The sequence below is a fragment of the Bos mutus genome, chromosome 22 (assembly GCF_027580195.1).
Source record: "Bos mutus isolate GX-2022 chromosome 22, NWIPB_WYAK_1.1, whole genome shotgun sequence".
NCBI classification, from domain to species: Eukaryota; Metazoa; Chordata; class Mammalia; order Artiodactyla; family Bovidae; genus Bos; species Bos mutus.
Window position 1 is genome coordinate 62,112,008 of NC_091638.1, and position 136,176 is coordinate 62,248,183.

The following is a 136,176-nucleotide window of genomic DNA, read 5'->3' on the forward strand; positions in this document are numbered from 1 at the left end:
TCTTCCTCCCATTTTGGGGTTGGGTTGTTTGTCTTTTTGATCTTGAACTGACAAGCCATTTGTATTTTTGGAGGTTAATCCCATGCCAGTTGTTTGGTTTGCAAATATTTTCTCCTATTCCAAAGGTGTCTTTTCATCTTATTTATGGTCTCCTTTCCCTGGTGGCTCAGAGATTAAAGCTTCCGCCTGCAATGTGGGAGACCTGGGTTCGATCCCTGGGTCGGGAAGATCCCCTGGAGAAGGAAATGGCAACCCACTCCAGTATTCTTGCCTGGAGAATCCCATGGATGGAGGAGCCTGGTGGGCTACAGTCCACGGGTCGCAAAGAGTCAGACACAACCGAGCGACTTCACTTTAATGAACTTTTCTCTGCAAAAGTTTTCAAGTTTAATTAGGTCTTACTCCTTTATTTTACTTTTGTCCTCATTAGGAGGCAGGTTGAAAAAGATCCTACTGTGATTTATGGCAAAGGGTGTTCTGCCTGCGTTTTCCTCTAAGAGTTTAATAATAACCGGGCTTACATTCCAAGCCTTCGATCCACTTTATCTCCGTGTAGGTGTTAGACCGTGTTCCGCTTTCATTCTTTCACTGTAGCTGTCCAGTTTTCCCAGCACCGCTCACTGAAGAGACTGTCTTTTCTCCATTGTGTCTTCTTGCCTCCTTTATCTCAGACCAGGTGACCACAATACATGGGTTTATCTCCCATTCATTCACTTTTAATGTAGTAGTGTCTTATGTTTGAAGCAAGTTTCTTGTATGGAGTATATAATTGAGTCTTGATTTTCTTTTTTAATGTAACCTGACAATGTCTACCTTCTAATTAAGATTTTTAGACCATTTACATTTAATGTGATTATTAATATGGTGAATTTAAATCTATCATCTTGCTACTAGTTTTCTATTTGTTCCATATGTTCTTTCTTCTTCTTTTTCTCGTCTTCTTTTCTTTTTTTCTGCTGAATCTACTTTATTTCCTTCAATTATTTCTTAGTTATAATTCTTTGTCTTGCTATTTTGCTGGACAAGTCGGGGCTTATCTTGCGTATTTTGAATTTTTCTCTGTGTACCCCCAAGTGATGTTATGCTACTTATATGTAGTATAAGAGCTTTACGATAGCATACGTGTCCTTGCCTCCACTCAGCTTTAGTGCTAATGGCATACATTTTACTTAAATCACATTATAAACCGTACATTATACTGTTCCAATTTTTACTTCGAACGACCAATTCTTTTTTAAAGATATTTCTGCCTCCATGTATATCATTTCTGGTACACATCATTGCTTCAGGTGGATTAGATTTCCATCTGATGCCACATTCCTCCTGCCTGAAGGATTTCTTTGAAAATTTCTTGATGTTCAGGTCTGCTGCTTAGTAATCCTTTCAGCTCTTTGAAGTCTGAAAAAAAAGGGCTTTTCTTTGCCTTCATTTTTAAAGGAATTCTTGCTGAATATAGAAATTCAGGTCTACAGCTTCTTCCAGAGCTTGCTCTCCTGTATTCTAAGTTGAATTGTCTCTGGTAATGATACCGAGCAGGACCCTGTGGGGCTCCTGGGCACAAAGACTTTCTGTGTCCCCCTCATTCCTTTGGTTATAGGAAATAGGCTTCCTACAGCCTCCACGACCTTCCCTAAGGTCCAAGGGGCAGACTCAAGCAGTTTCTGTTTAGGGAAGGGAGGGGATGTGAATCAATGGAGAAACAGTCCAGAAAAACAGCAGTTGCACTTTGGGGCAAGGCCCTGGTTCCCCCTCGAGCGATACACCTAGGGATATCTTTGAACTGTTTGGCTGATACCGAAAACCCCTCCAGGTGGGAGAAGTTAACTATTAACCATGGCAAGCTGCCCGCAAGCATGTAGACCCCAGGCCAGTTGGAACCTGCAGGTTAATGGCTGACGCCTACTTACCTCACCACCACCCATCAGAGGAATGCGAGACTGTCACTGCTTTGATCTTTGCCACCAACCCCTGAGCATGAGCCCTGACAGTGAGACCGCTCCCTGTTCCCCAGGGAGGGGCAGTTTCCGAGGCGCTAGCCTGCCGTGTTCCCTCTGGCCTGGCGCAGACATAAGGCCACTCTTTCCGTTTCCTCGAAACCTCTGCTGCTGTGTTCCTACTCAGCATCAGTGCACAGAGGCCAACGTTTCGGCAGCAAAGCCTACTCGCATTGTTACTTTGTCCTCCTACGTGCATTTTTCTACAGATGCTTTGAAAACTTTCCCTCTACTCCTGGCTGCTGGTTTTAATCATGAGAAATGGAATATTTCCTGCCATATTAGTAAACAAAGGATGGCACAGTCATCGGCATTTGTAGCCACCACTGGAGAGCCCCAAGGAAACTCGGGATGTGGAAATACAGGATTCTGGTGGATGGGAAAGGAACGACTGTGGTGAGCCCGGAGTCCACGCCCCTGCATAGAAAAGTGCTAAGCTCCTCAACTGAAATATCTGGTTTTCTTTAATTCATAAATACTTTAGGAGTTCAGAGTCCCTGCCCTTTATTGAAAACGTCTATAAACCCTCGATCATCTCCTTGTCTCCCGGGAGAAATCTCTCAGTGTCACTTGAGATACTGTCTCCTGGGCTTGAAGTCCTAAAAATTCCCACTGAGCAGAACAACTCTCAGCTTTCAGGTTGTGATTGTTTTTTAAGCCATCGCGGGTCAAGGGTGTCTGGAACGCTGCTCAGTAAGGATACAGGCTGAATGGAGACACGGAGCAAGGTCAAGGTCGTCCCGGTCGGCTGGTCTGCAGGGGCCGCGGGTCTGCTCTTCTCTTGGATCTCACTCAGAGGTCTGAGAAGCGATGGAGCGGACCCTGGGCGGAGCCCTCATGCTCCAAACCCGCTTTTGTGTTTTACATGAGACCTGCTGATGGATTAGGTGAGGGTGTGTGGGGAGGGAGGTCAAGGTGTGTGGCCTGAACACCGGAAACGGTGGAACTTCCGTTTGCTGAGCTGGGAGATGCCGGAGGGGAGAGTAGGTTTGCTGGTTGGGGGCATGTAGGGTTCAGAGGGAGGCATCCCAGGGGTGATGTTGACCAGAAAACCGGATTTGTGAGTCCAGCTCAGGAAAGAGGTCTGAGCTGGACTTCAGCATTTGGGGGCCGGTGTGTCATGGAGTTTGAATCAGCTCCCTGGGGACTGAGGGTTGCTGACTCGTAAGACATGCACAAGCTAGAAATTAAGAGTTGTTTTATTCGGTGGGAATATTTAGGACTTAAGCCTGGGAGACAGCATCTCAAGTGACCCTGAGAGAGCTTCTCCAAGGAGGCAAGAGTGGGAGCCGGGTTATACAGAGGTTTTGCAACAAAGAGCAGGTAGTCTGAATGTCAAAAGTGTGTTGTTAATTACAGAAAATCTGACATCCCAAGTTAAGGAATTCAGCGCTTTTCTCAGTGTGGGAGATGCAAGCATCTGGGCTCCCTGAAATCTCTCCTTTGATTCGCACCCCAGCTCTCCAGTGCCCGGATCTGTGCTTTCTCACCCTGAGTTCCTCAGGACTCACCAGCTCGGACATCCTTGGTTTACCAATGTGGCAGCAAATACCCTGCTTCTCAGGTGCCCAGAGCAAAGGTGGAGGCTGGGTTAAAGTGTAATTTCAAACCAGGGGACAGTGGAGTGTTGGGGGAAAGGACCACACACTACTATTTCACCCCGGAGTGGGGTGGGGTGGGGAATGAGCCTGTATCTCCCCGCCCCCAGTTAAATGCCAGAGGGATCCACGATTTTAACAACAATAAGCGAAACTGCGAAAGCTTCCAGCGGACCATGGTGACCGCGGAGCAGAGTGGGTGAAGCTGAGGCTCTGAGGCCATCCCGGCTGAAGCAGGTGCGAGTGACCTCTGTGACCCTGTGAAGGTCACTTAGCCTCTGCACCTCCTGTGCTTGTTTAAAATGAAATGACGGCAGAGCGAGCTGGTAGCTTAAACAGGTAATAGGTGTTAAGCCCTTACAATGGCCGGCACTTATGACTCACCAGATGGGAGTGAGCTGTTGTTATCGCCATTATCCTCTCTTCTTATTGTTACTTTAGCATCTTGATGTGGGGAAGGTGTGACTAAGCATGACACTAAACCCAGAATTTGGTTGCCTTCATTAAAAAAGTTAAATTAGTTAAACATTTTTTTTCAATGTTTTATTGGATAAAGCCCTAACTGTTGTTGTCGCTAAGTCCTGTCCGATTCTTTTTCGACTCCATGGACTGTAGCCCACAAAGCTCCTCTGTTGATGAGGTTTTCCAGGCAAGAATACTGGAGCAGGTTGCCATTTCCTTCTCCAGGGGATCTTCCCGACCCAGGAAGATCCTTGCCTTTGGCAGGCAGATTCTTTACTGCTGAGCCACCAGTGAAGCTCCAAACCCTAACGGGCCATGTCACAGGCTTCTGATGAACTCTGAATAAATAGCAGTCACAGAGAAAGACTCGTTGCTCTAATGCACGAGGAGCTCCTACAAATAATAACTTAAAAAAAGAACCTGAGGTATCACAGAGTTCAAGTTCACTCCACTCACCACACCACAGGCCAGTTGAGGGAAGGGATGAACTGTATTCAGAGAGCCAGCTGACTGGGAAGACGGTAGACTAACGTCTCAGAACAGCCATCCTATTCAAGTCTGGATGTCAGGTTCTTTTATAGAACAGAGAGGCAGAGCAGGTGAGGAAGCAAAGCAAAAAGGCCAGTGGTTTTGCTTGCCTTGGCCAGCATCATGGAGGGGATGGATTTGTGTAATCCCTTCTTCTCTGCAGCCATTAACAGGTGGGCAGTGTCAGAATGTCTCCTTGTGAGCCGAACAAAGGGACTTTAGTTTAACAGTCAGAGGGGCAGGGTTCCCTGAGGCGGACCATTGTGTACCCTCATAGCTTATAAAGACAGCAGCCTTTTAGAGATTTCAAAAACAAAAGCAACGGAAAGCAAAGCTTAAAGTAAAGGAAACAGGGAGTCAGATTTTGCTTTTCTGTTACAAATTGAGACTCACGGAGAGCAGCGAAAATTCAAAAGCAACGTAGTACAATTGACCCTCGAATGACGATGGGGTGGGGGTGGCGGGGGGTGCACTGACCCCTCTTGCAGTGGAAAATCCATGCATCACATTTTATTCCCCTAATCAATAGAATTAACTACTAATAGCCTATTGTTTATTTCCTATTTTCCAAAATCTGAAAGTATGATAACTCATTTACAGGAGACTTGGAAAACACAGGACCAATTGTCAACTTAAACATATAATCACAGCCTGAAAGTAGAGAGGGATTTAGTTTTGAGGGAATGTTTAGGACTCCGGGAGACAGCGTCTCAGTAGCTCTGAAGAAACTGCTCCAAGGAGGCGGGGGCCGGGGCGGGGGCAAGTCAGGCTATACACAAGTTTGCAACAGAGGGAGCAGGCAGTCTGAACACCAAAGATAAGGTATCAAGTTAAGAAATTTAGCATTCTGTGTGTGGGAAAATGCACGCCTCTGGGCCCCCAGCTCCTCAGCAAACACCATGAGGGGGGCAGCATCCGCTGGATCGTGTTTGGAGAGCCCTCATTCACATTTAGAGGCTGGAAATCACCAACGGCAGTGACGTTTCTTATTTATTAATACGGCAGGAGATATTTTCATTTCACTATATAATTCCACTATGTATTACAATTATTTTTTAAGTAGATAAATTAAGATTTTTTAACTGGAATTCCCATATCAAGCTCTCAAAAATTAATAGAATGAATAGACAGAAAATTAGAAGCATGTAGCAGACCTGAAAAGCACTGTGAACAGATTCAATGTAATTAATATTTATACAATTTCACACAGGCAGAATACGAATTCTATTCAAGTTCCCATAGACGATAAACCAGGAGACATTGGGACATGTCTAGGGACATGAGACCAGGTGTAATAGCCTGCTGTTGACCAGAAACCTTATGGACAACAAAAACCGTCAGTTCCGTGTGGTGGGGGGCGGGGGGGGATAAGGAGCTCTCACTCATTGTGCCCTCTCTGTAGTTTATACCCTGTGAACATATTATTAAGTCAAAAACAGTAAATTAAAATTTAAGCAAGTTTCAAGAAACTCCACTAACAGCCACTATAGAAAACAGTATGGGGAGTCTTCAAAAAATTAAAAATAGAGCCACCATGTGGCCCAGTGATTCCTCTCCTGGGTGTTTATCTGAAGATGATGAAGATACTAATTTAGAAAACTCAGCAGTGGCCACAGGACTGGAAAAGGTCAGTTTTCATTCAATCCCAAAGAAAGGCAATGCCAAAGAATGCTCAAACTACCGCACAATTGCACTCATCTCACATGCTAGTAAAGTAATGCTCAAAATTCTCCAAGCCAGGCTTCAGCAATACATGAACCATGAACTTCTGGATGTTCAAGCTGGTTTAAGAAAATGCAGAGGAACCAGAGATCAAATTGCCAACATCCGCTGGATCATCAAGCAAGAGAGTTCCAGAAAAACATCAATTTCTATTTTATTGACTATGCCAAAGCCTTTGATTGTGTGGATCACAATAAGCTGTGGAAAATTCTGAAAGATGGGAATACCAGACCACCTGACCTGCCTCTTGAGAAACCTATATGCAGGTCAGGAAGCAACAGTTAGAACTGGAAATGGAACAACAGATTGGTTCCAAATAGGAAAAGGAGTACGTCAAGGCTGTATGTTGTCACCCTGCTTATTTAACTTCTATGCAGAGTACATCATGAGAAATGCTGGGCTGGAAGGAGCACAAGCTGGAATCAAGATTGCCGGGAGAAATATCAATAACCTCAGATATGCAGATAACATCATCCTTATGGCAGAAAGTGAATCTGCCATAAAATCAAAAATTTCACTCTTGATGAAAGTGAAAGAGGAGAGTGAAAAAGTTGGCTTAAACCTCAACATTCAGAAAACTGAGATCATGGCATCTGGTCCCATTACTTCATGGGAAATAGATGTGGAAACAGTGTCAGACTTTATTTTTTGGGGGCTCCAAAATCCCTGCAGATGGTGACTGCAGCCATGAAATTAAAAGACGCTTACTCCTTGGAAGGAAAGTTATGACCAACCTAGATAGCATATTCAAAAGCAGAGACATTATTTTGCCAACAAAGGTCTGTCTAGTCAAGGCTATGGTTTTTCCTGTGGTCATGTATGGATGCGAGAGTTGGACTGTGAAGAAAACTGAGCGCTGAAGAATTGATCCTTTTGAACTGTGGTGTTGGAGAAGACTCTTGAGAGTCCCTTGGACTGCAAGGAGATCCAACCAGTCCATTCTAAAGGAGATCAGCCCTGGGATTTCTTTGGAGGGAATGATGCTGAAGCTGAAACTCCAGTACTTTGGCCACCTCATGCGAAGAGTTGACTCATTGGAAAAGACTCTGATGTTGGGAGGGATTGGGGGCAGGAGGAGAAGGGGACGACAGAGGCTGAGATGGCTGGATGGCATCACCGACTCGATGGACATGAGTTTGAGTGAACTCTGGAAGTTGGTGATGAACAGGGAGGCCTGGCGTGCTGCAATTTGTGGGGTCACAAAGAGTCGGACACGACTGAGCGACTGAACTGAACTGATGTACCCCGAAGTTAACGGAAACATTATTAATCATAAGTAAAGTCCGGAAGCCACTGAAGTGTCCACTGGCAGATGAATGGATGGAGGTGTGGCACACACACACACACACACAATCGAGGACTACTCAGCCACGAAGAACCAATGTCTTGCCACTTCCAAGCATGGTTGAAGTGGAGGCCATCATCCTAAGTGAAATACGCTGTGGGAATATCCTAGGTGAAGTTAGAGACAAGCACTGCCTTGTATCACGTCTATGTGGGATCCAAAAACAAGATGAACAAACAGAATTGAAGCAAGAGTCATGGATACAGACAACACACAGATAGAGAGAACAAAGCAGGCAGTTGCCAGAGTGTGTGGGGATGAGGGCAGGAGAGAAACAGGTGAAGAGACCGAACTGGCGTGAACTGTCAGTTACAAAATAGGTGAGTCACAAAAGAAAAAAAGCAGTGAGTCACGAGATGAGCCGGACAGGGAATGTGTCCGTAATTATGTAATATCTCCCCGTGCTGACAGATGGTTGCTAGACTTATCTTGTGATCATTTTGAAACATATAGAACATTGAATCACTGCATTGTGTAACAATCACACTTCAGAAACAGGCGAACAGACTCACAGCGAAAGAGACTGGATTGGTGGCTACCTGAGCTACCTCAGGTTCTGAGATAAGAAGCTGCCAGGGATGTAAATACAGCATGATTAGTGTAATTGGTTCTGCTGCATGTTATACGTGAACCTTATTGAGAGCGTCAATCCTGAGTTCTCATCACAAGGACATTTTTTTATATTTCCTTCATTTTGTGTCCATATGAGATGAAGGATGTTCACTAAACTTACTGTGGTCATAACCGCACGATACGTGCAGATCAAGCTGTGCTGTACACCTTAAACTTCTACAGGGCGGTGTACAATTCTGTCTCAATAAAACTGCAAGAAAAAAGTAAGCAATATTGCAACAAATTCAGTAAAGACTTCTTTAAAGATAGAAAAAATAAAGTTTTTTTTAAAAATATATAATTGTATTATTTATTTACGGCTGTCCTGGGTCTTCACTGCTGTGCGTGCTTTACTCTCGCAGCGAGCAGAGGCTACTCTCTAGCTGCAGTATGCTGGCTTCTCATTGCGGAGGCTTTTCCTGCTGCGGCATGTGAGACCGAGGGTCCCAGGCTTTGGTAGTTGGGGCTCCCAGGCTCGAGAGCACAGGCTCAGTAGTTGGGGTTCATGGGCTTCGTTGCTGCACAACAGGTGGGATCTTCCTGCATCGGGGATCAAACCCGTGTCTCCTGCATTGACAGGCAGATTCTTTACCACTGAGCCACCAGGGAAGCCCTAGAACAAAGGTTTAAAATTAGGTACGTAAATTTCCACCTGACGAAGCTGAAAACAAGGAGAACCAATAAAGCTGACTTTGGTAGAAGAGCTAAAGCTAAGAGCAGAAATTGACAAAAGGCAGAAAAGCGAGAGAATAGTTAAGAAGCGTATAAAATTCCCAGCTCAATTAACCAAGGGAAAGAAGAGAGAGAGTACACATTACCACGAGCTGGACTCTGAGAGAGGGTGAGGGGAGACCACCCTACGTGGGTTCCCCCTTCTTTTTTTTTTTTCTTTTCTTCTTGTATTTTGGCTGCATCAAGCAGCTTGTGGGATCTTAGTTCCCCAACCAGGGATCAAACCTGGGCCCTCTGCAGTGAGAGTAGAGTCCTAGCCACTGGCCCGCCAGGGAATTCCCAGGCCTCCCCCTACTCTCTGCACACTTTTTGTGTTGTTCAGTCACTGAGTCTTGTCCGACTCTTTTTGAGCCCAGGGACTGCAGCATGCCAGGCTCCTCTAGTTTCCACTATCTCCTGGAGTTTGCTCAAATTCATGTCCATTGAGTCAGTAATGCCGAATAATAATGTCATGCTCTGTCATCCCCTTCTCCTCTTGCCCACAGTCTTTCCCAGCATCAGTCTTTTCCAATGAGTTGGCTCTTCGAGTATTCAGGGTTGATTTCCTTCAGGTTTGACTGGTTTGATCTTGCAGTCCACGGGGCTCTCAAGAGTCTTCTCTAGCACCACAACTCAAAAGCATCAATTCTTTGGCATTCAGCCTTCTTTGAGAGCTTCTTTGAGCCTTCTTTGAAGGGCTTCTCAGGTGGCTCAGTGGTAAAGAATCTGCCTGCAATGCAGGAGACCCCTGGGTTGGGAAGATCCCCTGGAGAGGGAAATGGCAACCCACTTCAGTATTCTTTCCTGGAGAATTCCATGGACAGAGGAGTCTGGTGGGCTACGGTCCGTGGGGTCACAGACAGTCGGACACAACCGAAGTGACTGAGCGTGCATGCACGCAGTCCAGCTCTCACATCCAAACGTCACTATTGGAAAATCCATAGCCTTGACTAGACGGGCCTTTGTTGGCAAAGTAATGCTTCTGCTTTTTAATATGCTGTCTCGGTTGGTCATAGCTTTTCTTCCAAGGAGCAAGCGTCTTTTGATTTCATGGCTGCAGTCACCGTCCACAGTGATTTTGGAGCCCCCAAAAATACAGTCTGACACTCCTACCACATTTTCCTTTTCTATTTGCCATGAAGTGATGGGACTGGATGCCATGATCTTAGTTTTTTGAGTGTTGAGTTTGAAGCCAGCTTTTCGACTCTCCCCTTTCACTCTCATCAAAAGGCTCTTTAGTTCCTCTTCGCGTTCTGCCGTAAGGGTGTGCTAGACTATTCTTCTAAGATTCTTTGTAGAGCAAACAGCCTTGAAGATAGTGCCTCCCTGTGGGGCAGAAGGCAGATTGTCAGAGTAACACAGATACTGTCTAGCTATAGGGTTTTCTAGCAGCTCCATATAAAATACTGGGGTTTCCTAAACTTAGAGGCCTCAGCTGGGATGCAAACCTATTTCATTCATGAAATGGTGCCAAGAAGGAAGATAAAATCTGCAGAAGGAAACAAGAAACCTAAGTGGAGAGATGAACCATCATATTCAGTAACTGGAAGTCTCAGGGGTTGTTCAGATGTCAGTTCTCTTCAAATGCATCTATAGATTTAAGACAATTCCAATAAAAATATCAGCAGAATTCTAAAACACATGGAGAGAAAAAGGAGCTAGAAAAGCCAAAATAAAAGGTAAAATAAAATAAAAGCCAAAAGGTAAAAGTTGGAGGAATCTTACGGGGGTGCCCAGACTCGCTCCAGGGCCCCTGGGACTGAGGCCATGTGGGTCTGTCAGTGGACGCACCCCCCCGAGGTCAGTGGGCTAGGGACACGTCCAGAGCAGACCCATGCGGGGACAGTCGACTGAGTTTTGACAAAGACACAGAGTAAGTCAGTGGAGAAAAAATCATCTTTTCAAACAGTGGTGCTGGAAACACCAGGCACCACCTTCAACCAAAGCAAATCAACAGCTGACCTCAACTCACGCAAAGATTAAGTTAAAGTGATCGTGGACCGACATGTAGAACGTGGCACAATTTTTACACTTTTTGAAGTGTAAAGCTTTCCAAAGACAGCACAGGAGGGAAACCTCGTGAACGTGAGTGAGGCAGATCTGAGAGCCAAAGTGTAATTTGTAAATGAAGTAAGTGTTGTGGACTTGGAGAAACCGCCGCAGACTGTCATATCCAGGGTCCCAGAAAGCACTCGCATCTTAAAAACAAGCAAACAACAAAGATACCAGAGGGTGCTCAGCCCCGTTCCTGTCCTGAAGATCCAAGTTAAACCCTGGTGAGTCCCCACCCCTGCACACCTGTGAGAGCAGCTGAAATAGTTAGAAGAAACACAATACCAAGTGCATGAGCTCTCACACGCTGCCTAGGAGCCTGGACACTCTGAGGCTGGGATGAGATGAGGTCAGGCTCACACAACTTGGGTGGGAACCTTTACAGCTGCATCGTCTTCATCACGAGATGCTGTAAAACTCCCAGATGCCTTTCAACATGGGAAGCAATCAGTATACTGAGATATATGCGCAAGGGGACCACCCCACTATGTAAGGAAGACCTAGTGACCCGAGGACGAACCTCAGACGCACCAGTGAGAAAAGCCAGATGCAGAAGGCGACACGTGCTGCAGGCTGGAACATTCTGGAAGTGACCAACCTGGGGCCTGAGGCCTCAGTGGGTGCTAGGGGCTAAAGAGGGAAGGATGGACAGCACACAGGATGTTGGGGACAGAATGGTCCTATCTCTGGATTTTGGTGGTGGTCATACAGCTCTTGACCAAACTCACAGAACTGCACACAAAAAAAGTGCAATTGGCTGTTGTAAAATCTAAAATGCATTAAAATATGATCCACGGGCTTTACAACGTTGCCTGTCAGTCAGCCTCCAGCAGCCTTGAACCTCGCTCTCTCTCCTTCCCAATGTGTTATCAGCAAATATTCTATTTCCACTTTTTGAAAATCCCTACAGATAAGCTCTTTATTATTTTAACATTTGCTTACTTTTACCTCAGTGTTCACCAGTTAATTAACCCATCATTTCTTCTTCTTTTTTGTTTTTTACTTACTATTTTTTTTGCTTATTTCTTCAGCTGTACCAGCTCTCAGTTGTAGCACGTGGGATCTTCTTTTCTTCTTTTTTTAGATCATTTTATTCATTTGTTTGTTTCTGGCGGTGCTGGGTCTCTGCTGCTGCGTGCGCCCTCCCCCGTTCGCAGCGCACACGCTCCTGAGTGCGGCAGCTTCCCTGTGGAGCACAGGCTCAGCAGAGGTGGCACACGAGCTGAGCTGCTCTGCAGCCTGTGGGGCCTGCCCGGGTCAGGGGTCAAACCCATCGATGGTACAACGGATGAATAAACGTGGATATTCGTACAGTGAGCACTCCACAGCAGTGAAATGGATTACAGATGCGAACAGCATAATGGGGTATCAAACAGGCATCCGTGGGTGTAGCATGTGTGAGCTGTGTAGACGATGTGTATCCACGTATGGACACGTGCACATATGAGTGTGCATGTGTGCACATATGTTATCTACTCACGGCACATGCATATCCAGATGCATGTGTGCTTATGTAGGCGTTTTATATATTCTGTACACCCACATGTGTGTGTACACGAGTGCACGCATACATGTACACACATGTGCATATCTGTGCACACACGTGCATGTGTCTTGTGTGCCCGAATGCACATGCATGTACGAATGTGTGCGTGTATGCATGCACATGTGTGTACATGCATGGACAGACGTGTGTGCATTGCATTATGTACACATGTCTACCAACGGGCATGTATGCCAACTAAAGGGCTTGTATGCTTGTGTGCCTGTACATTCATGTATACACACGTGTGCATGTACGTGTGTATGTTGTATATGTAGTGTACACGTGTGTGCATGTATACACACATAAATGCACATGTATATGAAATGATCAACACTTCACAGAATCTGATGTACACAGACAGTATTTTAACAAGGCCAGTGGCTTTTCCAAGTGGATGCACAAATTAGCACACTCCCAGCCACATATGAGCCTGTCTGAGATTCCACACCCTTCCCAGCACGTGGCGTTTTCAGGCTTAAATCATCACCAGTCTGATGAGTGTGTAACCATTCATTGTTGTAGTTGATACCACTTTTCCCTACTGCCAGTCAGCACCTTTCCATGTGTTTACTGGGAATGGTGTTGTTTAGTCGTGAAATTGTGTCTGACTCTTTGCAACCCCATGGACTGCAGCCTGCCTGGCCCCTCTGTCCATGGAATTTTCCAGGCAAGAATACTGGAATGGGTTGCCATTTCCTCTTCCAGGGGATCTTCCTGACCCAGGGATCGAACCTGTGTCTCCTGCATTGGCGGGTGGATTCTTAGTCGCTCAGTCGTGTCCGACTCTTTGCGACCCCATGAATCGCAGCGCACCAGGCCTCCCTGTCCATCACCAACTCCCCATCAGGGAAGCCCGTTATTGGGAATGTGGACGTGCTACTCGACCAATATCCAGAATTATCTGCCACTGCCACCTCGGTTTTCAACAGAACTTTTCAGTATACACATGTGGAGTAGTATCTTCTCCAGAGCCATAGTCTCTTTTCAGTGTTCATGAGAAATTACTGTATCAACTTTATCAGCATAGAATTAAAATGAACACAACAGTACAACTAATTTTAGAAATGTATACACTCGCTGAATTCTGCATTAGGACACAAAACCCCCCTTTTCTCTGTAAAATCCTCCATCCGTTCACACTGAGGTGTGACTATCGTCCTTAACGCTGCTGTCAACATGGGCTGCAGCCCCTCCCCCAGATCGCATTTTGACTTCCCTTGGATCTGCATTCAGAAGAGGGCCTGCTGGGGCGTATGGCAGCTCTAGTTTTAATTTTCGGAGGAACAGCCGTACTGTTTTTCCTAGCGGCTGCATCGGTTTACATTCCCATAGAGCTCTTCTGTTCCTTTCTTTTAAATATTTTATCTTCCACTTGACTAATTTTCTTTTGAGCTGCGCCTAATGCATACCGCATCCATCTAACTACCACTGAGGTCTTTGTATTTCCAATTCTAGAATTTTCTTTCTACGCATTTTTTGTAATCTTCCTGCCAAGTTCCTCCATCTGGTTGTTAGATTCTTAAACATCAGAATCAAGCTCTTATTAAAGAGACGTGTGAACATTCCAGCACCTGAGTCCTTGTTTTTACTCCGCTTGGTTCTTGGGCCTCTGCTCTGGTTCTCCTGTTTTTCTGGGCTCGCTTGTTTCTGATTTAGGAGCAGACCTGTTACACAAACATGCCGGGAGATGGTCAGAAGCGCTGGACGACGTCACTCTCCAGAGCGCGTTTCCTCCTGTGCCTGCCAGGTGAGCAGGCCGACAGGGTGGTTACAATTCACTCGAGAATGAAGTGGGTTTCAGTCTTTACGAGGCAGGTGGCTTTCAGCTCCCCTTCCCCACTCGAGCGTGGGACTCCTGGCTCCCACCCAGACCTCCTGGGTACCCGCTGTCCTTCCAGCAGTGGGAGACGCAGAATGTCCCTCAATTCCTCCAACTCTCAGCTGCTGACATGGCTTTGCTGCTGCTGCTGCTGCTAAGTCGCTTCAGTTGTGTCCAACTCTGTGCGACCCCATGGACTGTAGCCCACCAGCCTCCTCCGTCCATGGAATTTTCCAGGCAAGAGTACTGGAGTGGGGTGCCATTGACATGGCTTCAGGAATGTCTAATCTAGGCCGGAAGGGACAAACATCTGCCCCCACCACGCTTATCTCCTCTCTGAATCTTAGACAAATAAATCCTCAGGTCCTGCTAAGCCCCTATTGTCTTCAAAACCCTTTTTTGATCTTTTGATGTTTCCTCCAGTCGTTCTCATCAGGAGAGGTCAGACAGTACAGCCCGTCACTCCCAGGAGCCCGAGTCCTCCTCCCCTTTTTATTATGTGAAAACTATTATTATTTTCTGGAAAACTCAGAGGACTGTTTTACAAGCTCATTGTTGGGCATGTCTGACTGTTTTTACGGGGGAGATAGTGAAGCTTTCTATTCTCCAGGTCCCTGTAAACTGGATCTCTGTCTCTTTCTTAATTGCTTCCCGGAAGAAGGCAGAAAAGATGTTTACACAGTGCTGGGTCCCTTTTGGAGAAGGACAATCAGGGAGACATGCTGTCTCGGGGGTCAGTCTGGGTGACAGGTCAGCACGTGCGCCGGGCGCCCTTGGAGCCACTGAAAGCAAAATTTTCTCTTTTCACTTTGACCTGAGTCTGAACGCAGTCCTGCCTGCCCTCTACTTGGCCACAGGTGCCCCCATCTGGGGATTCCTCTCCAACCCGGAGACCAGGGAGAGCAAGGCCCCCAGCACTGAGTGGAGCAGGACCTGGAGGGGCGGGGGCTCCGGCTGAGGAGCGGGGAGTCCTGACGTCTGGGCACACTGTCCCGTGGACCCTGGTGCTGGAGAGCCCTCCAAGCGCCAGTGACGGCCACAGCTGGATGGGGCTGCGGTGGGGCTCACAGGGCAAGTCCCGGAGCCCGGGGCAAGGCGAGGCAGCCTGCGGCCGAGTCACAGGCCTGTGCAGCAAGAGTGCCCGCGCTTCCCTGGGCTCTGCCCATCACTCCTGCCACGGGGCGCTCGGTTCTGCTCTGCGCAGCCTCGTGGCAACAGTGCCTGGGGCCAAGCCCAAGCAGGACCAGGATGCACGTGCTCACGGCACAGCCAGCTAGTCCAGAGCCCCGTGTGTCCTGGCCGCTTGTCGCCCCCCACCCCGGCCAGGCCCACGGGAGGGTCCCCGGGGACCAGGTAAGCGGAAGGAAGAAGCGTGTGCTCTGCTTCCCGACAGGCTGGCCGCAGCGCGCCCCAGCCACAGGTACCTTAGAAGACACTGAAGGACAGTCACCGCATGGGGAGGCTGAGAGCCGTGCACCCGCCTGCCCACCTGCGTAGGGGGGGAGTGGCCCAAGCTGAGAAAATGCAGATTCCAGGGCATGGACTGGTGGTCTGGAAGGAAGAGCCCTGAAGGTGGGAGATGGGAGCCCCTGGGGAAGACGCGGGGAGGGGCCTGAGCATGGGGCCCGCTGGCGGTCAGGCAGTCCAGGGCGTGGAGTGCGGGGGGTACCCTCGAGGTGCCGTGGAGGCCTGCCTGGGGACAACACGGAGGAGGAGAGGCGTGACGTCCTTAGGGATTCATGGTGTGCACCCAATCTGACACCCCGCCGCATCTGCACTAAAGGGCTTGTGAGTTCAGGAGAAAGGGTGGGGTTGGTCAGGGTCTCTAGAGAAACAGAAGCAACAGGCTAGAGAGACATAGGAGTGTTCTCGTCTTCTGACTGCTCTGCAAGGCTGGGGGGGCTTCCCTGGTGGCTCAGATGGTAAAGAATCTGCCTGCTATGTGGGAGACCCGGGTTCGATCCCTGGATGGGGAAGATGCCCTGGAGGAGGAAATGGCAACCCACTCCAGTATTCTTGCCTGGAGAATCCCATGGACAGAGGAGCTTGGAGGGCTGCAGCCCATGGGGTTGCCTGGGGTCGCCCAGAGTCCTGGATGTGACTGAGCGACTAACATCACTTTCACATCACCACGAGGCTTGCAGGCTCTTAGTTCCCTCACCAGGGATTGAACCCGGGCCGTCTGCAGTGGACGAGTGGAGTCCTAACCCTGGACTAGCAGGGAGGTCCGCAGAGGCCTCGGCTCAGGCCGTCACGGAGGCGGAGAAGCCCCACGGCACGCTGGGGAGCGGGGAGTGTGGGGTCACTGGGGCCACGTCCGAGGGCCTGAGAAGGTGGAGGAGGGCAGCGCCTGAGGGCGGGAGAAGATGGGCGTCCCCGCTCGAGCAGGGAGCTCGTTTCCTCTGCCCGCCTCAGGCATTCAGGGGCTGGATGACGCCGGCTGTGCTGGGAAGGGCATCTGCCTCCCGAGTCCACCCCGTCAGAGGCCGACCCCTCCCGGGACGCCCTCAGGACATCCGGACCACGTGTTCCCAGCTCTCTGAGCCTCCCTAGGCCAGCCGAGCTGACACACACGTCAGAGAGTGGGGGCAGCTGCTGGCCGTTGTCCCCCAGGACCCCCAGGGGCTGTGTGCTACCTGGACCCACCACTCTGGGCTCGGCACAGGTCAGAGTTCTGGTCCCCAAAGGGGGCGCTCGCTTTTGCAGGCACGCCACGTGACCTTGGCGTTCGACCTTCCAGGAGGCCTGCCATGCCACCCCCGCCTCCCACCCTCTGCAGCAGAAGAGCTAAGATGACTGAGTTCTGGCTGCTGGGGGCAAGCCTGCGTCCAGCAGCTTCTGGAACCTTCCCCAAGAGACAGACGTTTTGGCCTCTGCCCTCTTCTTCACTCCCGCCTTTACCTGATGCTCAGAGCAGGACTCGGCCATCTTTGCCCGTGGTGTGGGGGCCTCAGCCTGGGCACGACGGAGTGCTGAGGGCGGGCGCTGCCCTGTCTTCAAGAGAAACTCTTAAGCTGCCAGTGTGTTACAATTGCCACTCACGCCTGCCCCTACGCTTGCGCCCTGGACCGAGGCCAGTGCCAGAGCCCGCCAAGGCCCAGCAGTGTGAGCCGGTGGAGCCCGTATCTTGCATAAACACTTCCACACCTGCAGCAGCGAGCTTGGGCGGCCGAAATGCCTGCAGTTTTAACCACACTCACTGTCACCCAGGCCTGGGGCAAAACTTCTTCTTACAAGGACCCTGGTCACACTGGGTTAGGACTCACCCATGACTTCATTTTGCCTTAATCCCCTCTTTAAAGGCCCAGCTCCAAATAGCCACATAGTCTGGGGTCGACTTCACCATGTGAACAGGGGAACAGCATTCAAACCACCGATGACTGCTCAGCACTCATGCGTGCATGCACACCTGCATACAGGCAGGGGTGAGGGGACCCCTGCACCCTCTGCCACCCCCGTCACACGCAAGGGCACAGTGGGGCGCTCACCCGGGCCGGCCTCCTGGAAGGCTGCAGACCTCTGGAAGAGGTCAGGAAGTGGTCCGGAGCTCAGCCTCTGGGGCAGCCCCCACCTTTGCCCACCCCCCAGTACGGGCCCAGCCCCAGGAAGACGGGACTGCACAGCGACAGAGATGCTGCTGTTTCAATGTTTTATAAATCATATATGACCTTCCACTTCCTCCTTGTTTGGCTGGGCTGGGTCTTCCCTGACCAGAGACCGAACCTGGGCCCCTGCATTGGGAGCACGGAGTATCAGCCACTGAGCCACCAGGGACGTCCCAGCTGTTGCTGCTGAGTGGACCAGGGAGGCGTGGAAAGTGGCCCCCGGGGCAACCCCACCAGGTGGCAGGGGCGCCTTTGGGTGCGGGTCGGCTCCCAGCGCACCTGCCCGTGACCCCCGCCCCAGCTCCTGGGAAGGAGACCTCCCTTCCCTGCAGACACAAGCCAACTCCTCCGTGGGCCGTCGCGGGGGGCCTGCAGAGCCCAGCCCTGGAGAAGGACAGCAGGACGGCTGGAGGCAGGGTCCCCGGCCTCCCAGCCAGGAGTTTGGGTCACCCATCTCGCCTGGTCCTTCCGCTCCTTCTTGAGTCCTGCCCGCTGCCCCTCCTTCTCCCCAAACGCTCCTCTCCTTTTCTGGGGCTCCGGGTGGCTGGCCTGCTTGTTACTTGTTGCTGGAGAGCCTCACCCCAGGCCAGGGTCCTGCGACGATCATGTTGGAGTTTTCCAAGGGCCGTGGGGCCGGGAGGCTCTGAGGCCTGCCCGTGGCGGCCCAGTGGCCGGGCTGGGCGGGGGTGCACACGGCCGGCCTGAGTGAGCCTGGGAGGCCAGGGAGGCCCAGACCCTCCCTGAGCTCTGCCTTTACCGGGAAGGGCCTGCGGACAGCTGCGCTGTCTCCATCCATGAGCAGACGCAGGGCAAACCCACGTCCCCTGCTTCGGAAGGTGGATTCCTAACCACTGAACCACCCGGAAGTCCCAAGATGGCGAATTTTGAATGTATTCTACTGCAATAAAAATAACTGAAAAGATATGAGCGTGCTAATTCTGTCCACTGAACAGGCCTAGAAACGATGACCACAGCAGCAGCAGCGAGCACCCCAGGACCAGAAGTGGGAGCCCTGAACACCCGCGGAAGTCCCTCTGGGAAGGATCCAGGACCCCTGGAGAAAAGGTTGGGATGGGGCTTCTATAAGGTGAACGAGGACCTCGGGTCCTGCCTGAACGCACGGAACCTTCGAGTATCGAATCCTGCCACATCGCTGCAAAGTGGCACACGGGCAAACACGGTCCAAGGTGCGACCCCTTGCTCGCTGGTCGGGATGACAAGTGTGACAGGCTGGACTGTGTCCCGCTAGCGTCCAGAGTGACGCTGTGAGTCAGGCTTTGACACAGCCCACGTCCTCCCCTCAGCAGAGGTAGGGTCGGTGGCTGGCTCCTGACCCCCAGGCCAGGGCAGAGGCGCAGAGGTTTTCAGAGGTCACTGAGCTGACCGAGGGCGGCTCTTCCCGGTGGGCCTGACCTGCTCAGGGAGGCCCTTCCTAAGAAGCCGAAGCATCCCTGCGAGGATAGCATCCTTGTGTCCTAATTTAAGTTTGCGGTGATTTGTTCGAGCGCAGAAAATGCACATGCTGGCTCCAAATGGCAGCGGTGCCGAGGCTGAGCAGCCCATCTCAGGCTTTTTTTCTGGGAAGGTCTGTGTGGTAGTTGCTCAGTCGTGTCTGACTCTTTGTGACCCCGTGGACTGAAGCCAGCCAGGCTCCTCTGTCCTTGGAATTCTCCAGGCCAGAATACTGGAGTGGGTAGCCATTCTCTTCTCCAGGGGATCGTCCTGACCCAAGGATGGAACCCAGGTCTCCTGCATTGCAGGCAGATTCTTTAGCAGCTGAGCTGCCAGGGAAGCGTTCTGTAAAGAGCCAGAGAGTAAATATCTTTGGCTTTTCTATTATCACACAACAGATGACCACAGACTTAGCAGCCAAACAACACTCGTTGTTTCGGCTTGTGTTTCTGAAGGACCGAGGTCCAGACGGGTTCTGTGCTCAGGACCACACAGGCTGAGATCACAGGGCTCCCCCCCCCTGCAGGCTCTGGGGGCAAAGCCACCTCTGGGCCCAACCGGGTGGTTGGCAGAGTTCAGTCCTCGTGGCTGTGGGACTGAGGGTCCCCTTTCCGGGCTGGCTGTCAGCGGCGGGCCCTTTCAGCTCCTTCCAGGCCCTCTCTGTCTCAGCCTTCCTGTGGCACCTCTTGCTTTTTGACTCTCTCTGAATTCCTCTGGCACCGGCTGAAACTCGTGTGATTTAGATTAGGCCCACCCAGGTCATCTCTCAGTTTTATTTATTCATGCATTTTTTTTCCTTTTATGGCCATGCTATGCAGCATGTAGGATCTTAGTTCCCCAAGCAGGGGCTCAACACGCGCCCCCTGCATTGGAAGTGTGATGTCTCTTGTTTTTGTTTTTTTTTTTTTAAGATTCATTAATATTTATTTTTGGCTGTGCTGGGTCTTCCTTGCTGCTTGGGCTTTTCTCCAACTGCAGTGGGTGGGGCTCCTCTCCAGCCGAGGGGCACAGGCTTCTCTCGCTGGGGAGCACCGGCTCTAGGGCGTGTGGGCCTCTGTAGCTGTGGTTCCCAGGCTCTGGAACACAGGCTCAGTAATTATGGCGCACGGGCTTTGCTGCTGTGCAGCTTGTGGGATCTTCCCACACGGTGGATCGAACCCATGTCTCCTGCATTGGCAGGCGGAGGCTTTACCACTGAACCACCATGGAGGCCCGGAAGTGTGGAGTCTTAACCATCATCTCTGTATTTTAAAGTCAAATGATTAGCAGCCTTAATGACATCCTCAACCCCCCTTTTGCTAGTAACATAACCCCAGCACGACAGTGAACTCTCAAGGTATTCACCGTTCTGGGAACTAGGGCAGAAAATCTGGCCAGAAGCAGGGTTTCTTAGAATCCAGCCCACCACAGCCATCATACCACGAAAGAAGCCATGGGTGGCCTGTGGACAAGGCGTCGGGGCTGTGTTTCAATAAAAGTCTATTTGCAGAAACAGATGGCCAGCTGGATGTGGCTCTGTTGTCTGCCAGCCCGTCAGCCAAAGGTCACCAGCGGCTGCTAAAACCATGGAAACTGCTGAGGGAGCTGGGTGGCCGTCGGCTCTGGCTGACCCCATGCTGCCCGCTGGTCAGCGTCACAGAAGAGACACCCTGGTCACCACGCACCTCTGGCCCTGGCGCCACAGGACACAGCATATCTGCCTTCAAAGTAGCCTTGCCCAAAAATTTGACCTCAAATGGATCAGGGCCAACAAGAAACACGGAGCACGGAAAAATGCTGCGGTGTGATCCAGGAAATGCAGAGTACTGGAGATTCTCTAAAACAAACAGCTTTGATCTTTCAACAAGTGACTGCGAGGATTGAGGGGATGTTGTAGTCATTCAGTCATTCGGTCACTCGGTCGTGTCTGACTCTGCGACACCCTGGACTGCAGCACAGGTTCTCCCGTCCTTCACTCTCTCCTGGAGCCTGCTCAGATTCATGTCCATCGCGTCAGTGATGCCGTCCAGCCATCTCATCCTCTGCCCCCCGCTTCTCCTCCTGCCCTCAACCTTTCCCAGCATCACGGTCAGGAGGAGAGCCGGTGCCTACCACCTCCTGAGGGGTCCGTCAGGATGGGAGCCGGTGCCCACCGCCTCCCGAGGGGGCCGTGGGCAGCACTTCCCTCCTCACTGGCCCCCACACAGGCGTCACACGGCAGGCGCTGCCTCTGCTTCCTGGCAGAGTGGGAGGGGGTGGCTCACTGACTGCATCCCGGGTCGCAGGTGCTCTGGTGTCCTCTGCTCTCCGTGGACACTCAGGAGAACTTCTCACCTCTCACCAGCAGAGCTTCTGTGGCCCGTGGACACCGAGTCCCATGCTCTCTGTCTCTTGGTGTCCCCTCCAGGGATGGGGGCTTGGTATTTCCTCTGCTTTGTCTCTTGCTGAGCAGGCTGGGGTCTCAGGATGGTCTTTGGTGCTCCTCCTGGCTGTACCTCAGGGCCCCGCATCCTGCCTCCTCAGCCCTCCGTGCTCTCCAGGGTGGAGAGACCCCCCCCCCCAGAGGTTCTACCTGCTCTGATTTCAGGGCTCTAGAGGGTCTGGCTGAGTCCTGCAGCCCACTGGGCTGTTCCCCAGCATCTGGTACCTTCAGCTGATGAGGCTCAAGTATCTTTACCCAACAAAGATGTGGGGGATTTGGGGCCTAAGGGGCACCATTCTAGGGGAAGAAAGTCTCCCAGGAGAATGGCTTGGCAATTGTTACTTACTCGGGGACCCGCCCCAAGATCATCAGCGTCCTCGTGCACAAGCTCCCAAGCCCCACACACAAGATGGACTCAGTGAGAAGGAGGGAGGGAGGGAAGGAGGAAAGGGGAGAAAAATGGAAACATGGATGAATGGATAGATGGATGGATAGAAGGTGGATGGGTGATGATGGATGAATGGATGGGTGGATGGGTGGATGGAGGATAGAGGATGGATGGATGATGAATGGAGGATGGATCAAAAGAGAATGTATGGATAGATGGGTGGCGGATGGATGGATCAATGGATGAGGGATGGATGGAGGATGGACGGAGGATGAATGGATGGATGGGTGGGGGATGGACGGAGGACAGATGGACACACACACGCACACAGAGGGTGGGGCTGACCAACTGATCAGGGTCCAAAGAGGATGAGGAGATGACAGGTGTGAGCACACGGCAGACGCCCAGCCTGGGGGTGCGGTGGCGAACATGCAGCGGCTGGAGTGAAGTGACACGGATGCTCCCACCGCCGTTCTTACTTCTTGCCACGTGAAGTCGCTCAGTCACGTCCAACTCTGTGCAACCCCATGAACTGTAGCCTAGCAGGCTCCTCCATCCGTGGGATTTTTCAGGCAAGAACACTGGAACCTGCTTAAGTCCCAGCAGCCCTCAGAGAGGGCCACTGCTCTTCTTCCCAGTTACAGAGGGGAAAGTGGGGGTGTTCCTGGTCCCCCAGTTTGCTCCGGATCACAGGCTAGGAAGGTGAGGAAGCACACCAAGTGTTTCTAGGCACCGAGCGGAGACCCATAGAAACACAGGGGTCATGGGGGCCCCGGAGCTCAGCCAGACCCCAGGTGTGGGGACAAGATCGGGCCCATAAGTACACAGAGGCAGTACAGCACCCGCAGGAACAGCGAGGCGGGCCAGGAGTCTGGCCCCGCGGCTAGGAGCAGAGGTGGAGGCTCCAGAGCCTGGGCCCTGCCCGAGCCCTGCCCGAAAACTCTGGCCGCCCACCAGGGTCCTCTCGTGCCTGGGCCTGAGTGCCGTCCACTCTGGGGCCGGGCAGCACCCTCAGGGGACCCGCGTGTAAACATCCCGCAGGACGGTGAGGGAGCGTGGGAGCCAGTGGCCATCGCGGGGCCAAGACGCCCCTGCCCCACAAAGTATGGCCGAGGTGGACAGTGCGGGGCAGCAGGGCACGCCGCCTGGGGGTGCGGGGTCCTGGGGGCCAAGGTGGCCTCCGGACAGTCAGGTCTCGGGAGCTGCGTGTGCACACGTGGGCGTAATGTGCACCGTGGGTACGGATATACATGTGTGTGTAGGTGTGCTGGGGTGTGCACTTGCCCACACATGGAGCTGGGGGCCCCCTGCACGTCCCGGGGGAAGCTGCAGGCTCCGAGGCCCCAGCGGGTGCAGGGCGGTGGTTTCAGGACCGAGGGGAAGGGCCACTCCACAGCCTCCCAGCCGGGCCCACCAGAGCCTGAGGCCCGTGCTCCCCTCCAGCCCGCCCCGAGGTGCCCAGGCGAGCTCCCCCTTCTCTGCCTCCCCCCACCCAGCCCTTGCGTCCTCACAGCTCCTCCTGCCCATCCCATCCGTTGTTCCATCTCGCCTCGCGCCCCCCAGGGCTGCTGTTTGCCCCTCTGTCTGTGGGCCGGTGGGACGAGCTGAGATCAGGGAGATGGATCTCTTTCCCAGGTGATCCCAGACCCCCTTGGGGGCCCAGTGAGCCCACACAGAGCGTGTTTGGGGAGGGGGTGTCCAGGGTGGAGAGCTGCTCACAAGGGGCCTCAGTTAAGGCGTTCTGCACAAACCAGGCCCTCAGGTAGGGAAGCCTTTTATCTGGGAGGAGGGTTCTGTGCAGAGGGGTCTGGGATGGGGCGTCTCAAACTCAGGGTCCCGAGGCCGGCCTCTGGGAGAAGGAGGGTTAGGACAGCGGAGGGGTGCCCAGCATGAGGCCTGTGTACGGAAGGGGGCGCCCACACGCCTGCCTGCCAGGCAGCCTGCCCAGGGCTGGGCAGCAGGCTGCAGGCGGAGCTGGGCAGGCTCTGGGGAGGGAGCTGGGGTCCGGCGGGGGTAGGAGGTCAGGCCTCCAGGAGCGGCCAGCGGACAGCAGGGGGAGCTTGGAACCCGGCTGATCTTAGCCCGACCACCTTGGCCCTGGCCCTGCCGTCAGGCCTCCCAGGGAAGCTGTTGATGGGCACCCCCGCTGCCCTGGGGGTGACTGCCTGGGAGGCCAAGAGCAGGCGGCATCTGTGGGAGCCCCAGGCCTTCCGGCCTCACCTGGAGACCGAGCAGGAGACCCAGGCAGGGGCCGGAGGGACCAGCTGCCCATGGGGAGGGAGGCAGGGAGACCATGGCCGGCCTCGGGGGTCCCCCGGCCCAGAGCGAGGACAGAAGGGTGGGTGGCGCCTTCCAGGGCGCCTCAAGCCCCCAGGCCCGGATCAGAGGCCCTCTCTGCAGCTGCTCCCCAGTCTCCCACTGTGAGTCATCACGACCCGGTGGGGTCCCTGCCAGCTGCGAGATGGGCAGTCACTGCGGGCTCGGGAGGTGTCCCTGGAAGACACCCTCGCAGCAGGGGCCTCCCCGCAGCCCAGGGACTGAGAGGCCATGAAGGAGGCGGAAGTGACCTGTCTGCATGCCATCCCCAGGCCCTATCCACACTCCCAGCTCAGGCCCAGAAATGGGGTACGGGCCTCGGGGCCCACCTGGCTGACCTCAGGGCTGCCCACCCACTGGCCGATTGGGAGGAAGGCCTCAGATGCCCCCACCGACCTCCAGACCTGAGTGAAGGGGCTCCCGTGCATATTGCCAGAAATGGGGGTGGGTCCACAGCAGCCCTGGGAGCCTGGGGAAGGGTCAGGGGCTGGCGCCCGGCCCACAGAGAGCTGGAGTGGCCTGGATGGCAGTGGGGGGGGGGGCCAGGACCCTCCAACCAGGGGGATGCCTGGACCTCTGGATCCTGAGAGAGGAGACCCCCACCCAGCAGGCCTGCCCAGAGAATACACCGACCCTCACCCAGAGCTTGGATCAGGCCCTCATGTGGGGCCCTAGAAAGTGGGGCTCAGGTCCTGGCCCCCGTGGAGACTTCTGGGAAGCTAGCACGCTCCCTGACCCCCAGGAAGCCCCTGGGCAGGACATGTCACATGCACACCCCTTTACATCCTGATGTGAGGTGGGAAGAGTGGGGTCAGCCCCAACCGGGGCCTGATGGGCCCCATCCCCCTGGGGCTGTCAGCCCTAGAGCCATGGCGGGCAGTGGCCAGGATCATGGTGGGGGCTCAGGGGTCTGTGGCCCCCAGAGGTGGCATTCCCCTGCACCCGCTCAGCCTGGGCCCCTGGGCCTGCCTGGAGGCTCCCCCCTTCCCAGGCAGGCAGTGGCGGGTGGGCCGGGGGTAGCCTGGGCAGGAAATGTCAGCTCCAAGGAGGGGTCTGGAATGCACGCTCAGCCGCTGGCAGCCCGTCCAGGACACGCACGGTGGAGGGAAGGCTCCGCTGGCCTGCTCCCAAACCGAGGGTCCACACTCTCCCTCCATGGCCATTCCCCACCCCTGCCCCCACGGCTCCCGGTGCCAGCGATACCGGGGTTTGCATTGGCTTCCAGCCAAACCCCGGAATGCGCCTGCTGGCTGCGCGGCAGCTGTTCCTGGAATTGGGGCGACAAAGCACCGCCTGTCTCGGAGTCGGGGCGGACGGGGCGAGCCCGCCCAGCGCCACGCATGAATAGGGCACAGAGCCCCGGGCCGAGAATGAATGGGCTCACAGACGCCCAGACACCCGTGAATGGGCCCCAGGCGTCCAAAGACGCAGTGGAACTTGGAACCGGCCGTGGGGCCCGGAGACCTGGGATGTGGGGTGCAAACCTCTCAGGATCCATACTGGTGAAATCCTTGGTGAAAGGAGAACAGAGCCCCCCAACACCCAGACTCATGGCACGTGGGACTCGGGCACTTGGGAGCGGGGTGCAGGGCCCTGACACCCAGGCGAGTGCTGGACACTCGCCATCAAAGGTGCCCGGAGACTCGGAGGTGCAGGGGCCGGGGCACCGCTGTCACAGTCCCAGGGTGTAAGGCCACGGCCTTCTGTGAACAGGGTTCATGCCCCTCATGTGCTCCAGGGACGGCGGAGGGTCCAGACCCCCCAGAAGGAGCCTGGAATCCCTGGACCCTTGCACAGCAGGGAGCCGCCTGCCTGGAGTCACGGGTTAGCCCAGTGGAGACACCAGGCCAGGATGAACGGACTCACAGAGGCCCAGACATCCGTGAATGGGCACCGGGCATTCCAGTGGGATTTGGAACCAGCCACTGGGGGCCCGAGATCTGGGACTTGGGCCTCTGCGAGAGGCAGGCAGTGGGGTCCTGGGTCCCCGAGACCTTGATGAATGGAGATTCAGGCAACTGGAGATAAGGCCTTGGGAACTGGAGGATGGATGTCACCTAGCACTTCCAAGAATGGCCCGGCCGAGGTGGGGAACGATGGAGGGGACGACGGGAGGGACGACGGGGGGGATGACAGTGGGGATGATGGGGGGGACGATAAGGGGGAAGATGGGGGACGATGGGGGCGGATGATGGAGGGGACGATGGAGGGTGAACAGTGAGGGGGCTGGACGGTGGGGGTGGATGGCCCAGAGGTCCTGGAGACAGGGGTGGCAGGGTACCTTCAGGTTGATGGTTGGAGTCCTTGTTACCAAGGTGATCAAAGGAGTGGGATATAGGCCACCCAGATACTCAGAAAACTGTGGGTCAGAACATAACGGCAGGAGCCGTGGGTTCCTGGGGCCTGAGGCTTCATGGGAAGAGCGGACAGGCTGCAGCTACACCCAGAGGGTGGTAGGGCGGGTGGGTGAGTGGTCTGGACTCAAAACAGAGGAAAGGGTGGGGAGAGTCAGAAGATGAGGCTCACGGTAAAAAAAGCAGTGGATGTGTCAGTCGCTCACTGGCCGACTCTTTGGGGCCCCGTGGATCACAGCCCTCGCCAGGCTCCTCTGTCCATGGGATTCTCCAGGCAGGAGTACTGGGGTGGGTCGCTGTGCCCTCCTCCAGGGGATCTTCCTAGCCCAGGGACCAAACCCAGGTTTCCTGCATTGCAAGCAGATTCTTTACCGTCTGAGCCACTAGGGAAGCCTGAGGTGACGGTACCTGGCCTGATCTATCTGGATGAACGAATAGACCGGCCAGCCTAGGTGAGCTGGTGCAGACACAGGCAAAGGTACCAGCCCCCCAAGGATGTGGAGACACACCGTGCTGAGTTCAGGCGCTGGGCTGCCAGCTGAGGCTCTGGGACAGGGCAGCCAGACCCTCCGACGGAGGAGCAGGAGACAGCGTCTCACGGGGCTGGTGTGAGCGCCCAGGACCGTGCCCATGTCGCCTGATGCCCAGCAGGCGGGCGGCCAGGTGCCCAGTGTCCTGGTGCATATGGTCAGGACGACCGGATGACAAGGAACGCATCCTGGTTCTCCAGGGAATGAGGTGAGGCCCCAGGGCTCCAAACCAGAGCCTGCCAGGACTCGCCCCCGAGGTTCCTGCAGGCTCTCGGTCTTAAAGGGACGCGGACTGGACAGTTGAGCTCTGCAGCAGACTGGGACGGGGGCCTCAGACACTCCAGTAACGGGGTAGAGGACCCAGACACTCTGACCCCTGGGGTAGAGGACCCAGACACTCCGACCCCTGGGGTAGAGGACCCAGACACTCCGACCCCTGGGGTAGAGGACCCAGACACCCAGACTACAGGGGTAGGACCCTGACATGTCTCTCGGGTGGCGTCCAGCTCTTGGGAAGCGTAGGTACAGCCCCGGACACCTGGCCATGTGGCGAGCACAGCCAGCATGGGAATGAATAGCGCAGAGTGGGGTCAAGGACGAGGGGGCATGCACGGGTGGGGGCTGTGAATGGGGCGCGGGGCATCCAGACCGCAGGAGCAGGGCCGCGGGGCTTGAACCGGCACTCAGGCCAATGAGAGACGTGTCTGGGGGACGGTCCAGGCACCCAGGGGGCCAACTAATGCGCACAGGCTTTCCAGGAACCAGGCGACCACGGAACAGAGAGCCCCAGTGTCCAGACCAGCAGGGAACATGCCCCCGGCACCTTGGTGTGGGAGGAGAGGCTGCCCGGAAGCGCAGAAGCTGAGTGTGTCTCCAGGAATCCCCAGGAGTGAGGAAACGATGCTCTGACGGTGGGGGTGCCCCGATGAATAGATCTCCCAAGGGAATGTGAATGGGGCCCCCAAAGCTGCAGAGGAACCATGGGTCCCAGAGGCCCTTTGGAGACGCAGCTGACGCGGGGAGGGACCGGATGCCTGGGTCACAGAGAACCCCCGTGTTCTGACATGGGTGCTGCCCTCACTGCACACGCAGCTGATGCCGGGCACAGGCTGCCTCAGTCTCCAGGAGGACGGAGTGTAGTTCACCCGGATGCCCCAGGAAGCAGGGCTTGCATCCTGGGGAGACCCAGGCTCAGAGTCAGCAGCCAGGCCCTCCGCTGGAGAGGAGCTCAAGGAACCAGCTCCACGCGATGCAGGCCTTCAGCGGAGAGGGCAGGCTCCTCGGGCGCCTGCGTGACATGTACAGGACCCCTCACACTCAGATGATGGGGTGCAGGCGTCCAGATGAAGAAGGCACAGTTAGCCCGAGTCGAGGACCATCAGGGCACCCCCAGGCTGGGACCCAGAGGATGGGCACCGGGTACCCCAGCCCACGGAGGCCCGTGGTAAGCTGAGTGCCCACCCCGCGCGGGTCGGCGAGGGTGGGGTGCACGCGTGCTGCTCCAGCACGTCTCATGGTTCCCTGCCAACAGCTCCCGGCTCCCCCACGCCGGCGACTGCCATGAGTTCCAACCTCAAACATTCCCCCAGCAACCTCAAAGGAAGCATCCCGTCCAGGAGCCCCGCCAGGGTCTCCATGTGGCTCTTGGCTGCCAAGCCGCCGTCTCGGGGCCGCGGGGCTGGCCTGGGGCTGCCAGCTCTGTTTGGTTTTCCCCTTCCTGCCCTGGAACCTCAGACGCCCGTCTGGCCGTGGAGGCGCCCAGATCCTGGGAAAGGCACAAAGGCCCTACACAGTTGGCCTGGGGAGAGCCCCTCGCGGGGCAAAGGCTGCAGGCGGCCCCGCACCCCCGCGCCCCTATCACGCCCACCCACGCACCTCACCCCCGCAGCACAGGAGCTCCAGCAGGCCTCCTCTTGGCCCCAGAGCTGTTCCACTGCTCCTTTCGAGCCTGCATCCCCAGGTGGGACAGGCAGAGGGACCCGGACCTTATCCGGGGGAACACGTGCCCAGAAGGACATGCACGTTCCCAAGCGCCATGTACCCCCAGAGCCACACGTGGCCAGCTGGGACACACGTGTGCCCACGCCTGCACACGCATCCCATCTGTGCTGTCCCCAAAGCGGCCTTGGCACCTGGGCCCAGTGTCCCGGAAGTCCTGCCCAACGAGCCCTGCGGGCTGGCTAAGCATTACCCAGCCCTACGTCCGGCCGTGGGTTGATAATGGGTTGGGAGACACCCTGACCTGGGTGGGCCTGTCGGAGCTTGACCCGGGGAGGGACCAGACCCGGAGTGACTGGACCAGATAAACTGGCCAGAGCAGAGTGGAGCTCCGATGACCCGCCCTGCTGGGCCCACTGAAGCAGGAGGCACGGAGGGCAGAGTGGAGCAGGACTTCCACCCGCCGCCTCCACAGCCAGGGCCAGAGGCTCGAATAGAGTGGCCTCCAGAAGGCTCCCCGGGCTCTGGAAACCAGCAACGGAAGGGCCGACAGGCCCGGGCAGTCCCCAGGGAGGGCGCCTGGCCCCGCTCACTTTGCTGGGTGCCAAGTGCCCCCGGGTTCAGCTCCAGCGGACCCAGAAAGTCGCTCGCCTCCAAACCCAGGCGTCCTCCTGACTAGGAACACATCCCCCGGTGTAGACAAACCTCATGCAGCCCGATCTCTCCACTGTCCCACCTGAAGGTCAGCCCAGAGGGCCACCGCCACCCCCGGCAGGACCTTTGGGAGGACCTGCGATGCCCCAGGGGAGTCCTGCGGGTGGGGGCCTGGGAGGGGCCCTCCTCCCAAGGGAGTTTCCTGGCCCCTGAGGGCCAGCAGTTCCGGCCCTGAGGTGGGGCTCCCCGAAGCCCTGCCTCCCACACCCCGCCACCCCCCAACCCCACCCCAAGCAGAGTTTCCAGCCACTGGAGGCTGAGCAAAGCTGCGCGCTCGGGCACTGTCTTCCAGCGCCCAGGGCCGAGGGGGAGGCCGGGAGGCCAGACGTCAGGTGAGAGTGTGTGGAGGCCGGGTGGGCCTGCCGCCCCCCGAAGTCCGGGGGAATCCTGTTCTTCTGGACGGAGGTCCACAGAAACTTTGTTTCCGGGAAGAATCAAGCATTCCAGTTAGACCAAAGGTGGAGGGGTCAGTCAGCGCAACTTCGGTAGGTGCCCGGCCCCAGGTTGACAGGGAGGCCCTCCCCCAGGGACGGCGGGCGTGCCCCACTGGGGGAGGACACAGCGTGGAGCCCAGCGTCGCTCCTGCGGGTCCCAGGGCCCGGAGTGACGGGGAAGGCTTCCTGGAGGAGGGGGCTCGCTCAGGTCTCCGAGGCCAAGCAGGATGGGGAGGGGGCGGCAGTGGGAAGGTCATGGAGCAGGAGGAAAGCTTGGCAGCTGGGGGAGCAAACGGACCTGTGCCGGGAGGTGGGGAGGAGGATGCACACTGTCCGGAGGGAGAGAGCAGGGTGGCCTGCAGGGAGCCGTGGAGGAGGTGGCGGGGGCTGAGACGCCGCTGAGACACCAGCCCCCGCTTCCTGGGAAAAGCGGCCTCAGCACCCGGAGATTTTCCCCAGCAGGGCCGCAGAAGGTACACTCCAGGAGGAACTTCCTGCCTCCTGAGTGGCTGGTCGGGGGTTGGGGGGGGGCACTGCCCAGGCAGAGAGGGCATCCAGAGGCCGATGCGGGGACAGGGAGGGCTGAGCAGGGCCCATGGGGCCGCCCCTGGGCCACCTGCCCTCCTGGGGCCCCCGCAAGCGCACCCCAGGACCCCAGGCCTGGACACAGGCTGGCGGCCCAGCCCGGCCGGTGGAGCTGACGGCGCCACCTGGTGGCCGCACGCAGGCCGGAACCTTAACCACCGCGGGAACCGGGCAGTCCAGGGGGACCCTGAGCCTGCCCAGGCCTCAGGGCCCCCATCGCTCGTGGCCGGTGTGCCCAGGGGCCCGCAGTCCTCTCGGGTCTGCTCCCAGGCCCCTCTTGTGGTTCTGGGACTCCCCTTTCTTCAAATCCCGGCGGTTCGAGGTCCATGGCTCTCCGGTCAAACAGGAGGAGGACATCAGCCAAGCGGGGTGCGGGGAGGGCACACGCATGAACACTCACGAGTATGCACATGCACCCACACACACACACAGGTACACACACAGATGGGAATTCTGGGCTGACAATGACCACCAACCCCGTATTCTCAACCATGAGAATCACGAAGGAAGCTGTTTTAACCCCAGGACGCACTTTGGCTCTGACATTTCAGCAGGTAAAGGTGGGCTTGCAGCCCCACGTGGGAGCTGGGACTCCACGTCGACCGCAGGGCTGCTCCAGGGGCCTGCAGGCCTGCGGGCCTGCGGCTCTGGCCAGCCCACCCAGGGCACTCCACCAGCCGGCACAGGAGTGGTCAGAGGGGCCACCCGGTCCTGTGAGCACCCCGAGCGCCCCTACACTCCACCACCAGGGCCTCACCAGTGGCCCCCCAGCCAGGACCGGCTCCACAACTGTGGGGCTCACGCAGGGCTCGTGCGGCCTCTTGCTCCACACCTGAGCTCACCAAGCTGGCAGCGGCGGGAATTAGAGCAAGCCCGGCCTCCGCTCTGAGCCCCGGCTGGCCTGACGTCCCCTCCTCATGTGGGTGGCTCCCGGGGGCTGGGGCCTGCCCGCTGCGGTTGGACAGCTCTTGTGGGGATGAGACAGGCGCATTCGGGGGGGAAGGGGAGACAGCCAGGCTGTGCAGCAGGACCCCCGCGGACAGGACACCCTGCTTTGACTGTGGCCCCTCCTTCAACAGGTTGGGCCGGTGCTGGCAGGGGGTGCTGAGACTGTTAGATCTCGGTGGGGCCCTCTTCCGACCTTGCCCGCACTTTGCAGCAGGGTGGGTGGGGGGCATGGTAGTGTGAGGTCCAGCTCTGATGCCTGCCTGTTTCTGGGGGGCTGGGGCTGGGCTGGGTCCTATGACGAGGCCGCCGGTGCCCCCGGAGGAGGGGAGCCCAGGACAAGCTGTTGCGGGGAGACTCTCATGGCCTGAGGTCTCAGTGTGCGGGCTGTGGAGGTCCCTGTGGGGGTCCCTGTGGGCGTGCTCCTCCTGAATGGTGGGCTGTGCCGGCCCCGCCCTCCACCCCCCAGCAGCAGAGCTGCTGAAGGGTCGGGGACAGGTAGGCGGGCAGGAATGCCGGCCGCGCCCGGCTGCACCCTGCCCTGCCTGCCCCCACCTCGCTGTGCCCCTCGTGGCACCTCCTTTGGCTCAGAGGAGCCCCTGCTGACCCTGGGGGTCCGAGCCCCACTCCCACCCCTCCTGCACCCCGTGATCCTAGCACAGCCCCGGCCCCCCGTTTGCTCTGGGGCTGGTGACCCACAATTGAACACGCTCCGCCGTGTCACCAGCAAACCGTGGTGGGCTCAAGGGAGCCAGGGCCCAGGGAGAGTGGCCAGGTGGGAAGGGGCTTCCTGGAGGAAGGCGGTGGAAGGCTCTCGGGAGGCCGGTGGGGGCAGGGTTGGGCTGCCCAGGCTGGGCCTGCTTGGCGGGGCTGGGGAGGGGGTGGTGGCCGGAAGGCTGGGCCCACAGGGGCGAAGCCAGCTCTTTGGCCAGGGCCCAGAGCCTCCCTCCACCTGGCGCCGCTCGGAACGCTCGCCCTGGCCACCCCAGACAGCCTCCGTGCCCGGGCAGACCGAGCTGGCTGCTGCTGGGCAGATGGGATGGTGGGCAAGGTCCCCATGGGTCACCCTCATGAGTGACCTGACCGCCCCGGCCATTTGCTCCAAGGCAGCGGGACCAGGAGATGGGGCACCCTCCAGACACCCACAGTGCCCGCACCCCGGTGGGCACCACAGCCACTCCTGGGCTCACACCGGACCTCGCTACCCCTATCCCCTGTGAGTCTGGGGGCCTGTGGGGGACAGTGCAGACGGCCCAGGGGGTGGGGGGCGGTCACTGTCCACAGTGGCATCTCAGGCCGTCTCTGCGCCACCCCAGGGCTCCGCTGGGCTCTCGTGGCCTCTGCCATCGTAGCGGGCGTCCTCCTCACATCCTGCCTGCTCTGCACCATCTGCTGCTGCCACCGTGGGCGCCACAGGAAGAGGCCCAGAGACAAGGAGGCTGTGGTCCTGGGCACCACCGGGCTCACCACCACCACCCACCTGGTGAGAGGCGGGCACCCAGCTCCCTGTGGGCCAGGGCCGGGGCAGCTCCGCCCCCAGGGTGGTCTGGTCTGCCTAGGGCAGAGGCGGGGGCCTTCCCCGCAGGGGAGGTGACCAACAAAGGTGTGAGGGGGCTCGGGCCACGGGGAGCCACAGAGGTTCCGGAGGAAGGCCGTGGCCTGAGAGGTGGATTGGGGGGCATGACGGCCAGTCTCACAGGGCCGAGAGAAGGGTGGCCTTCTAGTGGCCTGGAGGTCTGCTCCGCCATGGACCTGCTGCCTGTGGGGCGAGGGCTCCGATGGGCACAGGGTGCCCACACAGCGGTCAGCATTCTCGTGACGCCACTCAGGTGCAGCCGGAGTTGGGTAACGTGGCATCTGGACCTGCGGGTGCCCAGCAGTGGGGCGCCTGCAGCTGTCCCTGGAGTATGACTCTGGAAGCCAGGAGGTAAGGGGGTCCCAGAGGATGCGTGGGATTTTGGAGGGGTGACGAGTGAAGGGCGGGCGCCCAGTGCTGGGTGGCGCAGGGCTGACCGGGGAGGGGCCCCTGGCTGCTAGATCAGGGTGGGCCTCAAGCAGGCTGCGGACCTGAGGCCCGGGACCCCGGGCGGCACGGCGGACCCCTATGCCCGCCTGAGCCTGTCCCCGGACGCCGGGCGCACACATGAGACAAAGGTGCACCCTGGCACGCTGTGCCCCGTGTTCGAGGAGACCTGCTCCTTGCACGTGAGTCCGGGCTGGCCCGGGGGGCTGGGCGGGGTGGCCGGGCGGCTCTGCCGAGCTGCCCAGGACCTCCCTGCGAGTGCTGCTCCTGGCACAGGCGCCTCTCCCAGCACGGGACGCTGGGCACGCTCAAGCTGCCACTGGACTCCATGGCCCTGCAGCACGTGCGGAGCTCTGGCGCCCGCTGGGCCCACCCGCCGCGGCCGAGGTGAGCCCGCCTGCCCCCGGCTCCCACCCTCCCACCCGGCTCCGCGTGCTGGGGGGCAGCTGAGGCCCTCTCGTGCCACCCGCAGCCTGAGCAGACCGAGGAGCTCTGCTTCTCGCTCCGCTACGTGCCCGGCTCCGGCCGGCTGACCGTGGTCGTGCTGGAGGCCCGAGGCCTGAGCCCGGCGCTGGCAGGTGAGAGCTGGACCCACCGCTCCACGTGGACAGAGGAAACCCAGGGCTCAGCCCTCAGACCTGGGAGGCCCTCTGACCCCTTTCGCTCTCCCAGACCCCTACGTGAAGGTCCAGCTCCTGCTGAACCAGAGAAAGTGGAAGAAGAGAAAGACATCGGCCAGGAAGGGCACGGCCACCCCTTACTACAACGAGGCCTTCACCTTCCTCGTGCCCTTCAGCCAGATCCAGGTGGGCTGCCTGGAGGAGGGGGCGGTGGGGGGGCGGTACCTCACTCAGGGCCAGACTGACCACTGTCTCTCTCCCCTTCCTCCCACACCTCTGCCTGCTTCTACCCAGAGCGTGGATCTGGTGCTGGCCGTCTGGGCCCGGGGCCCACAGCTGCGGCCCCAGCCTGTCGCAAGGTGCTGCTGGACTCCCAGCACTGGGCAGACATGCTGGCCCAGGCCCGGCGGCCAGTCGCCCAGTGGCACCGCCTGCAGCCAGCCAGGGAGGTGGGCCAGGCCCGGCCTTGAGTCCCGCCTGCGTCCGCCCTTGCTCGGCTGCTGAGGGCAGCCCTGGGCCTGGGTCTCCCCGCGCGCGCTGCCCCAGGGCCCGCCGTAATAAACGCCTCCCCCCTGCATCATGTGTCCTTCCTGAACTCCGCAGGCATGGCAGGGTCAGGGGCTCCTGACACCGTCACGGCCCCTCCCGTGGACAGGGAGAGGGTCTCCTCTCATGGCTCAGCCAGGCCTTGAGGCCTCTGACTGGCACCTGACAGCTGAGTGAGGGCAAAGGGGCCCCTCCAGGCCCACGGGGAAGATCCAGGAGATGGGGCCCCCATCTGTGACTAGACAGTTAGAGCTGGGCCCCTGGGGACACACTGGGCAAGAGGCAGACGTTTGGGGGTGGTGACAGTGGGCGGAGGGAACCCCAATTCCTGGGGCCACCCCAGTCTCCCACAAAGCCCCCAAACTGACGACGGTGGTGCGAGGCCTCCCCTGCACGCGCAGCAGGGGGCAGTAGTCGCCTGCAGAAGCCACCCTGGGGCCTTTGGGGGCTCAGCCTGGCCCAGAAAGCAGCTCTAATCCCCACACATCTGGACGGCTTTAGCTTTCCCTGACCCTCCCCATGGCCGAGAACCCCCAGCTCGGAGGATGCCAAGTCATGGTCGTCCGGATGCCTCTGCTGGGTGGGGGCCAGGGCTGGGGGCCGCAGGCCCAGGGCCGGGGTGAGGAGGGTAGAGCTGGGCCTGCCTGAGCAGCCAGGCGGGCCCTGGGCTCCTTCGGGTCAGGGAGAGGTTCCCAGGCGGGTGGCGCCGAAATCCTGAGTTTGAAGGACATATTCTGAGCAGTGCGGGGAGCCAGCCCAGGGGCAGGGTGGTCGGGCAAGGCTACACGTCCATCTGGGGCCTCCCGTCCTGTTCTGGGAGGAAGGTGGGATCCAGCCCCTGGAGGGCAGTCCCCCAACCCTAAGCCCAGAGCCCCTAGTGCTGCTGCAGGCCCCAGAGGCCGTGTCTGGGGTCCGGCCTTGCCCCAGGCCAGCCTGAGGCAGGGAGCACGTGAGCAGCTCTTGCCCAAGCCGCCCACTGGGCTAGAGGGGACTGTGGGCAGCAGAGTGTGAGCAGGCTGCTGTTTCCCGGGGGCCCAGAAGCCTGGGGAAGCCGAGGGGCCCCAGAGAGGACCCTGAATCTGGGCAGACGGGGCTGGGCCGGAGTGACCCCTCGGCTGACCTCTGAGCCGGCACCATGGCTGCTGAGGCCGTCACGCTGTCCTCAGGCTCCTTGCAAGATACGAGGGAGGCAACTCGAAGTCGTCACCTCGCCCTAAATAGACCAACCCAGCCTCAGCACCCCCTCCCAAGACTTCTTGGCCTGGATGGCGGCGGCGGCGGCGGCTGGGCCAGGCCAGGCGGCTGGGCAGGTGGGGAGGTCCCTGTGCCCCCATTGGTCTGAGGAGGACTCCATGCCCTTTCTGAGCGGGGGCCCAGCCCGGGGGAGGCCATTTATAGCCCTCCCCTGGACCCACCAGCCCGACTCGCCACTGCCGGCCTGACCTCGGTCCCAGCACTGCTGCCCAGACGCGAGGTGAGGCCGGCCCGGCCCGCCGAGGCCAGCACGGGCGTGTCTGGGGCGCGCTCGCAGAGGGACTTCTCCAGGGCCAGGGTGGGGGTCCGGGGTCTGAGGGCTTCTGCAGAGCAGAGGGCTGCAGGGAGATGCCTCTGGAGGGGGCTGGCGTGGCATGGGGTCCTGGACGGCACGGTGACAGCCAGGCCTCAGCTGTGGGCTGTGGGAAGGGGACTTCACAGTGTGAGGGACCCCAGGCCCTGCCGGGGGGCAGCATCTTGTATGCACTTGGGCCAGAAGCCGAAGGAGCAGAGTTAAAAATAACCGGCGGCTCAGGCGGCCACCTGTGCTGGCCAGACCCACCCTCCCGTGGGGACAGCTGCAGCAACTCCAGGCCCGCGGGGACATTTCGGGCACACTTTCTCCTCTTACTGCCCACCCCCCCCCGCCCTGGGGAATTCCAAGACGTGGCCCTGAAGGAGGTGGGGGTGGGGGGCGGGTTGGTGCTCTCCTGGCCCCACTGGGTATAGGGCAGGCGGGCAGGGGCCCTGACCCCCCACCTTTCTCTCCCGCAGGCTATCAGCTCAGGAGCGCACGATGGGGGAGTAAGTGTAACCCTCAGCCCGCTGCCCCCAGGGCCCCCACCCCCCAGTGCTGGGTGGGGGTCTCCGCATGTCCCCACCTGGCCATCCCGTGTGCCCACCCGTCCCATCACACAGCCCCATGGCCCTAACCTCTCTTCTCTCTCCCCCACCCCCCGCCCGCCCTCTGGGGACAGTGAGGAGGTGAGTACCGGCTTTGGGGTAAAACGCTGAGGGGGTGGGACCCTCAAGTCAGGACAGGCCTGAAGCTGGAGCTCCAAGGCCCAGAGAGACTGCCTGTCACCCTGCGGGTGACACTGCCCCACCCCACCCACCAAGACACTGGCAAACAGAGGAAGTGCCTCTTCTCTGGCCCCTCCCACGGGCCAGGGGAAGTGGGGCTGCGGCCTGGTCACCGGGGAGTCGCTTCTTCTTTCTCATGGCTGCACCCCGCCCCACCCCTGGTGCCCGAGGGTCTCCCCTGCCCTCCTCTCGCCCTTCCTGTCTGAAGTCTCTTCTCCAGACCCCAGCCCTCCCCACCAGAAGGGCTGCCCCAGCAAAGGGTCACCAATGCGGCCTCGTGTCCCGGGCTGGTGTCCCCCCACCAGGCCCAGGCCCCGCTGTACCTCGGGCAGGACGCAGGGCTGGCCGGGTGGGCAGGAAGGGGTGCGGAGTGCTGGGACCCCCCACCGGCTGGCCCTGACTGCGCCTCCTCTCCCCTGCCCTGCAGAAACGCCACAGGGCCATCACGGCCCGCAGGCAGCACCTGAAGGTAGGTGCCGGCCCGGGGAGGGCGGCCCGGGGGCTCGGTGGCCTGGCCAGCTGCGCCCCTCACTGCCCGCTGCCCGCCACCCCACCCCCAGAGCGTCATGCTGCAGATCGCGGCCACCGAGCTGGAGAAGGAGGAGGGCCGCCGGGAGGCGGAGAAGCAGAACTACCTGTCGGAGCACTGCCCGCCGTTGCACCTGCCCGGCTCCATGTCTGAAGTGCAGGTACCCAGGGCCCCCCGCATCGTGGGCCCCGTCCCCGGCCTGGCCCGGCCTCCCCCTGGGTCGGGAGGACGAGCGGGGTGGTCAGGGCGGGTGGATGCCAAGCATGGGGTCGCCTGCCCACCCACCCGCGACCTCCGCCGCCAGGAGCTCTGCAGGCAGCTGCACGCCAAGATCGACGCGGCCGAGGAGGAGAAGTATGACATGGAGATAAGGGTGCAGAAGAGCACCAAGGAGGTGAGGGCAGGGACAGCGTGTGGGCCTGGGGCGCGGGCGCCCTGACGGCGGGACCCAGGGGCGCGGGCACCCTGATGGCGGGGAAGGCGCAGGGGGCCTGGGGCGCAGCTGCCCTGGCGGCAGAACCCATCCCCGACGCCCGCCCGAGGGGCTGGGAAGGCGCGTGGGCCCGGGGCGTGGGCGCCCTGACGGCGGGGAAGGCGCATGGGGCCCGGGACGCGGGTGCCCTGGTGGCGGGACCCAGGGGCGCGGGGTGCCTTGGTGGCGGGACCCAGTCCCCAACGCCCGCCCGCCCAGCCGTGCTGCCTGCCCTGCAGCTGGAGGACATGAACCAGAAGCTGTTCGACCTGAGGGGCAAGTTCAAGCGGCCCCCACTGCGACGCGTGCGCATGTCGGCCGATGCCATGCTGAAGGCACTGCTGGGCTCCAAGCACAAGGTGTGCATGGACCTGCGGGCTAACCTCAAGCAGGTCAAGAAGGAGGACACCGAGAAGGTAGGGTGCCCCGCCAGCGGCGGCAGGCTCAGCCCGGGGGCCTGCCTGCAGGGCCGGACGTGGGGGTCAGGGAGGCGGGGCGCCGGCCTGAGCCCTGTCCCACCTGCAGGAGCGCGACCTGCGGGACGTGGGCGACTGGAGGAAGAACATCGAGGAGAAGTCGGGCATGGAGGGCCGCAAGAAGATGTTCGAGACCGAGTCCTAGGCCCCTCACCCCCGGCCACCGCCCAGCAGCCCTGCAGCCCGCGGGGGGCCCTGAGGCTGACTTGGCGCCTGTCAATAAAGGATTCCAATCCCCACGCCTGCGCCTCCCTGCCCTGGTCCGGCGCCGCCCTGGCGACAGGCCGCCCTGGGAAGGCCCTCAGACGGTGCCGGGGCTTGGCACTGGGGAGCCACACGCGGGCTTTGGGGGTCCCGGCTGTCCTGGGAGGGCCGTCTCCAGGCCAGTAGCCCTCCTCCTTCCTCCTCGCCCTTTCAGAGCGACACCCTGAGATGAGCGTGCGTCTGTTGTTGCTGTCGTCACAGAGGCCCCCTCGGGGCCCAGAGACACTGTCCTTGAGGCCCTGGTCCACGCAGGAGCCTGGGGGGCCTCCCTCCCCGTGCACGCAGCCCATTCCTACCAGCTGCCCTTTCCCAGGCCCCAGGCCCCAGGCCCCCACAGGGGCTTGGGGGGCGGTCCTGGACCAGACCCCTGGGGGCCTCAAGGGGCTGGGGTCTGTCTCCCCCTGGAAACTGGTGACGGAACAAGCCGGCCCTCTCTAGGCCCAGCAGGAGGCCTGGCCCTCCTTCCTGCCTGCCCCGGCCCTGTCCACCCCCACATCAGGGACGATGACCCTGGCAGGCCCAGACAGGACTGTCACAGCAAGGCCGCCTTCAGCCTCCTCTTGAGGGATGACGGCGTGGTCCGCGAAGGCCCCGCACTCAGATCTCTGGTGGGGAGGCCAGGCCGCAGTGGTGATGGAGTGGCTGTCCACCCTGCCCTTGCCCTTGGGAGGCCCCCATGACTGATGTGCAGGGCCCCGGAGCCTTGAGCCTTGAGGGAGGGACGTCAGCCCGCCCGAGGCCTTGGCCAGTCCTGCTGCCCGGTCCTGCTGCTGCAGCGCGGGGACCGGGCTCCGTCCTGCGAGCACCTTCCTGTGGGCCCTCCTGCTTGGCTACCCTGTGACTCGGGGCGGGCCCAGCGCTGGCGCTCCCGACGGCGGGAGGCTGCTCACCGAGTGCGGAGCCCAGCACGGGCAGGTGGCAGGCAGTGGGCTCCAGGACTGGGTGGGCTGCGGTGGCCAGAGCTCCCAGGGCGGAGGCGGTACCTGCCCCCACCCCGCGGGGCTGAGGGCGGGGCCCCCCAGGGATGCAGCCCCCACAGGTGGGACCTACTCCGGTGGGTTTGGGGAATGATCTTCTTGCAAGCAAATGCCAAACACGAGGTTCCAGAGGGTGACTCCCTGGGCTGGGGGCAGTGGGCGTGACGTGGCACTTGGGGCAGGGCAGTAGATTTACGGGTGTGTGCGCTCACTTGGGTCCAACTCTGCGGGACCCGCTGGCGTGTAGCCCGCCAGGCTCCTCTGTTCACGGAATTCTCCAGGGAAGAATACTGGAGTGGGTAGCCATGCCCTCCTCCAGGGGTCTTCTCAACCCAGGGATCGAAGCCACATCTGCATTGGAGGTGAACTCTTAACAGTCTGAGCCACCTGGGAAGCCCCCAGACTTATGGGTACAGAGGGCCACGGGAACTGAGCCAAACCGGCAGACACCCACCCAACGCAGCTTGGCTGGCCCCACACCCCTTGCGACCCCCTGAGGGTGGCACCCCTGGGTGACCTCACTAGCCGTGTGGACATGGGCCCAATCCAGGAAGCACATAGTCCAGCAGCGGGCAAGTATTGAGGGCTCTGCCTTCTAGAAAGTTCTCTGCAGCGTGGAGAACGGTCGAGGCAGGATGGGAGCCGCTGTCACCCCCTGGGGGCGGGGGGAGAGCGGCTTTGGGTGCAGAGAGATTCGAGAGGCAGAGCCCCCAGGACGTGGCGGACCAGGGAGACGGGGCACCCAGGCCTGTGCCCAGAGCGGCTGTGGGGCTGGCTCTGCGGGGGGAGCACGTGGCTGCTTCCAGACAGACAGCTGGGCGCAGGGGCCCGGGCTGAAGACAGGGTCTCAGCGTCCTCAGCTCTGGGCAAGGTCCCTGGCAACGGATGGGGAGAGGCAGCGACTCCTAGAACGCCCAAGCTGGGCGCTGCCCAGAAGGAGCCCCGAGGGCAGGAGGAGGGCAGCAAGACGTGCAGAGGACGTGCCCACCCGGGGGTGATGCTGGAGGTCAGGGAGGGACGCAGCCACAGCAAGTCCCGGGGGACCTGGCTCAGCTGGGCCGGGGGTCCGGGTGAGGCTGGCGGAGACTGGCTGGGTGCTCCCTGGTGGTGCGGGGTGTGTACGGGTTTGGGCTTGCAGCTTGCTCCATCCTGCCCTTGCGAGGGTGCCCAGACACCAGGGCCTCGGTCCCTACACCAGCCTCCAGGAAGTGACCAGGGCTCAGGGGCGGACGGCTGAGCCCAGGGGCCGTGGGTGCACAGAGACCCAGGACCTTCTGGGGGTCAGAAAGGAAAACGGCAGAGCGAAGACAGAGCACAGCAAGTGAGGGGAGGTGGTCGGCAGGCACGTGGTGGCCGGTCAGCGCTCGGCGGTGGACTGAGGTCGAGTCTGCGCTATGGTCAGGGGAGAGGGCTGCTCCTGTTTTAGGAAAGAGACCATGAGTCCTCAGGAGTAGAGGAGGCTGGAAGAGGGACAGAGAGATGGCAGGTGGCGGAGCTCAGGATGCGCAGGGGCTCTGAGGGTCAGCCTTAAAACTTTTCTGCCTGCTTGAAATAATTTCCTCCCAATTAAACCGTTAAAAAAAAAAAAAAAAGTCAAACCAAGAAAACTCTTAAACAATGGCAAAATGGTTGTTCTTCAGTTGCTCTGCTGTACCTGACTCTTTGAGACCCCATGGACTGCAGCACGCCAGGCTGCCCTGTCCTTCACTGTCTCCTGGACTTTGCTCAAATTCATGTCCATCAAGTCAGTGATGCCATCCAACCATCTCGTTCTCTGTTGCCCCCTTCTCTTTCCCAGTATCAGGGTCTTTTCCAATGTGTCGGCTCTTTGCATCAGGTGACCAAAGTACTGATGCTTCAGTCCTTCCAATGAATATTCAGTACTAATTTCCTTTAGGATTGACTGGTTTGGTCTCCCTGCTGTCCAAGGGACTCTCAAAAGTCTTCTCCAACACCACAGTTTGAAAGCATCAATTGTTCGTCACTCAGCCTTCTTCATGGTCTGACTCTCACATCAGTACATGACTGCTGGAAAAACCATAGCTTTGACTATATAGATCTTTGTTGAGAAAGTGATATCTCTGCTTTTTAATACCCTGTCTAGGTTTGTCTAGCTTTTCTTTCAAGGAATAAGCACCTTTCAGTTTCATGGCTGCAGTCACCATCTGCAGTGATCTTGGAGCCCAAGAAAATAAATCCGTCACCTGATGGTGGGAGGTGGGGGACCCAGACAGGGGTCTCGGGAGGGTCCCGGGCCCACCCTTCTTCAGCAGGTCGGGCGAGTGCGGTGGGCCGAGGAGACAAGGCAGGGCAGGAGGTGCCAGCCTCGGCGACAGGCGCTGCCAGGGGCCACTCGGGAGGGGACAGAGCCCTGTGGACTAGGACGGGCTGTGGCCCCTGCGTTCTCTGCACCTGAGGCAGGCTTCCCGCCCCCTTCACCTGCACCTCACCCGGCCAAGGGAAAGCAGAGGGGCGTCCACCGGGGGTCCCACGGGGCTGCACCTCCTTAGCTTAGCCCCTGGCAACCTGTCCACATCTGTCCCCCCGGCCCCCAAATACCAGCTTCATCTGCGCCCAGACCTGCTCCCCCTCCAGTTCCAGCCCTGGGCCTCCTTGTCACCCTCCTCCCTAACCTCCACTCACTCTGCCTCACAACAGCTTGGCCTCGGTTTACCCAACTATGAAATGGGTTTGCAGGTGAGTATACCTGCTTCACAGGACGGACAGGTGAGGACGGAGCTCTGACTCCTTCTGGGAGTCTTCCCAGCTTCCCCAGTCACTGCTCCATGACGCACCTGCCTCAGCGCCAGGCCGGGAGATCTCTCTGTCCTGGACTCCGCTAAGAAGCCTTTGGTGAGCCCTCGGGGCTGAGGGCACACGGTCTGGGCCATGATGACCTTGTGTAGAGGGGAGATACCCTCAGCTGGGGCAAGAGTTTGCATGCCTGCTGTCCACACTGGGTCCCCAAGGCTCTGCTCATGTCTGGCCCCCACTCCCGACCACCCCATCACCAACATCCTTGCTGGACTCCTGGCCTTCGTCCTCCGTTGTCCTGGGGGCCTGGGGAAGACCCTCAGATGGCCTTCCCTCGCTGTGAATCAAGATGTCTGGGACAAATATCAATAACCTCAGATACGAAGATGATACCACTCTAATGGTGTTACCGTGGACCCTCCACGTGGAATCCTTCACGGCCAGCCTGGGGGCCTTCCCCCTCCTCACAGCTTCTCCTTCCAGAGGTCTGCTCCTTGAGGTTCTCGTTCCGTCGCTCAGCCATGTCCAACTCTTAGGGACCCCGTGGACTGCAGCACGCCAGGCTCTCCTGTTCTCCTCTATCTCCTGGAGTTTGTTTAAACTCATGTCCGTTGAGTTGGTGATGCCATCCAACCATCTCATCCTCTGCCCTCCCCTTCTCCTTTTGCCTTCAATCTTTCCCAGCATCAGGTCTTTTCCAACAGGATGTCTCTTTGCATCAGGCGGCCAAAGTATTGGAGTTTTAGCTTCAGCATCAGTTCTTATAATGAATGTTCAGGGTTGATTTCCAAGGGGCTCTCAAGAGTCTTCTCCACACCACAGTTTGAAAGCATCAGTTCTTCGGTGTTCGGCCTTCTTTATGGTCCAACTCTCACATCCATACATGACTATTTGAAAAACCATAGCTTTGACTATTCAGATCTTCGTCAGCAAAGTGATGTCTCTGCTTTTCAATCACACTGTCTAGGTTTGTTATACGTTTGCTTTAAACAAGCAAGCGTCTTCTAATTTCATGGCTGCAGTCACCATCTGTGGTGATTTCAAGCCCAAGAAAACAAAACTGGCCACTGCTTCTCCCACCCTTCTATTTGCCATGAAGAGGTGGGGCTGGATGCCACGGTCTTCATTTTTTGATGTTGAGTTTTAAGTCAGCTTTTTTACCCTCCTCTTTCACCCTCATCAAGACACTCTTTAGCTCTTCTTCTCTTCCTGCCATTAGAGTGGTATCATCTGCATATCTGAGGTTGTTGATATTTCTCCAGGCAATCCTGATTCCAGCTTGTGCTTCATCCAGCCCAGCATTTCACATGATGTACTCAGAATATAAGTTAAATAAGGAGGGTGACAACATACAGACTTGATGTACTCCTTTCCTGATTTTTAACCAGTCTGTTGTTCCATGTCCAGTTCTAACTGTTACTTCTTGATCTGCATGCAGGTTTCTTAGGAGACAGATAAGGTGGTCTGTTAGTTTCATCTCTTGAAGAATTTTCCACAGTTTGTTGTGATCCACACAGTCAAAGGCCTTCTTGTAGTCAATGAAGCAGAAGTAGATGTTTTTCTGGAATTCCTGTGCTTTTTCTATTATCCAACGAATGTCGGCAATTTGATCTCTGGTTCCTCTGCCTTTTCTAAAGCTCATACATCTGGAAGTTTTTGGTTTACATACTGCTAAAGCCTAGCTTGGAGGACTTTGAGCATGGCCTTGCTAGCACGTGAAATGAGTGCAACTGGACGGTGGTTTGAACATTCTTTGGCTTTCTGGCAATTCCAGGCTCATGGGAGCTGCCTCCCTTGCAGGGAGACCCAGCCAGGTGCCCAGGGGTCCCAGCCACACCCCTCGGCCTGACCCCCAGCCCCCATCAGGGGTCGCGTGCGTGCACAGACACCCTTATCTGTTCCCCTGTCTTCTCAACCCTCACCTGTCTCCGATGGCTCCTGTAGCCCACCTGCCGCTCCTGGGCCCCCACCTGACCTGGCCTCTCGGTGCAACTGCTCAGTGTGGACACACCCTGTCTGCCCGACGGTCATCCTCCCTGGCCTCCCTCTGGCCTGCCCCCGCTCCCCCCTTGCAGACTCCCTGGCCCTTTCTGTCCCCAGGCCAGGACCCCAGGGCCCAGCTCACCTGATGTGGGAGCACGGGGTCGGGGGAGCTGCACCACCAAACCCTGAAGCCTCTCCCGAGTAAAGCCCTCCCAGCGTGCGCGAGGAAGCCTGAGAGCAGGAGGAGGTCACCGTGCAGCTGGAGACCCCGGGCCTCCGTCCGGCCTGCTCACCGCCGACCGTCTCTCTCCCAGCATCTCCCTGCTGTGCCCCTGCTGTGCCCACACCTACACAGACCCCACAGACGCCTCTGCTGGGGTTTCTGCAGTTGGCATCCGTTCCAGACCCTCCTGAGACCCGACCTTCTCCCACCTCCTGTCTGTGCTCACCCATGCCATGCCTGGGTCCCCAGCACCTCCAGGAGCCCCGACTTCTCAACCCCCGTCCCCCGCCTCTCTCATGGTCTCTCCACTCCTCCCCTGCAGCCGGTACTCCGAGGCCCTCAGAGGAGGGGCCTGGGGCCCCAGGATGAGTGCGGGCCCCCTCCCCTCCCACTGGATGGGGCTGAGAGTGAAGCACTCTCGGCGCTGAGCCCCGAGGTCTGGGGCTGTTTCTTACAGCCACTCCTTCCTTCCCTGGCTGGCAAGTCCCTGAGTCAGCGTCCAGGGCACCGACAAAGGTGAAGCACAGCCCGGCAAGTCCAACAGCAAGATTCACGTCTCCAGGCCTGGAAGCCAGAATCCCAGATCCAGGTGCGGGCGGGGCTTGCCTCCTGAGGCCCCTCTCCTGGGTGTGCGGATGGCCGTCCCCTCCCCGCGTCCTCCAGGGTCGCCCTCTGAGTGTGTCTGAGCCCTGACCACCTCTTCCTACAAGGACACCGTCAGCACTCCCACCGGATCAGACCTGCATCACCCTCTTCTGCCTTGACCTGGCCCTCCGCCGACCACTTCCCTGATTTTGACCCCTGCTCCTCACTCTCCCCACCCACTCTCTCATTCACCACCTGCGCCCCCAGCGTCTCATCACCGGATCATTGGAGGGTGTGGTCCTGACCCTGCTTTCCCCAGGCCTCACCTGGGCCTCAGAGGCCACCTCGTCCGTGGCCCAGCCTCCCCGGGGCGGTCTGCCTGGGCGTCCCACAGGCAGAGTCAGCGCACCTGGGCCCTTCTGCCCCCGTCTGCCTCGCCCAGACCTCCTCCCAGCCAGCCCCTCAGGACCTGCACACCTCGGCTCAGCACCTCAGGGGCTAGAGGCCTCCCTGGTACCCACCCCACCCTCCCGCAGGACTCATTGTTGCCCCGGTCCTTCTTCGTGTCGCTGGAGACTGCGCTGGGCTGGAAGCGAGCAGGGGCTGAGCGTGGCCTCTGCCTCCTGAAGGCCCCTCTGGAGTCTGTGTGATCAATGGCATGTCTGCTTCCTGGGTGGACCCTGAGCTCTTCCGAGGAAGGCCAGCTCTCCTCACCTGCCCCCAAGTGGGGCATAGGGGCCCTCGGACTCGGACGCTGGGTCACCAGGGGTGCCGTCTGCCTCTCGCACACGGGCTGGACCTGGCAGAGTGGAGGAGGGGGTGGAGGTGTGAGGTAGGTGGGCCTGGGGCATTTCTGCCTGGCGCTGTGAGGTTCTAGCACACGCACGCAGAAACGGGGTGAAGGGAGCAAGGGAGGCTGGAGGCATGGTCAGCAACTGGCCGGCCCCGGGACATGGGGGACAGCTGAACGCGGGGTCGGGCAGAACCTCAGGGCAGGAGCTGGACCTCAGGAGGGGAGAGGGTGGCAGAGCGAGATGCAGCCAAGGAGGAGAAACCTGGTGAGTGAGGGGATGCTGCCCCCATGGGCCCCAGAGCCCCGGGGCACCCTCGGGCGAGGCTGCCATGGGCCCCCACCTCCCAGGCGTGGAAGCAGGGTGTCTCTCACCCTCTGGCTTCAGCAAGTGTTGGGGCCTCTTTGCTGGACACACAGCAGGAGGCAGGGGTGTGAGCTCCTGGAGCGGCTCCCACACCTCCTGTCCTGGAGCCCGAAGGTGGGGACCCAGTTGTCACAGGGGCTCCTCCTGGCCCCTCCCCAGTGGCTGGTGGTTTCCTGGGGCTTTTCGGTTTGAGACGCACCACCCCCACCTCGCTTTCATCTTCAGTTGGCGTCTCCCGACAGGCCAGAGCCTGCCTCCAAGTTTCCCCTTTCTGTACAGACATCAGTCATCCTGAATTATGACCTAGTGACCTCATCTTAACTGATTGCATCTACAATGACCCTATTTCCAAATAAGGTCCCGTTCTAGGGTGCTGGCCAGCGGGACTCCAGCCTACAGATTTGGGGACACAGTGCAACCCCCCACAGGAGGGACCCGTTGTTTCTGGGCCTTCGAGGGTGGGGATGGGCAGAGAGGACACGCTGTGGAGGGCCCCAGGGTCTGGTGAAAGCTTGGTGGTGCGGGCCAGTCCCGAGTCCCCCGGCCACGGGGCCTGGCAGAGTCCAGGGGCAACAGAGAGGCCCCGACAGTTGAGGAAAGTCAAGAAAACTGTGAGCAAACACGGGGGTGGGTGAGGGGGCACCTGTAGGCAGGGCAGCTCAGGCTGGGCCCCAGAAGTCTGGAGAGCAGGGACCAACGAGGGGTGAGCCAGCCGATGGCCCAAGGCTCGGGAAAGGGGACCATGCTCTGGGCGTGCACCCAGGAGATGCCACCGGGGAGGTCAGCAGGCTTCCCGTGGAGGCTTCGGGACCAGGCCCTGCCCTCTGCCTGGGAACAGCAGCCGTGCAGAGGTGGACTTCGAGGCCGGGACTGCGGGTGGGTGGGGGGTTCCCGTGCGGGGTCCCAGCCCCCACACCCTGCACCTGAGCCTCACCTCCGCCTCCGGGCCCTCCAGGCCCCTGCAACTTGCTTAACGCTTCCTGGTGACTCGTGTTTTTTTTCTCTTCTCCTCTTGCAGCAACAGATTAGAAAACAACACCCCAACCCCAGCCCCGATGCGCTCCAAACCTCAACCTGCAGCCGGAAGGGGGAAGTGAAACCTGGCTGGGGGTGGGGGCTCCAGGGCGGCCGCCCCAGGAAGCGCCCAGAGCTGCAGCTCACACGCACAGTGAGGACCGATGGCGGAGGCTCCCGGCCACCCCGGCTCCGAGGAGCGGCGGGAGCTGCTGGCGGAAGAAGACACAGGGTAAGGCCCGGCCGGGCCACACACACGCCCAGGCCCGCACAAGCCTTTGCATCTGCATGTTGTGGGGCTGCGCTTAACCCGAGGTCTGTGGCACCGCGGGTCCGGATGCGGCTCACAGGCTGCAGGGCGTCTTCCTGGGTCCCTGTCCCCACCTCGCCCGGGCAGCTAGATGCCTCTTCCGTCTAATGCTGCAGCTGGGCCTCGCTGGGAAAGGGGGGTTCACCCACCCGCCAGCGGGATGCGAACTGGGCTCCAGGCGGGCTGGACGCCCAGGGAAGAGCCCGGGCCTAGGGCAGGCAGGGCGGAGACTGTGAGGGCAGGAGGTGGGGTGGGTCCTGTCCAGGAGGCCTGGCCAAGAGGGGGTGCTCAGCCTCGGGAGCCTCGAAGCCTGTGCTGGGAGTCTGACCAGGCCCTCTCCCAGGCCGCCCTGCTCCGCTGGGGGTGAGGAGGCAGAGACCACTGCCGTGTCTGAGTGTCCGGCAGGCGGGGCTTTGGGTGGGCTGCATGTGGGCACAGCCGGAGATGGGAAGGGACGCTGGCGACCCAGGCACCTGCATGAGGCCTTCGGGCTCTGTGGAGCACCCCCACCTGAGATGGGGGTAGGCAGGGTCCCTGGCTGTGGGGGTCTGACTGTCCTAGGGTGCAGGGGCTGCACACAGGAGTGGCCAGGGCTTGTGGGCGGACAAATGGTTGAGGCGTGGGCAGCCGTGTGGAGAGAGACCACGGGCCCAGCGGGAGGATGGCAGAAAGGAAGGAGCAGAGGGAAGGGGTGAGACGCTCAAAGCCACAGGACTGAAGTGGACCTGACCAGCCACCCCCGACTTGCTCCAGAGCCACTGCAGGGGGTGGGCGAAGGGAGAGCCAGCCGGCCCACTAGGACCCCCGCTGGCCAAGCCACCATAGGCTGGGCTCCCCGCGGCCGCAGGGCTTCCTTGCAGAGTGGATGCTGCCCCCAGCTCTCCCATGGGAGGCTGGAGGCAGTGGTACCCGGTTCCACGATGATGCATTTATTGAGGAGGAAGGGATGCTGGAGCTGATGGTGAGGCGCACGCACAGGCAGGTGGAGGCGGTGCGAGGGCGTCTCCTCCCGGCCGAGTTCCAGGGGACCCCTGGGTGGGGGCGTGGGGCTGAGTCCTGGGGGGCAGGGGCAGCTGGGGTCTGGGGGGGTCAGGGCGCACCTGCCCGCCCTGGGCTGTCAGGGTAGCCGGGGGATGCCGCCGCTTGCCATAGAGGAGGGGAGAGAGGCATGACCCAGGCTTGGCGCCCCAAGGAGGCAGCCCGTCCTCCTGCGGGGCCAGCACGCCGCATGGAGCAGGTGATGGGAACAGCTGTGTCCTCGCTCGGGAACGGCTCTTCACGTCAACGCCACCCGGCCCGGGCTCCCATGCACCTCCGGCCGCCGCATGCCCATAGAAGGGCACGACTTGTGCAGCCTGGCAGGGGCCTGCCCACTTCTTGGCCCCATCCTTGACCCCTCTCCTCAGCTGTCGCACACGCGGAGGAGAGGGGGCAACGGAGGCAATGGCCACTAGCCCCGGGCTGGGCGGCTTGCCGGGGCCTGTCCCTGGGGCTCGGGGTCTGTCGGGCACTTGGAGGGAGGACCAGTCCAGAGACACCCCCTGCCCAGGAGCTGGGCGCCCCCAACATCCACCCCCTGGCACAGTGCACGTCCTGACCTTTCAGAATGAAACTGAGACCCAGGGCGGGGGGGGGTGGGAGGGCGGTTCTCGCTTCACAAGGTGACGAAGGGAAGCGGGGATTTTTCTGTCTGGGGTGACAGAGAAGTCCCCGACGCCTAGGCAGGGGACCTGCAGCTGGGAAGCCCCTCCCGGGAGCCCCCCGGAGGGCCAGGGTCTGCTGGGACAGAGAGCAGAGCTCAGAGATGGCCAAGGTCTGTCTCCCAGCCCCCACTGGCCGCCCACAGCAGAGCCATCAGGTCGGTGGGTCCAGGGCAAGCCGTCCCCTCCGACTGCTCTAGCACGAGACCGGCTGCCTCAAACCACCCCAGACACCTGGGAGCCCTCCCCGAGGCCAGGCCGGAGCACGCTGGTCCTCCCTGTGCCTGCCGCCACCCGCAGGCAGCATCCCGGGCCCCTCCCCACCTCCCCGGCATCCCGAGCTGCAGCCCTGCGCCTCCCCTATTGCCTGGGACACAGGGTGGCCTGCAGACCCCTGCCCCTTCCCTGGCCACGCTCTTTGTCCACAAGCCATGGGACCACGTCTTTCCACCGGTGGAACCGTGTGCCACGGAGCAGCATGATCCATACCCCGGGGTGGCCACTGCTGCCCCGGTTACACGGCCCTCACTGCCCCACAGCCTGGCCTTCCCAGCCCTTCCGCATTCTGGAAGGTGCCGGAATCATTGCAGGGATTTTTTGAACAGGGTCCTTTGAACAGGACCCTCCTCAACCTCCCTGGCAGCCTCACTCCCTCTCCAGGCTTCCAAAGTTTCCTCTGAGCTCCCCTCCCCGGGTGGCCCCTACCCCAGGTTCCCTTTGCATCCGCCACTGCCCACAGTGGGGGCCCACGTAGAGCTTGGGTCTGTCCCCTCCTCGGGCAGGGCTGGGATAGGGTGAGCGGGTGTGTCCCTGACCCCCAGGCCACTGTCCCCCTCCAGATAGGGTGTGACCCCCACCCAGGTGACGCTGCCCCCTCACTGCTCCATGTGCCCAGCTCAGGGGGCAGGCGGGTGGCGGGGGGACAGCCTGCAGGCCCCCTCTCTGGGCCATCTGTCTCTACAGGCCCTGTCGAGCCTGCCCTCTGCACTGCAGGATCTGCAGGACAAAGGCCGCTGGTCCCCATGAGGCAGCGTGCAGTGGAGGAAGGGCTGAGCTGGCCCGGAGGCCTCGGACATGTCCGTCCGGCCAAGGGAGCCAGGCTGGGAGGGGCCCGTGGTACCGGAGAGGCCCTGGGTGGGGACCCCCAGGCATCCCACGACTGTCCCTGTCACCCACTTGCCCTCCCGGCAGGCCCAGCACCACCTGATACAGTTGGGTACACGGCCTGGAGCAGCGAGTGGCGCCAAAGCCCGCTCAGGAAGGCGGACGGCCCCCCTCAACTGCGCGGGCTGATGGGGCGGAGGGATGGGGGCCACACACTGGGGCTCCTCTCCCGGCCTCCGGCCCAGATCCGGGGGCGGCAGTCAGAGCTGGGTCAGGCCTCAGGACCCCCAGGTGGGCCTCATCTCCTCCTCCCCCAGGTCAGGGGTCTCGGGCGCCCGGAAATTTCCCAGGGGAGTGGGAAGGCTGAGCTCAGCGCAGATGATGGATGCCTTCCTTCTGCGCCTCCTCCCGCCTCCATCTGGACCCTTCACATCCCCTCCTCGGTGCGGGGGAGGGAGAGGACCTTCTCACACACTTGGGGAAGTCACTGCAGGGCCCACCCTGCAGACTTGGGAAGCCGGAAACCCTTCCCTGCCTCCCCACCCCCTTCCTGGTCCCCATCTGCCTCCTCAGAGAACAATCCTGGAGCCGCAAGGGCAGAACCAGGGGGGTCTTGGGGCCAGGATTGGCGGCCCCTGCCAGAGGGGTACCGTGGGTCAAAGCGGAGCTGGCCTCCCCCCACGCCCCCCACCCCAGCCCGCCTCTGCAGCAGCACCCCTCGCAGGGCCCAGAGCGAGGGCCAGCCCCCTGGGCAGTGGCAAGAAGCCCCCTGGCCCACCTCTGCCGCAGCACTTCTCGGAGGGCCCAGAGCGAGGGCCAGGCCCCCTGGGCAGCGGCAAGAAGCCCCCCGGGCCAGCCCTGAGCGTTGCCTTTGCCTTCCTGGGTTCTGACCCAGGGCAGGGGCTGGGTGGGCCCCAAACCCCAGGGCAGATGGCACCAACTGCTGCACCTGGCCTGGGACTTTCTGGGGTGACTGCACCCCACCCCGAGGTCTCAGTTTCCTCAAGGGCACAGTCTTCACTCACACCCTGAACCGGCCTCGTTGAGCACTGGAAACCAAGATGCTCACTGCCCAGCCAGGCAGGCCAGTGCCAGGGCCCCCTTTCCACAGGCAGAGCTGAGGCTTGAGGGCTGCACCCACTGCTGGAGGGCATCTGGGCACCAGCTCTGAGCATCTGCTTTCCTGCCGGGGTCCAGGCCCCCTGAGATCCAGTGAGGAGTCAGGGGGACCCAGAGCTGGCTGGGATGCCCTCAGAGGCCCTCAGAAATCCCGCACACTGGTGCCTCCTGAGTTTTCTGGGACGTGGAGAGCCACCCCAAATACAGCACAATTCAGAAGACACCCTGGGGTCCACCCCCAAAGCAGAGATGGGGTTCAGCACCGGCAGGGAGAGCAGGTCCTCTCCAGGGCCCCCTGGAGAGGTGCCCACAGCTTCTCCCCCAGGCCCAGCCCCAGGCCTGTGCATCTCGGGGTCCTCTTTCCACTGGCTGCTCAAGGCCTTCTTGGAGAAGTGGGTGGGGAGGGGGCCTGGGCCACAAGGCCACCAGTGAGGGCAGTTCCCAAACCTCCCCAAGCCTGAGTCAGACTCGATGCCATGATGAGTGGAGACCCAGCAGGGAAGGCACAGGCGGGGTGCAGGCCCTGGGAAAGCTCAGCCAGAGGGAAGCCCCTCACACCTCCCCTCACACACGCGAGCCTGGAGGGAGGGGGCTGGGCCGGCCTGTGAGGGTGTGGAGTTTACAGGAGATAAGGGGATGGGGAAAATCAGGCCTCCTCACCGGCCAGCACGGCCCTGCAGTGCCAGACACAGGCAGATAAGGGGTGGGGGGTGATGGGAGAGGAAAGCCCTGGCCCTTTCCTGGGGTCAGGCCCGTCTGTCAGCTCCCCGCCTCTGAGCCAGGAAGGTGGGAGCGGGTGGGTGGAGGAGGGAGCACTGTCTGGTCCCCTGGCTGGTGGGGAGCGGCTGTCTGGGAACCTGGGAGCTGGGTGCGCCTCGCCCCACAGGAGCCTGGAGCAGGGCCAGAGCCGGGGGCGGGAGGACACAGTGGTCAGCAGGCAGAGCTGGCAGGGAGTTCGGGGGGTGCAGCCTCAGCCTCCCCACTGTCCCCCGGGTGAGTGAAGACTGGGAGGGTCGCTGCCTGACCCTGTGCCTGGGAGGTGGGGCCTCAGACGCTGCTCCTTTCCGTCCCCTGGGGGAAAACACAGCCCCTCACTCCAAAGGGGTCTGTGCCCCTCCGGGAGAGGACCTGCTCTGCAGACGGCTTCCCTTCTGGGTCCCAAGGCTGCCCACGCACCCTCTCCTCTTTAAAACAGAAGTGGGACTTGGGACAGATGGACCCAGCCAGTTGGTTCTAGCGGGATCTGGAAAGAGCGGGCCTTTCTCCTGGTCCCAGCCCCTCCCCAAAGCCCAGCCTCACGGGATTCCCACCACAGCACGCGGGCCCCTCTGCCCTTGCTTGACTGAGGCACACATGAGAGACGAGCTCCCAGGAACACTGCTGCACCGCAGTCACCCAGGGGCCACTGCCACTGAGACCACCAGCCCTGACGCCCCTTCACACGCCATCCCTCACGGACTCTCACTGTCTGGCACATCTTTTTTTTAAAAAGTTCACTGATCTGGCTTTACTGGGCTTAGTGGCAGCACGCAGGATCTTCAGTGATCATGTGAATCTTTCGTTCTGGTGCACGGACTCCCCAGGCAGCACATGGGCTCCGGGGCCTGGGGCTCAGTAGCTGCAGTGTGGACTTCGTTACTCTGCAGCATGTGGGATCTTAGTCCCTGGACCCGTGACCCCCGCACTGCAAGGCGGAATCTTAACCCCTGGACCACCGGGGAAGTCCCCGACGCACCTTTCACTGAGACACAGCTCTGTAAGCGTGCGTGTGTGTGTGTGCGCGTGTGTGTGTGAGAATGTCTAAACAAGAGGACAGACCCCTCCCTCCCCAGTCCCTATTTAAGTTCTGTTGTGGCACTAACCTTACTGGGGAGAGGGTATGCGCCTTTATCTTCTATAGCCACAAGTTTATGAACCACGTCTTAGTCACAGAAGAAAGAAAAAAGGATAAAAAGACTCAACAAGAGAAAAGTATAAATGAAAAGAAAGGTAGGAAGCAGGAACAACTAGCTGGTGGATGGATGAATAGATGGATAATAGGTGGACGGAGGGATGGATGGATGAGTGAGGAGTACATGGATGGGTGGTGGGTAAAAGGATAGAGGTGTGGATGGATGGGTGGATGGATGGGTGGATAGATAAATGGTGGGTAGGTGGGTAGATGGATGGATGGATACGTGAATGGATGAGTGAATGGGTGGATGGAAGGATGAGGGGTGGATGAATAAATGGATGATGGGTAAGCAGATGATGAGTGAATAGGTGGATGGAAGGACAGATGGACGGACGGATGAGTGAATAGGTGAATGGATGAATGAACGGCTGAGTGGATGAGTGGGGGTTGGGTAAATGCGTGGGTGGATGAACGGGTGCAGAATGGTGAGCTGGCTGGCTGGGTGGATGGTGGTTGGATGAGTGGATGAAGAGTGGGTGGATAGATGGATGTCGAGAGGAGGGATGGTGGGATGAATGGACATGTGGACGATGGGTGAATGAGGGGACAGAGAGAAGGAATAAGTGATTTATGGATGAGAGAACAGTTGGATGGGTGGGTGGATGGATGGATGGATGGATGGATGGACGGATGGATGGATGGATGAGCGAATGAGTAGACTGATAAATGCATGAACGGAGGGATGTCTGGATGGATGGATGATGTGTGGATTGATTGGTGGGTAGGTAGATGGCTGGATAGCTGGATGTAAAGATGGATTGATCATGGGTGGGTGGATGGATGAATGAATAGGTGGGGAGATGGAAGTTGATTAAATGGATGGGTAAATTACGGGTGGATGGATGGGTAGATGGTGGGTGGATGAGTGCGTGGATAGATGTGTGAATGAATGGATAGGTAGATAGATGATGGGTGGATGAGTTTGCAGATAGACGTAGGAATGGCATTAGTGTATGGGTAAATGAATGTAACGTTATAGATAAATAACTGGACAGATACATGCAGATGGATATAGACAACTGGTAGATTTCTATGAGTGGCAAATTTAATTCAAATGACCGTTAGGTCTACTACTGTGGGCAAGAATCTCTAGAAGAAATGGAGTAGCCCTCATGGTCAACAAAAAAGTCTGAAATGCAGTACTTGGGTGCAATTTCAAAAATGACAGAATGGTCTTGGTTCATTTCCAAGGCAAACCGTTCAACATCACACTATGCCCTAACCACATCCATGCCCCAACCACTGATGCTGAAGAAGCTGAAGTTGACCAGTTAGCACTGACACCAAGAAAAGATGTCCTTTTCTTTACAGGGGATTGGAATGCAGAAGTAGGAAGCCAAAAGATACACGGACTAACAGGCAGGTTTGATCTTCAAGTACAAAATAAAGCAGGGCAAAGGCTAACAGAATTTTGTCAAAAGAATACACTGGTCATAGCAAACACCCTTTTCCAACAACACAAGAGACAATTCTACACATGGATATCACCAAATGGTCGATACCAAAATCAGATTGGTCATATTCTTTGCAGCCAAAAATGGAGACGTTCTCTACAGTCAGCAAAACAAGACCTCAAGCTAACTGAAGCTCAGATCATTAGCTCCTTACTGCAAAATTCAGGCTTAAATTGAAGAAAGTAAGCCATGCAGCTATGACCAATAGGTCATTCAGGATTGACCTAAACCAAATCCCTTATGATTACACAGTGGAAGTGACAAATAGATTCAAGGGATTAGATCTGATAGACCGAGTGCCTAAAGAACTATGGACAGAGGTTCATAACATTGTACAGGAGGTGGTGACCAAAATCATCCCAAAGAAAAAGAAATCCAAGAAGGCAAATGGTAATCTGAGGACGCCTTACAAATAGCTGAGAAAAGAAGAGAAGCAAAAGGCAAAGGAGGAAAGGAAAGATATACCCATCTGAATGCGGAGTTCCAAAGAATAGCAAGGAGATAAGAAAGCCTTCTTCAGTGATCAGTACAAAGAAATAGAGGAAAACAACAGAATGGGAAAGACTGGAGATCTCCTCAAGAAAATTAGAGATACCAAGGGAACATTTCATGCAAAGATGGGCTCAATAAAGGACAGAACGGTATGGCCCTGACAGAAGCAGAAGATATTAAGAAGAGGTGGCAAGGATGCACAGAAAAACTGTACAAAAAAGTTCTTAACGACTCAGATAATCACGATGGTGTGATCACTTACCTAGAGTCAGACATCCTGGAGTGTGAAGTCAAGCGGGCCTTAGGAATCATCACTACGAACGAAGCTAGTGGAGGTGATGGAATTCCAGTTGAACTGTTTCAAATCCTAAAAGATGGTGTTGTTAAAGTGCTGCACTCAATATGCCATCAAATTTGAAAAGCCCCTGTGGCCACAGGACTGGAAAGGTCAGTTTTCATTCTAGTCCCAAAGAAGGACAGTGCCAAAGAATGCTCGAACTACTGGACAACCGCACTCATTTCCATGACAGTGAGGTCACGCTCAAAACCTTTCAAGCTAGGGCTGAGCATTATGTGTACTGAGAACTTCCAGATGTAAAAGCTGGGTTTAGAAATGGCAGAGGAACCAGAAATCAAATTGCTACCTGTTGGATCATAGAGAAAGCAAGGAATTCCATAAGAACATCTACTTCTGCTTCATTGACTACAAAAAAGCCTTTAACTGTGTAGATCACAACCAACTGGAAAATCCTTAAAGAGATGGGAACACCAGACCACCTCATCTATCTCCTGAGAAACCTGTGTGCAGGTCAAGAAACAACAGTTAGAACCTTACACGGAACTGCTGATTGATTCAAAATTGGGAAAGAAGTATGTTAAGGCTGTTTATCGTCACCCTACTTATTTAACTTATTCAATTCAGTTCAGTCACTCAGTCGTGTCCGACTCTTTTCGACCCCATCGACTGCAGCATGCCAGGCTTCCCTGTCCATCACCAATTCCCGGAATTTACTCAAACTCATGTCCATCGAGTCAGTGATGCCATCCAACCATCTCATCCTCTGTTGTCCCCTTCTCCTCCTGCCTTCAATCTTTCCCAGCATCAGGGTCTTTTCTAATGAGTTGGCTCTTCGCATCAGGTGGCCAAAGTATTGGAGTTTCAGCTTCAGCATCAGCCCTTTCAATAAATATTCAGGACTGGTGTCCTTTAGGATTGACTCGTTGGCTCTCCTTATAGTCCAAGGGACTCTCAAGAGTCTTCTCCAACACCACAGTTCAAAAGCATCAATTCTTCTGCACTCAGCTTTCTTTATGGTCCAACTTTCATATCCATACATGATAGGCAGAGTATATCATGCAAAATGCTGGGGTTGACAAATCACAGGCTGGAATCAGGATTGCTGGAAGAAATATCAATAACCTCAGATACGCAGATGACACCACCCTTATGGCAGAAAGTGAAGAGGAACTAAAGAGCCTCTTGATGAAAGTGAAAGAGGAGAGTGAAAAGGTTGGCTTAAAGCTCAGCATTCAGAAAACGAAGTTCATGGCATCTGGTCCCATCACTTCATGGGAAATAGATGGGGAAACAGTGGAAACAGTGGCAGACTTAATTTTTTGGGGCTCCAAAATCACTGCAGATGGGGATTGCAGCCACAAAATTAAAAGACACTTGCTCCTTGGAAGGAAAGTTATGACCAACCTAGATAACATATTGAAAAGTAGAGATATTACTTTGCCAACAAAGGTCCGTATAGTTAAGGCTATGGTTTTTCCAGTGGTCATGTATGGATGTGAGAGTTGGACTTTGAAGAAAGCTGAGCGCCGAAGAATTGATGCTTTTGATCCAACCACTGCATTCTGAAGGAGATCAGTCCTGGGTGTTCATTGGAAGGACTGATGCTGAAGCTGAAACTCCAGTACTTTGGCCACCTGATGCAAAGAGCAGACTCATTAGAAGACCCTGATGCAGGGAAAGATTGAAGGCAGGAGAAGGGGATGACAGAGGATGAGATGGCTGGACAGCATCACCGACTCGATGGACATGAGTTTGGGTAAACTCCGGGAGTTGACGATGGACAGGGAGGCCTGGCGTGCTGCGATTCATGGGGTCGCAGAGTCGGACATGACTGAGCAACTGAACTGAACTGATGGGGAAAATAATGGATAAATATGCGTGTGTGTGGGTGCATACTCGGTCGCTCAGTTGTGTCCAGTTCTTTGCAACCCTGATGGACTGTAGCCCACCAGGCTCCTCTGCCCATGGAGTTTTCCAGGCAAGAATGCTGGGGTAGGTTGACAGTTCCTACTCCAGGGGATCGTCCAGATCCAGGGGCTGAATGCACACCTCCTGCATCTCCTGTACTGGCAGGTGGGTTCTTTACCACTGTGCCACCAGGGAAGCCCAAGTACGTACACGAGAGGACAAACACATATGTTCTCATGCACGAGTGGATGAGGACTTGCTAGGTGGGAGGGTGGGTGGGCATACGGATGGATGGATAGGCAGATGTATAAATGGAGCTACGAATGGGAAAGATAGCGAAATACTGATATTAAATGAATGTAAGTGCAATAGAATGTTTAGAGAGAGAGAAGGATGTATAACAGAACAGCAAATAGTTCACCAGCTGGGTACCAGGGCAAACGGATATACAAATTGGTGAACGCATGGATAATAGTAATTGACATATGCTCAGCAGTTATTTTGTTCAGAATGGAGGGATACCAGCTAAATGCTTCTTTTAAGGGTTTTACATGTTTACATTAAGACCTTTAAGTACATGGATGGATGGACTTATGGGGCATGGATGGATAGGTGATGGATGGATTGAGTATGGATGGATTGATGTTGAACGGAAGATGGATGGACAGATGAATAGATAGATGATGGATGGATGATAGATGGTGGAGGATGGATGGATGGAAGGATGATGGACAGAGGACACATGGACAGGGGGACGGATGGATGGATGGAGAGAAGCGGCGAAGCTGACGTCAGGTGCTCTGCCCTGTGGTTCCTGTTGGGACACGCCCTGGTTGTGAAACTGTGAGCCCTCGCCGCGGCATTTCAAGTTCTACTCTTGCTATTAATCCCTCCCACCCATCAGTCCAATAAGTAATTGTGCAATTCTATTTAAGTTTCAGGGACAGGAAACTCCCACCACCCCAAGGCAGCCCTTTCCCCTGTGGAAATATTTTTCCTTCTTTTGAACCGAAATATGCTTTGGCACATTTCATTCCTGGCTGGCTGTGGCTGGGATTCCAGAACTAAGAGCAGGGGGCAAGGAGGATATGGCCAGCTGAGATGGGAACCAAACGCAAGCTTCCTTTCCCGGGGTGATCTGGCTCAGCCCGCAGCCCAGCCCTGCCGTCCCCCTCTCCCCCTTCCTCCTCGCCCCACCAGCATCTGGGGGTCTCTGCATCTCTGGCTAGGGGCTGGGACGCACAGCGGGCACAGCGGCCTCTACAGCACACCCCGCACAGTCTCCAGCCCCTCCTGGCTTGTGCAAGGGAGGCGGTGGGTCACAGGACGCAGCCTGATGCGTGGGGGCCGGTCTGAGCCCGAGGGCCCACCGCAAAGTCTCCAGCGGCCAGCACCACACCGGGTTACTGAGGACCCGTGGCCCAAGTGGAGTCTCTCCGAAGGCTGCTGCTTCCTCCAACACACGGGGATTCACCCCACGTCCACCCACTCTTTGGTCTGATCCCAACCTTACTCTTCGTCCCCTCGCACATCCGCAGGAGCTCCCAGCCCCAGCAGCCCGGTGCAACCAGAGATCAGACAAGTTAGGGAGGCAGAGGCCGTGGAGTGGCGCTGGGGTGGCTGGCAGGCTCCCGGTGGGCTTGGTTCTGGCTCTGCTGGGCCCTGACCTCAGGTACCAGTCTGAGCCTTGGTCTTCCCACCTGGGGCACGGGTCTACGGTGGCATCTGCTTCTCAGGGTGGTCGAGGGCGTGGGTGAGCCTAGGGAGCTGCTGGATACGAGGCGGCCCGGCCCGGAGCTGGCCCTCGGTGACTCCCAGAGGGCGAGCTGGGTTGGGCCCTCCCCGGTCAGGCCAGTTGCCCGCTGCGCTCCGCAGTGAGTCACCAGGGGCGCCTCAGCCCAACCGGAGGAACAGTGGGCTGGGCTGCTGCTCCTGGGGCCTCGGCCAGAGCCCGGGGGGCAAGGGGGGCTGCCGGCCAGGCCACCGCGCTGACCTCGTGCCACTGGCCACTGGTGGGGAGCACGGCTGTCCCGCCCCGACGGGCGAGCCTGCAGTGGCCTCAGGAGCCTCGGTGCCCTGAGCCGCCTGGGGCCGTCTGTCAGAGGCAGGGGTGGGCAGCAGCCTCCCTACCGGGGAGCCGACGGCATTCCTGGGGTGCCCTGGCCTGCCCCTCGAGGTGATAACAGGAGCAGAGGGCTGGGAAGAAGCAAAGGGAACATGGAGACCGGGGAGGGACAGGAGGAGGGTAGGGAGGACGGACGGGAGGAGGGAGGGGGAGGAGGGAGGGAGACAGAGATTGAGAGACACCAGTGGGGAGAGAGGAGGCTGTGGGGCCAGGGGGCCGGAGGGCATCGAGCAGGAGGCGGCGGGGCCTGGCCTGGGACGGCCGGGCGGGGGGCGAGGGCAGGGAGCAGAAGGCCAGGGCCAGGCCCCGAGAGGTGGGCGAGGATGGGGGCCGGGGCACAGGGGCAGGGGGCACCAGGAAGCGGGGGGCGGCTGGCAGGGGGGCGAGGGCAGGAGGGGGCACCAGGAGGCGGGGCGGCCGCCTGCCCAGCACAGGCCTCCCAGGTCTTGCTCAGGCCCCAGGCTGCCGCGTGGCGAGGGTTTCCCTCTGACATTTTTACTAGTCTCAGAAGGAGCCAGGGGATGGAGGTGGACGAGGCCGAGGCGGGTGGAGAAGGGGGCTGCGGGGGACCAACGTGAAGCAGCTGCTGAGTGTCCTGGTGCAGGAGAGAGGCCTGGAGCCCCGGAGCCCATGAGGCCGTGCAGACAGGGCCATTCGGGGTGCCTGGGGCAGCCAGCGGGCAGCCCACCCAGGTGACCCCCAGGGGCCAGAAAGGCCAGGACAGACGGATGGAGGGTCACAGACCTGCAGACAGAGAGAGGAGCAGAGAGGGGGTGTCAGAGCCGGAGACCAGCCGGCCAGACAGAGGGAGAGACAGAGCAAGAAGGGCGTCGGGTGGGTAGAGAGAGGAGGGCAGAGGGTCCCAGGGCAGGAGGAGCCAGGGCAGCGGGAAGCAGCCTCTGAAGAAGCAGCCGCAGCCTCTGGCCCCAGGGCGGGGGTCAGGCCAGGTCGCCGGGCAGCCGGGCACCCACAAGCATCATGAGCAGCTCTGCGCTCCTGAGGAGAAGTTCTAGGAAACAGGGCCGGGAGAGCCTCCTGAGGTAGGTCCCTCCGCCCAGGCCGGGGCGTGGAGGGCAGGGCAGGGTGCCCGCGGGTGCCTCCCCGGGCGCCTGCGGCTCCGACCCGTGTGTGTGGGCACCCGCCCGCCTGCCCACCGTCTCCTCCGCCGCTGTGTCCTGCCACCAGCTCCGCACCCCCTCCGGTGACAAGCACGACCCCAGTGAGGCATCCCCCACCTCCCCTGGTCCTGCTGGCCCCGGGGACCATCAGGTCACCCCTTACTTTGTAGAGGGTGAAGCTGGACTTGGCCCCACGTCCCCCGCCCTGGCCGGCCCCTGGCGCACCTGGCCCGGGGGCAGGCACCGCGGGCCGCGTGCACGCTTGGAGTCCGGGCTCCACAGGCAGAAGCCGGGTCGGCGTCTGTGGACTTGGGGCCAGCGCCCTGCCCTCCTGAGCCTCAGTCTCCTGCTCTGCACAGTGGGGCATCGCGGCGCCTGCCTCACAGAGTCCTGGAGAGCAAGCAGAAGCGAAGGGCCACGGGTGGGCTCAGAGCCCCCGCAGCGCTGGGGCCTCGCCTCACGTCCCTGTGAGCCGCCCACAATGCCCTTCTCCTCCTCCACCCTTCCAGGCACCGAGGCCGGGGAAACGCGGCTTTCTCCACCTAGCCCGCCTCTGCTTCTCCCGAGCAGGGAGGGCCTCCCGCTTCCACAGGGCTGCTGGCCTGCTCCCCGCCTCCTGACAGCCTGTTCTCCCTGGGCAAACTGCTCGCTCCTGGGGACATGGGTGTTCCTCAGCACCCCAGGTCCACTGTGGCCCTGACTTGGGATGGGGCAGGGGCGAGGTGTGCGGGTGGGCTCCGCAGCCTCTGAGCGGAGCCGGGAACCCTGGCCCGTCCCGCTCCGGCTCACGGGGTCTCTGCAGACACAGGCATGGCTCTCTCCCCATCCCGCCCGGCCAGGCCTGAGGGCCACAAGGCCAGAGTCGGGGCCACGCAGAGTGCTTGCGTGCCAGCGGAGCTCGCCGAGCAGGCAGACCCTCGAGGGTCCGCCCCGGCTTCACACCTGCCCGTTGCTGGCTCTGCTGGCCTCCCTGGTGCCACTCACCAGGGGCCCCTCAGGCGCGTCTCGGGGAGGAATCCTGGGCAGCTGGGAGGAGTCGCCACTGTCCTCCTGTGCCCAGCTTGCGGCCCGGGGGTGAAGGGGTGCCTGTCGGTCCTGGAGGTCCAGCAGTAACAAGCCTGTAACAAGCGGGGAAACAGGCCAGGAGGGACATTGTCCAGCGCGGTGGGGCGTGGCAGGGCCTGCCTGTATGCACACCTGTCATCCAGGTGTTTCTTTGGCTTCATCCCCAAACCCAGTGCCAGGTCGCTGCCCAGGGCATGCCGGGGCACGCTGGAGGTGCTGCTGGAGCTTGGACGGTGCAGCGGGGCCGAGTGCACAGGCAGGCCTGGGTGTGAGCCCCACAGACCTAGACGGCGAAGGCGGGCCTGTGGGTGACCGGCTGGGGCGGGGACAGAGGGCAGCCTGCCTCTGAACCCCCTGGGAACGCCTGCCGTGGGGGGCGGGGAGGTCCCTTGTGAACGGTGGCGGAGATAGTCTGTCCACCCGGCCGATGGCACAGGCCTGCATGCCCTCTAGGCCCTGACCCAGTGCACGTGGGCCCTGATACCTGCACGCCCGTGTGGATGCCACTCCAAACTCCGAACCTAAGAGGCTTCTGGCTGGCAGGCCCTCGCCTTTGGAGGGCGACAGAACCAGACTCACAGAGGCTGCGACACCACAGGTGCCCTCACGAGTGGGCAGCCACCCGCCTCGCCAGGCGGGTCACCCTGGGCCCTCCCCCAGGATGCCTGGGAGCAAGGGGCGGGGCCGCAGAGGGCCCCGGACGTCGCTGTCACGAGCGCTGGGAGGGTGTGCTGGGCCAGCTGCGGCCAGGGTGCCGGGCAGCTGAATCCACCCGGATCCTCAGCGAAGCCTGGCTTGTCCTGGCTGCGGCCGCGAGGCTGTGTAGAGAGCCAGCAGGAGGCTTCAGGCTGGGGGGCCGGGACCCCGGGGCTCACCCCCTTCCCCTGCTGTGCGCCCATGCCAAGCTCTGCCCCTTCCCAGGTGGCAGGGAGTTACCCCCAACCCTCCAACAGCCCCTGGGGGTCTCAGTGCCCGCCTCAGGCCCATCTCAGGCCTGGCCCATGCGGTAGACCGTCAGGGACAGCCAGGGTCCCTGGGCCCATGCACTTCCAGAGGACTCTTGGACTCAGGGCATCCTGTGGGCCATGCAGCCATCCAGGGCCTGGCCTTGTAAGGCGAGGCTGAGCTGATACAGGGCCGGGTGGCTCCCAGTCTGCCCAGGGAGACCCGTGGGGCAGGCTGTCCGCCGCGCTCAGCGCACATCCGTCTCGGACGCGCCGGTCATTCCCACGCCCGGCTCTCCCGCCTGAGGAAGCCTGGCCCAGGAGGCCCTGAGGGGCGGCCAGAGGGCAGGGAATGTGGCCACTGCCTGCCGAGCTGGCCCGAGGGCACTGGGAAAAGCCAGGCCTGCAAACCACAGCGTGCGCGGGGTGGGGCTGCCTCAAGCCCACTCAGGGCCCCGCGTCTGGGGGTGGGCGGCCCCTGCCCTGGCAGGGCTGGGTGCCCGGGGGGTGGTGCTGTTCCGGCTGCAGGTGGTCTGGCGTTCAGAGCGAGTCCTGTCCCAGGAGCCTGGTGAGCCAGCAGGAGGGGGTACGGGGATGGAGCAGCCCAGCCCCTGGGCAGGCAGTCAGGGCCAGAGCCCAGAGTGCCGAGGCTGAGGCCAGGCTCCAGCCCTGACCTGCAGACCAGCTGGGGTCAGAGCAGCCAGTGAGCGCGGCCAGCGTGCCGGGCACCTGGGGCTGGCACCCCGTCTCCCCGGGAGCCTCAGGAGAGCGCCTCATGGCTCCTGGGTATCAGAGATGGCCAGATGGGATGTGGACCCTGGGGGCATCTCCTGGGGCTTGGAGCAGCTCAGTGCAGGTTGGTGGGGGGGGGCTGACCCCCTGTAGGTGACGGTTCAGGACAAGAACCCCAGGCGGCCTGTGGACTGGTGGGGTGTTGGGGCCCTGGCCACGTGCAGCCGCTGAGGGGGACAGACTCTGGTCCGCCCAGGAAGGCGAGGGCATGGGGCTGTGAGGGCTGGCCGCTGCCCACGACACGCAGGGCAGTTCTGAGGCCATGGAGGGGAAGCTGCAGCCAGGCGCTGTGTGCCCTGCGGTCCCAGGGCTCCTGTCCTGTTGGATGACGGGAGCAGATAGGAGCGGAGAGATGGACCAGGCAGGGTGGGGGCAGCGGGACCTCCGTGAAGACAGAGAGTGAGTGGGAACAGGAGGGGTCAGGGGGCACAGGGCCGTGAGCAAGAGGACGGGGAGGCCGCAAAGGAGGGGCCGCTTGGGGCGGGAGACGGGGTGCTCGAGGGGTCCCAGGACCCCGGGCCAGGCAGTGTGTGTGCGAGTGCAGGAGGTGGGGGCAGCCCTGGCCAGCCGGGAAGGCGGGCGGGGCAGGCCGGCGAGAGCAGGATGGGAGTGGGGGAGCACACAGAGAAAAGCCCACCGTGCGGAGGGTGGGGGTCAGGGGCCCCTCCCGCCCTTGGGCGAGACTGCCTGGGTGCTGAATGGGGACTGTGGAGTTGGGACCCCAGCTGTGTCTCCCGGGATGGGGGACCCCCAGTGAGTCTGCGCCTCGGTTTCCTTGCCCGTGGAGGGGTCACTTTGCCCCTCTAATGGGGCCATCCCGGCATAGCCCCCAGATCCTGGCGGAGCCCTTGGTGGGCAGAGGGCCAGGGCAGGTCCTGCAGGCTGGTGGAGGCTGGCTCCAGGCCCCCATCTACGTGGACAGAGTCTGAGGCTCAGGGAGGTGGGGTCTTGTCCCTGCCCTGGGGCACAGGCCATGGGGTCTGCAGGGTCAGAGGACGCGAATCTGGGGTGGCAGGGCAAAGCGAGCATTAGGGCCAGTTCGGTGGCAAAGCCCCCCACCCCCTGAATGACCCACCCCGAGGGGTCAGGGACAAGGTGTCCTTTGGAGGAGGGGCTGGGGGCCGGGCAGAGGCTCTGGTGGCAGAGACAGCGAGGGTCCCGCTGCTCCACATGCTTGGGGCCCCAGGGCCCTGCAGGAAGGCCAAGCCGGAAGCAGACAGACAGGCGGCCCGTGCCAGGCTGTGCCTGCCCCCCAGGGGGGCAGCCGAGTTTAAACGACAGGCAGACCCCTGGACTCTGCTGAGCACATGAGCCCCTTTAGCATCGACTGCGGGCAGAGTCGTGTGTGGGGGCGTTGGGGAGTGGGAGGTGGACCCGTGGCACCAAGCAGGAGACGGGAGGGGTGGCAGAGGCTCCAGCCGGTGCCAGCCACCGGTCGCGTGTCCCGGAGCGTGCCAAAGCCTGGCCTCGTGAGCGCTCCGAGGTCTGTGCCAGGCAGTCCCAGCTGGCTTGGGAGCGTCCGGCTCTCCTGGAGGGCTGTCCAGCACCAGGAGGAGACCGGGCCGGTCCCGGGGCTGCAGCTGGAGCTGCTGCTCGGTGGGGGTGCTGGGCGGGCGGGCGGCCCCCCAGGCCCGTCCCCCGGGAAGTCGGCCCGGGCGAGGCGGTGTGTAGGCGTGGGGGTGGGCAGGGCGACTCACTGAAGGGTGGGGCGGGGGCGCCCGGGGAGGTCTCCTGGGCTGCCTCGGCCCGGGGCCAGGCCCCTGCAGCGCTGTGGTCAGTGACTCGGAGGAGAAAGGAGGGACCCAGGCGTGCGGGGCGCGGGGCAGAGGAAGGAGCAGCCTCAGCCCTGCCGCGCACCCCCAGCCCAGACGGGCAGGCTGGTGAGAGCCGACAGGGGCAGAGGCGTGGGAGCACCGTGGCACGGAGGCTGGGCACGGAGCGCATCACGAGAGGTAGGGCGTGCAGCCAGGGGAGGTGACGGGCTGGGCGCCGGGGAGCCCGGCCTGGGGGTCAGAGGGGAAGCCTGGCATCTGGAGGCTCAGGGCCCGAGTGCCCACTTCCCACTCTTGGCAGGGTCTTCCAGGGTCACGTGTGGCCAAGCTGTAGGGGTGGGTGAAGCCCCCACAGGGAAGGTCACAGACACCCTTCGACGGGAGCCTGAGCACCTGGGGTGCCCGATTCCCATCAGGACAGGACACCCTCACCATTCGGGTGTCCGGGTGGCTGGTGGGAGTCTGCCTGGCCTGCCTGGACAGCTCTAGGGACGGCAATGTGGTGGGTAGGCCTGACCTGCGGTGCCCCCACCTGCCAGCATCAGAGCCCGGACCCCCAGGAGCTGCGTGGGTCCTGGGTCTGGGGTGAAGAGTACGGCAGGAGCCTCAGGCAGCAGGACAGTGGGCAGTGGCTGTTAAGAGGGGGCCGGGGTCTTGTCCAGAGTCTGGGGCCGGGGGTCTTACACCTCTGGCACTGCTGCCTCGCAGGCAGTGGGCAGCAGCCAGGCAGCCACCCCCCGGAAATGGCAAGCAGCTCCAGATGGGGGGCTGGGGCAGGAGCAGGGAGCCCCATCCACGGGGACAGAGGCCCCTCCCACAGCGCTCTCCTGGAGGGGCGAGGACCAGGGAGCAGCCCCCAGGAGGCACCAGGACTGTGCGTCCCCCGGGAGGGGTGGGCCTCCCCCTGGGCTCTGGGGAGGATGGACGGGCAGAGGCAGGACCATGGGGATCCCAGCTCTGAGGCCCACACCCGCCCATCTGCAGGCCCCTTGGCCGCGACCAACGTCGTGTCTCCCGGGCACCACTGTCTACTTGCTAACCCGCCCCCTCCCAAGGGCCTCCTCCCACCATGGCCCCTTGTCCCTCCAGGCTGGGTGCAGGCACAGGGTCCTTCATCTGAGAGGATGCCCCCCTAAATGAAGCTCAGAACAGGGGTCCTCTTCTGAGGCCCTGGAGCCATGCTGTGGGGCCAACATGGGCTTTCCTGCGTCCTCTAAGGGCAGCGAGGGCATCTCACCCATCGCTGGGTCCCCAACACCTGACTAAATAGAGTGCTGACTAAATAGAAGGGGGGAGGGAGACCCCGGCAGGCCGGGAGAGCGGGCTGCGCTGGCTGGAGGGAGGTGATGGAGCAGGTAGCAAATGCTGGGGTGTTGTCTGGGGGTCCCGGCCGGGGCGAGAGGCCGGGGCGGTGCCGGGCAGCTGTGGTCCCCTCTCCCACCTTCCCAGGGAGACCACAGGCCCTGCAGCCTCACGCCTGCCCCATCTTCAGCTGTAAGTGGGCACTGAGTCTGCTGAGACCTCGGCAGTGGAGCCGTCCTGCCTGGAGACGGCAGAGGGGGCCCAGGTGTCAGTGGGGTAACGGCCTAGAGGAGGCGTGGGGTGGGGACTGGGCTTGGGGGGGCCCTGGGGCTGGAAGGCTAAGGCAGGGGTGACTCCTCCTTAGTTTGCCCGAGGGGCTGGCTGGAAAGTCATGCAGAAGGGGGTCCGAGGCTTTGGGGGCTCCGGGTGGGCAGGCAGCCAGGGGTCCCCCAAGCGAAAGGCCACCGTGTGCCGCCCCCTGCGGGAGGATGGAGGGTGACAGGCAGGGAGGCTCCACCTGGGCTCTGAGAGGCAGCGGTGCCCAAGGGGAGGGGCCAGTGCTGGGGTGGGCTCTGGACCGGGGGCACTGCGGGGGAGGGGGCCAGTGCTGGGGGGCGTCTGGGCTGGGGGTGCTGGCGGGGAAGGGGCCCATCCACAGGGGCCAGTGCTGGGGGGCGTCTGGGCTGGGGGTGCTGGCGGGGAAGGGGCCAGTCCACAGGGGCCAGTGCTGGGGGGCGTCTGGGCTGGGGGTGCTGGCGGGGAAGGGGCCAGTCCACAGACTGCTCTGGCCTCCTCCCCAGGGCAGAGGGCCCTCCACTCCCTCAGGCGGGGCAGCCAAGGTCCTGGGGAGGGCAGGTCGCTCTGCCTCTGTCCCTAGGCTGCCCTCGGGTGCTGTGGAAGCCCTGCAGGGCTGGCCTCTCTCCCGTGAGCTTTGGGCTCCCAGAGGTTGCAGCTGTGCCCCCCACACACCGGGGGTGCAGGCTGGGTGCCCTGGAGACGTGGCAGCCCCTCCCGCACCCACAGTCTGCACCTCTGTGGTGCCATTCTCTCTGTGGCTGCGGGGAAGCTAGTTTGCAAGCTGATGCCTCCTCCTCCAGGGAGGCTTCCCAGATGTGACCTGCCCACGGGGCCAAGAGGACATGCTGTGGGTGGGGTCGTGGTAGGAAGCCCGGACCCATGAGGGCACTTCAGCCTCCTTCTTGGGGACAGGGTCTGCCATAGTGCCAGCCGTGAGGAGCGGGAGCTGGGCCCACCTGGCCAGGGCTGTCCTCAGTTCTCACCTTGCCAAGTGGGGTCAACATCCCTTTTCACAGCTGGGGAGCTGGAGACTGGGCCTGGGGTCTGGCTTGGGAGGAGGGTCAGAGAGGCAGAGTTACAGCTCCTCCCCAGGGGCCGGCAGCTGCCCCTCCTGAGGCGGCCTGGGCCCTCCCCACCCCCGGGGGGGCAACAGCCCACCTTCCGCACCCCTGAGGCCTCCCTGGTCACCCCAAGGGCGGCAACAGGCTGCCCACCTCCTGTCCCCTGCTCGGAACCCTCGGTATCCCTGGGCCCACAGCTTAGCCTCTGCACTCAATCTTGCCTGGACCCCCCGCGGCCCCCCGCCCCTGAGTCCTGCTCCAGGTCTTGCCCCCCAGTGCTGGGGGCACAGCCGTGGGGAGAGTCAGGAAGAGCTGGCACCCTGCACCCCAGCAGAGGGGGCACCCCGAGGCCCCCAGTGGCGGCTGGTGTTGCCAGCTGGGCCTCAGCTGTGGACAGCAGGCCCTGGAGGTGCCCGTGGGGTGGGCGGGGCCGGAGGGAGGGTGGCAGGAGGGGCTCTGCCTGCGGTCACGAGGAGTTGGCACCCCCAGCTTATCGCTCTCCGGTTCCTCCGGCCGCCGTAGGGGCTGCTTATCCCCGGGTAGGCCGGGGCACCCCATCTGCCTCCCTCCCCACTGCCCTGTCTCTCTGAGATCCCGGAGGCCCCCAGGCCTGCCTTGGCGACCCCCAGGCTGACCCCTCCCGGGTTCCCGCGTCCCCCCTCCGGGGGCCTCTGGACGCCTGCCCCTTTGCCTTGTAGTCCTTCCGCCTTCCACCCGCCAGCTCCCCACCACGTCTGCCCCTTCCTCGCAGCCCAGCTGGGCCTCCTTCCCAAATGCTGGTCTGACACCACCTGTGCCGCTGTGGGCTCACCTGACTCTCCCCAGGGGACAAGGGCATCGCCCCCCAGGCACAACCCCCACCCCCCTGCCCCAGCCTGGCCACTCAGCTCTCCCGTCCCCCCCCATCTCTGCTTTTCCCTCAGCCTCCGAGGCCCGCTCTCAGACCCCTGCTCTCATCCTCCAGACCCAAGCGCAAGGCCACCTGCTGAGCGTCCCTGAGCAGGGCTCGGGGCTGGCTCTGTGGGGTGCCTCCCAGGTCTAAGGCGCAGCACAGACACACCAGGAAGGTGCTGCTGGGGGTGGGGGGTGGGCCAGGAGGGGCTGGACCCGCACCAGGGTGGTCAGGAGGGTGGGGGCCCGGTGACCCGCCGCTCCATGCCAGCCCCCACCGGGGCAGTCGCCCTCACCGTGTGCCACCACCTGCTCGGGGCTCCCGCGTGCTCCGGGCTCAGCCCTCATGCTGCCGTGGCACCCTGGGCCCCCGCGGACCCTCCCTGAGCTACACCCAGGGAGCGGCTCCCCTCGGGTCATGGGGCGCAGGTGCTGCCCAGCCTCCCGCCCCGTCCCGAGCCCCCCGGCTGGCCCCGCCCCTCCTCTGGACCATCTGGCTGGGGGCGCGTGCAGCCCCCCAGCCTGGAAGCGGGCTGAGTGGCCTCCGAGTCCTTCCACCTCTGTCACTTGCACACATGGGCTCTGCGGTCACTTGAGGCACCAGTTGCTCTGCGGCATCCACCTGGGCGAACGAAAGCCCGGGGAAGGGGGTCACTTGACGGGACCGGACGCCTTGGTGGTCACAGGCACACAGGCTGACCATCCCAGCTCCCCAGGATTCCCACCCGTGGTGTCCAGGGGACAGTGGTCAGGCGGGTACTTTGCGGGTCTCTAGAAGGAAAGGCCCCCCACGTCAGCCTGGCCCAGCCTGGCCATTGTCCCTTGAGCCCCGGGCCCCAGGCCCCCAGCTAAGCCCCTGGGCCTTCCCAGGACTCTGAGCTGAGCTTTAGGGCCCAGAGATGGGCGGAAGGTGGGGGGCAGACAGGAGCTGCCTGCAGGGGGCAGAGCTGAGACAGGACCGAGGCTTGACTGCCTTCTGGAGCCGCCAGGCAGGCCGGGGAGACCAGAGCAGGCCTGGCATCGCCGGAGCCTTGGTGGAGACCAGGGGGCTTCGGAGGAAGGGGAGGAGGGGCCCCCAAGGTGGTGGACGTGGCCAGCGGGGGCAGCTGCTGGACTTGGGGACCCCCGCTGAGAACGGGGCCTGTACATGCTCATGCGCCTGGAGGGGCGAGGCTGCTTAGTGGAGCGTGACCGGGCTGGGGAGCGGAGCCCCGTTCCGCGGCCCCTGGGGCTGAGCCCTGGGCGCGCCCGGAGCCAGAGCAGACGCAGGAAGGAGATAATTGCGTTTGTGCAGGAACACCAAATCCCTCGCAGCTGCGCGCGGGCCGAGCCAGGGCCACGGGCGGCCGCGCCAGCATCCTGACAGCTCCGCCTGGCGTGCCAAGGGGTCTGGGCCGCCGGCCGGGGGCGCCTTCCCAGGCCAGAGGCCCCCACCCCACCCCAGGAGAGCCGCCCCCCTCTCAGTTCCCAGAATGCGGCCCAGCTGCGGAACAGCGAGGGGGTGAGGTCATGGGAGGGGCCCGGGCCCCATGACTCACATCCTGGGGTGGAGGGAGGGGGGCCGGAGGGAAGGGGCCCGCGCCACGGGTCAGGGCCCGGGGCAGCGCGGCCTCTCCCCCAGCAGGGGCTGTGGGGAGCCCCCGAGCCCCCTACCCTGCGTCCCCCGGTCTGTCTCTGCCCGAGGGCTGGGGAGTCACGTGCGGACCGCCGGGAGCAGGGCTGACCTTCGGAGGGGCCTCTTCTCAGGAGCGCAGTTCTCAGAAAACATGCCTTGGCCTCGGGCCAGGGCCGTTGTCAGGACGATGGCGGGAACAGTAAACATGCTCTGGGGCACCCTGGCTGGGCTGGGGGGCCCGGCCTGCCACCTGGCTCTCACCTGGTTCTTGGGCCTGGGTCTTGTGGCACGTGGACCCCGGCGTGGGGTGCTGGGACCCACGTGGGCCCGAGGGTCCGGCTTAGGAGGAGGTGCGTGCACCCACTGTGTGCCTTCCTGCCGTGTGTGCACGTGTGTGTGTGTGGCAGACAGGCCCATCGTGCTGGCGGGCCTGGGACCAGGATGGGGCACGGGCGGCGTGGGGCCTGGTGGCCAGGACACATGGCCCGGCTGTGGGTGAGCAGTCTGCGTGGCCTCTGCACTTAGCTGTGCCGGCGAAGGGTTCCTGAGGCTCGGGGAGGGGGCTGGAGTTACAGCCTGAGAGAGGCCCCACCTGGGTGCATTCAGCCCCCCACCGGGGCCCACGCACACACATTCAGCCCCACACGAACACACCATGGGTGCGTGTGCGCAGCAGCCAGGGGGCCCATGGCTGGTCTCACCCCTCCGAGGAGCACCCCAGCCCCAGCGCCTCCAGGAGGGGTCTATGGACACCTCTCCATCCCACGGCCGGGCCCGGCCCCGCTCGCCTCCCACCCTCAGCCTGGGGACTGTGGGTGCTCACGGGAGGGAGGACCCCTGGACCCCGGCCCCTCATCCTCAGGATCACCCAGGCTCTTCCCCCTGACAGGACGTGGCCCCCAGCCCCCGCCGAGGGCCTGGGGCGGGAGGCTGGCTCCGCTGGCCGTGTGATGGGGCCAGGTGTGGGGGATTAGGGGCTCCCTGGAGCTCAGGGGGGGAGTCGAAGGCACTTCGAGGCGCGGGGGTAGGCGGGCGGGGGGCGCTGAGGTCTGAGCGGGAGGCTGGTTTGCACGGCTGGGGTCCCCTGCGGCTGCCGCGGGGGGGAGTGGGCCTGGAGCTGGGGCTGTGGAGGGGCCTGGCTTTTGTCTAGGAAGCTCCGGGGAGACCTAGGAGAGATTAGATCATGTGTTGGCAGGCCTGCCGAGACCACAGAGCCGGCCCACCCTGGCCAGGGGACGGGGCCCTGAAGGAGCGGGCTGTGGGGTCAGGCGGGGGACACAGCAGGGAGGCGCTGAGACCCTGGCTTGGGAGACCCAGGACCCTCCTCTCGGGTTCTGGGGGAGCCAGGGCCGGCAGGCTGGGTGCCTTCTAGGTGCCAGCAACTCGAGAGCTGCTGGGCCAGGGCCGGGGTGGCCAGGCCCCAGGCCCCCAGTCTCAGGCCTCCTTGTGTAGCCTGGGTGAGGGACCCTGGGAACACGGGCTCAGCAGGCCTGCGGGAGGAAGCTCTCCGGGGCCTGGCTCCGCGTGGGCCTCAGTTTCTCATGGACAGCGCGGTCTGGAGTGAGCCTGCACCGGGGCCTGAGGTAGAGGGTGGCCCTGAGTGGGCTGAGGGGTTCAGGCCCCAGCTGAGGGCAGCCCCTCCCAGATCCTTTAATAGGGCCTCCCTCTCCCGATGCCTTTTACTCATGGTTGGGGGGGGGCAGGAATGATCGCCCCCTGCCCAAGAGGGTCTCCTGAGGGGCTGGGCTGCCTCTGACCTGACCCGCCCAGGCTACCAGTGCCTGACTGACCGAGGCTATGGCCACTTGACTCAGGGAGAAGGAGGGACACCAGCTGTCCAGCGGCCACAGCCAGCTCTTTGCACCTCGGCTGGAGGTGAGGTGCCACCAGGCCCTGCCTGGAGCCAGAGCTGCACTGGCCAGTGTCCGGCTGTGATGAGGGCCAGGGAGCCATGCTGCTGGCAGGGGCGGAGGGCCTGTCCCCGTCCCTGGGGCTCCCCAGGCCCATCTGACTGTAGACCCCTCATCACCAGGAGGCACGTGGACGTCCAGAGGCCAGCTCCACTAGCCGAAGGCACCTTCCTGACCCTCTCTCGTGGTCTCCGCTTTAGAAATGGGGAAACTGAGGCCTCGAGGGTCCCCAGCGGGCCTGCTTGGGTGGGAGGCGGGGGCCCCCAGTTGACCCCTTCTCGTGCCCCCAGGCTCGCCGCTCAGTGGAGTGTGGAGGATGAGGAGGAGGCCGCCTGTGAGCAGCACCGGCGCGACACGGAGCGGCAGCTTCGGGCTCAAGACGAAGACGAAGGAAGCCCGTCCCCAGAGCAGTCGGAGCAGGAGAAGCTGTGAGCCGCCCCCCACCAGCTCACCCGTCCTGCCCTGCTGGGCAGAGGGGGCTTCTGGGCATCAGGACCCCCCCAGGGCTGGAGACCCCAGAGCAGAGGGGACAAGGAGGCAGGGGGAGGGCTGCCCCGGAACCTGGGCACGGTGGGGATGTCCTCGGGGTGAGGGTCACTGCAGTGCCGGGGGCCAGGGAGCACTGCTGCACGTGGGCCGCTGCCCCCTCCCCACCAGCCTCCCGGGGCCCTGACTCAGCCCCCGTCCCCCTGCGTGGTCCCCCTGCTTGGACCGATTCTGAGCGCAGCTGTGGGGCCCTGGGCCCCGAGCCCCCTGCCCCACTCCTCGCAGCCAGTGACTCACAGAGGCCACGTCCAAGTTGGCGGCCGAGGCCGGCTCGTCCCCTCCCGGGGCCCGGGAGGCCGCTGTGGCTGGGCTGGGCTGTTTTTCCAATAATGTCCCCCCCTCCTCCTGGCCCTGTTTCGTTCCATTTTCTCTGAGTCAGCAGCTATGGGTGGGGTGGTGTGTTGTAGCGGTCAAGGCCCTTCGAGCCAGGTCCCGTCCTAGCAGGCAGAGACCACCGTGGCCGGGGACTCCAGCCTGAAGCAGGGAACAGGGTGCGGGGCTCACCCCGCTGCCCAGGGAAGCAGCCTGGTGCCAGACCCTGCTGGCTCAGCTGAGGGAGCAGAGGGGGGCTCCTCACCCATACTTGGAGACCCCAGGCTGAGGGGGGAGGCCCGGCCCAGCACTCGGGGAGCCCCAGACTGATGGGGGAGGCCGGCCCAACACTCGGGGAGCCCCAGACTGATGGGAGAGGCCCGGCTCAGCACTCGGGGAGCCCCAGACTAATGGGGGAGGCTCAGCCCAGCACTCGGGGAGCCCCAGACTGATGGGGGAGGCTCAGCCCAGCACTCGGGGAGCCCCAGACTGGTGGGGGAGGCCGGCCCAGCACTCGGGGAGCCCCAGACTGATGGGGGAGGCCGGCCCAGCACTCGGGGAGCCCCAGACTGATGGGGGAGGCTCAGCCCAGCACTCGGGGAGCCCCAGACTGATGGGGGAGGCCGGCCCAGCACTCGGGGAGCCCCAGACTGATGGGGGAGGCTCAGCCCAGCACTCGGGGAGCCCCACACTGGTGGGGGAGGCTGGCCCAGCACTCGGGGAGCCCCAGACTGATGGGGGAGGCTCAGCCCAGCACTCGGGGAGCCCCAGACTGGTGGGGGAGGCCCAGCCCAACACTCGGGGAGCCCCAGACTGATGGGGGAGGCTCAGCCCAGCACTCGGGGAGCCCCAGACTGGTGGGGGAGGCTGGCCCAGCACTCGGGGAGCCCCAGACTGATGGGGGAGGCTCAGCCCAGCACTCGGGGAGCCCCAGACTGGTGGGGGAGGCCCGGCCCAGCACTCGGGGAGCCCCAGACTGATGGGGGAGGCCAGCCCAACACTCGGGGAGCCCCAGACTGATGGGGGAGGCCCAGCCCAGCACTCGGGGAGCCCCAGACTGGTGGGGGAGGCTGGCCCAGCACTCGGGGAGCCCCAGACTGATGGGGGAGGCTCAGCCCAGCACTCGGGGAGCCCCAGACTGGTGGGGGAGGCCCGGCCCAGCAGTGGAGTGCTGCGTCTGTGCAGACGGGGTCTCCCACGCTTGGCGCCCAGGGTCTGAGAGCCCCCGGCCCACTTTCAGCCCGGCCCTGAGATCCTGCTTGCTCTTCCAGCCTCAGCCCGCAGCCCTCGGAGGCTCCTGAGCTGGACGAGGATGAGGGCTTTGGCGACTGGTCCCAGAAGCCAGAGCAGCAACGGCAGCAGCACTGGGGGGCTGGGGAGGCCCCGGATGCCGGGGACCCCTCTCGGGGCGAGAGTCTGGAGGGGACGCAGGAGGACGACAGGCAAGTGGGGGTCACAGCCTGGGGGCGGCGGGCTCCCTCCAGCCCCCTTACCTGCGTCTGGCCTGTGCCCTCTGCACCCCTCCCCAGCAGCCCCCCAAAACGCCCCTGCGGCTGTGGGGGCAGGAGGAGGAAGAGAGCGAGACGGGGGCGGCGGGTGGGGCTCACTCCGGGCTCCCAGGGCCCCGGCCCGTCCAGACCAGCTGCGGCCCGATCAGCACGTGTGCAGCCCGCTGACGTCAGGGAGGCCCCGCGCCCCCGGGCCCCTTCCTCCCTGGGGGCGGCGCGCTCTGTTCCCACGGAGGGGAGCAGGTATTTCCAGATGTTCGAGGCGGCCTGGGGGACAAGCTTTCCAGATGCACAGAGCTGAACCGGGGCCGGCGGGGGAAGGGGGCCTCGCCCCCACCCGCCTCAGGGGGCTCTGAGCCGGGCTCCAGGCCCTTGGCCGTGGCCAGGGCCCAGATGGGCTTGGAAGCTCCATGCTTGGGGCCCTGGCCCCCTCCCCGGGCCATCTCCGGTCCCCCCCACCCCGAGGTCCCTAAGAGCCCGAGCTCTCACTAAGACCGCCCCCCGCCATCACTCAGTCACCCCTTGTGCTCCTGCAAGCGGCCCCCACACCCAGAGCTGGCTGCCTGGCGGGGCCCTGGTCCTGCTGTGGCCCTCTGGCCAGGACCACCCTCCAGGCCTCGGTTCCCCTCATCTCTGCGAGTTGGGGAGCACCCTGCATTTCTGAGCTGGGGTCGGGGGCAGCAGGGAGGCCCACCTCCACTGCTCTTGGAGTGGTCGCCAGCTCCCTTTGTCCCTGGCTGCCTGGCCACCAGCAGGGGGCACTATGGCTCTTCTGTGGACCCTCCTGGGCGCCAGGCCTCCCTGCCCCCCGCACCTGCCTGGCCGCCCGCAGCCGGGGCTGAATGGGCCTCTGTGAGCCTGCTGCTGGCTCCGACCCCGGCGCACCTTGGGTGGTGGGTCTGGGTCTTGGCTGGCACGAACACCAAGGGGCCTGAAATCATGGAAAATGCGAGAATTTCCCATCTTCTTCTCCAGGTTCAGTCCCGCTCAAATGCAGACCCGCATGGGCTGCCAGCGGCTGGCCTCCCCTGCCCCCAGCCAGCCGTGTCCGGCCCGCTCCTCTGGGCTGTGGTCCCAGCTGTGACCCCAGTTCTTTCCTCGTCTACCACTGCACCAGCCCCCAAACCCCCCTCAGACCCCTCCTCAGGCCCACTGGACGCCCAGGCCTGTCGCCCCCACACAGAGCAGGCAGGAGCAGGGACCCCGCCTAGGCCGACCAGGCGGACGCTGACAAGCAGGACACAGGCCCGGCCTGGGGCCTGGGAGTAGCCTCAGTGAGCCAGTGGCCCTCTGTCCATGGGGCAGTGGTCACTGGTCACCACGGGGCAGGCGCTGAGGTCCTTGGCCTCACTTCCCAAAGACACCAGGGTCTTGGGATTCCTTGGCACTCGGCTGGTCTGAGGGTCCCGACTTACAGACGGGGAAACCAAGGCTCGGACCTGGGGAGGCCCTCAAAACAAACCATCGGATGACATCTGACTGATCGGATTGCCTCCCCCACAACCACAGGCCCCGCCAGTGCACCTCTGGGAGCCAGGGTGGTGACAAGCTGAGTCCAGCTGAGGTCTGTCTGGAGGAGCTGCATCTGAGCCCTGACTCAGAGCCCCGGGAGGGGCTGGCACCAGAGGCTTCAGAGCCCAGCGGGCCCCAGGAGCCCATGCAGGGCAGCCCAGGGCTGGCGGAGACCAAGGAGGCAGAGGCACAGGTGTGGGGGCTCCCACAGGTCTGGGTGGCACTCTGGCCCCGGGCTGATTCTTTCTCTGCTGTCCGCATGCCCTGTGGGCCTCACGGGACGGCCCAGAGGGAGCCATCACCCCGCCTGCAGACAACAGCCCCTGCAGCCCTAGAAGGCGGTGGGGCTGGGGACCGTGGGATGGAGCAGCACCTTCCTGGACTCACCAGCTCCTGTGGCAGAGAACTCAGAACCAGAGCATGTCAGGGCGGGAGAGGACCTTAGGAGGCCCAGGGAGGGGCAGTGTCCGCCGGGGCCCTGGGGGGGCAGGAGCGGGGGCGAGGGGGCGGTGGTCCAGCCCTAACTCCGGACGTTCTGCTCCCAGCACCAGAGCTGCCGGCAGCCCAGGACACCCAGCCCCCTGGTCTTGGAGGGGACCGAAGTGGGCTCGCCTCCCCTGAGCCCCAGTACCAAAGTAGGTTAAGCACCAATGCCTTGCCTTCTGTCCTGCACAGGCTGCTGAATCCCTGCCATGCGGTGTTTGGCAGGGCCTGTGATGGGCATAAGCTGGGCCGTGGGACTGGGAGGGGGGCGCGGCACGCAGGGGGAGCAGCTGCGGGGCGGGGGCTCTGGGCCCCGCTCCGGCTTCAGAGGCTCCATCTCCGCCTGCCCTCCACAGCTCAGTGACAGGACCGAGTCCCTGAACCGCTCCATTAAGAAGAGGTATGTCTGGCTGCTTCCTAGGCAGGACCCAGTGTTCTCCAGGGGAAGAAGGACCCAGGGTTCTTCAAGGGGAGGCAGGACCTAGGGTTCTCCAGGGGAGCAGGGCCCAGGGTTCTCCAGGGGAGCAGGGCCCAGGGTTCTCCAGGGGAAGAAGGACCCAGTGTTCTCCAAGGGGAGGCAGGCTCCAGGGTTCTCCAAGGGGAGGCAGGACCCAGGGTTCTCCAGGGGAGCAGGACCCAGGGTTCTCCAGGGGAAGCAGGACCCAGGGTTCTCCAGGAGAGGCAGGACCTAGGGTTCTCCAGGGGAGCAGGACCCAGGGTTCTCCAAGGGGAGGCAGGACCCAGGGTTCTCCAGGGGAGCAGGGCCCAGGGTTCTCCAGGGGAGCAGGACCCAGTGTTCTCCAGGGGAGGCAGGACCCAGGGTTCTCCAGGGGCACAGGACCCAGAGTTCTCCAGGGGAAGGCAGGACCCAGGGTTCTCCAGGGGAAGCCAGGCCCCAGAGTTCTCCAGGGGCACAGGACCCAGTGTTCTCCAGGGGAAGCAGGCCCCAGAGTTCTCCAAGGGAAGGCAGGACCCAGGGTTCTCCAAGGGGAGGCAGGCCCCAGGGTTCTCCAGGGGAAGCAGGCCCCAGGGTTCTCTCCAGAGGAAGCAGAACCCAGGGTTCTCTCAAAGGGAAGGCAGGCCCCAGGGTTCTCCAAGGGAAGCAGGACCCAGTGTTCTCCAAGGGGAGGCAGAACCCAGGGTTCTCCAGGGGAAGCAGGACCCAGGGTTCTCCAGGGGAAGCCAGGCCCCAGGGTCCTCCAGGGGAGCAGGACCCAGGGTTCTCCAAGGGGAGGCAGGACCTAAGGTTCTCCAGGGGGAGCAGGACCCAGGGTTCTCCAGGGGAAGCAGGCCCCAGGGTCCTCCAGGGGAGCAGGACCCAGGGTTCTCCAGGCCCCAGGCCTCCAGGCCCCAGAGTTCTCAAGGGAAGGCAGGACCCAGGGTTCTCCAGGGGAAGCAGGCCCCAGGGTCCTCCAGGGGAGCAGGACCCAGGGTTCTCCAGGGGAAGGCTGAAGAGGGGGTCCATGAGGTGGAGATCTGGGGCCTGAGAGAGCTGTGGCGGCTGCTCAGGGTGAGGCCCAGAAGCTGAGTGAGGGCTCCTGGGCAAGACCCTTCTCTCCTCCAGTAACAGCGTGAGGAAGTCCCAGCCGGCCCTGCCCATCTCCAAGATTGATGAGCGGCTGGAGCAGTACACCCAGGCCGTCGAGGTGGGTACAGGCGCCCGCACTTTCTGCTGAGCCCTTGCTCCATCCAGCCAGAGTCCCTCCACTGATCCTACAGCCCCCAGCCAAATAACACCCTTTTATTCAACTAACCATCTTTCATCCGACCAACACTACTCCACCCTTCCACATGCTTCCATCTAGCCCTTTATCCATCCAACCAAGGTTCCTCCATTGATCCTACCCCCACCCCCACCACCCCCATCCAACTAACACGCTGTTTATTCAACTCTCTCTTCCATCCAATCTACACCACTCCTTGCAATCAACACCCCTTTATCCAACCAATGACCCTCCAGCCAACCAATGCCACTGTGTCCAGCCAACATCCTTCCATCCAACCAACACTTTTCCATTCAAGCGATGGCCCTCCATGTTCCTCTATCCAACCAACACCTCTCCATGTAACCAATGTCCCTCCTCTAATTCCACACCCCTCTATCCAACTAACACCCTTCCATACAATCTGCTCCCCTCCATCCAACCAATCCCCCTGCATTCAGCCACTGTCTTTCCACCCAATTTCTTTGTTCAATGGACGTTCTTCTATGCAACCAACGCCACTCACCCCGACCCACACACCTCCATACAACCTGTATACCCTTTCACCCAACTAACTCCCATCCACCCAACCATCACTCCATCCACCAAGGCCCTTCCGTTCAAGCCCTGCTCCTCCAACCCCATGCCCGAGCAGAGCGAGGATGGTCCTGTCTCCTCTGCAGATCGCAGGCAGGACCCCCAAGCTCACCCGCCAGCCCTCCATCGAGCTGCCCAGCATGGCTGTGGCGAGCACTAAGAGCCGCTGGGAGACGGGAGAGGTGCAGGCTCAGTCGGCCGCCAAGTCCGCCCCCTGCAAGGTAGGCGTCCATCCTGGGGCGGAGCCGGGCCCCCTCGGCACAGCAAGCGCGGGCCGTCCGGGCTGAAGAGCGGGCTGCAGGGCCCGTGGTGGCCGGCCTGGTCCCTGGGGAGGGCTGGGGGCGCGGCTTCCGGGCCTCCTCCGTGGGCGCTCCCCGCAAGGGGGCACGTGGGCCGGCCCTGCGGCCCTGGACCTGCGAGGCCGGCGGGTGACGTGCCCGGGGCTCCCAGCTCCCCCAGCGGGGGCCCGCAGCGACGCGGCTTCCTTCTGCCCCAAGGATATTGTGGCCGGAGACATGAGCAAGCGGGATCTCTGGGAGCAGAAAGGAGGCCCCAAGACTTCGTCTACGGTCAAGGTGCGTCGGAAGGCGGCAGACGCAGGGGGCGAGTCCAGTGGGTGGGCTGGGAGAGCGGCTGTCTCCCTCCACGGCTCTCACCTTGGCCCCGGGCCTTCTTCCTGGCAGAGCACCCCGTCTGGGAAGAGGTACAAGTTTGTGGCCGCCGGACACGGGAAGTACGAGAAGGTGCTTGTGGACGAGGGCTCGGCGCCCTAGGCCTCTCTGTCTGGTGAGTCCGCAGCAGCGGCCCGCGTGTGATGTGTTGTGCCTGAAATTTGCCACCCGGGCGCCTGGTGGCAGAAGCCAGGAGGAGGCTCCTGAGGGCAGAGCGCCCGGCTCAGAGCCGGCCGGAGCCTGCCCCTCTGGTCCCCCTGCCCACCCCCGTCCTGGGGTCCTGCCCCGCTCCCCCTGACAAAGCTCTGACTCCCTTCTGGGAGGAGCCATGATGCCCTGTCTGCACCGCTTGGGCAGGCGAGGCCTTCCAGGGCACTGCAGGGCGAGCGTGGCCGGAAGGGGAGTCCTGGAGGCTCGGTTCCCGCCCATCAGTGGGCTCAGGGTCTCGGAGGGGCCAGAACCTTGGGCGCTCCCTGTTATCTCAGTGGGAGCTGCTCCTGTGGCTACCGCCCGCCCCATCGCCTGGTGGAGGCAGAAAGACAACCGCAGCGTGGTCATGCACACTTTTATTAGTGGCCTGGGTCCCAGGATCCATGTACAGCTCCCGTCACGTCCCCCTGCCAACCACCTCCTTCCCTGCCGAGTCCTGCCCACAGCACCTCCGTGTTTCTCCCCCACTGCTGGTCAGAGCCCCAGTGGTCCTGAGTCAGACCCCCTCTGAGGGCACAGTGCGGGCCCCACGGCTGTATGAGGCCCTGGGCCCCCTTCCCCACCTGTCCAGGCCACGGCTGGTCCTCGCTGCTGGGCCAGGCTGCTCTCCCCCAGTCTCCTCATCCAGCCTCGAGGCTGAGACCCACCTCCTGTCTCATCAGCAAATCCCCCCTGAACTCGGCCCTCAGTCTGGGGGAGCAGAAGCCACAGCACAGGGCGGCAGTGAGGGGCCGGCTCCCCCCCCGGGCCTCGACCTGCTCCCAGCGCTGGCCAGGGCCCTGTCCTCGGGCGGCACAGCCGCCAGGGCAGCCCACGGAGGCGACCCCGCCCAAGCCCAAGCCCCCAGCCACTACCCACCCCCACGGAGATGCAAGTCTCCCCCACTTTCTAGGCAGAAGGGAGCGGCCCCAGAGTCCTTGTCCCGGCACGTGTCAGGACTCACCACCCGGAGCTCCCGGGGTTAAACCCAGCCCAGCTCCCTGGAGCCGGGCAGACCCTCCTGAGCAGCCACGGCCCCTCCAGGCTCTGCTGGTGACCGCCCCCTGCAGCCCCTGCCCCAAGCCCTGTGCAGACGCCCAGGCTGGCCCTGCCCTGCGAGGTTACTCAGACAACCCTGACCTCGAGGTCGCCTCCTGAACTGTCTGCCTCCCCAGAAGTTCACCCCCAAAGCCCCCACACTCTACCACAAAGCAGACCTCTCTCTGCTCCTCTGCACCATCCAAACCCGCCTCCTGCTTAACCCCCTTCTCCCGCTGTGGTCCTTCCTGCTCCCGTCCGCCCCACCGCCCCTCCGGACCCCCAGGCCGCCGGGTTCTTCTCTTGAACAGCTTCAGTTTCCCAGCTGGACACTCAGCCCCTCTTGTCCACCCCACAGCCCTGGGGTCACCCAGCTGTTCAGTGGAGCCTCCAGCCAGCCGCCGTCCGGTTGAAGTTCTTGGGCTGGGGGTTCAGGACCAGGACTGGGGAGGTCACAGGATGGGGTCGGGCAGCCACCTCCTGCAGCTTCCGGGCGTTGAAGCGAGGCCGGTAAAGGAAGGGCAGGCGCCTGAGACCGGCCAGGGTGCACACCCCAGCTCCAGGCCCCGCCTGGCCACTGCGGGACTCGGCCACGGACACGCGGTAGAGCACCGCGTCCCACATCTTGGAGGCCCGGGAGGCGGGGGGCCGGGGCTCCAGGCTGGCAAGGGTGGTCTCGCCCTGGTCCACCTGCCCCGGGCTGGGCTCCGGCCCTGGGAACTTGGGCTCCTCCGGCTCCTCCAGTAGCTGCTTCTTGAGGCGCATCCAGCCGCTGAGCTGGGGCCTGGCTGCGGCTCTGGGGGCCGGGCAGGGGTGGGGGCCTGCCAGCGGGGCGGGGGGCGAGGCCCCGCGGGAGCTGGAGACTCTCTCAGCCTCAGTGGCAGGGCCAGCTGTGGGGGGCTCCTCCAGGCGCCCAGGTTTGGGGGTCCCAGAGCCTGGCCTGAAAGGCGAGGGTCCCGGCGAGCGGTAGGTGGGGGTGATGGGCACCACCACCCGGGTGCCAGCCTCCCTGGGCACCGAGGCCTGCAGGCCAGAGGGAGGCCTGGGCACTGGGGATGCCGCAGGCCAGGGACTGGCCACCTGTGTCCCAGTGGGCAATGGGCGGATGTGGGCCACGGGGATCAGGGGCTGAGCCCCGGGAGGGCAGGGGGCCATGTGCTGATCCTGGGGGGCTGCCGGGGGGGGCTCGGGGGTCCCGCCCTGCGGGGATGGCGCCAGTCGGACACGCACTTGGCTGACGTGGCTGCCCCTCACTGCAGGGGCCACTACCTGGGTGAAGCCGCTGGGGCACCGCGCGGGTTCCGGGGCCAGGGCTGTGAGCTGGGGGCCCATGGCCCTGAAGTGGGAAGCCAGGCTCCTGCGCTGGGCGAGGCTGAAGGAGAACGTGGACCTCTGTGTGGGGGAGGCTACGTGGTGGATGACAGGGGTCGGGGGGCAGCGGGGTGTGGCGGCCACAGCCACTGGGGCCTCGGCAGGGTGTGGGGCCTCAGCCGGATGGTGGGCGTCAGTGGGGTGCGGGGTGTCAGAGGGACGCATGGCCTCTGCTGGACGCGGGACCTCCACCGGATGCGGGGCCTCCAGGGGACGCAGGGCTTCGGCCAGACGTGGGGCCTCTGTGGGATGCAGGGCGTTGGCTGGGCGTGGGGCCTCCCTGGGATGCAGGGCCTCGGTGGGGCGTGGGGCCTCGGTGGGGTGCGGGAGCTCAGCTGGACGCGGGGCCTCCATGGGACGTGGGCTCGGGGCCTCCTGGTCACGGCTGGCCTCGCTCACGGGGGACAGGGAGGTGCGGAAAGCCCCGGGCGGAGCGGGGGGCCCACCCCCGCCCATCCTCTTCCGGGCCGCCTTCCTCAGGAGCTTCTGCAGGCGCAGGTTGTCCTTTCCCGGCTTGGGCAGCAGAGGTGGTGGTGGTCCAGGGGGCCCCGGGCGGCACGGCCCAGCCGTCCCAGGGGCCACGGAGGCAGCTGAGATGAACATCACTGCTCCCTGGGGCGGGAAGGAGGTGGCGGTGATCCCAGCCCTCTGCCCGCAGGTCCCGCCCCTGAGGGGGGCACACGGCCCCCTCGTCTGCAGGGGGCCCCCAGGTGCACTCTAGGCGGCATGTGTGCAGCATCCATCAAGGGGGCGGCCCCAACATCACCCCCAGACTAGAAGTGAGCCCACCGCGGCCCAAGGTGCCTGGTGGGCACGCAGAGGGGCCGGGCCGGGAGACCCACGGGCGGGCGCTAAGCTGGGGCACGTGCTGGGCCGGCCGCCCGCAGAGGCAGGAGGGGCGGCCGCCCACAACCGTGAGAGCCGCCTCGCCGTCGCCGGGCTGACCACAGGCGCGTCCGCTGCGAGCCGCGGCGAGGTGGCGGCCAGCGGCCGGGAGGCAGGGGCAGCGTCCCGAGCGGTCGGCTGGGCGGAGGCGGGAGCTGCTCCCGCCGAGCTCCGGCTAAACGGGATGTTCCCGCAGGCCTCCCGGCGGGCTGGTCCCGGCCAAGCCACCCGCCCTGCTTTGTGGGCGCCACGTGCTCACAGGGACGTTGACGGATGGCGCCCGGGCAGAGCGGGGGCCACTGGCTGGGAAGGGGGAGGCCAGGGCTGCGGCCGCGGAGCCTCTCTGTCAGGCAGGAGCTGGGGGGCCCGGGAAGGGGTCTGCTCCTGGCTGCTGCCTGCAACTGGAGGACTAGGACCTCCTAGGGAAGAGCGGGGTGCCCAGGCCGAGTCCTTCCACCCTGCACCCTGAGCAGGGTCCAGGCGGCAGCGTCGGGAGCCAGCCTCCAAGTTGGAAGGGGACCAGGGAGGCTGCTCCTGGCAGCCGGAGGGGTTGGAAGAGCGGCCCCCAGAGAGAGGCTGCAGGCCGCAGCGGGCAGGGTGGTGGGCCCTCCTGGGCTGCGCCTGACGCCGCCCCCCCCCCACCTCCCCATGTGTGTTTCAGCTTTCCCAGGAGCAGGGCACAGGCAGCAGCAGGTCCTGCTTCCCCGTCCGCACGCCCAGGGGAGAACCCGGCCAGATCCGCCCCCCCCGCCCCCCGAACCCGACCTTGCCGAAGAAGCTGCTTCTCACGCCTGCCTTCGCCCCGAAACCCTGGCAGCTCTTGCTGCGGGGCCCTCCGACCTCGCCCTCCAACATGGCACTCACTGCCCCCCACAGTTCCAGGAGGAGAGGAACTCTGGCTGTTGGTTGGTGAAGGGACGCCCTCCAGGGAAGCCGCAAGCTCCCAGGGAAGGCGCCGTCAGTGCTGGGAGCGGCCACGTGCCGGGGTCTCCAGGTCAAGAGCCACAACCCCTGCCCTGCCTGCATTGCCCCCCGCCCCCCACTGGCAGCCCCTCCACCCTGTCCAGTAAAGCTTCCATGTATCTCCACGTGCTGGCTCTCTGGGCTCACTGACGGGGGCGGGGAGGGAGCATGGCTGTCTGGAAGGGCCATCCACCTTGCCCAGTGGTGGGGTTCAAGCCTCTTGTCTTCCTTCAGACTTGGTCCCTGTCCTGTCCAGTAGCCTTCTGCGCGTGGGGCTTTGGGGTCTGAGGGGTGTGGCGGCCAAAGTCAGGGTGCAGCTGACAGTGGGCTCAGTCCTCCTCCGGCGCATCTGTGGCGCTTGCCCCCAGAGTCTGCAGCCCCCGAGACCGGGCACATGCCACTGCGCCCCTAGGCTCGGCCTCCTCTGAGGACGAGACGTTCCTTAGGGTTATCCCCATCCCGGTACCCAGGAGATTTGGTGGATAGGTGGATGATGGATGGTGGATGATGGACGGATGGAGGGTTAAGACGCATGGACAGATGGAGGGATGGATAGATAGGTGGAGGGAGCGATGGAGGGAGGGATGGATGGAAGGAGGGTTAAGGTTGACAGACGGATGGATGGGGAGGGAAGGAGAGGTAGGTGAGTGGATGAATGGATGGATGGAGGGTCAAGGTTGATGGACAGATGGAGGGATGGATGGATGGATGGATGGATGCATGGGGAGGGAGGGAGAGGTCAGTGGGTGGATGAATGGATGGATGGAGGGTCAAGGTTGACGGACAGATAGATAGAAGGAGGAGGGGATGGGTAGCAGATGGACTGGTGTGGAAACAAGAGAGGTGGGGCCTCCTTGGGTGATGGATGGCCGGATAAAGAGCAGGTGGAGGGCGGGCCTATAGAAGGATGAGAGGTAGATGGCAAAAACACCACTGTGCAGAGTAGACGGCAGAAGAGACAAGGCAGTCAGACCATGCCTGCTTCAGGGGCACCGGCGGGGAGGACAGGCGGGCGGGTAGACGGATGGGCAGGCGATGGGAGGCGGGAGTGAAGGAGGGAGGGGAGCAGAAGGCGACTGTGGCGTGAGCCGGCACCGAGTGCATGGATGGGCGGGGGTGGGGTGCAGGCTGGGGCTGTCCTTCCGGGCCCGTGCCCGCCCCCCGGCCTGCATGCGGGCCCACTGTGGGGCCCTGCTGCCCTCCGTGTCAGGGGAGCCCCTTTGAAGAGCAGGCCCCCTGGCCCTCTGGCGTCCCAGGCCTGGGTCTGCTCAGAGCCCGTTTTCTGAGGTCTCCTGAAGGGGAGCACAGATACGGGCGGGCCAGGAGGGCTAGAACCTGGGCACGTCACATGGCCTGTCGCCCATGGCCCCTCCGAGAGGGCGTCCAGGGCTGTGCCCACCAGCTGGGGGGGCATCTCCCAGGGAAGGAGGGCTTCTCGTCCACCCGGCTGGATGGGACGTTACGAGGGCCACAGGCAGAGGTGGCCCCCTTGGTCACTGGTCAGCGAGTGGGGCCCCGAGGGCCAAGGGGTGGGCAGGGCGGGGCAGGAGAAGCAGCCGGCCACTCAGCCCACACTCAGCCCAGCCCCTCTCAGGGTCCTGGCCTCAGGGGCAGGAATCCAGGGCTTGTCTCCTCTGCTGTGGCAGCATTGTCAGGGCCTGCCCACCGCAGCGGTCAAGAGGCTCAGAGGGGCCACCACCCGGTGTCCGGCCTCTGCCCTCCATCTTGACTGCCTCAGTGGCCCCCCAGGCAGCCCCCTGCTCCCCAGCTCTGAGCACGGAGTGCCAGCCCCACACAGCGCAAACCAGCGACCCACTACAGAGCCCTCAGAAGCGCTTGGGGTATGTGGAGGTGGCCGCCCAGGCTGGGAAGGGCTCACCCCGAAGTGCTGTGTCAGCGGCTTCTATCTGGGGCCTGGCAGGGCCTGAGCCCATGGGCTGGGCTGACTGGGAGCTCAGACTGGCACTGGAGTGGGCACCCAGGTCAGCTCAGGGCTACCAGGCGAGGTTCAAGGTCTCTGGGCCCCACCATCCCCAACCATGCACATGGGGGGCCCTTGCCCTCCCCCACACAGCTGGGGGCCAACCCTGCAGGAACCTGAGGGGGAACAGGCCCCCCACAGCCTCCTCCCTGCTCCGTGGCTCAGCTCAGCTTTGCTTGCTTGAGAAGCCCACCCCAGCCCACCCTACTCTGTCCCTGGGCCAAGGCCCTGCCCCGTCAGCCCTCAAACTCTTCCTGGGGTTCAGTCAATCCCTTGCTGCAGCCCTGGGCTGGGCCGCCCAGTCCGTGCCTCCAGCCCAGGTCCCCAGGCCCAGGGGGAGCCCAGCCCTGCCCCCTCCTCCTGGCCTGGCACATGGGGTGTGGGTTACCTGTTGCAGGCCCTGGGCAGCCGGCGGCCGTACAGCAGCACCCGCTCGACGCCGTCCTGCAGTACCCCCGGCCTGGCGCCCCAAGAGGGAGGTCGCCGATACCCAAAATAAAACCTGCCGTGTCCCTCTGACCTCAGCGCCCGCTCTCTGGCGCTGCCTGCTCATGGGCGCGCTCCTGCCAAGGCCAAGGCCGCTGAGCGGGCAGCCACCCTCCTCTGCTGGCCGAGCAGGGTCACTGCAGGGCTGATGAGTGCCCACCTGCGGGTAAAGACGCCCCAGGCCTGGGCGAGGTGTGGCCAGCTGCTCCGGGCACCAGCGGCCGGTGGGGCCAGACGCACACGAGCCCCTACTGTGCTCACCCCAGCGTCTCCCTGCATCTGTGTCCAGGGGGATGGGGTCACTGTCAGCAGAGCATGGGGTGCCCGCCTGAGAAGGGCTAGCAGCCCCCACCATGGGGAGCAGATGGGGCAGGGGGCCCCCAAGAGCAGCCCAGGGCTCTCATTCAGATGTGTCTTTACGGCTGGGCCTGCTGGACATAGAGTTGGTCAGCATTATTATCCCAGGGTCAGCGCTGTGTGTGGCCTGTCCCAGGATCCGGGCTGGAGGAGGGGTTCAGAGTCCCTGCGAGGGAGGCAGGACAACCCGGCGCCTCTGGCTTCGGGGGCTCCCCACCCCCAGAGGCTCTTGGGGGGCGGACAGGATGGGGGCTCCATCCACCCCCTGGCTGAGGATGGCGGGCCCACCCTGCCTGTCTCGAGCCCCACGGCCTTATCTCCGGCTTGCAGAAATTGGATGAGGTGCTGAGGGAAACCTTCCAGAAGGCTTGGGGGACCGGAGCAGGGCGCAGAGCCAGGGGGCTCCAGGGCTGGGGTGTGAGGGCGGCCGTCCTGACACCCCTGGCCCTCAGCCTCCGGAGGACAGGACCCTCATCTGAGTCTGCTGGGGACCACCCCCCGGCCTGGCCCCTGGCCCACCAGCCTCGGCTCTGGGTCAGGCCAGCATCCTCGGAGCAACCACGGCCCCACCGAGCCTCTTGGATCTTTCAGGCCCCTCTCCCCTGCTCTGCATCTCGGCTCCCCTACCCAAGGGGCAGACCCAGAGGAGCATGTGGCCTTACTGGCCCACGAGGGACCGTAGGAGGCTGTGGGCACGACGTCTGCCGACTGGACGGTGCCGCCTGGAGTCGTGAGGAGAGAAACAGCGGGCTCCACGGGCGAGTGGTGGAGCCCGCCATGGGCAGCATGCGGAGCCCAGCCTGTGGGCAGGAGACCCGCAAGATCTGGACCCCGAGGTGGGAGCTCCTGGGCCGACTGCAGAGATGTGGCCCCTGGCACCGGGAGGTGCCAGACCCTGTGCGTCAGACGCGGGCAAGCATCTCGCTCGCCTGCTGATGCTGTGTGTCCTCAGCGCGTCACCCAGGGGACCTGGTCTGGCCACTAAATGGGCTCCAACCCACTGGGGGCCTGGCCGAGGACTCAGGCCCTCCATTCCACGAGGGTGCGGAGACCTCAGGCCGGCCCCTCCGACGAGGAGGCTGGGTGGGCCCGGGGCCTGGCTGGACAGACAGCAGACCCCCTTCCTGAGAGGACCCCCTCTCTGGGCAACTCCTTGGAGGGAGGGGCAGCTGCCTGGGAAGTCAGGGCCCCAGCCCTGGGGACTCCAATCCAGCCAGGCCCAAGGAGAGTCCTTGGCTGCCTCCTCAGAGCCACCCAACACCTTCTTCACCCTCCTCAGCCCATCAAGAATGTGCCCGCTGTCGGGGGAGTAAAAATAGAAGCTGACACTTGGCGGGGGAGGAGGGCGCCCCTGACTCTTCGGATGCAGCCCCCTCCTTGGGCCTCCTCTGCTATTCCCATACTTGGTCGGGGGCCTTGGGGCACGGCCCTGTCCGCCCGCACGCGCCCGGCCACCGAGCCCGGCCAATGGGCTGCCAGGCAAGATCGAATGTCACTATAACTCGAGGGCGCGCGGCCGGCGGGCAGTGCCTGAGCCGGTCCTGTCCACAGCGAGCTCCTGCCCGTCTCTCCAGACCCAGCCGCAGGTCAGTAGAACCACGGGCAGCCCCGGGCCTGGGCCGGCCTGCTGTGTGCTGGCGGCCTGGGGTCCCCGGACACGGACACCACGCCTTCCAGCCTCTCCACTCTAAGCACAGCATCTCAGAGACACCAGGAAGCCACCCCGGGGTCTCGAGGGTCTGGGATGTGGGCACTGTGGGGTCACATTCACTGAACACTGGATGTAGAAGAAGCTGTTTTATACCCAAGCACAGGATCTGGGGAGGGCCAAGAGGGAGGAAGAAGGGGGACCCCTGGAAGGCCCAGGGGGCAGTCCCCAGGCAGACAGCTAGAGAGAGCTGAGGATGTGGGTTGAAGAGGCAAAAAAGGGGCTTTGTCCAGGCTTCAAGGCCACCCGCTGCGCTGGGACCACTGCTGCCCAGTTGGCCTTGGCCAGCGTTTCCTCGGGGGCTCAGGCTCTCGGCCCAGCGGCCACTGCCCCCGACGCCGCCATCCGTAAAGACGAAGACGAGGGTGGGGCTTGTGTGATGCCCTGCAGAGCAGGTCTGTGCAAGTGGGCGGCCAGGACCCCTGCAGCCCGGGAGTCAGTGTCCAGTGGCCAAGGCCAGGAGTGGACAGGACGGGAGGAGCAGGGCAGCCGGCAGAGGGAGGAGCGGGCAGCCGGCATCTGTTCCGCCCGCCCACCTCGGCCTGGGCAGAGAAGCACGTGCTCCCAGGAGCCCCGGCCCGAGCTCCCCAGCCCCGGCGCCCCCACCGCCTTTCCTGTGCCCCCTGGGGCTGGGGCCCAGCCATCCTCCTGACGTCATGGGACGGGGCGCCCTCGCTAGGCAGCAACCTTTCTGGTGCCCTCGACCATTCTGGGAGGAGACGGCTGGGGAGCCACAGCCACACGGGACGGCGGGGGCCCGGGGGTCATGGAAGAGGGTCAGGGTCCCACGGCGAGCGAGCGGCAGGGCCTCCTGGCTCCCCGCCCACCCCCACCCCCCTTGTCACTTGGGAAGGAAGGAAGGAGGAGGGGTCCCCGAGGAGCAGTGACCTCAGAGGCTGTTTGCACAATGGCCCCTCTGAGGGCAGGACATGAAATGGACAGCTGGTTTCCTTCTCAGCTGTCGAAATGCCACCCTGCCCCCAAGCACACCCCACCCCGGGCCCCTCCCCAGCGGCAGGGGATGGGGGGTACGGAGGAGCTGCGGTGTCACCCCCAGGGCTTCACTGGGCAGAGCAGCAGGGGCCCCGAGGGCCCTCAGTTTCCCTGTTTGGAGGGTGGGCACCCTGCCTGGGGTGCAGGACGGAGTCCTCCGGCCCAGAAGACAAGAGGGCGCAGGGCCTGCAGGGGAGCTGACTGAGGGGTGGGCGGGCCAAGACCTGAGCCGGTGGATGTTCGCAGCCCCCCTCCCAACATCTTGGGTTTCTGGGCAGAGGTGTCTTGGCTAATCTGGGTGCCTATTTCTGGACGCCTCAGCTGCCACTGACTCCTTAAAAATAACCCACCCTGGACGCCAGCCATGACCACCCCTCTCAAGGCGGTGACAGGTGTCAGGCGCTGCCAGGGGGAGAGGTGGGCACAGCCAGGGCATGACGGCAGCCTGGGTGGGGCGGGGGCCCGGCACCCAGGGACAGGGCTCATGGAGGGCCGTGGGAGCAGTGTGCTGGAGGAAGCAGGAGGCTGTGACTTGAGGGGGCAGCAGAGCCCCAGGAAGGGAGAACAGGCTGGGAAAGCGCCGCTTGGCTTCCTGGAGGGGGTTAGCAGAGACCCATCCGCTGGTTAATTTTGCATGGAGCTTAAATTGCTTTGGGAAAATTAACATTCTTGACAGAGGCTTCGGAAAACTGTTCCCACCTTAGCAATGCGATGTAAATGCATTTTTCGATGATGAACTGGTGTTTTTCTTATACAAAGCTCCCGGGGGGACCAGAACTATTGTCTTCAAGTGGGCTGTAGCGTGTTGTCATGAACTCTGTTTTTCAAAACCCCGGGCCAACATTCTGATGCAGCTGCCCCGAGTGTTCCCAGGCCCTGGCTGCCTCAGGCCTGCACGGAGGCCAGCTCACGGAGAGATGGTCCCCGAGCGCGCTGGCCCAGAGCCGGCCGCACCTGGATGCACACAGCCAGGCCCGGGCAAGAGCTTCTTTGCAGACGTTGACAAATTCAAGAGCGTCTTTGGGGCCTGGGAAAGCAGGCTGAGAAGGAACGGGGTTGTTCGCTCAGTTCTCAGAAGGCATGTGGGCCTGACAGGGGCGCCAGGCTGGGGAGGGGTGGCCGCGTGGACATTCAGAAACAAACCAGACCCATCCCGGTGAGCTCAGGGCTCAGTCTCCTGGGGCAACAGGAGATGGGAGGGAATGGATGCCTAGTACTCTCTCGTGATTTTGAAAAGGGCTCTGCAGAGGGCCGTGAGGGAACCCAAGGAATCCCTGGGTGCCCCCATCAGAGGACGCAGCATCCTCATGGGAAACCGTGAGTGGGAGAAGGCAGCATGGCTCATTCCCGTGGAGTGGGCCTTGTGGGGACGGCAGGCGGGCAGGCCAGGGAAGGTCCACGTGGCCCATTCTGAGGAGCCAAGCTCTGCAATTCAGAGGCTGCCTGGGAGCCCCCTCCTCTCCCGCCCCACCATCTAGACCGAAGAGCAGAGACCGCCAAGAGGGAGGTTTTGAGCAACCTCAGCAGGGCCTCGCTGGGGCCCGGAGCTGCCAGGAAGGGCCCCCCGCCCCAGCCTGCTCAGCCGCGTGCTTTCTGGATGATCCTCCTTGGGGAACGCTGCAGAGAGCATGTCGGCCCAGCCACCACCTCCCAGCTCCCGCCCAGCTCCAGGATTCCAGGCAGCAGGCCGGAGCCAGGCCCGGAAGGGGGGCGGAGGGGGATCGGATCTGGGGCGAAGAGGGCTGGGGGCCTGGGGCCTCGGAGGAAGCAAGGCAGCCTGCCGAGGAGGCCCTGCGCGGGTGCAGCCCGCCCAGGCCAGGGAGCTGGCCCTCGACCCCTGTGCAAGGATGGCCCCCCACAGTTGGCTCGCTGAGCCCACCCCCACATTCCTGCACCTCGAGACCCAGGCAACTCCTCACTCACACCCTGTCTCCCCCCACCCCCTGCAGAAAGCACCCAGCCGCCATGTCGGACGAGGAAGTGTGAGTATCCGCCAGCTTCAAGACCCCCGGGCCTCGTGTGCTCAGAGGCCAGAGGAGACCCCCCCTCCCTGCAAAGAACTGACCCCTCACCACTCCCCTTCTCCCCACAGCGAGCACGTGGAGGGTAAGTGTGGACGCCAGACTCTCTCTGCATCGGCTCTAAACAGAAAGCCGAGGTGGGACGGGGCTCTCCACCCGCAGCCAGCGCCTGGCCCGGGGAGCCCCCCGGAAGCTGCGGGCATGTGGATGCCCCTCTGCAAGCAGGCCCCCACCCCTGCCCCTGCACCTCTTTTCAGAGGACAGATCCCCAGCCCAGCCCATGGACACCCTGCCCCGTGACACCCTGCTTGCAGAGGGGAGACCGCGCTCCCACTGCAGGACCAGGCCTTCGAGGCTCAGAGCCCTGCCCACGAGCCTCTGCGTCTTCGCGGTCCTCCCCTGACAGGGGGCGAAGGGCAGGCTGGCCCCCGCCTCTGTCCAGGCTGGCCCCCCGCCCTCTAACCGCTTCCTCTCCTTTGTTCTACCCCCTTGCAGAAGAGTACGAGGAGGAAGGTAACAGAGGTGACCCCCAGGCGCCCTCGCACCCCAGGCCCCCGCCCAGCTCACCCATTAACCGTCCACCTCCGTGGTCATTAATCCCCACCTCCTGCACCCCTAACAGCCGCCTCTTCCCTCCATTGAGAGGCGGTCATTAATTGTTCATTAATACTCCTGCATTATTATGTATCACTTATACGTAATAATCTCACGGTAGCCCTGGTGTGTGAGGTTAGCTGGGATTTGGTCATGAAGACACTAACAGCAAGCCTGGTGTGCGCCCACCTGCCTCTCGCTCTGCCTCTCTGTGTCTCTCTGTCTCTCTGTCCCTGTCTCTCCCAGCTCTCCCCCTCTCCCTCCCTCTGGGAATGGGGACCCCAGGTGGGTCAGGAGGCCCCTCCCGGTGGGTCGAGCCCCTGCAGGCGGGGAGCCCAGCCCCGGGAAGAGTGTGCGGGGTGATCCGCAGGCCCGATGGGCACCCCGGGCCTTGCTCTGCCGCGGCCAGGCTCTCTCGAGCTCCGTTGGGCCGGCTCTCCTGTGGGGTGTTCTGAGCGCTGGGTTTTGAAACTATTTTGAAAACACTTGGCTACCCTAACAACACGAGCAAAACTCTTCTTTTTTCTGCTGAAAAGGTGGAGAGACTTCTTTCTGAGAGGGAACCACAGTCCCGGGCGGTGCCCTCCCAGGGGAAGTCGATGGGTCGTGTGGGCAGGTCCCCCAAGTGGGCTTCTCCAGTGCCTGCCTCTGCCGCCCACCGCCGGGCCCCCTGAGGATGCCAGCCCACACCCGTCTGGGTTTTCCCCTAACACCTGTCCCCACCTCTGGGACCTTCAGGGTCCGTTACTTAGCGAAACCCTCCGGAGTACAGACACCTCAGTCCAGCACCCGCTCCCCAAGGAAAGGGGAGGGCGGGACCCCCAGGACCCGGAGCAGGCTGCGCTGCAGAGGCCCTGCGGGCCTGCGATGTCTGCCAGCCTCTCTGGTGCCTGGAGCGCCCACTGCCCGCGATCCCCCTCCCTGGGGCTCCTCCCTTCCCGGCCGCCCCGTGCTTGGCCCCTAACGACTGTCTCATTCCCTCTCTCCCTTCTGCTCCCTTTGGTTCCCACTGCAGAAGAGGCCCAGGAGGAAGGTAAGTGGGGTCCAAGACCCCAGCCCCCAGCCACCCGCCAACCTTCTGTCCCGTGACCCCGCGTGCCCCACCCTCTAAGGGCGTGCAGTGCGCTCCCGGCCTAACCTCTCCTCTCTCCTTCCACCCCTGCACACCCAGCGCCCCCCCCACCTGCAGAAGTCCCTGAGGTCCACGAGGAAGGTACGTGGACGCAGGACTTCTGGGCCCCATGTGGGGCCCGGGGCTGGCTGTGGCACAGCAGGCCGGGGAGGGGGCGGTGAGGTGCCAGCCAGCCAAGGGGCCCCCACATGTGGCCCCCATGTAACCCACTAACCACGGCCAATGCTTGACCAGAGTGGGCCGGCCCCCCGAAGGGCCAGCACTGACCCCCCGACATGGGCCCAGGCGCCCCCTAGCCCAGGAAGGGTGGGTCAGTGAGGAGACCGCTGGACCAAATGAGACCTAGCTGTCCCGGGGGCATCCCTGAGGCCTGCCTCCTGCCCCAAGCTGGGTACCTGAGAGTCCTCGGCACCTGACCCCTCCACGGGGGTCTCGGGGCAGCCCAGGGCGATGGTGGAAAAGCCCCTGCAGTCTGTGCCCCCAGCCAGGCAGCAGTGCCCCGCACGGGCCCCCTCTAGCCTGCCCCAGGGAGCTCCCTCCCGGGTCAGGGGCGGGACTGGGGAGTGGGAGGGTTGGGAACCCTGGGGTTGGCGCAGCAGTCAGGGCAGCTGAGAGCTGGTACCCAACACTCAGGCTCCTCCGTGGGCACAGAGAGAAAAGGCAATGGGTGCCCCGGCCTTGGGCCGGTAGGAAGCTTCCCTTCCAGGCCCTGGGGGGCCACCCTCCAGGCCACAGCCCTGCGCCCATGGAAGTCCTCGGGGGCCTGAAGGAGGTGGGAAGTGGCGCGGGGCGGGGTGGCCAAGCGAGGCAGGACCCCAGTGGCCCCTCAAGCAACAGGCGTGCCCTGAGATAAGCGAAGCCCGGGGGCAGGCAGGGACAGGACGGGGGGCGCTGCCCCGGCCAACATTGACCTTGTCTCGCTCACTCCCCGCACGCTCCCCACCCGGGCCTCGGCCACTGACCCTCCCGTGGCGACCGGCTGTTTCCATTAACCCGGGATCCTTTCTCCTTTGACCTCTGACCCACGCGTTGCCTCTTGTTCCATGGCCCTCCTTAGTCCATGAAGTTCATGAACCAGGTATGTGCCATGACTTCAGTCCCGTGTGGGTGCGTGTGCACACGGGGTGTGTGTGGGTGTGAGCCGCAGCCTGGCCAACAAGGAACAAGAGGGGCCACATAACCCACTCACCTGCTTGCCCACCGCCCGCCCTCAGCCTCTGCCTGAGGTTCACAGTGGTTCTCTCTCCCCCCCCCCACCCCCCCGGTGCTGCTTCTACAGAGGAAGTCCAAGAAGGTACGCTCGCTCCCCATCCCCTGCTGAGGCCTGAGCACCCCTGCGCCTGCCTGACCCTCCCCGCTGCCGTCCGGAGGGCTGGGGCCTGGTGGGACGCTTAGGCCAGGGATGGGGAGGGTGGCTGACAGAGGGTGTCAGACGGCTGACAGGCAGCGAGCGTTCAGGGCTGAGGGGGTGAGGCTCCGCCCGGGGTCACCGCGGGAAGGTGGGGTGGCCAGGCCCGAAGGGCCTGACAGAGGGGTGCTGGGAGGATGGTACTGGGGTCCATTGGGACCCCCTGGACCCACCAGGCTAGGTGGAGAAGGGCAGAGGGGGAGAGGCAGGGCCCCAGACAGCAAGGAAGGCAGAGCGGAGAAGTCGTGGCGAGGAGGGAACAGTGGGAAGGCAAGTGGGGTGAAGCAGAAAGTCAGGCTGAGGCTGAGGTGGGGGCCCACGGGCCTGGAAGCGCCGGGGGCCCCTGAGTGGAGCCATCGGGGCCCAAGTCAGAGCCCCCCGCCTTCACATGGCCCTCGCGGGGCCGCAGAGGGCCTCCTCACGGGGCCTGCACCCAGAGCACAGGCTCCAAACTGTCTCCCCTCCAGGGGCCTTGGGGGGACCCCCTGCAAAACAAGGGGCCGGCGGGGCCCGAGGGCCGGGAGGCCACCAGGCTACCCTGGAACCAGGCCTGGGGCTGACAGACCAACAGACAGGCAGGCTGGGGATGCCAGCTCGCGTCCTGCTTGCCCGCCGGCCGGGAGCTTTGCCGCCTGGCGCTTTGCCGCCCCCGCTCCTCGCCCCCCTCCCAGTCCCCCACCAGGTGCCGGGGGGTGGGGGGCATTGACGCCAGGCCCACCTGGAAGCCGAGCAGCCCCAGTAGGCGCAGGAGGCTGCGCAAGTGCAGGCCGGTTGCTAAGCAACCTAGGGATCCGCGCGCTTAGGAAGGGGATGCAAGGGAGACCCTGACCACAGCCCACCCGCCCTGGCCAGGCCTCCAAGACGGGGCACCGGCAGCTCAACGTGGACCGCCCTGTCCCCGCCACCAAAAGCCCAGGAGCAGGGGCAGGCGCCTGGCCCGCAGGGCCGAGCTGATCCAAGCTCCTGCGCCCCTCGGGGCTGAGCCTCAGCGCTCTCGTCCCCTTGGCTTGGGACCTCAACTAGCCAGGCTTCCGCAGGTCTGAGGCCCCAGTCTTGACCAGCATCAGGGTCGAGGTGTGTCATAGCTTTTCTTCCAGGGAGGCCACCCCCAGTGGAAAGGCTTAAGGAAGCCCGCAGCCAGCACCCACGGGCCCCCGGCGGCCCCTCCAGCTACCGCTGGCCTTCTGGGGCTGGGGGTCTCCCGGGCATCCTGGCCCCGCAGTTAGCTCTCCCAGACCCTCCCAGACAGAAGCCCTGCAGCCCTCAGCAGGGTCACCGACGGGGCCCAGGCCAGCATCCACCCGGGGGAAGCGGGTCCGGGCGTGCCCGGCTGCCCGCCCCCAGCCCGCGCCCGCGCCCCGCCGCTTTCTCTTGCATGTGCGCTTCCGCCCGAAGACGCGGAGCAGGAGGACTGGGAGGACCAGGCAGGTAAGGCCAGGCCCCTGGCCGCACGCGGTGCCCGCGTGGAGTCTGGACAGACCCTGGCAGAGAGGCCCGCCCGCCCGCCCGGGGTCTGTCTCGAGGGCTCTCCGTGCCTCTGCTCGGCCGCCTGCCCACCCGCCCGTCCTGCTCGTCTGACGCCGGGGCCTCCGAGGGCCAGGCCTTGCTGCTTCGAGCTGCGTCTGCCGCGGGGCTTAGCTCTGTAATGTCCTGAGCTTCCGCCCCACACTGACACTCGGGGGTCAGCAGGGGCCCAGCGGGCACGTCAGGAGGCGGGCAGGAAGGTGCTTCCTCCACCCGGCCCCCAACCTCAGTCTTGTCTCTGCCCCGAGGGTGTGGCACCCCGGGACCCCGTCTCTCCTCTCCACTGGCCCTGCCCTGGGCCCTGCACCCACTCTCCTCCTCAGAGCCCACAGGGGCTCCCGCGTATGGGCCCTGGGGGCAGTCCCCAGCCCCTGGCGGGCAGGGAGGGCAGGTTCACTGTAGGGGGCCCCGGTCAGGCGCGCGGGGACCTGTGGGCTGAGCGAGCTGCCCTCTCACCTGGTCTCTCGGTCTCCTCTCTCCCCCTGACGCCACCCTGCTGACCAGAGGAGAAGCCGAGACCCAGGTGAGTGCAGGGCTGGGCCGGGCGAGGGGGGCCTGTGAGGCCTGGCACTCGGACGGGGCCCGGTCCCGCGAGAGAGGCCGTGAAGCTCGTTAGGCCCTGGGGACCCAAACCCTTGAGGGGCCACAGCCACTCGTTTGCTCCTAAATTCGGGGTCCTGGATTCAGGGTGAGGCTCGCCCAGGGAACGGGGTCTCAGGGCAGCTGGTGCACTCCTCCGGGGCAGGCTTCACCCTGGGGACGGTAGGGATGGACTCTGGAGGTCCAGTCCATGCCCGGACCATGCAGACTAGAAAGGATGGCTTCCTGCAGGAGGAGGCCCTGGGCGAAGGAAGAGAGGGGGCAGGAAGTCGGGGGAGTTGGGCACAGAGAGGGAGGCCCCGTGGAGCCCCTGTGGCCCTTTCCGGTGCCCACCCTCCTGGCCACACTGCCCCCCGCATCTCCCGGGGCCCTCGATGTGAGCGGTGGGGTGCTGGCAGGGAGGCTCTCGGCCTTGAAACCCGCCTGGGAACAAAGCCTTGACCGGAGCCCCAGTCCTCCCCTTCGTGGGGACCTTGAGCCCCCGGGGGAAGCTTCGACCTCGTTCAAAGAGGCTTTCTCTCACTCATTTGTCTCGCGTGCTAGTGGTTCAGAGGTTTCTTGTTTTAATCTGGCGTTTCTGATTTTCTGTTTCTGATAAGTACATGTGAGCCCACGGCCCTCTGTACGTGCTTCACCCCCCGTCCTCGGGGGACACGCGCCTCCCCTGCTCTGCAGGGGAAGGCGTGTCAGCGCCTCTGAGCGCAGGCCAAGTGCTCGCTCCCACTTAGGGGAGCCCTGCGGACTCTCCACAGAGGACTGGAAATATGTGAATGTGTAGCCAGCCCATTTCCATCCGTTACACTTTATTTTTCAGCAATTTTAAAGAAAGCTGCCGGGTCACAAGATATTTTCTAGTTTTAAAAAAATGTTTGTGTTTTCATTATGAAAATAAAACACCTCATTAAGGAAAATTTGGAAAATACGTAAAAGTCCAGTGAAAAAAAAATCATCTATAACTCTCCTACCCCGCCAGCCAGACTGCGGAAAAGAGGAGAAAGAAATAAAAAGGCTTATTTCTTCCTACTCTTTTTCCATGCATAGGACTCGGAAAAAAGGATTGAAACTCTGAGCTGTTTTTCAAACATCGTCTTGTCTATACAGACTTGAATTCTGCTTTTCTAAAATACAGCGCTGTTCCTAAGTATTTTTCCATGTTTTTACATAGTCTTCTTAAATATTTTGAATGGCCACATAATATTCCATCAATTGGACAAACCATAATTTTCCTAACCATTCCTCTATTGCAGGATATTAAGGCTTTCCCCAATATTTTACTATCATAAATAACGCTGGGTGGAAAGCATTTTCTGTCTTTCGGGTTATTTCCCTAGGCCGCATTCCCAGAATGGAATTACTGGGTCAAAGAGTAGGAACGTTCTTAAGGCTTTTGATGTCCTCTGCCAAAAGGCTTCCACGAGGGCGGCCAGCGCGGTCTCCACACCGCATGCCCGGGCCCGCGACGTGCCTGCACACGGAGCCTCTGACGGGTGGATGAGAAACGGCCTCTCTGGCTTGTTTTCGTTCACATTCCTTTGATGGCTCGGGAGCCTCTCCCACGTGTGTTGACTGGTGGTCTTTCTTCTCGGGGAGCTGCTAGCGTTCACCCTCTGCCCATTTATCTAACGGCGGGGCGTCTCTATGTTTTCTTAATCATCGGTTTGCATAAGGATATAAGTCTTCTCTGTATTTGCTGAAAATATTTTTCTAGTCTGGTTTTCCCCCCCTTCCACGCTGTGCCTTTTTCCATAAGTTTTTCATTTGTATGGACTCCTCTGGCCATCTTTGCCTGAGTGGGACCTTGTGAGCTCAGAAAATCGCTTCCCTCGCCAGCATGCCGATCCACGTTCAGTCCCACTCTCTTCTTTTTTGAAGAAGCTCTTGTTTCTCTTGTGGATTTAACTCTTTGCTCAGTCTGAGATGTATGGGGGGAGAGGGAGGGCCATGGCCGTCCCGGCCGGAGGGATTCGAGAGGGATCTCATTTCTCCTCCGCACGGTGTGCGTTCTGCCCAGCACTCCCTCCTCTGGGTCCCCAGAAAGAGAGGTCAAAGAGTGACCAGAGAAACGCAAAGGGTCAGCCGAGATGGCCGTTCCTGACCGCAGAGGCCAAAGACCCGGGAACGGTCTATGGTGGCCGCCTTGCCTTCTTTTGTTTGAGAAAGAGAGCAAGGGTGAGCAGGGCTGAAACAGCCCTTGAGAGGCCCAGGAGTGGGCAAGACAGAAGGACACCAAGAGGCTGTAAACTTCTAGAAGGGTCAAGCCACTCTGGGGACTGTGGGCTATATAGTTGATAAGAACAAGATCAGGCCATATGCCCTCAACTGGGTGCCAGGATGAAGGGCAGGAGGGCCAGCCTGGGGCCAGGCCAGGTTGGGTCTAGTCAACCGTCATGGTGGGGACCTGCTCACTGTACTCATGAGCCCCTCTCTCTTCTTCAGACTCACTGCTCCTAAGATCCCGGAAGGGGAGAAAGTCGACTTCGATGTAAGTTTAAGGGACCCAGGTTTACACAGTCTCCCCAGAACCCCAGCCTTCAGCTCCAGGCTAAGCCTGAGAAGGTCACATCCTCTAGAGCAGCCAGAACTGGGGCTTCCTAGTTCCACGCAATCCTGCTGTGATTCATTCCCGGATCAGAGGGAACTCGTCTGGGAATAACACCTTTCTTCCTTCCTCCCCACTCATCCATCTCCCCATGTCCCCATCTCTCCCCATCCATCCAATCACCCACCCAACTATCCATCATCGATCTGTGCCTCCTCCCATCTGTCCATCCACTCATCCATCCACTCCCATCTACTCGCTCATCATCCCCCACTCACTGTTACACCCATTCACCCACCCCTCCATCTATGTATCCATCAGACTGCCTCGTTCCCCGATTTCCTCTCTGTCCAACCCACCCAGGCATCTCTGGGCTTAACAATGAGGCCAAGTCAGAGGTAGTCCATAGGGGTGCTCACTGACCTCAGGGCTCTGCATGGCCTGGACTCAGCCACAAGGAGGGTACCACTCTGACCCCATGGCTGAGGGAGCAGGCAGCCCAAAGTTCGAGAGGAGGGCGGGTGTGATGGGCCTGTCCCCACAGGACATCCAGAAGAAGCGCCAGAACAAAGACCTCATGGAGCTCCAGGCTCTCATCGACAGCCACTTTGAGGCTCGGAAGAAGGAGGAGGAGGAGCTGGTTGCCCTCAAGGAGAGAATCGTGAGTCCAGTCCTGCGGAGTCCAGTCCTGTGCCCTGGGCGGAGGGCAGGCTGGTGGATGTGGCCGGGGGTCCAGGGGAGAGCCAGGCCAGGCTGACCCGCTCCCCTCCGGCCTCAGGAGAAACGCCGAGCAGAGAGAGCCGAGCAGCAGAGGATCCGGGCGGAGAAGGAGCGGGAACGCCAGAACAGACTGGCGGTGAGGCAGCCCCCCACCCAGCCTGGCCCCCCGCCCGGCCCCCAGGCTCCCGGGCCTCCCCATTTCTGACATTCCCCTCAACACTGGCCTAGGAACCCAGACCATCAGCCAAGTTCCCCCCGCCCCGCAGAACCCCTGTGAGAGGGCAGACCCGACAGGGACCGGGACCTTCCAGAAGGTTCCCAGCCCAAGCAGGTCCTCGACCGCTGCGCTGAGGTCTTGGTTGGGGGCGGGGGTGTCCCCGCAGGAGGAGAAGGCCCGGCGGGAGGAGGAAGACGCCAAGAGGAGGGCTGAGGACGACCTGAAGAAGAAGAAGGCCCTGTCCTCCATGGGCGCCAACTACAGCAGCTACCTGGCCAAGGTGAGCACAGGTGCGGGGCCACGCTGCCCACCGCGGCCCGGGGCCGGCTCGACGCGCCCCCTTCCGCGTCCCCGCAGGCAGACCAGAAGAGAGGCAAGAAGCAGACGGCCCGGGAGATGAAGAAGAAGGTCCTGGCCGAGCGGAGGAAGCCCCTCAACATCGACCACCTCAGCGAGGACAAGCTCAGGTGACGGTCCACCGGGGCAGGGGGTGGCGCCCAGACCCTCCTGCCGGGGCTGACCCGCCAGCCCCTCACCCACGGCTGCCCCCCAGGGACAAGGCCAAGGAGCTCTGGGACACCCTGTACCAGCTGGAGACCGACAAGTTCGAGTACGGGGAGAAGCTGAAGCGCCAGAAATACGATGTGAGTGTGGTGTCCTTGGCCTCACCCGCTGGCGGGCACCGAGTCCCCGGACCCCGACCAAGGCCCCTGCCCTGCGGGGGGCCCTGCCCAGGCTGGCCTCACGTCAGCACGGCGCTCAGGGCCAGCGGGGGGTGCGGTGGGGCAGAGTGCCCTTGTTTTGGGGCAGGGGTCTGGAGACCTGATGTCCTGAGCCCACCAGGGGGGCACTGAGTTCCTCTGGGGAGGGGGTTCTGCCTCACCCAGCCTCCTCTGCAAACCCAAGTTCCAGCCAGGCCAGCCCTGGGGACTCAGAGCTGGGGAGCAGGCCTGGCCGGTGCCTCCTCCACCCTGGGCTCACAGCTCAGGTCGGCAGCCCTGGGTAGACAACCGCCTTGGAGTCAGCACAGGCCGGGGGTGGGGCTGGGTATGGACCCTGATGATAGACCTGCGACAGACCCTTCCCTCCAGCCTCCGGTGTCCCCTGAGGAGGACCGTCCACTCTCAGGGCCCCTCTCCCACTGGCCCCTGAGACAGAGGGTGTGGGTGACCAGTGTTGACAGCTGGAGGAGTTCTGTCTCCTTCTCAGGAGCCTGGGGTCTTTGGGTGGGTTGCCTGGTCCTCCTGCACTTCAATTTCCCCACCTCCCTCTGGGGAAAGACCCTCCCCCAGGGGACCAGGTGAGGGGCACCACTCTCTGTGCCAGTGCTCCCAGTTGGCTCTGGAAATGGGCTTCAGAGGGTCCAGACTGGCCGCACTCGTGCTGAGCCAGGAGAGCAGGCCCTGACACAGTGTGCACAGTGGTCCCTGGGAGCTTGGAGAGCCTCGAGGGCCTCGGACCAGGCTGGCCCCGACACACAGGGTACCGAAGCCTTGGCCACCCACCCCGCCCCCTAACCATCTCGGTCTTTCTAGATCATGAACGTCCGGGCCAGAGTGGAGATGCTGGCCAAGTTGTAAGTCGCCGGGGTCCCCCCGGACCAGGCTCTAGTGTTCATGCACGGCGGGCCTTGCGCATGGCGGAAACCTGGGTCGTTGCGGGTGTCGGCGGCAGCGGGCACGGAGACCCTGGAGGACGTCCCTGGGTCCTCCCGCCCGCCTCCTCCCCCTTGCCTGCCACCTGGGGGCTTCCGAGGCTGACCCGCTGCCCTTCGTCGGCAGCAGAGGCTGGCCCTTGCCTCCTGAGCCTCCCCCGGGCGGTCAGCAGGAGGGAGCAGCTGGGCCAGGGAGTGAGATGGCCACGGGGCTCTGAGCTCCAGCGGCCAGGCGGGGGCTGTACTTGCGAGCCCACCTCCGACCCGTGCCCTGCCCCACATCCCGCTGAGGTGGGCAGGTAAGTGGCCAGCTCTGGCGCTGTGGTGTGTCATGGCCCAGGTGTCCAGCTCAGTCCACCAAGAGTAAGTCAGAGACACAAGTCTAAGCTCCTCCAGACCAAAGGAGCCAGGACACAGTAAGAGCACTGAGGCCTTCCAGGGCCGCCGAGGGGCCTGCGGGCAGGAGGCCATCATGCAGCCTGGCCCTGTGCAGATGTACAGGTAAGTCCCCTGTGTTGTTTGCAGATCACCAACCTCAGGAGCCGCATCGACCAGGCCCAGAAGCAGTGAGTAGCCCTGCCCGCCCCATGCTCTGCGCCAGGCACGCAGCCTCACGGGGTCGGCTGCCACTGCCCCCAGGGGCCCGGAGATGTTAGCCTGTGCTGGTGGCAGGCGGCCCTCAGCAGAGCAGTAACAGGACTAACCAGCCGGTCCCTTGGGCCAGCATGTTGGGCCCTGTACCCCGGACCTGCAGCCTCCTGTCTCCCCCATCCCCAGGGTGACCTGCGCAGGGACTCAGCAGCCCCTGCACAGCCTGGCGTGAGACCCCTGGTCTGGGGTTGATGAGCCTGCTGGGTCCATGGGACCCTTTGCAGCAGCTGTCAGGAAGGGCTGGAGCACGTGGGCCCAGGTGTCGCCTGCTGGGGTTCACTGCCCGAGACTGGAGGCTGAGCTGGGGCCACCCCAAGGGCTGCAGAGAGGGCTGGCAAAAGCGCACGCCCTCCGCCCCGGGCTCTGTGGTGTGAGGCCGGGGTTCTTACGGGTCACTTGGCTAGGTGTCTGTGTGTGCATGAGCGTGCAAGTGTGTGCATGTGTGTGGTCCAAAGGGCTCTCAGGCTGGCTTCCGCTGAGGGACCCGGGCTGTGAGCAGGGTCCTCAGAGCCAGGCTTCCCGCTGAAGCCTTGGGAGCCACAGGGCCCATTCCAGCCTGAAGCTGCCCATGAAGAGTGCGGATGACCGCCCCCTGGCGGCCTGGCTCCCCGCCAGCTCCTGGCTGCCTGCTGCGCACAGGGCTGAGACAGATGGGGTGGGCTCCTGAGGACCCCCGTCGCCCGAGGTCCTGTTCTCACTGGTGACCGAGGGGCTGAGATTCTAGAACAAGACGGAGGCCTCCCAGGTCCCGAGTCTGTCAGGCTGGACTGCTGGCCTGGAGTGAGGAACCGGAGCCGCCCGCTGCCCCTGCCCATCCTGGCCGGGGGGTGGGGGGCCCGGCTCTTTTCAGGCCAGAGTTACTGGGAGAAAGGCGGCTACCAGCAGGGACAGCTGCCCGGGAAGGCTCGGGTCTGCCTGACATAAGGCCCCGTGCCCTGAGTCCCTCAGGTGGGGAAGGGAGGGAGAGGGGCCCAGCTCTTGCCAGCACCCCCTTAACCTCACTAATGCCCCCGGTACAAAGTCACCCAGGCCCGCGTGGGCAGGCACAGGTGAGTCACTGTGGCTGGACCAGGGCTGGGGATGCCGCTGGGCTGCTAGGGCTGGGCTGGGCCGAGCTGCCAGGGTCTGGGGTCTGCTGGGGGCTGGGGAAGGGGTCGGCTAGGGTCCCAGACTCCCTCATGCTCAAGACCAACTTGCTTCCCATTTACAGCAGCAAGAAGGCCGGGACCGCGCCCAAGGGCAAAGTCGGCGGGCGCTGGAAGTAGAGCGGCCAAGGAGGTTCCCAGAGGCAGAGGCCCTCAGCCCGGGGGTCCACGCAGCGGCGCCCGGCCCCCAGGGGCTCCCCGCGTCCCTGTCCTCACTGCGTCCATGCTCTGGGGCCTGCGAATAAAGCGAGCAGGCTCCCCTCCACTGCGTGTGCGCTGGCTCATCAGTGGGGCCTGCGGGTGGGCAGGGCGTCGTGGGGGCTGCTCTGCAGCTTGGGGACCCAAGGGATCCAGGTGCTGACCTAGGGGTTGGCCCAGGAGACCCCCGGCGGTGGTCTTCTACGCCCCAGAGAGCCCCAGGTGCCCACGGGCTCTGCCAGCAGCTTCCGCTTGTGTCAGCAGACCATCGCCCTGTCCCCACCCCGCGTGCGAGCCCGCTCTGCTGGCCCCCAGCCCCCCCGGGTCTGCTCTGAAGCCAGTGTGGGGCAACAGAGCTTGGCTTTTGCAGAGCATCCAGAAGGCAGGCCTGGGGCACGAACGTCCCCCAGAAACAGGGCAGAAGGGAGCCTGGAGCAGGGGATGTGCACACGGCCCCAGGGAGGGGGGAGAGCACATCTCAGGGAGAAGTCGTGGCAACACAGACCGTTCTTTCTATATTATACGAGAACAGAGTGCTCCCTGTGTAATAAGTCTGAAAGGCCTGACCAAGTAGAATTACGGAAAATATAAATCACAAAAATTGGATCAAGACACAGAGCCTTGCTCAGCCAAGTATTCACGGAGGAAGCTGCCGAGCCCGGATGGCCCCCTGGGAGGGCTCTGCGGAGTGGAGGGAAGTGGGGAGCATCCCGGCTCAGGCTGCTGTGGGGCGCCAGGCCCCCGACAATGAGCTCGCCCACCCGGATGGTACGTGCCCATACACAGCGTGCACCCCAACACACACACACACGTCCACAGACCCTTGGGCACCCCACCCCCGCACGACAGGGCTACGTGCAGTCGATGTGAATACTCTGCGCCCGGCCACTGCGCCCTCCTGCAGCAGGGGACTCGAGGGTGAGCAGCACCTCCATGTAACAAACAGCGAGGTCCCCCGAGCCCAGCACTGTCCCTCCACGTCGCACAGGAACGACGGGACGAGAGCTGCCCTGGGGGGAGGCAGTCAGCACACGGGGGCGGGGGGTTCAGCTCACGGAATCGCGTAGGTTCAGAACAACGTGAGCTGAGTCACAGATGGTGGGAACGCTGGGGAGGAAGAAGTCGGGGACGGGAGCAGGAGAGTTTCAAGCACATCTAGGGGTCAGGGAGTCAGGAAGATGGAAGGCGTGGGGGTGGGTGTGAGAGCTCCGAACAGAAGAATTAGGCCCGACTGAAGGACGCCGACCGGCCACCGTCCCTCTGAAGGAGAGTGTGCGTGGGAAACATGGCAGGAGCAGGCTATAGACGGGGCTTTGCAGCAGCTTTAGGCTCTAACGGATGTCTCAGCGAACAGTCAGCCCTCTGCAGCCAGTCAGAACCGATGGCTGGCAGCTTATGAGCGTAGGTTTAGAAATGCAAAAATGCACTCTGAATAGTTGATGGATCCCAGAGGAGATGGGGAAGACACTTAGGAAGCACCTTAGAGCACCGTCACAGAACAGATCCTGCCGACTCGGGACCTACAGTGAGAGGTCAGGCCCGACATCTTCTGTTAGAAAAGGGAGGGGAAGAGCCATGTTTGCAGTGGGTTAAACGGCTTCCCGGTGGCCCAAGTGGTAAAGAACATGTTCACAATGCGGGAGATCTGGGTTTGATCCCTGGGCTGGGAAGATCCCCTAGAGAAGGGACTGGCAGCCCACTCCAGTGCTCTTGCCTGGAGAATCCCATGGACAGAGGAGCCTGGCGGGCCACAGTCCACGGGGTTGCAACGAGTCAGACACGGCTGAGCGACTAACCCTGAAACGTCACAGCCAAGAAGTTAGCAACCGAACAAAACACAAAACCCGAGGAGGAGAGAAGCATGGATGTGAGTAAGGAAGACAGAAGAAGGCAGTAAAATAGACAAGGTCACCAGGGAACGTCAGCAAAGTGAAAACCTGGCTCTTCTGAAGGAGGCTGATAAAATGTCTGGTGTGAAAACCGAGACGATCAGGCAGGAAAGGGAGAAGGCACAGACCACGCTGAAACGAAGAGGGAGCATGCGGCAGACGTGGCAGAGCAGTCTATGATGCCTTTTCTGTGATACAATATTTGAAAATGAGATACAATGGTCAGTTTCCAGGGGAGACGAACTTATTTCATTGAGGCTTGAAACTTGAATAGGCTGATTTCACGTTAAAAATGTTGAGCCAGTGATGAAATCCCTCCCCACCAAAAGCTTTAGAAAACTACACCATGACCAAGGGGGAATCCCCTTGAATGCAAACATAATTTTATACTAGAAAACTGAGCAATGTGACAATTTATGACACACAGACATAAACCACTCAAAGGCTGGGAAGAAAACTGGGTGCTCCGGGGCACGGTCCACGGCTCCTTAGTCAACCTAGAAGGCAACTTCCTCACCTTGAGGAAGGCGTCTTCCAAAACCCTACAGCAAATCATCCTAATAGTGGACGCTTGGAAGATCACCCAGAGGATCAGGAGTAAGGCAGGAATGTCAGCTTCCCTGTTTTCTTGCCTACTAATCCCTGCAGAGAAATGACCGTTCATCACAATCAGATAACTGTCTATAAAGAAAACCAAGGAAAACTGCTATTTTAAGTTGTGGATGTGACTGGTGATGGAAGTAAAGTCCAATGCTATAAAGATCAATATTGCATAGGAACCTGGAATGTTAGCCCCATGAATCAAGGTAAATTGGAAGTGGTCAAACGAGGAGACGGCAAGAGTGAACATTGACATTTTAGGAATCTAAATTTAGTGAACTAAAATGGTCTGGGATGGGTGAATTTAATTTAGATGACCATTATATCTACTACTGTGGACAGGAATCCCTTAGAAGAAATGGAGTAGCCCTTATGGTCAACAAAAGAGTCCGAAATGCAGTACTTGGGTGCAGTCCCCAAAATGACAGAATGATCTCTGTTCGTTTCCAAAGCAAACCATTCAATATCACAGTGATCCAAGTCTATGCCCCAACCAGTAATGCTGAAAAAGCTGAAGTTGAATAGTTCTATGAAGATATAGAAGACCTTCTAGAACTAACATCAAAAAAAGATGTCCTTTTCATCATAGGGGACTGAAATGCAAAAGTAGGAAGTCAAGAGATACCTGGAATAATAAGCAAGTTTGACCTTGGAGTACAGAATGAAGCAGGGCAAAGGGTAACAGAGTTTTGCCAACAGAATGCACTGGTCATAGCAAACACCTCCTTCCAACAACACAAGAGGCAACTCTACACATGGACATCACCAGATGGTCAGTACCAAAATCAGATTGATTATATTCTTTGCAACCAAAGATGGAGAAGCTCTACAAAGACAAGCAAAAACAAGCTGACTGTGGCTCATTTCAGATCATGAACTCCTTATGCAAAATTCAGACTTAAATTGAAGAAAGTAGGGAAAACCACCAGGCCATTCAGGTGTGACCTAAATCAAATCCCTTATGGTTATAGAATGGAAGAGACAAATAGATTCAATTATCAGATTAGATCTAATAGAGTGCCTGAAGAATTATGGACGGAGGTTTGTGACATTATACAGCAGGCGGTGATCAAAGCCATCCCCAAGAAAAAGAAATGCAAAAAGGCAAAATGGTTGTCTGAGGAGGCCTTACAAGTAGTTGAGAAAAGAAGAGAAGTGAAGGGCAAAGGAACTCTGAATGCAGAGTTCCAAAGTACAGCAAGGAGAGATAAGAAAGCCTTCCTAAGTAATTATTGCAAAGAAACAGAGGAAAACAGTACAATGAGAAAGACTAGAACTCTCTTCAAGAAAACTAGAGATGCCAAGGAAACATTGCATGCAAAGATGGGCTCAATAAAGGACAGAAACTGTATGGACCTAACAGAAGCAAAAGAGATTAAGAACAGGTGGCAAGAATGCAAAGAAGCACTATACAGGAAAGATCTTAATGACCCAGATAACCACGACGGTGTGATCACTCACCTAGAGCCAGACATCCTGGAGTTCAAAGTCAAGTGGGCCTTAGGAAGCATCACTACGAACAAAGCTAGAGGAGATGATGGAATCCCAGTTAAGCAATTTCAAATCCTAAAAGATGATGCTGTGAAAGTGCTGCACTTAATATACCATCAAATTGGGAAAACTCAGCAGTAGTCGCAGGACTGGAAAAGGTCAGTTTTCTTTCCAGTCCCAAAGAAAGACAATGCCAAAGAATGTTCACACTACCACATAACTGCACTCATCTCACACGCTAGCAAATAATGCTTAAAATTCTCCAAGCCAGGCTTCAACAGTACGTGAATCATGAACTTCCAGATGTTCAAGCTGGATTTAGGGGAAAAAAAAAAAGAGGAACCAGAAATCAAATTGACAATATCCATTGCATCATAGAAAAAGCAAGAGAGTTCCAGAAAGACATCTACTTCTGCTTCATTGACTACACTAAAGCCTTTGACTGTGTGGATCACACAAACTGTGGAAAATACTTCAAGAGACAGGAATACTAGACCACCTGACCTGCCTCCTGAGGTCAGGAAGCAACAGTTAGAACTGGACATGGAACAACAGACTGGTTCCAAACTGGGAAAGGAGGACATCAAGGCTGTATATTGTCACCCTGCTTATTTAACTTATATGCAGAGTACATCATGTGAAATGCCAGGCTGGAATGAGGATTGCAGGAAGAAATATCAATAACCTCAGATACGCAGATGACACTGCCCTTATGGCAGAAAGCAAAGAGGAAGTAAAGAGCCTCTTGATGAAGGTGAAAGAGGAGAGTGAAAAAGCTGGCTCAAAACTCAACATTCAGGAAGCTAAGATCATGGCATCTGGTCCCATCACTTCCTGGCAAATAGATGGGGAAACAAAGGAAACAGTAACAGACTTTATTTTCTTGGGCTCCAAAATCACTGAATGTGGTGACTGTAGCCATGAAATATAAAGACACTTGCTCCTTGGAAGAAAAGCTATGACAAAGCTAGACAGCATGTTAAAAAGCAGAGTCATTACTTTGCCGACAAAGGTCCATATAGTCAAAGCTATGGCTTTTTCAGTAGTCACGTATGGATATGATATTTGGACCATAAAGAAGACTGAACACTGAAGAACTGATGCTTTTGAAATGTGGTGTTGGAGAAGACTCTTGAGAGTCCCTTGGACTGAAAGACGATACTAGTCAATCCTAAAGGGAATCAATGCTTAATAATTGTTAGATGAACCGATGCTGAAGCCGAAGCTCCAATACTTTGGCCACCTGATGTGAAGAACTGACTCATTGGAAAAGCTCCCAATGCTGGAAAGATTGAGGGCAGGAGAAGGGGACGACAGAAGATGAGACGGTTGGATGGCATCACTGATTCAATGGACGTGAGTATGAGCAAGCTCTGGGAGTTGGTGAAGGACAGGGGAGCCTGGTGTGCCGCAGTCCATGGGGCCGCAGAGAGTTGGACACAACTGAGTGACCGAGCAACAACAAGTTTTAGAATTTAGGGTTAGGATGTGTGTCAGTGAGCACAGGAAAGAAAAATTGAACGTTAATAACAGGAGGTAAGGTTCCCAGATGTCATTTAGAACAGAAATGTAAGAAACACAATAAGAATAAATCTAACAAAAGACACACAAGATAGAGGGGTAATAGAATCCCTTTGTTGAAAAGTATCGCAGACGATCAACATTCCTGGAAAGGTCACCCCTGCTCGACGAGAGGAAGATGCAGTATCTTTAAAATGTTCATTATCCCTAAATTAATATGTGAATTCAGGGCAACTCACCCACATTCCAATATGGATTCCCAGATAAACCGACATTAATTCTAAAATTCCCGTGGAAGGAAATAGGGCCTGGCCATCAGAAGACTGAGGTCGGGGGAATCTTTCCTACCAGCTACACTTCCGTGTAAAGCTGGGTCCTCTAAGCCGGTGGAGTGGGTGTTCCTCGATGGACACAGAAGTGTGGAGCCCCACACACAGGGAAACCTGATGGGCGGGACAGGCGTGGTAGCAGAAGGAATGGGGACAGGATGGGCCGTGTGGGCTGAAACAGGAACCTGCAACAGATGATCTGTGACTTTCAGTTTTATTTGGGGGTTACTAAGGACTGGGGGCCCACGTGGCTCAGTGGTAAAGAATCAGCCCGAGAATGCAGGAGACGTGGGTTGGATCCCTGGGTCGGGAAGATCCCCTGGAGTAGGAAATGGCAACCCCCCTCCAGTATTCTTGCCTGGGAAATCCCAGGGGTGGAGGAGCCTTGTGGGCTACAGTCCATGGTTTGAGAGTCGGACACAACTGAGCGTGCACGGTTGTACGTGTGTACACACACCTCGCACACACAGCCTGAGCAGCAGCCTCGCGGCAGCTCTGAGGAGCTGGTCCCAAGTGCTGGGGGTTGGCGATCAGTATAGCCGTGATTTTGTCCAAGGGTCCCTGCAGCCAAGCTCCTGTCTTGGTAGAATGTTGCTGAAGGTCATGAGGAACAGGTATCTGAGTTAACAATTCTAGTGCTTCTCTAAGTATGAGGAGACGCAAGAATCCGGGTTCATAAATTTTCTCCTGAAAATGTCTAACTAACTGAGGGCCTGTTCTGCCTGTTTCCCCAGAGCACAGAGTGTCTCGTTCCTGGTCTCTGCATTGAATTCCTTCCAGGGTGTGTTGTAGGTGGGACTGGGTGGTGGGCAACATTCTTCTCAGCTGAAACAGCCGCACACCCACTGGGAGCAAACCCAAATACCAGCACTGCCCTCCCTCGTGGTGGTTTGCGTTCAGTCACTGCCTCGCGTCTGACTCGCTGTGACCCCGTGGACCGCAGCACAGCAGGCTCCCCTGTCCCTCACCATCTCCCAGAGCTTGCTCAAAGTCACGTCCACTGGGTCAGTGATGCCATCCAACCGTCTCATCCTCTGTCGCCCCTTCTCCTTCTGCCCTCAATGTTTCCCAGAATCAGGGACTTTTCCAGTGAGTTGGCTCTTCTCATCAGGTGGCCAGAGTCCTGGCGCCTCAGCATCAGTCCTTCCAATGAACATTCGGGACTGATGTCCTTCAGGATTGATGGGTTTCAATCCTGGTCACCGAAAGCTCTACATCTAATAAAGAAGACATTTGAACTTTTAAGAAAAAAGTATAGGAGAATCACCAGGAAGCTCAACTATCAAGGAAAATGTCTTAAACAGGCACAAACTCCACAAACTGTAAGACAAAAGATCAATACATTCAACAAGAATAAGGTTTAAAAAAATAAACTTCTCTGCATTTAAAGACACCGCAAATGAAAACACAAGGCATCTCTTGGGAGGAGGTATTTGTAACACACACACCGGTGATGAAGAATTAGTGTTCAGTGTGTACAGTAGGTCTGCCTCTGGATTCAACCTGCCTCAGATCGAAAATACTCAGGAAAGAACATTCCAGGAAGTTCTCAAAAGCAAAGTTTGCATCGCCGCATGTCAGCAGCTATTATGTCCTATTTACAGCTAGTCACACAAAATGTACCTTGAGTTGTTGCTGTTGCTGTGGTTCAGTCACTAAGTCGTGTCTGACACTTTGCAACCCTGCCAGGCTCCTGTGTCCATGGGATTTCCCAGGCAAGAATGATGGAGTGGGTTGCCATTTCCTTCTGCAGGGGATCTTCTCTACCATGGGTTCGAACCTGTGTCTTGCACATCTCCTGCACTGGCAGGGGGGTCCTTTACCACTGAGCCACCAGGGAAGCCCTTCCCATTGTATTCGGTATTATAAATAATGTAGAGATGATCTGCAGAACATGGGAGCATGTAGGTAGGGTGTGTGCAGACGTGTCACTGTTTTATATAAGGGACTTAACCATCCCTGCATTTTGATATCTGTGGGGTCTCAGAACCAATCCCCCTCAGACACCGAGGACCGCTCTGCAAGAACTTGAGGACACCGTCAGGAAGGCAAGCAACTGCACAGAAAAGTGGGCCAAATTGGGAGTAGTCAGCCACAGAAAAGAGACCCTGAGCGATCACAGCAAGTGGAAAATCAAATACAGATGAGCACCGATGTCAGCTCAGACCAGCGAGATGAGCAGAACACAGATGCCAGGGAGGGGAAGGAACGAACGCGATCCATCAGTGCAGAGGGAGTGCTGGACAGAGGGGCTCCTCTAACGTGATACCTGACTGAGGCAAAGGCCAGCACTGGCTGCAGACGCGCCTGGATGAAAAATCAGCGCGCACAGAACACTCTGTCTCCGCGTCACACCTGCTGATGACTTAGGCTGACAGAAATATGCGCACCATCTGCCATGGGCATGGAAAGGAATTCTGAGCCAAACGGAGGACTATAGCCCGGAAGGCAGCCTCTCGGATGACGCTGACAGACCGCTGCCCGGAAGCGTGTTTTTCAGCCCCATTTTATGTCTTCTCAGAACAAAGAACATCAAACGAGTCAGGGGTACATTCCTTCAAGGTTTCGAGCAAAAACAGACCAGCACGCACGCAGTGAGTCAGGACGGCCTTGGCGCCTGGGAAGGCGGTCTTATCACCAAAGGAGCGCCGGCGTGGGCATCCCCGGGAAGGAAGTGCTTGTCTTTATCTGTAACATGGACATTCTTTACCTCTGGTCAATACGCCCTTTTCTCGAATGATTAAAGCAGATGCGCGGTGCCTGTGGCATAGGCCACAAACAGGCCGTTGTGACTGAGCATAAAGTTTAAACTGAGTCGTGCATAAGCCGGAATCATTTCTCCCAACCCTGAATACGCCAAAATTACTTTCATTATTTCTCTCCTTGGATTGTACATGTCTCAGCAGAAAGCATCAGTAACCAAGTATTTGCCCCTTGATGGCAGGACGCTTACTGTCCACCCTGGTCCATCCTGCCCCCACATTAGGCCTCTTTGTCCATTTCCATGTGTGTAGAGATTTGCTTAGCTACCCGCGTAGGGTGGACACTAATCAGCCTCAGCAAACAAGCAAAGAGTCTTGCTAATGGGGAAACATTTCACAGGCTATGCATTTTATCAACCACGCTGAACGGTCACATAAACATTTAGCAGTAGACTTGTGTCATGAACGGATTGACAGGAAAAGACTGATAAATACATGTTATGAAAATAATAATTATCTATAAAGCAGACTGGGAAAAAATTGCTCATGCCTGCAAAGAGCCAGCTAAGCAGGTCATTTAAGGGGTCAGTTTTTCTTACATCTTGGGAAATTCCTTCTAGGCGAGTCTCAGCTGCTCCGGAGGTAAATGTAACAAGAAGTTTTCTCCGTAGCGCAGACGCCCCCCGTCCTGCCAGCATCCAGGGCAGCCCTGTTATCTAATATGACCCGGGCGAGGGAGTGGAAGGATGTCTGTTTTGCTTCAATGCTTTTTGCAGCCTCCTCAGCTATTTGACCAGTGGTGCCTGATGGGTTTCTGATCATGTTTACACACATTCCTGTGTTAGGAATTCGTTTTTCTAAGAGACTTTGCCACCACTGTCTTGGTATCCTGCTGACACAGATCTCTTGACTCTGTAATGGGGAGAGTGAGGAGGACCGCTTATTTCCTTGTGTATTGACAGTGGGGGAACTTAATAAGCCAGCGGCCATAAATCTGTTTGCCAGCTGTTGAGATGTTTATGTGCCCATCCTTGGCAAGGTGGATCATTTCCAGCACCACACGTGAAACAGAACCCTGGGAAATGAGCATGATTCCTCCCCGAGAGCCCTCATTGATAGCCTCATTAATTGGGAGTTTTGTTAACACGGTGTTAAGCCATGGGTCATTTCCTCCACAGTCTTTCCAAACGCCATCTGTGATGGTGTTTGACAGGAGGAGTTGCTGGCTTCATTTACTTGTGTTTTTCTCTTGACAACACTTGTTAATTAAGAAAGGGTCAGAGTGGGGCTGGGGGTGTCCTAGGGAAGTTGTGCTCGGTCTCTTAAGAACAGAGGGAAATATCAGACAAGAGGAGGACACATTCATATGCTGAAGAATTTGAACCTGAAAGGTCAGGCCAGAGGGAGGTCTGTCTAGCTGAGCGGTTATCTGCGGAGCATCTGAAATGTCAGTGACAGCTGCTATGAGACGCCTACCTCAGTCTTGCGCTGACCAAGGAATTCGATGACAGGTCCAATGGTCAGTTACTTTGCTCGCCCTAGAGGTACTTACTGACAACTTTACCAAAGAATTTTCTTTCCATCCCGAAATTGGGGTAAAAGCATAGCCAGAACAATAACTTCTTCCTTCGCTAGGGAGACAGACATTTGCATGGCAGTTCAACGGAATTAACAGGGTGGGTCATGCAGGCCTGGCCCGGATTCCTGGGCAGCTGTCCCCACCGCAGTCATAGGCTCTTGTCCTGGTGGCCGTTTCAAGGTGAGTTCGAGGTCAACAGTCCTCTCTGCAGACCAGCCTGATGCAGAGGCCTTTGTAACGTGGGAAATACAAACTCAGGAGTCGATTCCCTTCAGTCTCACTGTGCGTGAGCCCGTGAAGAGTGCCTGGCGAGGGCTCTTCCATCCAGGTTGGAGAGAAAGTCCTTTAAATGATGTCTTTTTCGGTCTACACAATCTCCTGGGTGTGGGGCATAGGGTGTCTGACCTTCATCCAAAGTTAATCAGCCTCAGAAAGCAGCTTAGAACATCCTTTTAATAATTTACTTAAACTTTACAATACTGTGACACAGTAGCAAGGAGTCGTTTAGGAAGTGAGTTTTAAGCAGAAAATAACAAACCTCAAAGACAATAGCACCAGAACTTAGCATCCACAAAGGTATTCTGTTGAAACATGTCTTGTCTCTAAAATCATCCTTATTTCCATCAAGTGTAGGCAGATTAAGACTGTTTGCAAAAAATAAGTCTGGTTTCAAGAAACGTGGCCTGATTATTTACCTACAGTTAATTGAACACACAGGCTCTCTTTTTTACTGAGGGTTAGTTGATTTGCAATATTATATTAGTTTCAGGTAGGCAGCATAGTGATTCATCATTTCTATAGATTATACTCCACTCACAGTGATCAAAAATAGTGCTTGTATTTCCCTGCGCTGGACAGTATATCCCTGTTGGTTATCTGCTTTCCACTTTTTTCTTTGCCACACTGTACAGCTAGTGGATTCTCAGCTCCCTGACCAGGGCCCAGCCTGGGTGCCCTGCGTGAGCCGCACGGAGCCTCGACTACTGGACTACCGGGGAGACCCTGGTGATTCACTGCATTCTCAGCAGTCTGTGCCTCTGAACCCCATGCTTCTATCTCGCCTCTTCCCACTGATAACCACTAATTTGTTCCTTATATCTGTGAATCTGTTTCTGTTTTGTGATGTACACTCATTTGCTGTATTTTTAGGTCCCACATAAAGATGATGCCATAGACTATTTGTCTTTCTTTGTCTGACTTATTTCATTAAACATAAGATTCTCTAAGTTACTCCACATTGCTGAAAAATGGCAGAAGTTCATTTTTATGGCTGAGTAATATTCCACGGGGGCTCCCCTGGTGGCTCAGTGGTAAAGAATCCACCTGCTAATGTGGGAGAGGTGGATTCAATCCCTGGGTCAGGAAGAGCCCCCTGGAGAAGGAAATGGTAGCCCACTGCAGTGTTCTTGCTTGGGAAACCCCATGGAACGAGAAGCCTGGCAGGCTACAGTCCACGGGGTCACAAGAGAGCCGGACACGACAACAACAACAAAACCTTCCACTGTGTATATTAAATATATAGAATACATACATACCCCACACCGTCTTCAGACACTCACCTACTGGTGAACACTTGGGTAGCTTTCATATCATAAACAATGCTGTTACGAACACTGGGGTGCACGTGTCTCTTCTCATTCTGTGGATATATACCCAGAAGTGGAATTGCTAAATTACATGGAAGCTCTATTTTTAGTTTTTTTAGGAGCCTCCATACTGTTCTGCATAGTGGCTGTACCAACTGACATTTCCACCAACCAGGCCTCTCCTTCTGCCATGTCTTTGCCAACCACTGTCGCTGGGGTCTTTTTGACGATGGCCGTGGTGATGGGGGCGAGGCAACGTCTCACCGGGGTTTGACTTCTGCTTCTCTGGTTACTGGTGGTGTGAGCACCTTTTCATGTGCTGCTTACCGACAGTACGTCTTCTTTGGGGTTAAAGTGAAAGGCGCTCAGTCACGTCTGACTCTGTGACCCCATGGACTACACAGTCCATAGAGTTCTCCAGGGCAGAATACTGGAGTGGGCAGCAGTGATCCCCTTCTCCAGGGGATCTTCCCAACCCAGGGATCGAACCCAGCTCTCCCACATTGCAGGTGGATTCTTTAGCAGCTGAGCTACCAGGGAAGCCCTCTTTGAGGTTATGGGCACTTTCAAATTTGGCTGTGTTGAAACTAACTCATAAAGAATCTCAAATTGGACTTCTCAAAGGCCTCCCGTGGCCAGGAAAGCTTTGCCACCAGACTCTGCCAGCAGCACCTAAAGGTTTGTGTGGACTCCTGTCTTCTCGAGGTCCAGAGAGTTTTGAGGTTGCTGTGCCTGCCGGGAAGTGGCCTTCCTGTTCACCCGGAAAGGCTGCTGGACACTTGCGAGTTTCCTAATGCTGAAGGGATCAGGTAGAGAGAAGAGATCAATGCTTCAACTCTGTTTACAAAGGTGGTAATTCACAAAATTGTTTCCAGTCACAATAAGCTTAAGGGGAGAGGCTCTTTTACATCTGGAAAACAAAGATTAAAAGCCAGTAACATGTCAAACAAAAAGTCATAAAAATTGTAATCATACTTATCAGGTCACTCAATGCCTGTAGTTAGTTTTTGTCCTGTGTGAGTCCAGGTTTTCCGTTAGCTTTGTTGACCTCGCCTGATGACTGAGGGTGATAGGAATACAGATAATTTCAAGACGTTTGTGAGGCTTTTTTTGTTGTTTTTAAGACTCGTATGATTTGCCCAGTGAAGCGGGAGCCTTGATTACTGGAGATTGTGGAAAGGAAAGGCCAAGAGGAACACACATTCTTAAACTGTTTCTTTGTCATCGTGAGGCCATAAGCCTTGCGTCAAGGGAAGGTTTTACTCCATCAAATGAAAAATAGGGTTTGTCAGGGAGACGGGAGGAAGCACGCGGCAGTCTTGGGTTTCCCACAGCCTGATTGTTCACTTAATTTACAGCGGTTGTTTACCATCTTGGTTTCTCTGATTCAGGAGCAGGTTATTACCATTTTACAAGGTCATCAGGATGGGAAACGTCTGACGGCGAGGGCTGAGTTTTGTAGACGCAGAGTGGACTTTGTCTACACGTGCCATAAACTTTACAGATTCTGTTTTTTTACCCTGATTCTTGGGTTCAGCTCCTTCAGTGGGAGCCTCAGTTTTTATGTCAGATAACATTTTATGTCAGGACACACAAGGCTTCCAGGAATTTCATGTAATTTCTGGAACACATAATGTATAATATATTTATATAGACATAACATAAAGAAGGCTTAATGTTGTTCTTTGTTTGATAATATTTCCCATGTAATTTAACATCCTAATAAGCCTAATTAGTTTAACATCTTTATTTTTTAAATTTATTTATCTTTAATTAAAGGATATTTGCTTTACAATATTGTGCTGCTTCCTGCCACACAAAAATCTCTCTTTGAAATTCTTCAGGACAACATCACACTCTTTGCCCTTAATTTATTGCCATTTTTCATACCTTATTTTACTGAAAACATGCATCTTATTATTTTCCTTTGTAGTTTCCTCCTTGTGTGCTGAAATGTTTCCCTTTTTAAAGTAGCTTTTTAAAAATGTATTTATTTTTAACCGGGGGACGACTGCTTCACAACGCTGTCTGGTCTCTGCCGCACGGCGACACGGGCTGGCCACAGGCATACGTGTGTCCCCTCCCTCCACCTCCTCCGTCCCACCCCTCCAGGTCGTCCTGGAGCGCCGGGCTTGAGCCCCGGCCTCACGCGTGGCGGTGTGCACGTCTCCCGCCTGCCCCGTCCACGCGTCCCGCCCCTCGCGTCCTCTAGGCCCACAGTCTGCCCTCTACACCTGCATCTCCGCCGCTGCCCTGAGAAGGCTTCATCAGCACCATCTTTCTGGACTCCACGTACCCGCGTTGATATACGATAGTTGTTTTCCTCTCCTGGCTTACTTCACTCTGTGTAACAGGCTCTCGGTTCATCCACCTCATTAGAACCGACTCCAGTGTGTTCATCTTTACGGCTGAGTAATATCCCATCGTGCGTATGTACCACAGCTTCTTTGTCCGTCCATCCGCCGATGGGCATCCGGGTTAAAGTAGCTTTAATTACATATATACTATAATTTGTAGCCCTTAAAAAACCTGAATCTTTAGCAAAAACCAAGAAGCAAGCCATCGTGAACTATTCGTCATCACGATGTCTCCTGGCAAACTTGTAAACCTATTCTGTAACCTCTAGAAACGTCCGTTCCCCCTCAGCACGATTTATTTTCTCAGTGTGGTATAAGACGTGTGTCCAGGAAACGCAAACAGCTTTAGTTCTCTCTGCTAAGAAGACGCAGCAGGTAAACTCGGACTCGCTTAGCGGTTTTGTTTTAGCGCTGTATCTCCGTTGGAAGCGGTCTGGCTGTGTCATGAATTCCCATCATTGAATGTAATCCAGCAAAACTAAAGTTTCAAACTACCGAAATCTGGAGAATCTGTTTTTAAGTAGACATACCATAAAACACAATTATCCTTTTTCTTGATTTTTTAAGTTTTAAGTTTGTGGCTGCACCCCACAGCATGTGGGATCAGACCCACACCCCTTCCACTGGGGGCACAGAGCCCTAACCACTGGACTGCCGGGGAGCCCCTCAGGTTTAAAATGAAGTGTAGTTGATTTACAGTGTTACGCCAATCTCTGCTGCACAGCAAAGTGACTCAGTTATACGCACACACAGATTCTTTTCTAATATGCTTTTCCATAATGGTTCATCATAGGCTATTGAATGTAGCCCCTGTGCTAGCCCGCAGGGCCTTGCTGTCTATCCATTCTCTGTATAATAGTCTTCATCTGCTAACCCCAAACTCACCCTCCATCCCTGCTCCACCTCCCTCCCCCTCAGCAACCAGAAGTCTGTTCTCTTAATTATACTTAATGTCCATGGCCCTAAGGACATGCCTGTGGTAATCAAACCAACAACTTACATTTATCTTCATTTATTGAAGATCAATCCTATATCACATGATTCCTTCTAAAAACTTAGATTAGTTTTTTTGTTAATTTAGAAATATTTACACATTTAGTGTGTAAGCACTCGTGCGTGTGTGTATGTTCAGTTCAGTCGCTCTTTGCGACCCCAAGGACTGTGGCCCACCAGGCTCCTAAGTTCTTGGGCTTCTCCAGGCAAGAGTACTGGAGTGGGTAGCCTTTCCCTTCTCCAGGGGGTCTTCCCAACCTAGGGATCAAGCCCAGGTCGCAGGCAGATTCTTTACTGTCTGAGCCACCAGTGAAGCCTATACTGTAAGTCATCTAAATAGAGCTCTTTTACAAATTAATTTTGGTAATATTAACCACAAGTAACAAAGGACCCTTTTTATAAGTATACAAAGATGTACGTACATCCAGATAGACACAGACAAAGATCTCATAGTTTTCCTGATTCAATTTAAAAGTTCTCCCTTGTTTTTTTTCAGTTTTATGTTCTTCTAGGACAGAGTCAGCACGACTGAAGTGACTTAGCAGCAGCAGCTGAGCCAAGGCTACAGTCACAAGCAATGGGGGTTGTGCTTGCATTTCAAGGGCGTGATAAGAGCTCTAACTCCAAGCTTCCTCCCAGGAGCACTTCTGTTCTCTCAGGGTCAGAATCTTGAGAAAGGGATGTTTTACAGAGCTAGCCTTCTTTAACTATAAGTGCAAAAAAAAAAAAATCCATTTTGAAATATCCAGAGTCCCCATCCAGGCCATTTTAGGGCCAGACAAGGCCTGGCAAGGACGGGATTTGTTCCAGGTATAGAAGCCAGCCAGGGCTCCTGTGGGCGCTGCCCATCTGATGGGAGCTGGTAGCACAATTCCCCACTTCTTTTTTAAAGTTCCATTTTACTATAAAATGGGCCTCCCCGGTGGCTCAGATGGTAAAGAATCTGCCTGCAATGAGGGAGACCCAGGTTGGATGCCTGGGTCAGGAAGACCCCCTGGAGAAGGGCATGGCTACCCACTCCAGTGTTCTCGCCTGGAAAATCCCATGGACAGAGGAGCCTGGCAGGCCACAGTCCATGGGGCTGCAAAGAGTCGGACACGACTCGGGGACTAAGCGCACACCCAGCAAGTCAGCGTGGCCTTGGCCCCCAGAAGGGCATCTTGTTGAAGGAGGAGCAGCACTGGTGTCCCAGGAAGGGAGGTGCTTCATCTCTGTTTTAACACGGACATGCTCTCCTTCTGGTCAGTGCACCCTGTCCTTGAAAGATTGAAACAGACATCGAGTGGACGTTTGATAGGCCACTGACAGGCTGCTTTCCTTAGCATAAAATTCAGGCTAAATCAGAATGAGCGCCTCGCACCCTAGAGGTGAACATTTCTCCCATTATTTTTCAAGTTAAAATTGTACCTGGAAACAGAATACTGGTGAGCCTCATCTGAAGCTGGTGATCAGTCTCAGCACCATCACCAGCGAGAGCCTCAGGCCTCGGGCACCTGGCCGTGAAGAGCCCAGAGGACCCAGCGCCACTGAGGCCGTACTCTGGCCCCAAAGTTCAGCCTGGGTCTGACCGTGAAGAAACTGTCCAGCCAATTTGATTGTGAGATCCTCTTCAAGAAAACCGGCCCAGACTCTTCACAGCTGTCACCGATCCTTCAAGGCAAAAAAGAACGAATGAATGACAAGGTCCTACTGCGTAGCACAGGGACCTGTATTCAATACCCTGTGATAAAGATAACGGAAGAGAATATTAAAAAGAAAAAGAATGTGTACGTACGTATAACCGAATCACTGTTATACAGCAGTAATGGACTCAATTTTATAAACCAACCACACGCCCGTGAAAATACGTAAATGATGCACGCTGGGTGCTACAAAATATAGCATTCACACGAGGACGCATACACTTTGTTTGCTGTTTGTAATCTTTTTACACTTGGGTTTACCATGAACGTGGGTGGAGGAGCAAGGAAATACCATGTGAAAACAAGGGTTTCATCACAGCTACTTAAGAGAAGAATGGCTATCTGGCAACGTTATGTTCAATTGTAAACAAACAAGAATGTTATGACACTGGCATCTGAAAAGTTAATAAAGTGACTGAGAAGAGCAACAAAAAAGTGATGACCTCTGCCAGACCAAGAGAGATGAAAGGGCCGGACAAGCGGGGTGCGTGGCCTTGATCGTGTCCGGAACGCTGGAGGCCCCGTGTCGGTGGTGTGATCTGGGGGCGTGATCCAGGAGGGGGGCCCTGTCTCACAAGACTCCTGTCTGCACCTCCCTCTTGGGCTTGGGGAGAGAGGTGTTCGCTGAAGCGTGCTCGCTCATCCTGGGAGAAGGCGTTGGAGGATGAGACCTGGGAGACTCATTTGTCCGCCCCTGGGCAGCTTGCAAAGGCCCACTGGTTTCTGCTGAGTGCACACTCTTGTTGGTAATTACGGAAAATTAGAGCAGCTCCAATCCTCCACCAAGAGGAGGCTTGCTGGGGAGTATCTGTGAGTGGAGTTGACACGGTTGAAACAATGACCCAGAGCTGCATGCATGCCCTGGCAGAGGTTCCCAAACAGTGCTGGGAGCGCTGAGAAAGGCACCAGAGGAAAAACACAGGGCCATGGGACTCCCCAAATGTGGTTCAATACATGGACATAAGTTCCATAGGCCTGCCTGTGAGGAACGCACCTCTCAGATGAACGGTCCCCTCTGCAGGGGAGGGCTTCTTTGGTGAGGGGTCACTCAGAGCCCCGGGACCCTTCCTCACGTCCTTCGTCTTTCTTAAGCCAAGTGGTGGGCGGCAGACGTAGGTTCTTCCTACTTTTATTTATGTTTCTGGCAGGTCTTAAATAGTTCATGATCATTAAACATCGGGGGAAGGATCTTTGCTGAAAGTCAATCCTTATTTCTGAGAACAAAACACCAAGCTCAATAAACTATAGAAAATTATAAATAAGCACTTCCTTTATCTACCCTGGACGGTGGGACGCAGAGGCACCCACAGCCCAAGACAGGAACCAAACAAGGACGCCCGCTTTCATCATTACTGCTCAGCCCCGCTCCATAAGCTGAAGACAATGCAAAAGATGTTAAACGGAAACAAGATGCGCAACTTCTGGAAAGGAGGAGACCAAAACACCACATTCCTAGGAGCCCCGAGAGAGCCAGCGGAAGAGAGCTCAGAATGGATGAGAGAATTCAGGAAAGGCGCCAGATGCAAAATACACATTTTACATTAATATTTTTATGATTTTCTAGCAACCACCAGTTATAAGATGAAGCAGAATTTTAAAAAATGTTATTCTCAAACAAAAAGGAGAGGGGGTGCGAAGAACATAAAAAATACTTTGCTAAAACCTTCTTCAGAAATGTTCAGGATCTGTAGGAAGAAAACAACACACTTTAATGAGAAATAAAAACATGAAGTCTGAAAAAGAGAGAAAGAGAAAACACGCCACATTCTTGGGTAGGACGTTTGCAAACATCAGATCTTCCCAAATTCATGTATAGGTTCGCCAGATTTCCAACCAAAATTCTGATAGGATTTATTTGGGGGTGAGGGGTGAGCCAGGGGTGGGGAGGGAGTTGGCAAGACAAACCTAAAATTCGCATACAAGGAAAAATAGGCAGGAAGAGCCAAGAAAATTTTGAAAATTAAGAGCAGATTTCAGAAGTGGAGGCAGCATATCTGATGTGTGTGGAGGGCTCCCTGCAGACCAGCAGCCAGGCAGAGCTGCCTCCCCTTTGTCTCTGGAAACCCTCACAGGAGCCCCAGGAGGCAACGCTCCCATCACTTGCATTTTCCAGAAGAGCAAACAGGGTTCAGGGTGGGCTGAGCTGATGCCAGGGTCACACGGCAGCAGCAAAGGCGCCAGGCACAGGCCGCGGTGTGCAGCCCCTCGTCTTCTCCTGTAGGTCCCACACGTTATTTCAATTCTACAACATCTATCATCCTGATGACCACGAAACCGTAAGAATCTGGCAGCACCTCCGTCAGAGGTTGCAGGATATTTAATCAGGAGGTTGAGAAAAATCAGAAATGTATTCAGGACGAGAAAAAGGGTAATGAGATTTTTTTACTCCAGGCCCAAATATACCAAATATCAAAACAGAAGCCAGGAGAGTTACAGAAGGTCAGTATGTGAGGGAAAAAAAGTTTAAAGTAAAACTAGAGAGAAATATAGGTATGTATTTATCTGCTTTCATCCTGGCAACAGTTTTCTAAGCTTACAAACAATGAAAGTATCGTAGAAGAAAAGACTCAGTAAATTTCATTGCTTAAAAGGTTTGTTTCTGTATATCAAAAAATGCTCATCCAAATTAAAAGGCAGACATTTGCTTCTGGGCAAGATGGAGAAACAAGGACCACGTTTATCCTCCTGCCTGGAGCAACTCTCCAAAGAAAACAACATCATCAAGAAACCATATATGTACACGAAACAGTTTATTTTTCAGGACAGTAAACATCAGACAGTTAAGAACATCGGTCCCTAGGAGATGAGAAGCAAAAGCTTCAGGCTCAGAATTGCTCAACTTGCTTCCTCGAGAGGAAGGGGAAGTGGGGGGAGCCCAGTGGGACCCTTGAACTGATGAGAAAGAGCTGAGGGTCCAGGGAGACCCAGGCAACGAAAGTTCATGGCACAGAGTGCTGGAGAGGAGTGCGTGCGTAGGGAGCCCTGGAGGCCCGCAGAGGGGCCCACTCACACACCCAGTCGGGTAAAGAGCAACACGTGCCTCGGAGGAAATTCTTCAAGGCTTGGAAGAGAACCACCAGGAGGGGCGGGGGCCGATGTCCACTGCTCAGGCAGGGCTGGGAACAGGGTCCGTTCCCACCAACCAGACTCAGAAAATGGACACTTCACGGGGCCTTGGGCACTTGGAAAATTCCTGCATTACCCTGGGGGCAGTTAACCCCGAATGGGGCACTTCCCCAGGCCCACCTTACAAACCCAAAAAAATCCAGACCAGAGAGGATCAGATCATGGCCAGGTGACTTAACTGCTCCCTAGAGCAAAGCTCCAGAACGTTCGTAGGAGTAGAAAGAGGTCCTGCACGAACGAGGGGGAAAACACACAATGTCTGGCATCTGATCAAAAATTAGCAAACAGGCAAAGAAGCAGGAAAAAGCGAGCCATAAGGAGGAGGAGAGCCAATCAATCAAAAACAACTGCAAGGAGTCAGCACTGCAAACCCCTTAAAGCCAAAGCAGCAACACAGAAAGGCCCAGCAAAGGAGGTAAAATGGAATTCAGAAAACTCTCGACTGACGCAGAAGAGGTAAGAGGGAGAGAAAGAGACAGGACCCACAGAACACGGGTGAGAAACGGTGCACTTGCTTCCTTCCGCGGTCAAGCACGTTACGTGCAGCTGGTCTAAACGCCCCAGTTAAGAGGCAGAGATGGTTATACTGGGGTTAAAGAAGGAAGAATCCTCCTGTGTCCTGCCTACAAGAAGCACGGTTTAAGTATAAAGACACACAAAGGTTAAAGGAATCACAGACCTCTGAAATATACATAAAGCTAAACGGGCTGTAACTGGCAGGGTAGACATGCACAGTTACACTCCGAGACTTCAGTACCCCTCTATCAATAATTAATTGGAAATTAATGATTAATTGTTTAGTGCAGAAAAATCAGCAAGAAGTTAGGAGACTAGGGCAGTACTTGACTTGATTGACATTTATAGAGCATGCCATTCAAATACACATTCTTTCCAAGTGCACATGGAACATTTACCAATACAGATCGTGTTCTGGGCCATTAAACAAGGCTTAATAAGTTGAGAAGGATTCAAGTTACATAAATTATATTCTTTGACCATAATGGAATTAAATTTTAAATCAATAACAGGAAAAAGTCTTTGGGAAATTCTCAAACATTTGGAATTTAAATCACACACTTCTAAATAGTCCGTGAGTCAAGGAAAAATCAAAAAGGAAATTAGGAAGGATTCTCAACAGAATGAAAATATAAAGACAGCACATGGGAACTTGTGCAAAACGGTTAGAGCAGGACTCAGGGCGGAATTTCTCCTGCAAAAACGCCTACATGGAAAACAAGCGAGCGCTGAAATCAGTGACCCCAGCTTCTGCCTTAAGAAAAATAGGAAAAGAAATGCAAATCAGCCCAAAGTAAGCATGAGAAAGGAAATAATGCAGACCAGGAAGAAGTTGATGCAACAGAAAACAGAAGAACAGTAGAGAAAGCAGGAAAGCCAACCCAGAACTCTGTTGTTTGAGAATACCAATAAAAACTGATAAACCAGATCAGGAAAAGAGGAAAAGTGAGAGATGAAGTGCCCGACATCAGGAACGAGGAGGTGACATCAATACAGAGTGTGAAAGTCGCTCTCCATGGAATTCTCCAGACCAGAATACTGGAGTGGGTAGTCCTTCCCTTCTCCAGGGGAACTTCCCAACCCAGGGATCGAACCCAGGCCTCCCGAATCGCAGGCAGACGCTCTCCCAGCTGAGCCACCAGGGAAGCCCCAAAAGACTGGAGTGGGTAGCTTATCCCTTCTCCAGGAGCTGAACTGGGGTCTCCTGCATTGTAGGTGGATTCTTTACCAACTGAGTTATCAGGGAAGCCCAACAGAGATTGTACAGCTATTAAAAGAATAACCAAGGAAATATTATGCACAACTTTATGACAATAAACCTAACAAGTGAGATGAAAGTGTCTTTCAAAACAAAATACCAAAGACCAATCAAACAAAGATAATCGGAATGACTCTGTATCTATTAAAGAATTGAAAGTGTAACTTAAAACCTTCCCACAAAGAAAGCTCCAGACCCAGATGGTTTCCCTGGTGGGTTATACCAAACGGCTAAAGAAAAACTAATAGCAATTACATCAATCCTAAAGGAAATCAACTCTGAATATTCATTGGAAGGACTGACGCTGACTCTGAAGCTCCAATACTTTGGCCACCTAATGTGAAGAGCTGATTCACTGGAAAAGACCCTGATGCTGGGAAAATTGAGGGCAGGAGGAGAAGGAAGTGACAGAGGGCGAGATGGTTGGATGGCATCACTGACTCAATGGACATGAGTTTGAGCGTGGAAGGGAAGCCTGATGTGCTGCAGTCCACGGGGTCACAAAGAGTTGGGCACGACTGAGCTACTGAACGACAATGCACAAATTCTACAAAAAAACGTCGACTCATCTATGAGCCAGTGTTGCCTTGATAACCAAAAGCAAAGACAGTGCAAGAAGAGAAAATCACAGGCCACTATTTCTCATGAACATAGACAGAAAAGTCCCAAACAAAATTTTACAAATAGAACTCAATATGTATAAGTTGATACAACATCAAGACCAAGTGTGCTTTACCCCAGCAATGCAGGGCTGGGACAACATTTAAAAGTCAGTCAGTAATTCACCGTTTTAACAAACTGAAAAATAAAACCCATATAATCATCTCAGTAGGTGCAGAAAAAGCATTTGACAAAATTCAACACCCATTCCTGATTTCTTTAAAAAAATAAATAAATAAAGCTCTCAGCAAACTTAGGAATACAGGAAAACTTCCTCTGCCCAACAAGCGTGTCTAAGACTGAATGTTTTCTCACTTGAGCCAGGAGCAAGACAAGAGTGTCTTCTCTCACCACTTCCATCCAACTTTGTACTCGAGGTTTTTGCTAGTGCAATCAAGAAAGAAGAAAAAGCCACGTAGGCTGAAGAGCAGGAAGGAGAAACTCCTTAATTCATGGAAAACTTGATTATCCACAGGTGCAGGGCCAATTCAGTGCAGAAGTTACAGCCTTTCCAATAAATCAGATATCCACAAGCAAATGAAGGAAAAAAAAAGAGGAGGAGGAGGAGAACTTGGATTTATACCTCATACTACATCCAAAAATTAACTCAAAGTGAATGAATCATAGACCTACATGTAAAACTAGAGCCATAAAAACTCAGGGGAGAATCTCTGTGAATTCAGGCAACGCGAAGGTCTCCTACATTCGATATGGAAAGCATGAGCCCTAAAAAAAAAAAAAAAAGAATGGATAAGTTGAAATGCGTCAAGACATTTTAAAATGTGCTCTTCAAAAGGCATTGTAAAGACAATGAAAGCATAAGCCACTTTTTGCGAAGCACACATTTCATAAAGGGCTGATCCAGAGTAGATAATGAACTTTCTGAAAACACAACAGTAAACCAACTTTTGAAAATGGGGAAAACGCAGTCTTAGAAGTGACACTTCACCAAACGAGATAATTGGACGGCAAATCAGGATGTGAAAAGTGCCCGGCACCATCGGTTACCGGGGAAAAGCAAAATGGAGTCACAGGACATCACTCTAGGAGAGAAGCTAAAGTCAAAAAGACTGACCGTCCAAACGGCCAGCAAGGAGGGGCCCCACGTCTCTGCTGGAAGCATAAAGCAACCCAGTCTGGCAGCGGCTCTTTTTCTGTAAAAGTTAAGTGTACATGTGATCTTGTAATCCCACTTCTAGGCATTTCCCCACGAGAAAAGGAAATGTTTGTCCTCACAAAGACTTTCACATGAATGTAAATAGCAGCTTTATTTTTAATTGACAAAAACTGGAAACAAGCCAAATGTCCATCAGCAGATGAACGGATAAACAAAATTCTTTTTGTATCCATACGATGGCAATCAGAAGGAATGTCCCACTGATGCATGAAAAGGCACGGATGAACCTCAAAATAGTCATGTTGGGAGACAGAGGTCAGGCAAGAAAGAGTACATGCTACGTACTCCCATTTATAGAAAACCCTAGAAAATGGACACAGACACAGCCGCTAGTTATTAAGAACTGGGGGTGGGGTACAGCATGGGGGGGTGGGGGGAGAGGCTGCAGGGCCCAGAGGACACTCTTAGAGGTGACGGACGTGCCTGCCATCCTGACGGGGGTGACGGTCTCACGGTGTCTGCACAGGTCAGCACTTGGGCCGTTTTAGAACGGGCAGTATACTGCATTAACACGCCGACTACACCTCAACGGAGCTGTCTTTGACTAAATGGCAAATGAGAAAAGCAGGAAAATATTTGGGCTAAAATGTGACAGACAAGGGGGTGATTGTTGCTGCTCAGTCACTAAGTCGTGTCTGACTCTTTGTGACCCTGTGGACTGTAGCCCGCCAGGTGCCTCTATCTGTGGGACTTCTCAGGCAAGAATACTCGGGTGGGTTGCCATTTCCTTCTCCAGGGGATCTTTCCCGTCCAGGGATTAAACCTGTGTCTCCTGCGTTGGCAGGCAGGTTCTTTACCACTGAGCCACCAGGGAAGCCCCGAGGGGGTAATACAATTAATACATTAAATGCACTTGGAAATCCATAAGGAAAACATTAACACCTTCATTAGTTTGCTAGGTGACCATGACAAAGGCCCATGGCCTGGGCAGCTTCAACAGCAGACATTTATTGTCTTTCTCCTGGAGGCTGAAACCCGAGACCCAGGTGTGGGCAGGGCTGGGTCCTCCTGAAGACTCCCTGCTCTGCCTGCAGATGGCCGTGCTCCCCCGAGTCTTCACGGGGCCGTCCTGCTGCATCTGTCTGTGTCCTGACCTCTTGTCACAAGGACCCGGGTCCCCCTGCAGCAGGCCCACCCTAGTGACTGCCTTGTCACCTGACTGCTTCGGCAAAGGCCCCGCTCCTAACACAGCTGCGTCCTGAGGTGCTGGGGGTCAGGACCTCCAGAGCCCATCACAGAGCCTCAGAGGGGACCGTGAGCAAATGATGGGCCGGTGACAGAGTCAGAAACACGGGTGACCCAGCAACACGCCAGAAAGGTGTGCAAAGCAAGTGCGAGTGCAGACAACTGGGGCGTCGAGTCTCCCCACGACTCCCACCCCCGCTCCCTCCCTGCTGAGGACCCTGGTGCTTGTGTGCAGACCCCAGCGAGAGGCGACCCCTCTACCCTCCAGGAAGCCAGACACCTGGTCCCACAACGGTGCCAGGACCTCCTGGGGACAGACCTGCGGGGCTCAGCGGACGTCCTCCAGCCAGGCCACACCAGTACCTCTCAACATGGACGGCAGACACCTGAGGAAAAAAATTCAAGTTCTCAAGCAAGGCAAGGAAAATTTTAACATGACATTTTTTTTCCCCTGCCCTTTGGCCTCCCCGCTCCCCTCTGGCGGGCATTATGCATCTGCATTATGCATTAACCAGACCTCCCCAAGGAAAGGAATACCTGCTCAACCATAAAAATCTATTTTTCTTGTCTTGACGTCAACCATGTAACTCTTTAGAAGATAACATTCCTTTCTCCATCCTGTAAGGGGTCATGATGGCCCACCGCTGGCCTCGGACGTGCAGACATCTTTGGTGGACTTTATGAGCAGTGTATCATTTCCCTTAAAGATAGCAACTGGTACAGAACAGACTGGCCAGATGACCGGGGGAGATACAGGGCCACGCCTAACAGACATTCTGAGCTTAAGGACGCGCTCGTGACCTTATCAACGCCCCTCGTTATATTATGTGTATTCGGCCTATTTTACAAGACGATTGTTTCTTTGATCAAAAAGAACACGATTGAGCCTCAGATAAAATGAATGACGACTACAGACGACTTGAAAGGATTGACCAGACGGACAGTTCAGTCAGATCAGTCACTGTATCCGAGTAAAACTCTAGGGGCAGGAAGAAGCGGCAAGAGCGGCCCGTTTCCCAGCCCCATGACAGAGGAGTCAGACTGGGGGTCCCGAGGCCTGGGGTAACAGGGTCCAGTGCAGTCACATAACCCGAGCCACCCGTCACGGAAATCCTCGCCATGAAACAGGCTGGTCACGCGGCGCCCTCGGAGACTTGACTGAAGTGAAGACGGAAGAGGAAGGGATTGTAAAATAAGGAATGTTGCCCACCATCCAGTTCTACAGGAATGAAGTCATCACCCACCACCGGCGCTGGCCAGCAACACGCCCTGCAGGAGCTGAGGACAAAGGGCAGGATGAGGCACCCTGGGAAAGCTGGCAGGACTGGCCTGCAGACCGCGCTCCAGGAGAACATGCTGTAAACCCGGCTTCCTGCATCTCCTCATGCCTAGAAAGGCACGAGAACCATTGCAAACATCTTCCACGAGACGTGTGCTCGACTGCACGTACCTCCATCGGAGGGTACTGGGCTCCCCCTCCCTCTTCAGAATGGCCCTCGGAACTTTCTGGAACATTCGGAGTCTCCCAGGTTACAAGACCAGGCCGTGATGCTGAGATTCATGAGACCCGTATGTCTGGTGTTGCCCCCAGCCCCCGGCCCACACCTCCCTGCCCTGAAGCCCCCAGCAGTGAGATCCACGACAGCATCACTGGTCACAGCGCCTGCTGTCTTCTCCCCAGCTCCTGAAACTCCCGAGAGTCGTGAAGCAGACATGGGTGCCTAGTCGTTTATGCTCATAGCAAGTCCCTTTTCTGTGCTGCTGGGGTGACGTTCACAGGGAAGCTTTGGGAAAAGACCCAGGGAAGGAAGCTGACAGCAGGAGAGCCTACCCTGAGTCGGGAGTGACTCCAGGACCCCCACCGCCTCGAGGAGGCGAGACAGGCCGGAGGGTGAGCGCACGGTCAGTGGCCAGTGATTTACTCATTTGTATTCTGTGATGAAGCCCCCCTCCCTGACCCCAGGAGGGAGAGACCCTCTGGGCCTCGGGGCCTGTGAACCTGGGGAGACCTGCGGGCCCAGGGCTCGCCCCTCCACCCCACCCTCTGCCTGTGTCACGTGACTGGGGGCCTTCGCACGCAGCCTCTGCGTGCCCTGGGAATGCCGGCTCCTCCGTGAGGCTCTCTGACGGCCTCCTGTAAAACCACAGCCCCCTCCCACCTCTGCCCCCCTGCTCCCCGCACCTTCCCCAGCCGGTCCAGTGCGTCTCACTCTTGCATCTTTTTCAGGCACTGTGGTTCTCAGCAGCAGCCCCAAGGCACTTCCAGGCTCGTCTTATCTTTCCACCCCACCGCCGCACCGCCCAACTTGGAGCCCTCCAGGGACGCCCACTACTCTCAGGAAGAAGCCCCCGCTCCCCAGTATGGCGTGCAAAGCACAGCGGGGAGGCTGCCCCCTGGGAAGGCTCCTGCCCACCCTCTTCCTCACCTGCCTGTGGGGGCGCCTCCTCCCCTGGGCCACTGCTGGGCCTCCCTGGCACCAAGCTCTGGAGTGGGGGGGCCCATGTCAGGATGTCAGATCTAACACATGAAAATGTTTGCCTAAAATAAAAGAAGTATGTCCCTACACATCTGTAAGGCCCAAACCGAAACACTAACACCAGCAGATACCGCCTCGTGGCTGGTGGGAGCGTGAGGCGGCGTCCTACGACTCGGCACACACACCCACCCCGGTTCAGCCACCGCGATCCTTGGTTCCTAACCCCAAAGAGCTGAAAACTTCAGTCCATGCAAAAACCTGCTCCTGGATGAGTCCGGCAGCTTATTCATCATGGCCAACATGGGGAAGCCTCAAGATGCCCCTCAGTGGGGGAGTGGGTACCTTTCCGCAGTACATCAGGTGATGGTGTATCAAGTCAGTTCTGTTCAGCCGCTCAGTCGTGTCCGACTCTTTGCGACCCCATGGACTGCAGCACGCCGGGCCTCCCTGTCCATCACCAACTCACGGAGTTTACTCAAACTCACGTCCATCGAGTCGGTGATGCCATCCAGCCATCTCATCCTCGGTCGTCCGATGCAGTGTCATTCAGCTCTAAAGGGAAAGGCACGGGGAAACCGTGAAGAGATGCAGAGGAAGCGTAAATGCAAGAGAGAGAGGCCAGTCTGCAAAGGCTACCACGTGGGGCCCTAACTAGAGGACAGCCTGGCAAAGCAGACCCACGGAGACAGCAGGACAACCCACGGCTGCGGGGGTCAGGAGCGTGGTGGACAGGAGCCGCTCCGCGGGTTTTCTGGGCAACAACTCTCCCGTAGGTGCTGGCACATGGACACATGTCACTGAACATCTGGCAAAACCTGTAGAATGCCCACCAAGAGTGAACCTCCAAGCCAACTATGGACTTTAGCTAATAACAATATATTAGCGTTGCTCCATCGGCTGCCACATGCGTGTCACGTTAGTGTAAGTGTTAATGCTATGGGAGAAGCTGAGTGTATGGGAATCCTTTGGACTTTCTCAGCAATTTCCCTATAAACTTAAAATCTTTCTTTAAAGACGCTATTAAAAAACAATAAAGACAGTTGTTTATCTGAGCTTTGAATTTAATTGGCATCCTCTCCTCTGTTTGGCAGACTCAGCCCCCAAAGCTGTGTGTTGCTCAGGAAGGGGGGGAGGTGATGACCCAGGCTGGGGGAAGGGTGGCGGGGAGCGGGGTGGGAGGCCACCCGCCGGCTTCCCGGGCTGTGGGGGTCGAGACTCACCCACCTCACACTCACAGGTCCCAGGCCGGAATGGGAAGAATCCAGCTGGCAGACAATCAGAGAAGGGGTCTAGTGTTGTGGGGTCCGCACCGTTGAGACCCCATCGAGGACCTCCGCGCTCTCAGCCTGACTGATCAGAGTGTCGCCTACCAAGGTCCAGCAGGACGCCGACCCACGCCGCCTCCCATCCGCGTGTTCCAGCCACGTTAGGAGCGACATGGAGGCTTCTGGGTTGGCACGTGGCTGCTTAGTGAAAGCTTTACAAATGAAACAGAAAGTTCCCCGGCCTCCAGGTTGGGGGACCCCCGTCCTCCAGCTCCCGCCCTCTCCCCACCTCCGGGGCCCTGCCACAGTCACCATCAGCCTCGCTGGGTCCTGGCTGCGGCCCTCCCCTGCCCTCCCCCGCAGGCACGCCGCCCCCCACTCACAGCTGAGCCCTCCAGCAGCAGCACCCACCATCAGTCTCTTCATCCTAGAAGAGCCCACTTAGGGCCTCCAGCACCAAGCATGAGAGTGAGGGGGGCCCTCCAGGCCCTTCCCGCCCCGGGGCCCCCAGGAGCAGCCCCTGTGCCCTCCCAGGCTCCCCTGCTCTTGCCTCCTTGCCGTCCCGCCCCCAGCCTGGAGCCCCACTCCCCCCGGGTCTGCCCGTACATGGGGGTGGGGGGAGCAACAGAGGGTCTCTGATCCCGCTCTGTGACGGGGCCCCAGTGAGGGCTGTGCCAAGGCTGGAAGCAGGGCGGGCCAGCTGCGGCCTGGAGAAGCCAACGGCCTTAGGGAGGCTGGGGGGAGCGGTGGGCAGGCATGGCTGAAGGTCCCTGGGGGTCGTCTCAGGGCATGAGAAGTTGGCCATGGGGTGGAAGGACTGGGCTGGGGCAGTAGAGTTCCAGGACAGAGGGAGGCAGCCACAGGGGCCAGGTGGAGAGAGGTGGTGGTTTAGCCGCTCAGTGGTGTCCGGCTCTTTCCACCCCATGGACTGTAGCCCACCAGGCTCCTCTGTCCGTGGGATTCTCCCGGCAAGAACACTGGAGTGGTTGCCATTTTCTTCTCCAAGGGATCTTCCCAACTGAGGGATTGAACCTGGGTCTCCTGTAGTGGCAGGCGGATCCCTTACTGACTGGGGCCTCCCACGAATTCACACCTTCCCCACTCCCCCAGTCTCCCACCTGGGCCACCAGCTGGAAGGGTGGCAGGCTCTGGGTGGTGAGTGGCCAGCAGTGTCCCTGGGCACTAGGCTGGAGTCTTGGGGGCATCCGTGGCGGTATCCGTGGTGGTCCACTGGTGCGCTGGGCTCCGGAGCGGAGGGAGGGCGTATGGGCCTGGTGGCACGAGGGTGTGCTGCGGGGCACAAGTAGGGCGCTGAGTGTGCAGGGCTTGGGGCCCAGGTGGGGCCCAGGTGGGGCCCAGGTGTGCGGGCGGCGCGCGTCCTCCCGGGCGCCAGGGGGCGCTGCGCCGGGGGGCGGGCCCGGCCTGGGCCCGCCCCTCCTTCCGCCCGCGGCCCCGGAAGCGGGCGATGGCGCGGAACGTGCTGTGAGTGGGGGTCCCGGCGCGCGGGGTCGGGGGCGTGGCCGCCCCCAGGCTGGGCTCGGGGCCCCGGGCCGCGGACTCGGGACCCGGGGCCCAGGCAGGACGCGCGGCGTCTGGGCGCCCGTGGGGGCGGGGCGGGCCCGGGGCGGGGGTCGTTGCGGGGCCCGCGTGGCCCGGGCCTCCCCCGGAGTCGAGCCTGGCCTTCGGCGAAGGCGGGCGGGAGGTCGGTGCGGCCGGTCCGCGCCAGCCTCGGGCCTCGGGCCCCGCGGGCTGCGCGCGCCCCCCGCCCCGGCAGCTCCCCAGGGGCCCGGACCGTGGCCCCTGCAGTGCACGCGGCCGGTCACCAGGGGGAAGAGGCGAGCCCGGTGGCCACTCGCCGGCCCGGCCCCCACGAGGACAGGGCGAGGCTCGGTCGTGGGCCGGCCCGCCCGCCCCGCGCCCGACGCTCTGCCGTCGGGAGGTGCTGCTGCTGGTGTCCCGGCAGCTGCCACGTGCGACGGGGTCACGAGGAGACCCCAGTAAACGTCAGCTGGCACTCAGCTCAGCGCTGGTCTGCTCGCGAGCGTCCCGGCCTGTGTCAGGGCCCCCAGGCCCTGCCACCCTCAGGATGCCCCACCCAGGACCTCGGCCCCTGGCCCGGTCCTACTCCCCAGAGTTGTAAGGCCCAGAGGCATCATGAGACTTGGCTTCACTGGGCCCCCCTTCCCTTGTGCTTGCTGCTCCCCCAGATCAGAGGTCGTGTGCCATGCTGCAAACTGGTCACCAGGACCCTTGATGGCATCGTCAGCCCCTGTGCCCACCCTCCACCGAAACACCTCTCCTGGGCTCCCACTGGACCCCTGATCCCTCACAGGCCCTGCCAACCTTGGGCCCCCACCTCCTTGGACCATGAGCCCCGAGGCCTGGTTGGGTCCAGTTGGCAGTGTGGCCTCCTCGCCCACCAGGCCCATGGGGGCGTAGGTCCAGTTGGAATGGGTGGGGTGGAGCCCAAGTGGTGGCTGCCCATGCATTCTAGATGTCTCTGCCCCCCTTTGGGGGTTTGAGGGGTGAGGGAGGTGGGCAGTGAGCGTGTAACCGCTGACCTGTACACACTGCTCGCCTGAGCCCCTTATCTTGTTTTCCCTTTGTTTGTTCGCCCTTTATCGTTTGATCTTCACTCTTGTCAAGGATGAGCTGGCGCTTCCAGCACAGGGGGAGCAGGGGCGGGGGTGGAGGTGGCCCTGTCCTTGTCCTCTCACCGGGGCTGAGCCAGTGCGGATTAAGCTGGTTCTGACTGATCCCACCTCACCTGAGCGGAAGGGAGCTGGGGGCCCGTTCCGGGGGGACAGCCATGCGGGGGCCGAGTGCCTGTGCGGC

General features: G+C 59.4%; 6 protein-coding genes and 1 long non-coding RNA gene across 25 annotated transcripts in view; 5 read left to right on the forward strand and 2 right to left on the reverse strand.

Annotated features, from left to right (window-relative positions):
* The first annotated feature begins 30,429 nt into the window (after window positions 1-30,429).
* SYT8 (synaptotagmin 8) lies at window positions 30,430-35,269 on the forward strand. Its single transcript, XM_070359649.1, is given in 12 exon segments — window positions 30,430-30,572; window positions 33,158-33,267; window positions 33,368-33,534; window positions 33,881-33,935; window positions 33,938-33,978; window positions 34,089-34,270; window positions 34,312-34,418; window positions 34,421-34,461; window positions 34,547-34,652; window positions 34,747-34,880; window positions 34,989-35,046; window positions 35,049-35,269. Coding segments are annotated over 11 exon segments (1,101 nt in total). The 5' UTR covers window positions 30,430-30,572; window positions 33,158-33,173; the 3' UTR covers window positions 35,165-35,269.
* Window positions 35,270-37,887: 2,618 nt separating this feature from the next.
* TNNI2 (troponin I2, fast skeletal type) lies at window positions 37,888-39,293 on the forward strand. The gene is made up of 5 exons (XM_005903512.3): window positions 37,888-38,046; window positions 38,138-38,266; window positions 38,411-38,500; window positions 38,818-38,994; window positions 39,104-39,293. Exons 2-5 carry the CDS (start codon window positions 38,144-38,146, stop codon window positions 39,197-39,199), a joined length of 486 nt encoding a protein of 161 aa, XP_005903574.2. The 5' UTR covers window positions 37,888-38,046; window positions 38,138-38,143; the 3' UTR covers window positions 39,200-39,293.
* An 8,791-nt stretch (window positions 39,294-48,084) lies between these two features.
* Window positions 48,085-85,145, forward strand: LSP1 (lymphocyte specific protein 1). Of its 8 annotated transcripts, none has more exons than XM_070359321.1 (11): window positions 48,085-48,243; window positions 73,533-73,670; window positions 75,372-75,542; window positions 77,118-77,313; window positions 77,666-77,755; window positions 77,960-78,003; window positions 79,168-79,249; window positions 79,990-80,124; window positions 80,401-80,478; window positions 80,587-80,689; window positions 84,719-85,145. In XM_070359321.1, the coding sequence occupies exons 1-10, from the start codon at window positions 48,176-48,178 to the stop codon at window positions 80,674-80,676; spliced, it is 1,092 nt and encodes a 363-aa protein (XP_070215422.1). In that variant the 5' UTR covers window positions 48,085-48,175; the 3' UTR covers window positions 80,677-80,689; window positions 84,719-85,145. The 8 variants fall into 8 exon arrangements, with proteins under 8 accessions (XP_070215422.1, XP_070215423.1, XP_070215421.1 ...); XM_070359322.1 differs by lacking the exon at window positions 48,085-48,243 and adding an exon at window positions 60,977-61,515; XM_070359320.1 differs by lacking the exon at window positions 48,085-48,243 and adding an exon at window positions 64,732-64,793.
* Window positions 81,113-87,547, reverse strand: PRR33 (proline rich 33). The gene is made up of 2 exons (XM_070359316.1): window positions 87,390-87,547; window positions 81,113-83,784 (listed from the first exon to the last, which is right to left on the reverse strand). The coding sequence occupies exon 2, from the start codon at window positions 83,773-83,775 to the stop codon at window positions 82,180-82,182; it is 1,596 nt and encodes a 531-aa protein (XP_070215417.1). The 5' UTR covers window positions 83,776-83,784; window positions 87,390-87,547; the 3' UTR covers window positions 81,113-82,179.
* Window positions 87,548-92,495: 4,948 nt separating this feature from the next.
* On the forward strand, window positions 92,496-105,015 carry TNNT3 (troponin T3, fast skeletal type). 11 transcript variants are annotated; one of them, XM_005903497.3, is made up of 16 exons: window positions 92,496-92,527; window positions 92,638-92,651; window positions 93,062-93,079; window positions 94,176-94,193; window positions 94,332-94,373; window positions 95,350-95,370; window positions 95,572-95,586; window positions 97,729-97,747; window positions 100,261-100,306; window positions 100,908-101,024; window positions 101,142-101,219; window positions 101,467-101,580; window positions 101,658-101,767; window positions 101,854-101,944; window positions 102,836-102,876; window positions 104,816-105,015. In XM_005903497.3, the coding sequence occupies exons 1-16, from the start codon at window positions 92,511-92,513 to the stop codon at window positions 104,868-104,870; spliced, it is 816 nt and encodes a 271-aa protein (XP_005903559.1). In that variant the 5' UTR covers window positions 92,496-92,510; the 3' UTR covers window positions 104,871-105,015. The 11 variants fall into 11 exon arrangements, with proteins under 11 accessions (XP_005903559.1, XP_005903558.1, XP_005903561.1 ...); XM_005903496.3 differs by lacking the exon at window positions 102,836-102,876 and adding an exon at window positions 103,480-103,520; XM_005903499.3 differs by lacking the exon at window positions 95,572-95,586.
* An 11,832-nt stretch (window positions 105,016-116,847) lies between these two features.
* LOC138984656 (uncharacterized) lies at window positions 116,848-133,598 on the reverse strand. 2 transcript variants are annotated; one of them, XR_011461898.1, is made up of 7 exons: window positions 133,301-133,598; window positions 132,419-132,628; window positions 130,137-130,877; window positions 129,919-129,985; window positions 127,871-127,963; window positions 121,403-121,645; window positions 116,848-117,555 (listed from the first exon to the last, which is right to left on the reverse strand). It is a non-coding gene; the product is annotated as an uncharacterized lncRNA (long non-coding RNA). The 2 variants fall into 2 exon arrangements; XR_011461897.1 differs by having other exon boundaries at window positions 116,848-119,512.
* A 1,144-nt stretch (window positions 133,599-134,742) lies between these two features.
* The window catches only part of MRPL23 (mitochondrial ribosomal protein L23), a 6,574-nt gene continuing 5,140 nt past the window's right edge, over window positions 134,743-136,176 (forward strand). Inside the window, exon 1 of the mRNA XM_070359543.1 lies at window positions 134,743-134,823. Coding sequence (XP_070215644.1) covers window positions 134,807-134,823 — 17 coding nt within the window. The 5' untranslated portion in view covers window positions 134,743-134,806. The remainder of the gene's footprint in view (window positions 134,824-136,176) is intronic.

What these genes read in the sequence shown, in the direction of transcription:
- TNNI2 (XM_005903512.3), top strand. Translation starts at nt 38,144, where the DNA reads ATGCTGCAGATCGCGGCCACCGAGCTGGAGAAGGAGGAGGGCCGCCGG. An exon ending in GCTCCATGTCTGAAGTGCAG is followed by an intron (nt 38,267 to 38,410) that starts GTACCCAGGGCC and finishes CTCCGCCGCCAG; the next exon opens with GAGCTCTGCAGGCAGCTGCA. An exon ending in AGAAGGAGGACACCGAGAAG is followed by an intron (nt 38,995 to 39,103) that starts GTAGGGTGCCCC and finishes TCCCACCTGCAG; the next exon opens with GAGCGCGACCTGCGGGACGT.
- LSP1 (XM_070359319.1), top strand. Translation starts at nt 65,702, where the DNA reads ATGAGCCCCTTTAGCATCGACTGCGGGCAGAGTCGTGTGTGGGGGCGT. An exon ending in GGGACGCAGGAGGACGACAG is followed by an intron (nt 75,543 to 77,117) that starts GCAAGTGGGGGT and finishes CCACAACCACAG; the next exon opens with GCCCCGCCAGTGCACCTCTG. An exon ending in AGACTTCGTCTACGGTCAAG is followed by an intron (nt 80,479 to 80,586) that starts GTGCGTCGGAAG and finishes TCTTCCTGGCAG; the next exon opens with AGCACCCCGTCTGGGAAGAG.
- PRR33 (XM_070359316.1), bottom strand. Translation starts at nt 83,775, where the DNA reads ATGTTCATCTCAGCTGCCTCCGTGGCCCCTGGGACGGCTGGGCCGTGC.
- TNNT3 (XM_005903497.3), top strand. An exon ending in TTGCCCTCAAGGAGAGAATC is followed by an intron (nt 101,025 to 101,141) that starts GTGAGTCCAGTC and finishes CTCCGGCCTCAG; the next exon opens with GAGAAACGCCGAGCAGAGAG. An exon ending in TGAAGCGCCAGAAATACGAT is followed by an intron (nt 101,945 to 102,835) that starts GTGAGTGTGGTG and finishes CGGTCTTTCTAG; the next exon opens with ATCATGAACGTCCGGGCCAG.